Source organism: Sphaeramia orbicularis, chromosome 11, assembly GCF_902148855.1.
Source record: "Sphaeramia orbicularis chromosome 11, fSphaOr1.1, whole genome shotgun sequence".
NCBI lineage: Eukaryota > Metazoa > Chordata > Actinopteri > Kurtiformes > Apogonidae > Sphaeramia > Sphaeramia orbicularis.
In genome coordinates this window covers 33,077,414-33,200,419 of record NC_043967.1, presented here as the reverse complement: position 1 = coordinate 33,200,419, position 123,006 = coordinate 33,077,414, and the positions used below count along the sequence as shown (strand labels likewise).

The 123,006-nt window shown below is 36.2% G+C and overlaps 2 protein-coding genes across 3 annotated transcripts; both read left to right on the top strand.

Moving 5' to 3' along the window:
• The first annotated feature begins 2,472 nt into the window (after nucleotides 1–2,472).
• Nucleotides 2,473–71,188, top strand: LOC115428225 (transcription factor HIVEP2-like). 2 transcript variants are annotated; one of them, XM_030147071.1, is made up of 7 exons: nucleotides 2,473–2,528; nucleotides 53,824–58,064; nucleotides 59,340–59,536; nucleotides 61,989–62,143; nucleotides 62,245–62,319; nucleotides 65,578–66,188; nucleotides 69,886–71,188. In XM_030147071.1, the coding sequence occupies exons 2-7, from the start codon at nucleotides 54,237–54,239 to the stop codon at nucleotides 70,384–70,386; spliced, it is 5,367 nt and encodes a 1,788-aa protein (XP_030002931.1). In that variant the 5' UTR covers nucleotides 2,473–2,528; nucleotides 53,824–54,236; the 3' UTR covers nucleotides 70,387–71,188. The 2 variants fall into 2 exon arrangements, with proteins under 2 accessions (XP_030002931.1, XP_030002932.1); XM_030147072.1 differs by lacking the exon at nucleotides 2,473–2,528 and adding an exon at nucleotides 47,204–47,317.
• A 24,838-nt stretch (nucleotides 71,189–96,026) lies between these two features.
• LOC115428231 (endothelin-2-like) lies at nucleotides 96,027–101,143 on the top strand. Its single transcript, XM_030147084.1, has 5 exons — nucleotides 96,027–96,192; nucleotides 96,684–96,837; nucleotides 98,518–98,634; nucleotides 99,191–99,274; nucleotides 100,841–101,143. The coding sequence occupies exons 1-5, from the start codon at nucleotides 96,129–96,131 to the stop codon at nucleotides 100,923–100,925; spliced, it is 504 nt and encodes a 167-aa protein (XP_030002944.1). The 5' UTR covers nucleotides 96,027–96,128; the 3' UTR covers nucleotides 100,926–101,143.
• The last annotated feature ends 21,863 nt before the right edge of the window (nucleotides 101,144–123,006 follow it).

Sequence of the window (123,006 nt, the reverse complement as noted above, 5' to 3'; positions counted from 1 at the left end):
AATTCATAGATTTAAAGATACAAAGCATAATATACAAATAATAGTATAAAAAAAGTTAAAAAAAATAAAAATAAAAAAATAAATAAAAATAACAAATCTGACAAATATAAATAAATGCAACAGTGAGTTCAGTCAGTATTAAAGAATTGCTTATAAATAGCCAAGGTGTTAGAGCTTTTTTTTTTATTTTTATTTTTTTTTTATTATTATAAATAAATTCTAAAGATTTAATATAATTTTCAAGTTCTAATAGGAAGATTTTAAAATTTGGGTGTGTTTTAGTATATTTGTTTTTATGTATATGAAATTTTCCAAATAATAAATCCTAGATTGTTCGTATTATGTTTAAAATATCTAATTACATTTTGGGATGTTATATTTATTTTAATGTTATTTTTAGATATAATTTTCAATTTTGAACCAGAAATTATAAGAATGTTCATATGAAAAGAATAATGAAAAAACATATTAAAAAAAAAAAAAACAAAAAAACATTTTTAAAAATTAATTAATTAATTTTTTTTTTAAACAACGTTATTAACAACATTTGAGTATACAGTACAAAATTTTAAACAAACATCAAGATGTCAAAAGAGAAAAAGCATTTGAACATATAAGTTTAAGAAAATAATGCATAGATTTAAAAATACAAAGGATAAAATACAAACTATAATAATAATAAAAAAATAAAAGATAATAAAAATAAAAAAGTAAATAAGTAAATAAATAATAAATCTGACAAATATAAATAAATAAATGCAACAGAGAGTTCAGTCAGTATTGAAAAAATGTTTATAAATCGCCAATGTGTTAGTGCTGTTTTTTTTTTTTTTTTTTTTTTTTTTTTTTTTTTTTTAAGTATTATATATGAATTCTAAAGATTTAATATAATTTTCAAATTCTAATAGGAAGATTTTTAAATTTGGGTGTGTTTTAGTGTATTTGTTTTTATGTATATGAAATTTTCCAAATAATAAATCCTAGATTGTTCGTATTATGTTTAAAATATCTAATTACATTTTGGGATGTTATATTTATTTTAATGTTATTTTTAGATATAATTTTCAATTTTGAACCAGAAATTATAAGAATGTTCATATGAAAAGAATAATGAAAAAACATATTAAAAAAAAAAAAACAAAAAAACATTTTTAAAAATTAATTAATTAATTTTTTTTTTAAACAACGTTATTAACAACATTTGAGTATACAGTACAAAATTTTAAACAAACATCAAGATGTCAAAAGAGAAAAAGCATTTGAACATATAAGTTTAAGAAAATAATGCATAGATTTAAAAATACAAAGGATAAAATACAAACTATAATAATAATAAAAAAATAAAAGATAATAAAAATAAAAAAGTAAATAAGTAAATAAATAATAAATCTGACAAATATAAATAAATAAATGCAACAGAGAGTTCAGTCAGTATTGAAAAAATGTTTATAAATCGCCAATGTGTTAGTGCTGTTTTTTTTTTTTTTTTTTTTTTTTTTTTTTTTTTTTAAGTATTATATATGAATTCTAAAGATTTAATATAATTTTCAAATTCTAATAGGAAGATTTTTAAATTTGGGTGTGTTTTAGTGTATTTGTTTTTATGTATATGAAATTTTCCAAAAAAATAAATCCTAGATTGTTCGTATCATGTTTAAAATATCTAATTACATTTTGGGATGTTATATTTATTTTATTGTTACTTTTAGATATAATACGATTTTCAATTTTGGACCAGAAATTAGAAGAATGTTCACATAAAAAGAATTATGAAAAAAACATAAACGTATAACTGAGAGGCAGTATAATTACGTCATTAATGTACCAATAAGAAACACACAAGTTTGCAGTCACAGGTAAGCTAGCATTAACTACGTCTTGAAAGAGTATTTTCAAATACTTAAAAATTATTCACGAGTTGTTTTTGTGTTATTGGTGTTTTCTTTTTTTTTTTTTTTTCTTTTTTTTTTTTTATTCGTGATGCAACGTCAACTTTCTGTCCCCCCCTTCATCAGAGCGTTTAATATTATTAGCAATTAGCCGTTAGCTAGCTATGTCTCAGTTACAACAAATGAGAAAGCTTGAGCGACAAACGGTGTTAGCTTATAGATAAAAAAGAACAGTAGGACGACTGGGTGTTTTAGGATACATTAGCATAATTACTGTTATTTGAGGTGTTGCTTTAAGATAGCTAAGTCAAGTTAGCATACATGTAAATACGAAGCTAACTTCCGGTTTAAGACGTAAGCTAAACCTGACGCAAGGAAAAACGTATTGACCAGAAATATGTTTGTAAGGTTAAAATAACCACAAAACCCTAAGATACAGACTGTAAAGAGTGGGTTCGTCTGTGGGATTAATATGCTTTGTGGGTGTGTTTAGGGGGTTTGGCTAATACTTTGTTTTATCTTTTATTTTGACTTGGAGAGCTAGCGTTTCCGGTGTTGCGTTCGGGGTCCTGCGTGGACTTGTCGGAGCTTGTGAAGCAGTGACCGCACCGCAGAGAAGTGAAGTTCAGCATCCTGCAGGTAACGTAAGCCCATACATGGTGTCACTGAGGCGTTGTTGCAAATGTTATAGTGCATTGTGAAGCTTTGTTTTACTGTAATGTTTAACGTGGTGAAGCAGGTCGGATTTTCTTATCTCGTTTGTTTTTTTGTTTTTTTTCCCTTGTTGCAATTTGATGAGAATGGTCAGATAAATGCAGCTGATATTGAGATGCATCGCGTTGACTGAACACATGCAGAAAAGGTGTCCTTGTGTCTGCACAGCTTTGGGGTTTCATGTTAGGCGGGTGTGCATCTACATGGACTGGTCCTGGGCTTGTCCATTTCTTAAACTGGTTTCATTCATTGTCTGTAAGAGGGAGGAGGAGGAGGTGGAAGCTGCAGCAAGTCAGACAGAATTGGATGAGACGATACAGGAAGTGTGGTAACTTCAGGGTCGGCTCGGACTGACTGTCTGGAGTGTGTGTGTTGAGGCAGAGGAGGGTTTGTGAAGTGATTCGTGGAGGAACAAGAGGATATCTTGAAATGCAGGTTGCAACTGTGACTTCACCATTGACATGATATAGCTTTGTGTGTTAGATGTGAAAGTTTTATTCTGAAAATGCAGTGGGGAAGTGAAATATCTGTGATCCAATGAAATTCACATTGACTTTAGCACCGTAACTGTTTGGTACGGTCTGTATAAAAACTGGAAAACCACACTGTTGGATTTGTCAGTCCGTTTGGTGCATGTGCATCCTTTATTTTGCAGAACACATAGCTGCAGGTATCCTTAGTCTATAAACATAACGGTATTATCCTGTTAACCTGAAATCCAGTTACTCCATTTTACAATCCCCATATGTGGTTGTGTTTTACACAGGTGTGTGTAATCTGTGCCTCGTACATCGCGTTATGTTGCGGGAATACCTCACCGCTGTGCGCCCCATTCGTAGGAAAGCAACATCCATTCAAAAATTCTAGCACATAAATATATTTTATTATTTCCTATGCAGACGCGCATGTCTGTTAACTACACGAGGTACGACGTTTTATACATTAATGCTGTTTTTGTCCTGTGTGTCCTCCTAAATTCTGATTTTAAGTGTATGTTTTGTAGCTTTGTGTCCACATATAAGAATGTGAATAATAATAAATGTTGAGCACACATATACAAATGGACCCTCAGTGTTTAAAAAATGAAATCTGGGTTTTCTACAAAGGATTGCACATTGTTGAGAAGATTCATGTTCAAGTGTGCAACAGAAAACGAAACCTAACTGCTCCAGCATTGCCTGCATAATGCCTTCCTGACGCTCGGACATTTGTGCATATGCTTCCAAGGAATTCAACATGACATCATGCGTGAGAAAAACAGAGCTGTTCGGGGCGTTTTTTTCCCTCTCTTTTGGACCCGCAGGATCAAATCGGCCATAATATTACATAATCACTAGTGATCTTAAATTGGTGGCTTGATTTGGATGGGCAGTGTGGTGTAGTGTAGTGTAGTGGTGGCTAAGTGGATAAGCTTCAGTGTCCCATGTTACTGTGGATTTTAGCATTTGTATACCCCAGTTGAAATCAGAACAGAATGCAGTGCGGGATGTGATCACAAAGAGGGAAAAGGAAAATGACCTACTGTACAGATCCAGTCTGCAGCCTGAACACTCCTCATTGCATGATGCCTGCTGGATTAGAGGGCATCTGAGGACAGCTGTGGCTGCAAATCTAGCTTTTTCTGAGAAAATACTTGGCATTTTGCATTTAGAGGGAGCTGCCTTACACACAGCTTTTCTGTATGCGGCATGTATATGATTAGTAAATTAAAACACTGCATGATAACATGTCAGTGCCATGTGATCTATTTAAGAATGAGGAACCTTTATGAGGATGTGAAATAGAAAAATAACACCTTGTTACATCTGAAAAGTCAGTAAATGTCACATCATTGATTAGTTAATGAACAGCACAATTAGCTGACTATGAAAATTGCTGTTTGCTTTCAGTCCATCAGTTAATCAGCTGATTCACATGTCAGCATGAATCTGAAGGCTTTAGTGATGCCTATTGTCTTTGAGCTGTGTGATATGATCAGAACATCAAGTCAGTTCATGGAAGGGATCATCTAGTCATAATTGCAAAATTAACCGGGTAATGCAGGATGTAAACAGCTTTCTCTCTTTGTTTTTGTTTTTTTTTTCTTCTTTTTTTTGTTATGAATGTGCAGCAAGGCGATATACATTATGTATTGTGTGAAAATAGAAAAATGTGTATTGTTTCAAATTAGAGTGTATTGTTAATATAATTGTGTTGTAAATCACGTCTCTACTGCAGTATTTCTTGTAAATTGTTCATGTCGAGTTCTTAAACCTGGCATGGATTTAGGCAGGAAATTCACTTGAAGGCAACACAAAAGCATGCAGGATTGTGAGCTTGTACTAGAATGAGATAATATGACATGTAATTTATGATGGTCTGATATCAAATATGATGTAGGCTAGTGTTTTGTCCTTTTAAACCGTTTATTAATTGAATTCACAAAGCTTTTACTGTACTATTTGGTGACCACGGTATATGCTTACTGTGATGTAAAACAACATATACCACAATGAAGAAGAATGGAGAATTCATTATAACTAGTGTGTTGACCTGTGGGGATCTATGGGTTGCAGATATAGTAGTTTGTATGCTGTTGTGTATTCGTGCATGCTGTACCACATTTGTCCAGCAGTCACCGCCAAAGCGTTCTGGGCATAGCAACATGATTGTAAGGCTATTGTATTCTAAAATTACTAACATGTCCCAAAATATTGGTCCTATCAACTTGCCATTTTTGCTGCTGTCTTCCTTGATCAAAAATATAGAAGTATGCCAAACTGCAGCAGTCAGCTCTTTCTGGATTTTGTGTGAATCCCGAGACACACACACACACACACACACACACACACACACACACACACACACACACACACACGCACTCAGAGGCCACTTGACTTTTATAATATAGACCAGGGGTCACCAGCCCTGGTCCTCGAGAGCTACTATCCTGCATGTTTTAGATGTATCCCTCTTCCTGCACACCTGATTCAAATGATAAGCCTATCATCAAGCTCTGCAGAAGCCTGATAACGACCGTCAGGTGTGCTGGAAGAGGGAACCATCTAAAACATGCAGGATAGTAGATCTCAAGGACCAGGGTTGGTGACCCCTGACATAGATGATAAATTGTTGGTGAGAACCTCCACTAATAAAACTAATTACAGCAGGATTTATTAAATAAATTAGATTAAAAATATTTTTTGTAAAATGATATGTTGATCTGAAAATGATTTTATCACTTCCCCTAAACAAGTCAGTCTATTAGAGGCTGAGAATTAAACAAATGTGTGTAGTAAATCCAGATAGCACAATGACAGTGCAGTAAGATTTCTTGTAAATAAAATGTTTGTACAAAATGAACAGATGGGAGGCCCGTTTCTTATTAAAGTTTTAGTTCTATACTAGATAAATACAAGGTTTTCACTTATATTTATTTATTTTTCTGCTTTTATTTAGAACAGTTTTGCATGTTATGTGTAAAATCCAATAAATAGGGATCTTCCAGTATAGCTATTAAACATCACTATCAGCCAATATTGACAGATGCTAACTATTGACCTATGAGATGACATTCACTGATGGCAGTGGTTCATCTGTTGTGTTTGTAGGCATTCAGACATGATGATAAGATAAAGATCATGTGATGAACGGCTGTATGAGCGTAGAATTTCTTAACCAGTCTGTGGCATAATTCTGGTCCATGTCCAACTTTGTAGATCCAAACCATGTCCATTTGACAGAAATTATCCCTCTTTTAGGTCCCAGCTTCTTGTGTTTTTTTCTTGGTTACTTGGAGTCCCTCCATGTTTGTTTGTTACCTTGATGCAAGTTTGTTGTTTGGAAAATGTAAACTGTAGTCCAAAAGATAAAACAAATATTGAAGATCGGTAAAGTAACCTCACAGTTGACCTGAGGATAGTGAGCTGGAGCATCATCTGATTGGTCAGATGATGATGTATACATGTATGTTTGTTTGTGTGTGTGTGTGTGTTTTCAGAACATCTGGTAAGACGTCTTCGTCAGGTATGTTTATTTCATAATTGTGTTGAAAAGGAACTTCATCAGTCAGCAGTCCAAGTTACAAAACAATGCTTCACAATATAAAGCAATAGATGTTTCTCAGTTGACTGTATATATTCTTAACTTAAAAATATACCTGATATAATTCAAGACATGCCAACCACACCTACACAGTGTACCCGTGAAGCCATATATTTTGGACATATATTTTTGTTGACTTATTTACAGGAGGAATGAAAGTAACAGCCAGAAGCACATGGTGACTCATATCGGTTCATAGTGTTTTCTCTCTCACAGTAGAATGAGTTGATATTTACAGTACACCAAGTGCTGTCATCCTTTTACTGGAAGCTGAAGCCGACCCACCTGCTCTTCATCCAGTCCAACTAAATCTGTCCGTCTTCGGCTTCAGGAAACCTCATGTGGAGCTGCTTCCCTGTGTGTCATAGTCCTGTGCTCTCCTTCTGTTATAAAGGGCTCAGATTGTTGGCATTCCTTTGTCAGACTCTGTCCTCGACATTGAATTTCTCTTTGTGGATAAGGCACTTGCTCACTGTTTATTACTGTTTCTCTGCTCTGACCTTCACCTCTGGAAGAAGATGTAAGGGACATAAATGTATTTGGTGCATGTTTCACCTACTTTGACACAGAACGGGTACCTGTCGCTTGGAAAAAATGTAATATTCTTTAGTCTGTGTCCAAAGGCTGACTGCATCTGACTTCAGTGGATCTCTGACGCTGGTTTTCTGGCAGCAAATCCAACTTGTTATGTATCCTGAGAAATATCTGAATATTTTTTAACATGGTTTAGTTATGGATTATCTTATAGACCAGTGATTCTCAACTGTTGGGTCGCGACCCAAAGGTGGGTCACAAACCCATTTTCAGTGGGTCACGGGCCTTTTTCTGGGCAAAACATAATGTTAAGTAGGGCTGCAACTAACGATCATTTTAATCATCGATTAATCTGTAGATTATTTTAATAACTAATCGATTCATCCCATAAACACAAAGACTCAATTCTCAGGGATCTGTATTTAACCCAAAGCAATATAAGCTGCAGACGAGTCACTAATGATTACATCCCTGCAATGGCTTTTGGAATAATTAGTGAGCACTAGCCTGCTACCTAGACTTGTTATGGCTAGAGACTAGCAAGCTATAGCTAGTCTTTAACCAACTTCGGTTATAGGCTAATGAACTAGGTTTGTATGTATTAGTTCCAGTCAACGATAGGTAACGTTAGTTGGGTGGCCTGATAAATGGAGATGGATGAAAACATTCAAATTACGACAATAGGGTCTAAGTAGCTATCGGGCTAAAGTAATCATGGCACGTAGGCCATCTTAAGCTAGGTTTACATTATGCTCCCAGTGGCCACGGCAGCCCCGTTTGCCCGAAATGTGCCGTGGGATTTTTGTCGTTTATTTGTCCATATTCGAGTTTTGTTACATAAACGGTGCGCTACGTTTGGGCCATCGGGGATAACATGTCCACTAGGAACATAATGAAAGCCTAGCTTTAAAAATCTGGCCCGGCATCCAAAGCCTCAGCCATGCTGCTCTATGTTTTCCTCTGTTACACTACACAGTGTGCGGGCATGCCTCAATACTAACGTGCTCAAGACCCAACGAATCGACTGCCAAATTCATTGCCAACTCTTTTAAGAATCAATTTGGATCAATTTAATTGATTCGTTGTTTCAGGACTTATGTTTAGAAACACTAGCTGCACTTTATTAATTGGATTATATTTGCATAAAAACACCAAGTGTGTTAAAAATGGCTGTTACTGAAATATTCTGATTGTTATGTCAGCTTTATGATTATGCTTAAATAAGTGACTGAACACACTTTTAAATTTTACCTGAGTACACTTTTTGGTTTTGGTTCTAATGTATCTAATTTCGTGTTAAAGGGAATATTTCCCTCTTTAGCAGCACCACCTGCTGGTCATTTTGGTTTATTATTACACTTGTCTTCTACATTGAAATTCTGTATTATCTCAGATTCAAAATGCACCACCTTTTCACCAAAGAAATTTGAGAAATATAACTTTTATCAATTTGGGTCATGACTTGTCATTGAGGGGTGATAGTGGGCCCTGCAGCCAGACCAGTTGAGAACCACTGTTATAGATAGTCATGGTAACCAGTAGAAACGCATGATTGCAATTTTGTTCACTGATACAGACCTCCTGTTTGATGCGCTCACATACAGTGTGGCTAAATCCAGCTGAATTCAGTATTGCTATCTTCGCTTCCATTTCTGAACATGTCCTCAGTTTTTTGCAGAATGTTAAGATTGCATAATAGCCAAGCCATGATAAAAATCCTCACTTGTCTGACAGAATAGTTAATTTTTCCACATTTAGATTAGATCACGATGGTAAATTGCATACTAAAGTGCGGTAATCCAGAATGAAAAAGCATAGATTACTGCTGTGAGATATTTCATTCACTTTACTAAACATGTTGCGACTTCCAGTTTATTACACATAAACACATCCATCATCATCTCCATTATGGGCACTGTACTCCCTGTTAGTTTGTTATGGTTCCCTGTAGGTTAGAGTTGTGTCTTTCCAGCTTAATGTTTGATGGGTGCTAAAAAGGAAGCATAATAGCCTTATTGTGGAACTGATAGGCTCAGAGCCCAAATGGCTTTCACTGCATTTGCCACCGGAGCTCGATTAGTTTGTGTGGTTTCTTGACACTGGACGTGGGCAGCACAGCTCAAAAGGCAACCAGTGTCACAGTTTGTCCTGCCCCGGTTCATAACACATGCAGTGGTGGTCTGGTAAACATTTACACCGTGTGCAGAGTCTCACAGTGTGTCCTGAAGTCCCACGTTGCGCTGTTGCATTATGAAATGGCATATACTTTGGGTTTTTGCTCCGGACCTGTCAAAGGTGCCTCTGTTCAGCCAAGGGCAGCACAGTCGGAGAGGACAACATTGATATTCATACAGCTCGTTCTTCTGGAGTCACCAGCGGGCGCCTCATCCCTCAAGTGTCAGTCATTACAGTGTCCTTGGTAGCAGGTGAAATGTGAGGGCACTTGTACCTCTAGAGCTTCACTGATGTTGTTCGTATCACTCTTCCAGGCACTTAGTAAAGGGATAAAATGCCAAGCAAACACACAATCTGAACCTTATAGAAACGTAAGGTCAGCTGTCTACAGGGTAGGGCCAGAGGTAATGGATTTACCCCAGAGAAAATCTCCCCTCATCACTCTGCAAATCTGAACCCTGTGAGGACAAAGTCAGATGTACCCACAGAAAAATTAGTTGTTTGTAACATTAGCTCGCGCACCAAATAGAAAGGGTGGAGAAAAATCGATTCACATAAAGGCTTGGTGTGTAAGATTTCAGAGATCTAATTCCAGAAATGCAATATGATATTCATAATTATATTTCATTAGTGTATAATCACCTGAAAATAAGAACTGTCATGTTTTCATTACATTAAGATAAGCCATTTATTTTATTATGTTTTATTAAGCTGGTGAACTCCTTGTAATTCAGTGTTGCTCCATTTTGTTTTTACCATAGTTCAGAGTTTTTTTTTCTAGATTGGAGCAGCAAAAAGCCGATAACTGAACAAATGGCTGATTAAAAAAAAAAAAAAAAAATCTAACCCTGTTGGTACAGAAATATCTTTGACTGGATAGCTTATGAGATGTAACACCTAAGTTAACGAAATGAATATATAAATACAAAATAAATCAGTACAGATCACCAAAAAGTAATGTATCCATAAATCAGGAAGCACTGCATAAAGTCTAGATCTTAGAACTGAATCAAGCAAATTACCTTTCAAATGCTAATACACACATGCCATTATGACCATCATTTTCAATAAAATACAAGTTTTTATCACTGCATTCTGAACACATTGCTGTACTAAAACATTACTGATAATAAATTGTTACCACCACAGATGGGTGCTTCTCATTGATCTGAATATAATGACCATTATAACTGTGTAGCTAACTGTTTATGCACAAAGTAAGTAAAGCCTATAAAACATTAACCCTTTCATGCATCAATTATAAGAACCTTAGTTGAGATTTTTTTCCTGAGTGTTTTTATTCCTGTTTAGGCTTAAAAAAAACAATGCAATTGAATTGATTTTTATTTATTTATTTTGTTTAATGAACTGGTTTTTCATGGAGTTACAAAAACGTCCACTCAGCTGGACACCATGTTTTTGGACAAACATTTTTCATGCAGATAATCTCATGTTTTCTCACATTTTAACATACCCTAATACTAGTTATTACTAACTTCATGGGGATAATATGCAAGAAAAAAAAACCTGTTTTAATTAACAAAACTGTTAATTACAGTCTAATAACAGTTAGCAATTGATTTAAAACATGTTACTGCAGATCAGGTTTATCAAGAACAGCAAAGTTACAGTAATGGTATGAATTACAGTGGATGGGATGATGCATAAGTGTCCACTGTGTTGGCTGATATGATAATAATAATAATAATAATAATCATCATCATCATCATAATCATAATCATAATCATAATAAGTTGCATTTATAAAGCACTTTTCATTCAGCAGAATCTTAAAGTGCTAAAGAGAGAAGATATGGAACTAAAACAACAAAACTTATGAAAATACAAGAGAACAGCTATAGAATAACTGTCCATTGTAGTGACCAATATGCATGAAAGGGTTAAGGTATTTATGAAAAGTTGGTATTCTAAATGATGCACATTTTTGTGTAAGCTCTTGGGGTTTCGTCCTTATTCATCATTAATGTAACTAATTGCATATTTAACACAATCGGCAATTTTTTGTGTTTATCTTTTTTTTCCCCACAATTTTGTGATCACAGTCACAAAGATGTCAGAGATATTTGCCAGTCAGCAGGTTGGAAGTGTAAATAATTATATTACTGCCTGACAAAATTTTAGTATAGAGATTTATTCAGGAAATTAAGGCTTCCACTTTTAAGTGTCATCTTCCTCCATTGTTGCCTCATTGGTTGTTGAAGTTTTGCTGAAGATGATATCACACTAGTTTATGTTACATCACTATGCTGACCAGCCTGGCAGAGGAAGTACTATACCTGCAGTGGAATGCAGCATGCTGGTGCCAGAACCAAACGGAGTAAGATTTAGGTGAGTTGAGCTCATACTGTCAGGGGCAAAGCAGCAGAAGTTGGCAAGTTTTATCCACATGTCATTCTAGTCTCATTTGTTTTATTTGTAGCCTCTAAAGTGCACTGGTAGTCATTTTGCAGTGAAGTTTTCCTCCAAGCATTTAAAAAAGAAAAGTCAATTGGTACACCTAACTCATTATTTGACTGTTGCTTATTTTCATGTTCAACAAATTCCGTAAAGCCCTGTGAGGTGACCTTGTGATACTGGGCTCTACAAATAATGTGGAATTGAATTGAAATGAAATACACTAACTAGTCCGTCAAATGATTTTATTGTAGAATTGTTTTATGACATCTACCACTTACTAACAACATCAACACATGAGCATTTAGCATTAGCTCACCTTTCACCCCTCATGCTTCCCCTGCTTTGCCCTTTTGTCTAATACGGTCGCTCTTGGCTCCAAAAGTCCCAGATGGTGTCAGCCAAAATCCAAACCCCTCGACTTCAAAGTAGCTGTCCAAAAACCAGTGGGTAACGACATGGTTATGGAGTCAGAGCCCCCACCCTACCAGACAGAATTTAACCAACAGTCAGGATGCTAAGAGATTAGCTCTCCATGAATAGGCTGAACTGCCTCCATCAGTCATGTGACCTTTGTCTCATACAGTTTTAGTAGTCCTTCGAGGATCCCCTCAGTAAACCATCTTTTGAAAAACAAGCTTTGAGCATTAAGTACCAGCTTTCAATATTTGACAGCTTTAACACTCTGTGCTGTGTACGATTTAGTAAACAAGGAAATAAACAAGGTCAGTTTGTTTGTGTCCAGTGCATCCTTAAAGTTTAGGAAATTGCACCATTGATTTCGAGCTGCTAATGCTGTTTAAAATAGGAAGCCGGCAGTGACCATTCACCATTTCCCACAAGGCTTACAGTACATGGTGCTGAGCCTGCATTGCTCTTATAGGAACATATCTCTCCCAGCGCAATATATCATAGAACTCATGTCCTTGTCTCCAAACTGGAAAATACCATTATTTTAACTGTAAGTGACTACAGCAGTAATAAATCATAGATTGCTGGTGCAAAAACCTTGTGTTTATGGTTTAAGTCATGTAACTGCATGCTCAGAGGCAACGTAGGATATGTCCTGCACTCACACATACAACCGGACGTTGATAGAGGTGATGACTTTCCAGCTTGTCATGCAGTAGGAGACCCCAGGGTGGCCCAGGTCATCAATCAGGAGGACTTCCCTCAGCCACAGAGACACAAGCTTAAATGTCAAAACCACCGTAAGCGAACAGATTTCCTCCCTGCCGGCAACCAGCCCAAGACAACAGGAGCGGAAATTGACTCTCATACTTGTTAATGAAAGGATACACTTGCTTGTGTGTGTGTGTATATGTGTGTGTTTACATCCTCGCCTACGCATTTGTTTGCCCATGGAAAATGTGTTGGCAGAGAAGCTTGAACGTGTGCTTTGTGAATGTTGTATGCTTGGGTGTTAACTGTTGTGTTTACATGTAGTGCATGTGTGTGTGTGTGTGTGTGTGTGTGTGTGTGTGTGTGTTTGTGTGTGTTCAAGTGCGTGAGATTCAGAGCATGTGTGCACTCGCTGCGAGTTGTTAGGCTCTTGGCCTGAGATGCGGCCCTGTGCTGCAGAGGGCTTGGATGCCGTCAGTGACCCTGGAGGGGAGCGTATGGACCCAGCTTGGGTAGCTGTGCGGGGTGGAAGGGCCTCTGGTTTATGTGACCCCTGTGGAGAGAGCAGCCTGTCAGGCAGAAGGCCTGTCAGCTGTAGTTCTCATTCACAAATCACCTACTGGACACACACACAAAACACAAAGCACTGCTACATTCATGTCCAGCGCCGAGATTTAATAACGAACATTGTCACACTGTTTCCTCTAGGAATTTTAATTGTAGCAATGGGAAATGTAATTTTTAACTTCGCATTTTTTAAATGAAAAAATGCAAGGAATTATTAATTTACTGGGAATTTTTTTTTTTTTTTTAATTTTGGATTAAAAAACCCCAATTGTAGCAGCATAAAACATTACACTAATCCTTACTGCATTTTCTCTGTATCATGTATTTTTAAATAATTGCTAAGTTGAATTTCATTACTTAAGAAAACATTAGGCAAGCAGTGATAATGAGCAAAATTAATGTAATTAATATGTTTTTACTCCATATTGTCAGTTTTTCTTTTGATGAAATACTCTCCAGGATGTCCTGATAGCACTTATGTAAAGTTGGCCTAAACAAAAGCAAACTACCAAATGTTTTGGAAGGACAAAACTGTCCCCACATGTATTTGACAGTTTGTATTATCTTTTAGAGAGTGAAGCCTACTGCAGACATAAACTGGAGTTAAAACCACTATAGAGAGACAAACCATTGAACCATTGAAAAAAACCCAAACTGTATTATAGTCAGTGGTCAGAGACAAGCTATCATTTAATCTCATTCATTCCATCATCTACACATATGATATTTGTCAGTAAGAAGATAATTTTAACAGTCAAGAAAGTCACAGTTTGTTGAACTATCAGACAGACTAAACACGTGAAAGTCATGGAGTTGATGTCATCATAACTGTCTGTCCACCATTCTGCTCAGAGTCTTGGAAGATGTCCCTGCACTTTCAACATGACCAGACCTTTAGTGACTTCCACCTTTTTTAACACTTTTCAGCTCGCTCTTAATGATTGAGATAAAATGTGTCGAGGCAGCGGCCCTTGTGGTGACCCATTCAGCTGCTTAACAAAACATAATGTGCGCTCACTTGAAAACCCTTGACCTTCAGTCCACACCAAAGTTTTTGCACATACAGATGGATGGACAATGTGCCGGATACCCCCCCCCCCCCCCCCCCCCCACACACACACACACACACACACACTCACAGACCTAAATCCGTCTGCAATCCGGACCTCATAATTCTACAAGTAACGCAACAGACCTGTATGTGGAGGAAATGTTGATAAAGCTGTGAGAAAGTGAAAGTGACCTCCCCTCACCTCATTGTTGTTGACTATCTGCTGCCCCCCATGGTTGAGAACCAGTGGTGCATGCCAAAGTTTTTGCACATACATAGACAGACGGACGGATGGATGACCAACTGATGACAAAAAATAGATATTACTTTAATATTTTTGCAACAAACCATAACTTTGTTTCTTTCTGTCCTAAATCCAATCCCCATTGTTGGGCGTTGGTATTTTCTCTGAAGCTGGGTCCCATGGGGCACGGCGGAACAGATGGGACCTCAGCCCTCTGTTTTTCTATGCACACACTGCACACATAATGCATTAGTTTGTTCAAATCAGCATGTTCTATCATGCTCTGTTAAAAAAACAAAAACAAATAGGGTAGACTTAAAGCAACACTTGAAAACCAACAAGTCAACCTAATGTCACCATCCCTTTTACTGTGGATGTTTGGTAACCATGTTAGCTTGTGGTACAATAACCATTTCTTCTCTAATTTGTAGACGTTCCGTCATATTGCCAGCAGAAATAAATGTTTAGGATTAGATTTAACAAACAATGTATAAATCCCATAAAAATGAAATATTTTGTATTTAAGAAACACAGCAGTTTAGAGATTTGGAGTAGCTGATGAGGAAACACACTGAATATCCTAAAGGTTTGAGGATCTAATTATAGAAGAGTATTAGGGCATCTGTATTATGCCTTGTCCAAACTAATGTAGAGATTTTGCAAAACTGATATTTTTCTTGACACATGAGCCTCTCATCCACATGTAAACAGTGTTTTAGGTCACAAAAATGGAGAATTAGCAAACACTTTCCAATATGAAGATTTGTAAAACTCCAGTTTGTGTGTATTTGTTTTGATAGGGCTTTTTGTCACACCAATTTTGTATAAGCTTATTATTGTTTTGTGTCATGAACCTGCACCCAAAACATCAAATCCAGGTGTATAAATGTGTGTAGTCAGTTGAGATCAGCATACCTTTGGGAGACTGACTACGACAAAATCCACATATTGTAAAAATACACTCCAAAAACCTGAACCAGCACCGTTGTCAACTTTGGTTAAAACTTTACTTTGTCGTTGCTGCTCATCTTCACGACAGATGAAAGTTTCTGCATCTTCTACATCCAATCTTATCTACAGTTTTAGGCTAAGTCTGCCAGAAACAATGTTTTTTGAGTGTTTGTACCAGTTTGCAGTTCTTTTTTCATTGTTGCGTGGACAAATCTTTTGTTAAATGGAGGTTGTGTCCATTTCTTTTTAAAAATAGAGGATGAAAATAGCTTTAGGATTTAGTTAGGATTTTATAACCTGTCAATGTCAGTGTTTTGATGCAAATTTAGTGTCATTTAGTGAAGAATTGACCAATCCTACTGGCCTACTGGCTAGGTTACCTAAGTTTAGATGAAATTTAGTATTGAAAAGTCAAAACTGAATTGTTAAAAAGTTGCTGTTTTTGTGATTAAAACAACTGCACTGTACAGTATTGTGGTTTGGAATTGATCAAACCTAATAAACATGAAATTATATAATGAAGTACAGTATAAAAACCAGCAGGATGTTTATGAACCACATTGGACAAAGTGTTTTAATGTGGCAAGAAACTGACTCATTCAGTCCTGTTGACTTTCTCACCGTCGATGAAGGTTGTATTTTTTCAGAGTGGGCAGAGGACTATATGGTACTAGACCGTAGGCTTTTATATTACATAACAGCAGTTGTATTTATTTTTCTGGCCGTGTCACATTGTTGATCTTTTGTCATGTGATAGAAACTGAGGCTGAAGTTGAGCTCAGTGTCACTGTTAAGACTTGGAAGTATCAAAAAGTATTCAACATACGGAGGAATTTAAAAACAAATGTTAAACATGTAAATTCTGGTTCTGGAATGAAATGTGATAAATACACAGATTTCTGTCTGCACCATTTACATTCATCCCGTTACACCACCTCCCACTGCAGAGCATGATGTCAATAATAGAGGTGAGGAAATTGCTCAGTCCATCTTAATGAGATCAAATCATCATTCCAGTAAATATTCACACTTTGCAATGAGTCAAATGCTCTGTTATCCTTTGTTTTTCTAGCGTTTATATATTGAGGTGAGCCACACAGATAAGTGTGACAAATCTCCAGCTGTTTGCATTTTTGCTTGATTTTTTTCCTTAACACATGTATCTCACTTTTTGTATGGATTGATGAAAAATAATGTCCCATGATACAGAAAATTGAGGATTCAGTACCTTCATAATCAAGATTTTTTGTGCATTTGGACCACTGACGAATGATCAGATTGAATCGTGAGGATTCTCACCTCGAATAAATAAGTCTTTATCACAAAACGACCAACTTAATCACCTAAAATATGGGAATTCTGTTAACAAATATAACCACAAGAACTAACATAGACACTTGTTAGTGGCTCATATGACACAAATACTTTACAAGTTGTAGAAAATTTGTTTAAAGATACTTACAGACCTCAAAAACTACAACCAAGTCATAGCCTACATATTTTGCAAATGTCTGCATTTCAAGATTGAAGATTGAAGATTTAAGATCCTTTATTGTCATTCAATATTAGTATGATGAACAAAATAAGGATTCACAGTATCAATAGTAAAATGCACATTTAAAAACACACATATTGAAAATAGAAAACAGAGCAAAGTGCAGATAAAAATTGCATTCTATTCAGTTCACTTTTTACAGTAATTTAGAGCATATTTATCCTAAATGTACATTCCAGAAATGTGAACTTTTTTGATGAATTGCAAAATAAGAATTTCTATGTGAAAATGCTCAGATATCCACACAGACTTTATGGATGCAGTAGGCTATATCTGTTCTGTTGGTAAAAACAAATTTATACCAATAGTACTTAAATTGGGGATCAGATCATGTAGCCCGGAGAAAGTTTTTAAAATCGCAAACTTTTGGGTCCATTCTGCTTTAATGGTTATATACTCGGTGAAAAATACACTGTAATGTCTGACTTGAGATTTTGGATTGTCATTGTCTGAGCGGTCAAGTTTTTCCCATGTTTAACCAATCAGATGGCTAGAAACAATGAGAGGTGCCTGCATCATATACAAAATAAAGCTTTTTTTTTTTCATAATAAGTTACATAAAAACCAGTGATTGTAAAAATGTGAATATTTGATCCAGTTATGGCTCAGCTTTTACTAAAAAAATATGAATAATTCAATACAATAATAATTGTTTGTTTGAACATTAATCTCTTCATTCTGCATGATAGCTGCACAGTATTTTCAGTGGTATGAATTTGTGTCTTCGGTCACTTTCAGTCAGACGTTGGCGACTGAAAGAAAATACCATCTAGGTAATCACAAATATAAACCATTCAACTGGTGGGGAGTCATCTTATCATGTTTCTGTTGGTTCGGTGACTCAACCCGCCACCATGAACACAGTAGATGGATGGCAGCAGAGGAGGATGCTGCTGATGGTCTCACATGTAGAACTGGATGTTTACGGAGGCGTAAGACACGTTCCATGAGCAGTTTCTTAGAACATACCAATAGGGCTACTTTTGGTACAATGCTGTATGATGTTTAAATCCTATTTTTCAGTATTAAAACCATAATTACCCCCGAAGGGGAAGCAAGGGGTATTATTTTTGGTTTGGTTTGTTTGTTAACACTGTAGCAGCAAAACTATTGGTTGAATTCATCATAAATTTGGTTTATAGATTGTAGGGATGTAACGATATGAACATTTCATATCACGGTTATTGTGACCAAAATTATCACGGTTATCATTATTATCGCGGTATTATTGAAATTGTGCTCAAAATATTCAAAAAGTACTAATACACACACTGAAATAATATAACCAAGTTGTATTTTGAAAAACAAACCCAACAAATCCCCCCCCCAAAAAAAAACAACCAAAATAATTGGCACAAAGCACCTTCTCTTGGCAGAAAGATTCAAAAATTAACCCTTAGTGGTCTGAGCCTCTTTTGGCTGTTTTTCAGTCCTTTTAATTTTGCCTTTATATACTGTATAAAGAAATGTTTACTATACATACCCGTGTTTGGTGTCTTTTTTTTTCAGCACAACTTCATCTATATCATCTGCCTTTTATTTTTTTCACTTTAACCTACTATATCAACACAAAAGGCCAGAAAACACACACACAAAAAATATAAAATGTGATTTGAAAAATGTATATAATTTATTGCATAAGTAACACAAAGATGCTTAATGAACCTTTTCAAAGACTTTAAAAGTGAATATTGGTTCCAAATATTACGTATGCAAAATTAAAATCGTAATAAATTAAAACTATATTCAAATATTTGACAAAAAAGTGTATCTTTACATAGGGTTTTTTCCCCTAAAAGTGCGGTAATCAAACACGGTTATCATGATAATTAGAATTTAAACGCTAATACTAACCATTGGCAATTTTACCAAGGTTTATTGTTATACTGGTAATCGTTACATCCCTAATAGATTGCCAGTGTCCCAGAATAGATGTCATTACATTTTTGGAAATGTAGGTCAAAGTAAAAAAAATTATGAATTTTTTAATATAATTTTTTCCCCCACTTACTTATAATGGGTGAAATTTCAAATGTCTGTAGCAGCAAAACAATCAGGTGAATTCTTACCAAATTTAGTTATAGATTGCCAGTGACCCAGAATAGATGTCATTACATTTTTGGAATAGTAGGTCAAAGTAAAAAAAAAAATTTAATGAATTTTTTCAATCTTTTTTCCCCCCCATTTACTAATAATAGGTGAAATTTCACATGTCTGTAGCAGCAAAACTATGGGGTGATATCATACCAAATTTGGTTTATATATTGCCAGTGACCCAGACTGGATCTCATTACATTGTGGGAAAAGTAGGTCAAAGTTCAAATCTTTTATGAATTTTTTAAATCTTCCCATTTGCTTATAATGGGCGAAATTTGTTTACACTTTGATCATGTGATTTCTGAGGGCAGCCCCTGCTTGGACACCGACAGACACATCCCAATTACTACTTTGAATGGTGAGACTATGTCAAAATATTACTGCTGCCTACAGTAACACTAGCTTCTCCCTGTCTCTGCCGCTCTGTGTGGATGATATAGATTCCTGGACAGGCGGGTTCCTTGGCACCCTGCCTCATCCCTGTCTGTTGATTCACTGTTGGTGAAATAAGAGAACATATGGCTGCTCTCTTTCTGCATTACATCACCTTGAGATCCAAGCAGATTGGTTTGCATTTGAAGCCTAGCTCAATAAAAAAAAAAAACAGAAAACACAAAAAAAACCCACAGCTCATTTCAACAAAGATCTCCGAGATGAACTATGCCTTAATGAAGTGAATGTACAAAAGGTCAGCTTCACTTGTGTGAGTGTTTTTGTAGTTGCTTTAAATAAAATACAGGATGGGTTGTACTGTTTGTACCCTGTATCCCGTTTAACCCAGCGCACGGCCCAGCCACATGCATCATGCTCTACTGTGTTAGTATCGATCCATGCGAGTTGTATCACATCATGCAGAGTTACCGGCCACTGCACACGCTCAGGCTCCTGTGATCACTTGGCATGTGGTTGTTATCAGCTATTCACTGGTTTCCATTAGCTTCCTGATTTAGCCTGCCTCCCCTCTTTAAATGCATCGATAGACACTGTGCTTTGTCACTGCTCTGATATTGGTAATGATTTGTTTTTATGATATCTCAACCTCAGCTGTTATTTCTATTGCCAACAACAAACCAGTAAAAGTATAAAAAACTAAAGCTGATCGGCAGATAATTAGATGTAGAATAAAATAATTCAGACCAGTCTTATCATTTTTTGTGAAAGTGAAATACAATTCTATGTAAAGTCATGACTCATATTTTAACCACAACATCTACAAAAACTCCAATATGATATTTTAGATGTGTAATATATCTCAATAAGAAGGTATGTCTCCATCGATCGGTCAGTCACTATCAGTCCATGTCATTTACATTCAACATCAGTTTTTTTGTTTTCAATTTTACATCAAGTGCATGTGCATCTCAAGCAAGTAAGTTGTAATAGTGATGCAGCTCACATTAAATTTGCATATATGTTGATAAGGAATGCAAACAGTATATGTCATGTAAAAATTTAAGTTGATAATACCTGTTTTGGGGGCTTTTCTTCAGGCCAGTGACCCACTACAATCACTGTGTCATGGATGGTTTCATAAATCCAACACAAAAAGGAACATAGCATGATTTTTAACATTACAGAAATAACATAAAGTAACATAACATGGCAAAATGAGTCACAGTTTTCGATAATGTGCATAATTTACTGACACAGAAACTGGGACCTGGTTCACTACAATCATTTTAGAATTCTAATAGCATAATAGAGCTTTAATGTTTTGCATTGTTGGTTCAACAAACAGGGTTCCCGCGGGGTCTTAAAAAGTCTTAAAAGTATTAAATTTCCAAATCTGCATTTAATACCTTAAAAAGTCTCTAAAGGGTATTAAATTAGATATAGTAGGTCTTAAATGTTGCCATAAACTTGTACATTGTATTGTGTTTAAATGTCCAAGCTGCCGAGACAGTAATGCTAGTCGACTCAGTTCCACCCGTTCCAACCTGATAAATTACATTTAAATTAGGAACCGATTATCGCTAATTTTGCAGCCCCTGGTGAGAAATGACTCAGGGAATCAGGGTATAAATCAATACATTTTCCTAAATTCTAGAGGTCGCAAAATTTTGCCAGTATGGCCACGAAATAGGCTGTGAAGTGGGCATTAAATTTTGGTCTTAAAAAGTCTTAAATTTAAGGTGTAGAATCTTGTAGGAACCCTGAACAAAGCAACCACCAGCATCTGACCATCATCTGAACTCATTTTAAGTTTGTCATCAAGACTTTACAGAACGAGAAAAACACAGTCCACAAACTCCGGCAAGTTAAAGTGGACTAAGGGCGTTTTCACACTGGGTACCCGAGTACCCCAAAGTCCACTTAATTTTATCAGTGAATGCAAACGATCTGTGCGTGAGTACCGTACCCGAGTCCTGCTGAGAAGGTAGTCCTGGATACGGACTGAATGGATTCCAGTATGGAACGTTGCCATATGAAAGCGATCCGTACCCAAGATCGGAAGTGACATAATCACCACAAGACCATACACGGCGCTCCTGTTGCTCCTGAAAAAGCCTTGGATCCGCATAGCATGGGCTCACCTTATCGAACCCCTCGGTCGCTCTTCTTCTCTTTGCCTCAAATAGGCTAACAGATAGAACAGCATTGCCTTTGAACAGAACAGTCACTCAGTTGATAACGTAAGGGTTTGTCATTTTCGCGTTTGTTGGATGGCTACAGAATTCCTTCCACAGATGCTACCTACTGTTTCGGCCCTGTAATACCCACTCGTTCTCAAGCACGGGTACACAACATTTGTAGGAAAGTTGTGAGCATATCCAGGTACAGCACGGATCCGGATACCTGATAACTGAACACATCTGGTGACTAACTCTGAAGGATCACTATTCCCAGACTGAAATTCTGTTACTCTACTAGCAACTTCAATGCTATAAACAACCCATTCAAAATATAGAGCACTGTATTTTTCAAGGAGCAGTACTGGAGTGTGCTGTTAATGTATTGATTAGCCATTCACTTTAATTTGTAGGTTAAGGGAAATATCTGCCATAATTAATAGATAATCACATGTTAGCAAATACAAAATATGTTGTACGGTGACTTTTTTTTTCATCACTATCATGTTTAGTAGAAAGAATGAATTGTACAAGCACCAAAATATTTTCATTTCCCTGTAAGTGCACACCTCAGTGGTACACCTTTGTCATCATGATGGCGATGAGTGCGTACAAACAATGTCATAGTTTCAGTCAGTGACCTTACCGAAACCCACACCCACACCCTGAAACCACAAACACTCGTAGGAACAGCTTAACTTAGATGTGGTGACAAATATAGCAAGTGGCTGGTCATTTTTCCTATTTTTAGTATTTCCTCTTAACATTTCAACTTGGCTCTCTTTGCTTGAACAATGCCTCCCATTCTATGGGTCTTTATGTGCCTTTGCTTGTTTGTCACTGTGATGCTATTTTAAATTCCAACCTATTTTTGCAGTTAATACCACTGATTTAGCTTAAGGTACACAATGAGTTCAGTTAATGCCAGTAAAGAAATCTCCAGTACAGTATTTAAATGAACGCTGTAGATCAGAAATATCATACATTAACTGTAACAGTGGACGACTTTTGTATTTAAGTATTTTGAAGTACAGCAAACCTAGTCAATCTCTTTCCTCTGCTGTTTTTACAATTTAAGAGCTTAAGTATTGACTTTTATCAGCCTGTGTTGCTGACCAAGGAACTGCAGCAGCATCAACCAGTCTGGCACAGCATCCAGCTGCCTGTAAGCAGGGTTTTTCCTGGCTCTAAATAGGGCTTTGGTGGTGGACCACCCGTGCAGATCAGTATGCGGAGCATGATTGACTCAAACTGTTAAGGGATCGGTTAACACTTTGGTGGTCCACACTCAATCTGTTCATATGCAGCATCCTGGAAATACGCGAGGGATTAAAAGAGAATGTCAGTTTTAAGTAACATTACAAAAATACAGGCATCAAGCCCTGAAGTAAAGGAATTAGGCCCTATTAAAAGCTTCAGCAAAAACATAGGCTATATTATGATAGGCAATGTTATTGTCAATACAAGAGTATTATTGGTGGATAATTAGTTATCTAATGATCTATTAGTACCAGAATTGTAATATTCAAAGAAAAGTCCTGCATTGATAACATTAAGTTTACTAGTATATTATTCATATATTTAGAGAGGCATCAATTTATTGACTGAACATTGGTATTGGCCAATATCAGCCAAGCTGTTTTCACTACCAGCATATAAGATGACATTTGACTTATCTGTCAAATTATATTTGTGGCTGTTACATAGACATCAACTAGATTATCTTCATCTCTAATATTTAAAACATACATAATTTAGAATTTACATATTTTAAGAACTACATTTCTGCAGAACAGATACATTTCACACTTCAGCAGGGATTTTCCTCACAAAAGGTGGTCACTTGCTGTTATTAACAAAACTCAAAAGTGGGTCTTTATGCAAAAATCTCGGTCAATTGGAACTGTGGTTGTGGCATTATATCAATGTGATGGCCCTGTCATTTTTTATTTTTATTTTTTTACCAAATAGACAAAGGCCTATTACTTGCAAAGTGGAAACTGTTTAACTTTCTTCTTGGGTTCCAAAAAGTTTACCACATTAATACTTGAAGATCTTTACCAAATGTTGTTATAGATACAAGGTACAGAACAAGGTAATATATTACATTATTATCAGTCATTCAAACTGGCATCTTACCATGTTTACAGAAAGTAAAATCACTTATCTTACTGTTTTAGCATGCTAATTGTGATTTATGTCAATCACATAATTATCAAACTTTTCTAAGAAGGACTTTTTGTCAACAGTTGAGCCTGTTGACTGTATGGTATATGATCAGAATGCTACCACCTTATTTTAGCCAGGAAAAGCCCCTTTCAGGTGGTTTGAAATATTAAAATAAAATGTTATTGCCCTGTAGAATTGGGAGTTTCCTGTAAGTGTAATGAACTGATGGTATTTTATGGTTCTGTTGCTGTAGCGCACAGTAAAAATTAAAATACGCACCTTGAATACACAGACAAGCCTCTTTGGTCCATAAAGGTACATTTGTACATACATGAAATTGGTATGTTATTGGAACATTTGGTAGTAGGGTTTGACCAGAACCACCCACCACAGCTGAGCTCTGTACAACATCTGTCAACATGGCCTACAGTTGGGAAGTCAGATGCTTTTTGGAGCTTAGATGGCTATTTTTCACTGTGGACTCTTTAAGTTGCACTGTAGTGTACCATGTGTTGGTCACATTGCTGTTTTCTGTGGCCGGTGGGGTAGGCTGAGGTTGAGAGGGGCATCTGTTCTGTTCTGGCTGGCGGTCATTGGGAGGAGGAGGGGGGGGTCCTCTGGTTTGTCTGTGGCTGGATGTCTGGAGGGAGGTAAGGGGACCTGTGGTTATGGTTTTATGTTGGGATTTATCTGCTGGATTTACACATATGCATGCCCAAATATTCACGTCTAGATCCAGGCTAGCAGCTATTTTTACAAGCAGATATAGCGCACTGTGTGGAAATAAATTCAAGGGCCTCTTCTTCTTTTTCCCCCCACAGTGCTTGCAGCTTACAGAATGCATATGTTTTAACAGACAGTGATGATGTATTTCAGAGGTTATTAAAGACTGCAGGCGTACTTGGGAAAGACCACCGTGCCATGTCCTGCACGAGGCATCAGAGTGACACATTTTCCTGACTCGGTGATGTTTTAAGGGCCTTATGAAAAGCTCTGGACCACTGGGATGCTGAAGAGGACACTCGCTATGTTCTCTCTCTCCACTGACAGGTGGCACAGAGCCCAGAAACTCCCTCTGTGGCACTGCAGGACGGAGGCAGCGCTGTCCTAAACATGACGCTACTGCTGCTGCTCACAGTCCACTCCGCCCCAAAACCAACACACTGATACACTGGACATGTTTACCTGTACAATCACATATCGACCTGTTAATTTTAGATTTCTCGTCCTAGGATGACCCACTCCACTGTAAGATACTGGTTGAAAATGATCCTCCAGCTTTTATAGCTGCTTGAATTACTAATTATTCTAACCTCAGATGATACAAGGTCTTCCATATAAAAGGTGAATCACATAACGGCTAAAATTTACTTAGGGGGTCAAATGAGTGGCCATTTTTGTTAAAAAAAAAAAAAAAGTTGTGAGAAATGCATAGAACTGTGTTGAAATAATGCTGATACATTTGTGCACAGACTACTGGTATTATTTGACAGTGGAAGTTATATTTTCAGAAATATTGGATTTGGAATAGCACGTGTATGTGAAAACTTTTGCTGGTGGACAGACGTGACATTACCCATGATGATCTGGTCAGTACCAGTACTTTTTTAGTAATAAACTTATAGACTTACTATTGCTAATTCTCCTCTTATTCATAAATGTTAGTATTGTGGATCTAAAACAATAACAGCTGACACAAAAACACAAAATGTGGCAGTGGACGGATGTGACATGGTTGTTACAGATCCCATCATACTGATGCTCGGCAGCCATGTCACCGTTTCCACAAATGATCCCTGTGCAAAAACTAGGATCGGAATTATTTATTGTATAGTTTATCATCATACTAAATAGTAAATAACAATATAGAATTGTTATTTCTTTATAAAAATGCTTGTTAGTAGAAAACTGTTGATTTAAAAAGTGACGTGTGACATTCTTAATGTATGTATTGGCATAACATAAGCAGGATGGATCAGCACCATACTCCATATTGCAACCTATAAAAATAAAACATGTGATATGTAGGATAGAATCTTGTATGAAAAACTGGGGAATCTAAAAGAATAGAATATTTGTTTTTCAGGTAAATTCAGTTCAAATATAACTTGGCGATTTGTGACATGAAAATATAGCATTAATTGTGATGAAATTGGACATTTTTGAGCTGAAAACATAGTATATATGACCATCAACATGTTGTAACAGAAATGAAATCCTGTAAATTTGCATAACTTGCATTTACCAACACAAAGTTCCTTTGGTGATTCACTTATTTTGATTTTTTTATGCACACAGACAAATAAGACCTCTAAGCCAATTTTAGCCGATAAGTTTCAGTCAACAGTGCTTTCCCGCCAGCCCTGTGGAACTTTTCGGCATCTTTCAGCTCATTGTTGTTGGTTTTTTTTAGCTTTACTTTGTGTTAAGGGATGGGCAGAAAACTCAAAAAGTAGCCTATGTGATGATGATGATTTAAAAGTTGTATGGTAGATTCATTATGTCAGTTTAACTCAAGACAAAATGTGATTTATTAATTCAAGCCGTAAGACTAAAAGAACATAAGGAAGCCAAACATCCACAGGGCAATGAACGACTATAAAAATCCACTGCAAGAACTATTTTATAGATTTTAAACAGAATTTTGACTTTTAAAACAGATTTTTACATTGTGTTTGAGAGTCATGCAACAAAATGTATCTATCTATCTATCTATCTATCTATCTATCTATCTATCTATCTATCTATCTATCTATCTATCTATCTATCTATCTATCTATCTATCTATCTATCTATCTATCTGTCTGTCTGTCTGTCTGTCTGTCTGTCTGTCTGTCTGTCTGTCTGTCTGTCTGTCTGTCTGTCTAAATTGAAACTAGTGTTGATTCAGACACAAAACTGTCATAGTGGAGTTACTTATTCAGTTTATAATGATCAAAATATTAGATTATTAAATGACTACACATATAAAGAATAATGGCTCGGTTTTAATCATGTTTGCTGTCAGCTGAGGAGACAGTTGTACTGATAAAACAAATTCTGCCAACTTTGCTAACATTTAGAACAGGAGATGAGAAATAAACACACAATACACTGCAATAGTTTTGACACTTCCGCAAGGAGTGAACTGTTGTTTATCATTTTATAATTTAAAATGAACAGTGACATTTTTTTGAAAATGGTTGTACCAATCATTTGTTTTTCTTTATGTTTTACTTCAGAGACACAACAGAAGTAATATTCATGGCACTGCTTCTACCTGAGTTTTGCGTCTTTTGAACATGTGCTGGTTTTCTGCCCAAGAATTAGTTTGACTTTACAACAGTTAATGGACCTGGTACATTACATCACAACTTTGTTCAAGATAGTACATTTTTGTTTTGTTTTTGAACAAAGGTAAAAATTTTTCTTTATTGGATTTTTTTTGGATAAATATGTTTTTTTTTTTCCCTAAAAAACCTATTTTTACAGTCTGTAAAAGTATAACTCAAACATACTCATAGTTATACTTATATCTGAATAATAAAATATCTGGGCCAGGCCTGGTCCTGTAGGATGCTCTTGATGCTGTTATCCTTGACCGTGCACGTGGAAGGTTTGGAGGTCCAGAACAGAATCATCCTGCCCTGACTCTAACCCTAACCCAGAACATACTGCAGATGTTGTTTTATTCCTTATTACATATCACATTCATTCATATTACATCACAAATCTTCTCATTTTTGTGTCATTGGTCAAGAATCAAGACATCTACAAATCCAGTTTATGTCCAAAGTTTAGAAACAATTTGTCTTTTATTATTTTACTGTGTTAGGGACAGATGCATGTTCCTGTTGGTTACATGCGACAAATATGTAAATGTACAAATACTGGTACAAAAAGCTTTTGACACCTATGATCTGTTTTTTTCTGGTAATTTTGGAATCTACAAACATATAAGATGTGTAAATATGTAATATACTCACTTGTATTAAAGGAGTGATATTTTGCTTTTTTAAATGGAATTATGCATTTTAATCGCAGAGTCAGCCCTGCGATGAACTGGCGAAATGTCCAGGGTGTACCCCGCCTTCGCCCGTAAGTAGCTGGGACAGGCTCCAAGTGACCCCCGTGACCCTAGTAAGGATAAAGCAGGTTCAGAAAATGAATGAATTATGCATTTAAAAACATTTCCCTGTGGTCTACATAAACTGTAAATGCTCTGCTTGGGTCTGAATTCTTCATTAATTAAACTCCACAGGTCCATCTTCAACCCTATTTCTGAGTGTTGACACCAGAGAGGTCGTTTTGAGCGCTGGCCCTTTAAATGCAAATGAGCCACTTCAACCCCCACCCCATCCAGGCTGTTGTCTGTGCTGCTCTGTCCCGTTCAACCACTTGTGTTTGTTAATACAACCAACAACTGAACATTTTAGGTAATCGACTCAAAGTTTGGACATATTTTCAGTATGGACTACAACCACTGCTACTGATAAACAATTACTACTCGGAGAAATGTTCGTCAGAAGTCTTGACCTTATATGGGCAAATGTTGTGACATAACTAGTTATAGATGCAACAAATTAAGAAGGAATTAAAATGGGTTGTAGAAATCCACTCGATTTTTGCCAAAATGAATATAAAGATAGCTACGCAGCACCTGGAGGGGTTCAAATTCAAACTTTATGAACTATTAGGGTCCAAATACACAAATAAATGTACTAAAAGTCTAATAAAAGTGGGTTTAGCAAATTATGACCCCTTTAATATTGAACCATCAAACTGTACTCAGTCATTGTCTATAGGGGTTTTAACCTACATGTTAGCATGTTCTCCAAACCTGTCAAAATGAATCTTTATGCTATTATATTGCATTGTTTGTTGCTTACAAGCAGTAAGAACATGCATATATTTATCAAAACTATAAAACACTGAGTGTTTCCAAACTTTTGACAGGCACTACATAAAAATTTCCAACTACCATCCTTAGCTTTTCACTGAACGTTTCGATTCCTGACTTTTTACGGTCATGTTTTCATGTCTACGTACAGGTTTTTATCAGAGCCATAACTAACTAAGCTTGTCATTTTTAGATTTTGGAAAGAAAGTGACCTTCTTAGATATGCACTCAGTTTTCTGAAGTTTTTTTTTTTTTAATTTAATTTTATGTTCATGACAAGACTCTATGTTTTCACCGCAGGAGTGATGACTAGAGGAGACCGTCAGTGTTTGTAGGATATAAGAGCCATGCTGATTACACATTCTGAACATTAGTACAAATTACAAAATGTACTGGTCGTGCCACACAGAGGAATGAATATTAATGGCTTTAGTCACTCCAGTGACTATTTTTTCCTCTTAGATCTTCATGGGTTTTGAAGCTGCAGTTACATAAAGCACTAGGCGATGTAAACAGGAAGCGTACCGTTGTCATGGATGCAGCAAGTTACACAAAGTCCCCTTTATATGTCCCCTGTTTTTGTTGACATTTGTACACCAGTAGAAGTAGCCACTGTATTAGCAGACAGTTTGTATTACACTCATGGATGTACAGAAACTTATGAGTAAATGAGTGTAATAATGAAGAATACGGAAAAATGTGATGATTTTTAGGTATGTTGTCCTAAGAGGCATCTTTGTGCTGTGGTTTCTAAAATGATTAATGGTGAGTTAATAGCCGTGGATGTCAGATATATTGACATGTTTAGAGAATGTCATACAGAATAAAGCAACACGGGCTGCATTTCTGTGGTTTCGGATAGGATCGATTCATAACTCATGAATTTTAATAACTAATTAAATGAATGGTGCTTAATGTTAGAGCCATGTAGTTTAGGATTAACAGAAGCAGATCCTGCACCTGAAGTAGTGTAGGATCATGAGCATCACTGTTTTCAACAATATTACCAGTGAAAATCTGTGTGATGTGACTTACGTTTACAGATCAGGTCATGTATTGGCGTTTTATTCACATCTTATTTAGTGATGTATTCTCCCAAAATGTAATTTCACTATGAAATATCACACTTCATATTAGACATTGACATTAGTAAAAAGGCGGTGATTCAATCCAGTTTTATTTCAATGAAAATGACTTTATTACTTCAACATACATGACAAATGACTTCTATAGGGGTCTGTCTTTTAAAATAATGATTAAGTAAACCACGTTGCCAGCTTTATATTATACCCTATTACAGCTAATAAATCCACTCTGCTGAATCACTTAACTGTGTAAGGGAACATCGGATACGTCAGGGAACTGATACGATTGGCTCGTAATGACACGTGATTAACGCTTAATCTAATTAGCCACAGGTTAGCAGTTACATGTTCATTTGCTTTGAAGCAGACCATATTGGAGTCTTTCATCTGTAGTCAAAATACCCTAGGATTTTCAGTAAGTTACTTTTGTATTAGGGGTATAACAGTGCGCTCATTTGTACTGAACCATTTCAGTTCAGGGCCTTATTAGGGGTGTAATGATTACCGGTATAACAATAAACCGCGGTAAAATTGCAGACCGTTAGTATTACCATTTAAATTCTGATTATCATGATAACCGTGTTTGATTACTGTATTTTTCTGGAGAAAACACCTATGTAAAGATCAGCTTTTATGTCAAATATTTGAGTATAGTTTTAATTTATTACAATTTTAATTTTATATATCTAATATTTGGAACCAATATTCACTTTTAAAGTCTTTGAAAAGGTTCATTAAGTATCTTTGTGTTATTTATGCAATAAATTACATACATTTTTCAAATCGGATTTTATATATTTTTTGTGTTTTCTTTCCTTTTATGTTGATATAGTAGGTTAAAGTGAAAAAATAATAGACAGATGAGATAGATGAAGTTGTGCTGAAAATAAAACATACCAAACATGGGTATAGTAAACATTTATATATATAGTATATAAAGGCAAAATCAGAAGTACTGAAAAACAGACAAAATAGGCTCAGACTCCTAAGGGTTAATATTTGAATGTTTCTGCCAACAGAAGGTACATTGTGAAAATTATTTTATTTGTCTTTTTTGTCTTTTTTTTTTTTTTTTTTTTTTTTCAAAATACAACTTGGTTAAATTATTTCAGTGTGTGTAGTTGTACTTTTGGAACATTTTGAGCACAATTTCAATAATACCGCGATAACAATGATAACCGTGATAATTTTGGGTACAATAACTGTGATATGAAATTTTCATGTCGTTACATCCCTAGGCCTTATATACAATACAGAGGTGTACTGAACAAACATATGTAGCCTATGTGAAGAACACAATCACTTTGGAAGCAGGGTGGACACAAGCAGAAGCCATGTGCAGGGTTTCCTCTATATACGTTCAGCATCGGCAAATTTTCAATGCTGCTGCTGCAAAAAAAAAACCCAGAACATGACAACACAGAGTATAACAGAGGCACAGAAGCCGGATCGGACGTTCAAAGCATGCTAAGTTTCACTTTCGGTTTTCAGTTTGTTGCAGCTTTGTGACACAAAAGAGTCCATGGGTTCTTTTACAGCGAAAAGGTTTTTATTTTTTATCTCAAGTTGGCAAAATCAAGTGAACGTGCTCCTCTTCACCTTTTCTCCTTCACCGTGCCTCTGCTGTGGTGTTATTGTGAGGTCACATTCACAGCACCTCAGGGAATACTGTGAGACGTTTAAAAACACTCAGTAAATTTCAGTGTTTGCCATAAACCAACACTGAACATTCAAAAATACAAAAATACATAACATGGGGTGCCTATTAATGCACAAATGACTGAAGGATATTTTGTAGAAATGACCTGTGTCCCACAGATAATTATGGAGTGCACCCCCCCCCACCCCCCCCCCCCCTTCACTGGTCTTCTTCACTGTACCGAAAATGTATCGAACCAAAGACCCCTGTACTGAAAACATAGCAAACCGAAATTATTCTGTACCTTTACGCCCCTACTTTGTATTGATGAGTTTCCGCTCTAGTTTCCCACTCTTGTCAGAATATAGACATTTAGGTTGAGGTTTCAAAACAGTAGTCCACAAACTAATCAGAGGCTTATTTATTTTTTTATGTACATGGTTTACTCTAAGGTGGATACTTAACTCTTCACTTGAATATACACATATACATATATATACATCGCTGAAAGTCACCCTTTCTGTCCTTTTGTGAGCACAGCGCAAACATACACAAGAAATACTAACATGTATCGAGTGTTTACTCACACTACTTCAGGTATTCACAGTCATATTGTCCCTGAAGCTTTCACTTGAATCCTGCCCTTTTCTTAGGTGAAGGTTGTCTGTCCTGGTTTCATCCCTGTATAGTCTGTTTTGTTGTGGAATAGATCAGTAGTCACTTTTTCATCAGACATCTGCGCAAAACTTTACCCGTATTTACTAAATGTCAAAAAAGTGCAGAATGTTGGTTTTTCCATTAAATCACAAATGCGATGACTTGTTTATTTATTATCGCGAGATGACAGAGAAGTCATTCCATAAACATGGCGACAAACATAAATATTGTGTTGATTTACAGATATATTCATCACAACAAAAACCTGTACGTATACATGAAACCAAAGTATGACTTTGTTTACACATTTTAAAAGGAGTGGGAGGAAGTATAAATTATTTAATCCTACCCCTTCTCCACAAAACAGTCTACCATTTAGCTTCCTTTCATCATAATATGAAAAATCAAGTCCCTTGGATCAGTTAACCGCATTTATCATGTTCACATACATATTTTCAGCATAGTTGAACATATTATCTAAAAGGTTTTGTCCTGTTTGATATCAATTTCTGATGAGAACTGCATGTTTTGAATGTTTGCGCAAAGCTTAAAAAATTGAGCAGTAATTTCCCATTTTTCACCTAAAATTTGTATCTCCCCAAATTTTGTTATCGGCTAAAATTTACTCAGGGGGTCAATGAGTGGCCATTTTTGTATAAAAAAAAAAAAGTTGTAAGAAATGCATAGAACTGTGTTGAAATAATGCTAATACATTTGTGCATAGACTACTGAAATTATTTGACAGTGGAAGCTATATTTTCAGAAATATTGGATTTTGAATAGCATGTGTATGTGAAAACTTTTGCTGGTGGACGGACGTGACATTACCCATGATGATCTGGTCAGTACCAGTACTTTATTAGTAATAAACTTATAGACTTACTATTGCTAATTCTCCTCTTATTCATAAATGTTAGTATTGTGGATCTAAAACAATAACAGCTGACACAAAAACACAAAATGTGGCAGTGGACGGATGTGACATGGTTGTTACAGATCCCATCATACTGATGCTTGGCAGCCATGTCACCGTTTACACTAATGATCCCTGTGCAAAAACTAGGATCAGAATTATTTATTGTATAGTTTATCATCATACTAAAGAGTAAATAGCAATTTGTGTGTTTACATGACAACTTTTACTCCTGGTTTAATCTGAATAAACGTTAGATCCTATTTAAGATGACTATATAGAATTGTTATTTCTTTATAAAAAGGCTTATTATTAGAAAACTGTTGATTTAAAAAGTGACGTGTGACATTCGTAATGTATGTATTGGCGTAACATAAGCAGGATGGATCAGCACCATACTCCATATTGCAACCCGTAAAAATAAAACATGTGATATGTAGTATATAATCTTGTAAGAAAAATTGGGGAATCTAAAAGAATAGAATATTTGTTTTTCAGGTAAATTCAGTTCAAATATAACTTGGCCATTTGTGACATGAAAATATAGCATTAATTGTGATGAAATTGGACATTTTTGAGCTGAAAACATAGTTCATATGACCATCAACATGTTGCAACAGAACTGAAATCCTGTCAATTTGCAGAACTTGCATTTCCCAACACAAAGTTCCTTTGGGGATTCACTTAGATTGATTTCTTATGCACAAAGACAGAAATAAGACCTCTAAGCAAATTTTAGCCGATTATTAGTATATATTACCCCTCTATCCCATACTAAATTTAAAAATGATTGGGTTTCTTGATGTGGTCACACATGTTCTTCGCTTGCTGTAACATCCATTTTTTTTAAAAATTCTCGTTACTCTTTGCGGAAAAAGGTATTTCCATTGCATTTTTGCGTGATATAGCCTACCAATTGTGCTATGCCTGAAAAACCACCTTTGCCAGCGTAAAAACTTTTGGTCGTTTGTCCACTAGGTAGATTTTTATGCGCAAATTATATTCGCACAATTTGAGGGTCAATGGAAAAGTAACTAGTGTTGGAGATTACCAAACGGATGAGATGGAGACAGAAGGCGTTACTGTTCAGTACTGTTGAGATAGGTAAAGTGCTTGACCTGTTTTTACGGTAATTTTGCGTAAATAGTGATTTAACAGTTTTGTGATTTCATTGTGCATTTTTACAGTAGTTCACAGAGCAGAAAAGGAGTGTCAAATAAAAGTGTGTACTCATTACGACCTCCTGAAGGTGAGTGTAATAAGGTAAAAAAAAACAAACAATACAAATAAAAGGTTTTCAATTTTAGTGAGGTATTAGTCTGCCCCTTTTATTCTTTTTTTCTTTTTTTTTTCTTTTTTAACCTCGAAATGCCCTCTCATCTTCTCTACAGATTTTTTGTCGGCTTTACAAGTTCCATAAATCCTATTCAGCAGTAAAATGGTGGCAGTGAAATTAGGGAGATTTACCCTCTACATCTGCATCTTTATAAATAGCCCATCATTTCTATTCAGCCACTGTTAAATGTTAATGTATTGTATTGCTTGAGGTACAAAACAAACCCCTCTGAATTCACAATGTTCCGCTTAGTGAAAAGAGAACAGAACTGCGAGACCTTATCTTTTTGTTTCCATCTCTGTTTTTTTGTCCTACATTCGAACCAAAAAAAAAAAAAAGAACTATTCCTGTTGAGGGAAATGTGTTTGGTTAGCATGATATTCACACTGTGACAAGGCCATCCAGACAAGTCCCAGCTGCTCTGTGCAAGAGCTCAACACTGGCAGCTCTTTCACCTGTACAAAGGCTGACAACTAGAGGACGACCGATTTACTCAACCAATATTAGTCTTCATGTCATATTAAAATAATATGACAGCAAACCAAAATATACTGAAGCAAGAACCACCTTTATTTTAAGCAGATTTAGGCCTCAATAAACAGTAATTTACCATAACTGGCAAGGCATTTAAAAGTGTGAAATAAGGGGGGATATTCTGTCTCGCCAAGTTGAATGTTTGTGTTTCTGTATCAAATATGACTTTGTAAAGCTTAGCCTCATTTTATGACACTTGATGCCCTGTGATAAGTGTTTATTTATGTCCATATAAGCAACCGTATAGACAAAAGTGTAGAAAGTATGTGGCAAAATGAAAAGGTTTAAAAAAAAAAAAAAAGGCTGCCTCTAATTGTTTTTGATGTAAAATGTATTGATTTGGTGGACAGTAGAGATCTGATCTTACTAAAGCCATCGTTTAGCTCAGTATAAGCAGATATCTGTTAAATATCCACCTCTATCAACATAGCAAATACCATTATATTGATGATCATGTTATGGAATGATCACTGATTGCTTTGCCAGTTTGGGGGTTTTGGAGGTATTTAGGCCATATGATTTTGAGCCTGCATTTTAACATAAATCTGCTTATAGAATCGAATTAAATTGAAAATGACAGCAAACCAAAATATATTGAAGCAAGAACTACCTTTTTTTGTGTTTGAATTTGTTTATTGAATTTTCAAAATACAGAACAATGATAATACACAGAAGTATTCACACACAAAAACGAAAAAAAAAAAAAAAAAAAAAAAAGAAGGAAAATCCAACAAAACCTACTTAACCCTCCCAAACCCGTTGCTGTCACCAGATATCTGTATGCATATACAATATGGCACTGTAGAAATAAATAAAATTACATATCATAGAGCAGGGGTCTCAAACATGCGGCCCAGGGGCCAAATGCGGCCCGCCAAAGGTTCCAATCCTGCCCCTGGGATGTTTTTGCCAAGTGCAAAAATTCCACAGTCTTGAATTGAATTAAGAAAAAAAAAAAAAAAAAAAAAAATTAGCTTGAATTAAGTAAAAAATCTTGAATTAAACAAAAAAAAAAAATCTTCAATTAAGTAAAAAAAAAAATCTTCAATTAAGTACAAAAATCTTAAATTAAGCCTAAAAAAATTCTCAAATTTAGCAAAAAATTTTGAATTAAGGCAAAAAAAAAATAAAAATCATTAATTAAGTAAAAAAAAAATCTTGAATCAAGCCAAAAAAATCTTCAATTAAGTAAAAAATCTTCAGTTAGGCCAAAAAAAATCTTGAATTAAGCCAAAAAATATCTCAAATTTAGCAAAAATCTTGAATTAAGCCAAAAAAAAAAAAAAAAAATCTTTGATTAAGTAAAAAAAAAATCTTGAATTATGCCAAAAAAAAATCTTGAATTAGGTAAAAAAAAATCTTGAATTAAGCCAAAAAATCTCAAATTTAGCAAAAAATCTTGATTTTAACAAAAAACCCCTTCAATTAAGTAAAAAAATCTTTAATTAAGCCCAAAAAAAATCTTTAATTAAGTAAAAAAAAATCTTGAACTAAGACAAAAAAAATCACAAATTTAGCAAAAAATCTTGAATTAAGCAAAAAAAAAAAATCTTTGATTAAGTAAAAAAAAAAATCTTGAATTAAGCCAAAGAAATCTTCAATTAAGTAAAAAAAATCTTGAATTAAGCCAAAAAATCTCGAATTTAGCAAAAAAAATCTTGAATTAAACAAAAAAATCTTCAATTAAGTAAAAAAAATCTTGAATTAAGACAAAAAAATCTCAAATTTAGCAAAAAATCTTAAATTACCCCCCCCCAAAAAAATCTTCAATTAAGTAAAAAAATCTTGACTTAAGCCAAAAAAAAATCTAGAATCAACAACTTCAAATTTTTTTCATTGTTTTAATTCCAAAAATATTCATTAAAATATGAAAATATTTACATTTACAAGCTATCCTTAAACAACAAAATGTGAATAACCTTTTTTTTTGCACTAAAACAAAGACAAAAAATTGCAGTTGTCATTATTTATAGGTTATTATGTTATTATTTTACTGGTCCGGCCAAGTGGAGACCAAATCAGGCTGAATGTGGAACCGGAAAGAAAATGAGTTTGAGACCCCTGTCATAGAGTATCACATACAAACATATATCTGAACTTGTTAAGGGTCTTGTACATGTGTTGTAGGATAAGAAAGATATCCACACTTTATGAAACTTCTGCTCAGATCCAAAAAATGTATATGGGATTTTTTCGAGTTTACGATAGGAGATCACTTCTCTGACCCAATGTCCAACAGGAGGTGGGGCAGGTTCCTTCCACCTAGTAAGAATAAGGCGGTGTGCCAAAAGAGTACCAAAGGCAATCACCTTGTGCCACCTGCAGGTAGCTGTGGCCTTCCAGGAGTGATGCTAAACAGTGTGGTGAAAGGGTCAAGGGTGATAAAAAACCTTTATTTTAAGTAGATTTAGGCCTCAATAAACAGTAAATACCATATCATACCATAACTGGCATAGATGTGACTCACGATTACAGATCAGGTAAATGTATTGGGGTTTTATTCACATCATGTTTAATGATTTATTCTCACAAAATGTAATTTCACTATGAAATATCACACTTTATGTTAGACAGTGACATGAGTAAAAATGTTTTGGTTCAATCCAATTGAATTTCAATACACAGTCCCTTTATTACTTTAACATATATGACAAATGTCTTCTACAGGGGATCTGTCTGTCAAAATATTGAGTAGATAATCCGTTGTGATATAACATGGGATCATGGGAGTTTTCTCCATCATCTGAGACACATGACAAAAATCATGTTGACGGATGAGGTCATGTTTTAATGTGGCATTTACATTATGTTTAGTGAGTTTTAGAAAATATTGTCACTTCATGCTAGTGAAAAAACTGTGGCTGTGGAATAGAATAGAATAGAATAGCCTTTATTGTCATTGTGTATTCAATGAAATTAGGAGTGCTATACCCATCCGTGCAAACAATATGAATAAATAAAAAAACAATATGTCAGAAAATAAGAAATACAGCAAATATTAAATTACAAAAAACAAAAGAGTAAAATAAGAATAGTAGAATAAATTAAAAGTAGACATAAAATATGAATATTTACAATACTAATGATATTAACAGTGTGTATATCTATGAAAGTCTATAAAAAAAAATAGTGATGTAATGGGTGTCTGGAAGAAGCTGCTCTAGTTCAACATAGGGAATTTGCAGCCTTCCCCACATTTACCCATAATAAAGTTACCGTCTGTGTCCTTTTATGGCTCTGTTGGCTAACTTATACCTTTAAGTGCTACCACATAATTTCCACTACACTAAAACAGCAGCTCCTCAGCCAAGGCTGTTGAAGATATCAGTGTGTTGTGCCATGTTAGTGTCAGGTCATAGCTTTGAGTTGCTGTGTGGGAAGAACTATGTACATTTTAAGCCCAGTACATACTATGCGATTGTGGGCAGCTGTCCCAGATGAAAGATGAGAAAAGTTAGAGATATTTATGGTGAACAGTGATTCCACGTCTCCAGTCAGGAAGGTTCAGTAGCAGCTATTGTTCCGGTCTTGTAACCAAAGACGATATAGGACAAAATTCTCACAGTGTTCGAAATTTGCTATTATTTTTCTATCATCTACATAGCAACCAATCAGCACGCACCGTTAAATGACAAACTGATCAATGGCTAAAACTACTCATTTGAATCTTTCTTTCTGAAAATTGTCACAAGTTCCTCTCTTTTCTTGAGTGACAACCAGGTCCATGTTCTCCTCCTTCACCTCAACTTTGGATTTTATTTGTTTACTTATTTTTTACATACACATACAGTCATGGAAAAAATTCTTAGACCATCAAAAGTCATCAAAAACAATAGTTATGCAATCAAGTACTAACTCCTGTGTGTATCATGTAACTAAAACAGGCAGAAAAGAAAACATGGAATGTCTAAAAGCACTGTTTTTGTCACTATAATGCCATAGCTGTTGATGTAAGAATGGAAGTGATTTTGGTTATTATCAAGAAAACATGGAAAATGGATAGATATCAGCTCTGAAATTAAATTATTATGAGCTATTTTTGTTGTTATCATTATATTTGTCCAAACAAATGTACCTTTAGTTGTACCAGGCATTAAAATGAACAAGAAATTGAAGAAAACAAGGGTGGTCTAATAATTTTTCCACGACTGTAAATACTGGTATTATAAAAGTGTGATCATTATCTTAACTTTATTATTATTGTTTGGGTTTTTTTTTTCACAACACCTACAACATTGCTGGCTTTGACTTTTGTTGTAGCTTGAGACTCAGTAGATTTTGTCTCTTTGTATGTTGATATGTATTGATGTTTCAACAGTTTCTAACAACATTTTTGATTTTTTTTTTTTTTTTTTTTTTACCAATTACTATTGCTGGTAGTTAAATCTAAGTAAAACCACTGAGAAACTTGATTGACATTACTGCAAAACCTACTTTATGCTCATATGGGGTCTATTGTGGGCTTTAGCTATGAATATCAGATATTAAAAGCTTTTACAAAGGTACTAAATGGCTTTCATTATTATTTGCATAATTCCAGGCCATATTATTGCAACATTTAGACAATCAGCTCACTGATGAATTAATCACTGTGCCCACATTTTCCTCAATGCAAAACCACAATTACTGCACAGTTGGGTGTCTGCAGCCACCAGTGACTCACTTACTGTAGTGAGTTGAGTTTTTGTTTTCTCAATCTGTCTCAAGATCTTTTTATATTAGAGTTTGTAGTTTTCACTCTGTCTTTCTGAGCTCATCAGCTGTGACCACTATAATTTCTGACTATCTGACAGATGTTCTCTGAATTTTTCAGTCATCGTGACTTTATTTCCTAAACAGCAACAAAACACATAAATCCTATTTAGTCTTTAAACTACATTAAACACATTCACTCACCCACAAATATTAATGCTTCAAACTGAGGCTGTTTTGAGGCCTCGAGGTTTGCATTTTTTTTATCTTGGCCTTTTAGAACCATATTTGGAGAAAACTGTGGAAATGATTCACAATGGGGGAGCTAATACTAAACGTTAACTTGCAGACACAGTGAAAGCATATACTACATGAAACATTTTTGTGTAACAAAATCATCTGACCGAAGCTCTGAAAAGTCTGACTTGGCAGGCAAGTGAGCTGTCAATCAAAGTCAGAAACCCTTCTGTTAGGCCTCAGATCTTATTAATGGAGCAGGACTTTACAAAAGGACCACCGGTACACTTATTAATAGCATGAGTGAGACCTGAATGACTCCTTGAAAAAAAGTATTGATCTGATTTTTTTTGTGGCTAGCATCTGGTGAAGAGAATCTGTACAATTCCTTTGAAAAGCAGATGATAAATTAAGAACATTTACAATTTGAAATCATCAGATCATTCAGCGTTAGCTTTAGAGCTGAATATAGGTAATGATCTGAATGCTGTTTTTGGTTCTTAATTGAAGAGGATATCCTAAACATACACTGCAAAAAAGAGGTGTCTAAAAACAAAATAAAAACACTAAATCTGAGGAAAAAGGTACTCAAAACAAGTGAAATATCTGTCCATGCAGCAAGATAACATCAACTGACAAGATTTCTTGAATGAAGATGGTTAAATATAGAAATAAGCATGTCTACAGATGTTTGAACACTTAAAATAAGAAATTAACTCTTAAAACTAGGGCTGTGTATCGGCAAGAATCTGGCGATACGATACAAATCACAGTACTAGGATCACGATACGATATATCACGGTATATCATGATACTGTTAAAAAGGTAATTTTTTTGTTTGTTTCTTTTTTTAAATGATTATTTCCTTGAATAATTGAATTACAGCAGAAATCTGCACAAATACTAAATACATTTTTGTTTGATCTCAGCAGGATCTAATGTTATATCACAAAATGTTCCTGTGTTCAAACTGAAATTCTGTTTTACAGACATTACAGTTTAAGATCCTGTTCAAATGTTCATATTCTATTAGTTCAGAACTAACATCAGAACAGTATTTTAGTTCAGTCCCAACAAAGGAACTACCATCTTCCTCTTAGACAGTAAAAAGTGCTTTTAGGATGCTTCAAATAACCATTATTTAATAAGAGTGTTAAATAATAATGAATAAAATATAAACAAAAAAAGACAAAAAACAAAAATGAACCTCCACAATATCTGTATTAAATAAATACCTAAAAATATCAATACAGTACTTTTTCATATCGATACAGTATTGTGAAATGAAATATCGCAATATATTGCAGAACCGATATTTTCTTACACTTCCACTTAAAACAAGATAAATTATCTAACACTTCTATATCTAAGGTTTTTTTTTTAATCTTGGTAAAAACTGAATAATTTGCAGTGTAATGTAAGCACTTCTTTACTTTTTGGGGAATGTGAGTTCAGCATGTGAGGTGCAGAACAGAAATGTCAGCGCTTGGCTTCATGGTACCTTTCACGTTTGCAGTCCTGGTCACAAGGCCTCTCTGTTGCTGGGTGCAGGACAGACACCCTGGGCTCTCTTCCATTCCACTCTGAGCTTCCCCTTTTCACACCCGGCCAGTTGAGCGGCTGACCACCTGCCTTCATCTCAGCGGCTGGTATTCCCTCAATGCTCCACATGTCTGCAAGCTTTCAGCCTCCTGGGGGGAGGCGGTGGTGGTGGGGGGTAAACCCCATGGCATGAGCGAGCACAGAGTGATGTCAGAGTTGCCTGGACTCATTTCAGCCGGACCCCTGGCAGGAGCATGAACGCCGCTACGCTGTGGTGTGCGGACATTCTCCAGAGCTGCTCTTTAAACTGGATCCCTGAGCCTCACTTTTTTCCACCCCAGCGGGTCCTCACATTTTCCAGGGTTTTCTCTCCGAATGCAGCGGCAATAGCTCTCCACCTAAAGTGAAAAATGAGAACTGAATGGGGAAACTGTGTTTTAAAAATATGAAGTAACTCCCTTCCAGAGGTGGGAAGTGACTAAGTATATGTTACTGTACTTAAGTAGTGGTATCTGTTCAGTTTTTATTTTTCTGACATTTTATTTTTACTCCCTAAATTCTGTGCTTTTTACCTCTGACATTTTCAAAACAAGAGTATTACTTTAATGTACAGGTGTCAAACATGCGGCCCAGGGGCCAAAACCAACCCACCAAAGGTTCCGATTCGGCCCGCGGGATGAATTTGCAAAGTGCAAGTTAGGGCATCAAACTCAAAAATAATATCATAATAACTTATAAATAATGACAACACCAATTTTTTCTCTTTGATTTAGTGCAAAAAACATTAAATTATGAAAATATTTACATTTACAAACTATCCTTTAACAATAAAATGTGAATAACCTGAACAAATATGAACAACCTGAAATATCTAAAGAAAATTAAGTGCAATTTTAACAATATTCTGCCTGTTACTAAATGTTTGGTGCCTTTGTAGATCTGATCTGTAATGCACGTGTATGAATGATAAGTCGAGACGTAATATTGATAAAATTGTGCTTATATTTCTTAACAGTTCTTTTTTTTCAGGTTATTCACATCCTTTTTGTTTGGATAGTTTGTAAACATAAACATTAGCATAATTAAATGTCATTTTTTGCACTAAAACAATTTGATGTTGTCATTATTTATTGGCTATAATACTATTGTTTTACTGTTCTGGCCCACCTCAGATTAAATTGGGCTGAATATGGCCCCTGGAAGAAAATGAGGTTGACAGCCCTGCTTGAATGCATTTGAGACTAATTTTTATACGCATATGTGTTTTTGTCTTTTGTATTAATATAGTAAACCAACTGGATAAAAACTATGTCATTACATAATGAGATGTAAACATCTAGAATAAAGTTATGGTAAATACACAGTAAGAGGAAAACAATATCAAAAAGGTAAAAAGATGAAAGGAATGCAGCCTAAAAATACAAAATGATATTAAAGAATGAAAAATTATATAAAAGGTTTAACAAGACAAAAAGGTAAGTGGTAATATAATAAAATGGAACTGACATAAAGGAGGTGGCAAATACAGTCATGGAAAAAATTTTTAGACCATCAAAAGTCATCCAAAAAAAAAATGGTTAGCTATGTAATCAAGTACTAACTCCTGTGTGTATCATGTGACTAAAACAGACAGAAAAGAAAACATGGAATGCCTAAAAGCACTGTTTTTGTCAGTACAATGCCATAGATATTGATGTTAGAACTGAAGTGATTTTTGGTTATTATCAAGAAAACATGGAAAATGGATAGATATCAGCTCTAAAATTAAACTACTATGAGCTATTTTTGTTGTTTTCATTAAAAACTGTAAATGAGGCAATGATGAGACAAAAAGATTGAAAAAGAGGTCACAAGATGACAAAGGACATAACAAGATGAGAAACAGGGTAAATTACATGAAAAACATAAAAGACATAACATGACAAAAATGGTATTAGTGATGAAAAATAGCCTATATAGTTGTTGATTTTGAAACTTAATCCTTTTTGTAACCAAATAACAACAAATATAGATCAATGTTTTTTTTTCCTTTTTTTTTTTATCTTCAAGGAAAAGTTCATTATTACCTAACAAACCCAAATTGATGACCATTTGGAAAGCACCATGAAATGACCAACGGGTGTGTTTGCTGAAACAACTAACCTGAAACTGTTGTTCAGAAAATTGTCATCCCTTTTTGTTCCCCACCTTCTCCTCAACTTTGGATTTTTTTTTTGTTTGTTGTTGTTGTTGTTCATAATGAAAGGAGTGGTTTTTATCCAATTAGTTGAAATTGCGTAAAAGAGATTAAAGATTCCAATCAAATGCATTAAATCTAAAGTGATATTTCTGTTTTGAAAATGTCATGGGTTGAAAGTACAGATATTAGTGTTAACATTTAGGTGGTAGAATAAAAAATACAGAATGGATATTTATGTAAACTAAAAAAAATTGGGGTAAAAGATAAAACCAAACTGATGTAGAAAAAAATGTAAATAGATGATAAACACAATTCTGAAAGGGAGACTGGAAGACAGAAACAGGTTTTCTTTTGCTGACACTGAAAACTGGACTCAACTCAATAAGTGCATTTTTTCAGTACATTATTTGTTTGATTTTTTTTTTTTTTTTTTTCTTTCTTTTTTCAGAGGGGCAGTGCATATTCACAAACACAATATGTGTCAATATACAGGATTATATTTTTATAGCTAAGGCTAATTTCCATCTTTAGTCCCTACATAAAACAACATAGTTCACATAAAACAGTACAATCCAGTGGACTCGAATAGCATTTGAAGGGTCCGATCAAGCGAAAGTGAACATCAACATGAAAAAGTAAGTTTGCACACATCATTTATCAAGTGGGCTTATTTTTTTAGCTAAAGACCTGTATTTTATGGAACTGTTATCCTTTTTAAAATACCACTTGTAGAAAAAAAGCTACAACCGATTTTATTAATTGTACTTTTTACACCATAGCCATAGCTCAGACATAAAAATATAGCTCAAATTTGATGCTTAAAATAATCTGTGAACTGTTACAGAGAAATGACTTTATATTTGTAATTTACCTATATCAGTATGGACCACCACAAGTTGTAAATAATACTGTGTTAGTATTAAATACATTAAATAAAGCATTAGGATTATATCTGGCTTGCTTTAAAAAAAAAATAAGTCAACATTTAGGGTGATGCATACAATGGTAAAGTGTCGTCCACGTGTTACTATGGCAACCTGTCCACGTTACCACATTCTCATGCCAATAAAACTGAGACTTTTCAATATTTTACTCCACAATGTATTTTCAGCATAGTTGAACATAATATCTAAAAGATTTTGTCCAATTTGATATCAATTTCTGTTGAGAACCACATGTTTTGAATGTTTGTGTAAAGCTTAAAAAATTGATGCCCGTTTCAAGTCCACATGTTACCGAGCAGTAATTTGACATTTTTCACATAAAAATTTTATCTCCGCAAAATTTGTTATACATCATGTTAAAGTGCTTATAAATACCTACTCAAATATGTCTTTTCAATATTTTACTCCAAAATTTAGTTTAGTTTAGTTTAGTTTATTTCGAATATGCAACAAAACAAAGTAATCCTACTTAGTCTTTCCGAATGAAACAGATTATAAGAAAACAAAACAAACATGAAAAACAAAAACCTGTACATATACATGAAAACAAAGTATGACTTCATTCACACATTTCAAAAGGAGTGGGAGGAGGAAGTATAGGTTATTTAATCCCACCCCTTCTCCACAAAACAGTCTACTGTTTAGCTTCCTATCATCATAATATGAAAAATCAAGTCCCTTGGATCAGTTAACCTCATTTATCATCTTCACATACACACATTTTCAGCATAGTTGAATGTAATATCTAAAAGGTTTTGTCCTATTTGATATCAATTTCTGTTGAGAACCGCATGTTTTGAATGTTTGCGTAAAGCTTAAAAAACTGAGCAGTAATTTCCCATTTTTCACCTAAAATTTGTATCTCCCCAAATTTTGTTATCAGATAAAATTTACTTAAAGGGTCAAATGAGTGGCCATTTTTGTCAAAAAAAAAAAAAAAGTTGTAAAAAATGCATAGAACTGTGTTGAAATAATGCTAATACATCTGTGCACAGACTACTGATATTATTTGACAGTGGAAGCTATATTTTCAGAAATATTGGATTTTGAATAGCACGTGTATGTGAAAACTTTTGCTGGTGGACGGATGTGACATTACCCATGATACTCCTGTCAGTACCAGTACTTTATTAGGAATAAACTTATATACTTACTATTGCTAATTCTCCTCTTATTCATAAATGTTAGTATTGTGGATCTAAAACAATAACAGCTGACACAAAAACACAAAATGTGGCAGTGGACGGATGTGACATGGTTGTTACAGATCCCATCATACTGATGCTCGGCAGCCATGTCACCGTTTCCACAAATGATCCCTGTGCAAAAACTAGGATCGAAATTATGTATTGTATAGTTTATCATCATACTAAAGAGTAAATAACAATATAGAATTGTTATTTCTTGATAAAAATGCTTATTATTAGAAAACTGTTGATTTCAAAAGTGACGTGTGACATTCTTAATGTATGTATTGGCATAACATAAGCAGGATGGATCAGCACCATACTCCATATTGCAACCTGTAAAAATAAAACATGTGATATGTAGGATAGAATCTTGTAAAAAAAAATTGGGGAATCTAAAAGAATAGAATATTTGTTTTTCAGGTAAATTCAGTTCAAATATAACTTGGCTATTTGTGACATGAAAATATAGCATTAACTGTGATGAAATTGGACATTTTTGACCTGAAAACAGTTCATATGACCATCAACATGTTGCAACAGAACTGAAATCCTGTACATTGGCATAACTTGCATTTACCAACACAAAGTTCCTTTGGTGATTCACTTATATTGATTTCTTATGCACAAAGACATAAATAAGACCTCTAAGCAAATTTTAGCTGCTAAAAAATTGAGCAGTAATTTGACATTTTTCACCTAAAAATTCTATCTTCCCAAATTTTGTAATCCATAATGTTAAAATGCTTATAAATACCTACTCAAATATGGATAATACATGCATATAAGTTACTCTGCTTACATGACAAAGGCTGTTGAACACCAAATGTGTCCACGTGTTTCCGCTTGATCGGACCCTGAAGTTCAAATGGACCTGAAGTTGTACTGGATTAAATCAAGTGTGTACATGTGCCTCCTCCACCCCTCACTCTAGTCAAATTAAAACACTGACCGCTCACCCAGCCCCCTGCACCTTTCACCGCTTTGCCAGCTGTGCAGCCCCAGACCGCTTCCAAAAGCAACACCGGCTTACGTCAACTTCCAAATAAGGAGCAGCTACTTCACTCCTGACCTGATGGTGAGACACTAAATGGAAAAAAAAAAAAAAAGGCAGAGATATAGACAAGGAGAGCATGTCCCCTCCTCCTCCTCCTCCTCCTCCTCCTCCTCATTCATACACATAATATACTCCGCTACCTGTCTGTCAGCCCAGTGCACGTAGAGCCCAGACTCGATTACCCCTCTCTCCTCGGCGTCACTCTCATTCATCCTTTCTCTCTCTCCTTGCCTTCACCTCTCTCTGCTCTCCCTGTTTCCAGTCATTCACATTCGGAGCGGACAACAGCACCTGCTACCAGGTAAAAAAAAAAAAAGAGAAAAAAAAAACAACAAATGTCATTCATATCTTTTCTCATCTGTCGTGATTTTTCTTTTTTTTTCTTTCTTTCTTTCTTTATTCATTTTTATGTCTGTTAGGTGATGTAAGTGACGTGATGTGAGGGCTGGGGGATTTTCTCCATTCATGTCTTTGTTATTGCAAACGCTGCTACATCAATGAACCAGTGAGCGCTGAAGGAAGAAAAGCATCTGTGAAATCATACTCTGAGCTCAGAGACAATCTGAAATGAGTGAAATATTTTTTTTGCCGTTTTCAACATATGCAGACAGCTCAGCCTCTGCAGTCAGTGTGTTTGTGTGTGAATGAAGGAGAGGGAGAGTGTGTGCATATATTTGAGTGCTTCGTGGGCTGTGTATGTATTCAAGCTCACAGCTCAAACTGCGAGTGAATGAGCTCCCTGTGTTGTACATCCAAGCTCCCTATGCTTGGCATGTCCTCCTGCCCGTGGACTGGGGAGCACTCCTGAACTCTCCACACATATCCACATCCACACAGGAGTGGCTGTGTATGCTCTGACTCCCAGAGGGTTCTCCTCTCCTTTTTCTTTTTTTTTTTTTTTTCTTTTTCCCTGGAGAGCGCCGCTATCAGGCTGCTGATGAAGCTGCGTTTTTTTCTGACTCAACAGCATTGCTAATGCTCAGCTGACATCGTGATGAACATAAAACATTCAGAGTGCTGCTTGAGTCAGATGAGCTTTTGGGAATATTTTGGAGGGTAATTGTGAAATAAGTTACATTTAGCATGTTTTTACCTATATAATTGTAAATCTTCAGAAGAATGCTCTACTTATTTGGACGCTTTTGGACGTGATTATTTTTGTTTGGACCTGGATTTCATAAAGGTTTAAAGGTACTGTTTATAAGATTTCAGGGGATTTGGGAAGATGTAATTGTAGACATGGAATATAATGCTCTGAGTAGTGTATAATCATGCCAAAAATACAAAGCAGCATTTTTCTGTTACCATATAATGAGCCATTTTTATCTCCTCTCCACCATGTTACATTGTACTGTTTCTGGCTCAGAATGGACTTCCTCTTTTTTTCCTGTTTCTTAACAGGTGGCTCCAGTGTAGGTGCATCACTGTAATCTACTATGTTTGAGTGTGGAAAACACCGGCTCTGACTTGGGCCTTGTGTATTTTTGCAGACACTTTAGAAAGGGTGAGGGGTAGTATTCAGTTGGTTGCAATCTGCTCCTACTAGGTGTCAGTAAATAATACAAACTGGATTTTTACCTCCGCCAGGAAGTATTGTGATCACTTTGCTTTGTGTTTGTTTGTTTGCATGTTTGTTTGTTAACAACTTTATGGGAAAACTATTACATCCATCTTTACCAAATTTTACCCACAGATAGGCCTCGGCCCTGGGACAAACCCATTAAATTTTGGGCCAAGTAGGCCAAAGTTCAAGGCCACAGCAAGGTCACAAAATCTCAAATTTTCCTATCTCTCATCATTGAGCAATTTTCGAAAATTCATAAGAAATTCAAAACGACTCCGATTAGCCTCCAATTTGATACACCCGTAGCTTATCACAATATCTTGTATCTGGCACAAAATTGTCCACATCCACAGTGGAATGTGGACTCTGTGGACATTTCAATTTAACATTGAAAATCCCATTTACGACACATTTTTCATTATAACTCAACAAATATTGATTGGAATTTAATATAATTTGACATACACATGACTGGTACAAGCTTCAACTTTTTCTGCTGTATGGAACAACCTTGAAACTGTTCAATTTAAAAAGAAATAGTCGATCCACACATGCACACCGTTCGGGGTGCTTGGTGGAGGTTTGCGTTCTCAGAACACTTGTTAAGGTATAATTTAGTCTGACTCATATAAAGTAGTCTGTTGGATTAAGCCTGCCATTCATTCTATTATCTGTTTATTTCCCCTCACCACAGGAGACAACAACCTCTATGCTAATAACTTGAGATTTTGATTACAATTTCGATTGTACAATGAGGCAGGTATGCTCTGCTTGTTGTGCTGTTTTCTTTTGTGGGGATATAATACCATTTTAATACAGAGGCTCATATCTACATCTGTAAATGTTCCCCTGACACTCTTAGCAAAGGCACAGTTTCTACGTCCTACATACAATTGTGCTCAATTTATAGAATTGCGATTGGGTGGGATAATTTTTGCCCCTTTTCCACAGTGATATGGGTTTGGCGAGGTATTTCTCCAAATAAGTACGGAAATAGGTCTAACGCAACTTACCTCAGTTTATAGAATTTAGATTCAGTAGCTCCTTTAGTCAACAGTGAGGGGCACCATATTAGCAGAAAGTTGTTGCGTTGATGTCTGTGGTTCAAAGCCTGCCATCAGACGACTGAAGTCTCAAAGCTCTCTTCAAAGGTACCAGACTTCTTTGACTAAAACAATAAGGGATTTTGAGATTTTAAGATCATCTGACTTCCTCAAGCAAATAAAATGAAGAAAAAGAATGACATGCAAGAAGAATTTCAGTCATCCTGGAAAAAGAGTTTGAATTAGGTGGCTTCAAAGGAAGTTTGTAAAACTCTGTGTTGCAAAGTTTTTGACCATTTTGAGAACACAGAGGATATGTTACTGGATATTTTTTGTTCTTTGTGTGCAGCTACTTAGAAAAAAACGTAAGCATTTTTTTATTGCTAATCCCTGCAGTGGCAGACAGTAGGGGCACAACAATTCACGTCATACCGTTCGGTACACCCCCAGCGATTCAATACAAGCATGGATCGCGGTACGGCTCATTTGTTATTTTCAAATGACATTTCCAGATGACTCCCATTTATATCAGAGCTTTGCAAGACGACTGACTTACGGAATTCTACTGTCATTGGTTGGAGCTGGACGCAGAGCTGGCTGCACCCAGCCCGTTTGACTTCAACGGAACTTGGATCCAGTTCCGAGTAAGGGCTCATTTATGCTCTACGTTAAAAATACAGATGGATACTGTCCGTCCCCTGCGTATTCCATATGTAATTCTGTCCGTTTTTCAGAAACTTGCGGATCCATACCCGGACAGAGAATACAGAGCAGTATCACCAGGAACTGTGGAGGCAGTGTTGAGATTTGAACAGAATAATTTCCATAAATAGCGGAATTTTTCAATGAGTGACAGTGCGAGTGAAAAACTACCAACATATTTATGACAACTACCCTTGTCAATATCAACATTAATATCCACATTCGGAAAACCTCCTCTGTTGTCGCCATGTTTGCTATTGGCTTTCTTCTTGTCAAAAAACTTTACTCTTCTTCATGGTATTTGGCCAGTATGGTAATTAAGAGCTGCGCCCTCTGGTGAATTAATTGAGATACGCTCATTCTAGTGCACTGGAGCACAGAAGTATGAAGGCAGTGACGCATGACAACATTAGAAAGGGACAAACCTATTTTCGTACGTAAAGCGAACATCAATGAGCTTTAAGGCTCTCCATCAGCACCTAGTTATGTTTCAGCGCACAGCTGGGCTCTGCATCCGAACCATACCGTGAACTGTGACACAAGAACCAAAATACGTACAGAACTGTGGATAACCTGTACCATTGCATCCCTAGTAGACAGGCAACTTTTCTGTTATTTCAGATAAAACGGCTGTTTTTGTTTAGGGAATCTGTGGCTTTAAGGAGAGAAATACAAAGCTTGTTTAGCTCAGTTGTTAGCACAATTAGCAACACCATTTGGATTATTAGTACATATGTGAGTTTGGTTGCAGCTAAAGAACCAATCACAGCAATGTAACGGAACAACTAATCTCCTGTTAATCCACTTAGCACCAACCAAGGATGTAGTTTTTCTGCAAATACATCCATGACATAACCCACACAGTAACAGTGCTTCTTCTTCTTCTCTTGTTGGACTAAGTGAGACAGAGCAGAGTTTGGCTAGCAGATTCGCAGCTAACTGCTGTAGACATCTCTGTAATGCAATACAATGACATATTCACACAATCCCAGAACAGATATTTCTGCACAATCCTGCTTTAAAGTGTTTGTATAGTCTGCTTCTTGTAAGTTTTTCATGTAAAATATCACATTGGACCTTTACAATACTGTGCTGGTTTTATAGAGAAACGAATAAAAGAGGAGGAAATTGTAAATGTTGCAAAATATCTGTTTTTCATGGGCTATCCAGAGTTCTTTATCATCCCCATCCTTTTTTATACTAGTCCTCAAAGAATGGAGGAGTATCCATGTACTACAGTGAATTCAAGACTCCCAAAGTATTGATTTTCCTTTGTGGTGTGTACCGTTGTCTTTCCAAAAAGCTGTAGCTTCTAGGAGAGAGGCACCTTTTGCTGCCTCGCTCTCTCTTCCTCTCTCTGTAGTCTGTGAGGATGCTGGAAGATAAATTTAGCCCTCCAGCTCTCCTTCCATCTGCTACCACATGGTTTAGGGCCGTTACCATAGGAACCACCGCTGGGTGCCCATTAGTGTGAAAAGAGGAAATTGACAAGATTTTTAAAAAGCCATTTATACAATATTCTTTCTGTGCGTGTGAATAGATGCAGCATTTCCTATATTTGCACAAGTTTTTTTTTTTTTTTTTATGTAACCTAAGCTAAGCTGATGGAGGTATCCCAATAACTAAGGGTTTTTACTGGGGATTTGCACCTCTAATAGTTGAGTTGCAGTGCCAGAGCCCCATCTGCACATTAGAAATGCAACTGAATGCCTTCACTGATCTGTCCTATTTTAAATATAAAATGAACATTTGTAAATGACAGTATTATTAATTGTAGGATAGCTTGTTTAAACTCATAGCTTGTTTCAGCACTTTGGTTTTTGATATGCATGATGCACATTGCATAATAACTTTTATGAACTACCTAACAAACAGGCATTATTTGCTGCAAAGTGGAGATTTATGATCCTTAGAAGGATGTTCATGGTAAGGTCTTTAAAAATATGCACTGCATTCATTTTCAGTAGCAATGGCAAACAGCTGCCTGACTTCTCTAACATTGAGAATATTACACCTTGAAGTGTTTTTTTCTCGCACAGCCCTGCAAGGCTTCACCCAGAGAGAATCACAGAGGCTTGGAGCCAATGACAGGAAAACCAGAATGTGTGGAAAGAAGGAGTGAAGGGGGGGGGGGGAAACTGCCTGGTAGGTTCATTTCCAGTGAGAGGTGCAAATGAACAGTCCCGAGTTAACTCTGGAAGAAGTGCAAATGAGTACATGCATGATTTTATAGAGGCCTCCAAATTTATTCAACTGTCACCATCGTGATCTAAGACATTAGTAAAGGTAACTGTCCTCCCAAAGCTCTTAGTTCACATCATCTACCTGTCTGACCTACATTTTACATTTACTACTGTCACCGCAGAAGGCAGTGTTATGCCTGACATATCTAAATACTCCACAGCAAACTGAAATCTACCTACATACCCGGCATGTTTTTTGTGATAAAGAAATGTATTGTTAGTTAATGTTCATCCAATACTGGCATGTATACTGTTTCCACAAGTTATATCAAAGATGGCTATCAACATGTTATCAGTAATTTGGATATTATCCAGCAGATCTGCCGTCTTCCACCAGAATGTGGGTGTAGAAACCAGCTGGTCAGTGCGTGGGAAGCCATGTTTACTGTTTCAGTATGCTGGCACAAAAATTATTGGGAGTTTTCTTCAGTATCTCCACTGACTCACCTTGTGTATGCACCGAAAGCTAACAGAGATGCCTTGCCTCGATTTGGGGCGGCCTTTTAAAAATGTCTGTTATATCTAATCGAAGAGAGAATGTTGTGTGAAATCTCATCTTGAATTCTGTCTGATGAGCATCATGTTGAAAGAATTAAGGTCTGTTATCAGACAAAGCATGTTGGATATGCAGCACTAATTAGAGCATGCTGTGACACTCTGCCTGGTTCATTTGCTGTAATTAATTATGTAAAGAAGATGAAATAATTTCATAAAGAAGAAGATGCTGTAATGACAACATGGGACAAGTGAGAATTTACATCACCAAAGAGATTTGATTTTTCCCTCTGAATGTTTTAACACCTCCTCAACTGATGCTCTAGTATTTCCATTTGAAAACTCTTCATCATGCATAATTTTTTTTGTCTAGCAACAACATGATTTAACCTGTCTTATGTGAGGGGGTGGTGCTATCCTGTGCACATTAGGATCCAGTGTTTAATAGAAGTCACTGAAGATACTGACATTGTTATTGGATATATTGCCTGTTTTTTATTGTTGGCAGAATCAGTCTTACTTGCTGCTAGCCCATATATTTTTATACAAAATATTACATAAACTGCTGCGATTTATGGAAGTGTTCAGCAGCCCAGGAACTGTTAACGCTGATATTGTTATGACACATACTGTACTGTGATTATGTAACACATGAAATATAAATAACCCATATTTGGAAAGTGAGGGTCAGAGGGTTACTTGTGTTTCAGCGTTGAATTGTATGCCCTGCTTGGTGTAATGAGTATGTTTGTCTCCACAGATCTCATATGAAGAAAAAAGAAGAACAATAAATTCAACTGAATCAACTGAACATCTGAGTGTGGCAGCAAGACTGGAGCAGCATAGACAGCATCTGTGGATCTAACATCTGTTTCATGATGGGATACTTTAGGTCAGCATGGCAGAGGACTTCTTCAGCAGCCTGTGACATAATAGAGCTGACGTTTTTTATACCTCCGCTCTACGCCTGATGGCATCTTTGTATTTTCAAGCAGCCCCTTTTTAGTCAAACACGTGAAAATTATGACAGTCAGCTAAACTGGACATAATTTAAATAAGTTCACCTATATCAAAACCCATCATTCAGTTAATGATTTGGCTGAAACACAAACTCTGTAGCCTGGCACAGGCAGACGCTTCCCACGTGTCCACCTGAGGCTGTCCGTACATTTTATGGAGGCCTTGCATAGTCGCCTGACGACCGGGGAGCAGTCCGGAGGTCAAGAACATTGTCAACCAGAGTCTCCTCAGAGAGGCTTGCAGCCTAAGTCTCCCTCCCAGCAACACCAGCTACAGCAAACTGGCTCCCCAAAGCCTCATGACACCCAACAGCAACCCAGACAGTCCAGAAGACAGCATCCAGAACGAAAGCGTCTCAGGCCCCAGCGGCAGAGCATTGACTCAGATACACTGCTGGACCAGAAACATGAAGCAACAAAAGCAACCACAGTTTCTAGTTTGTCTCCAGGAACTCCACCTTCTACTGCATCTGGTCCCAACCAGCCTAAACCAGACACCCAGGAAGGTACCCCAAAACAGAAACGTGAGCGTAAACCTCAGAGACCAGGTAAATATGTCTGCACATACTGTGGCCGCGCATGTGCAAAGCCCAGTGTACTGCAGAAACATATTCGGTCCCACACAGGAGAAAGACCCTATCCTTGCGCCCCATGTGGTTTCTCCTTTAAGACCAAGAGTAACCTGTACAAACACCGCAAGTCACATACCCACAGGGTGAAGGCAGGTCTGGCACTTGGGGAGACAAGACCTTTAGAGGAGCAAATCACAGAGTCAGAAGATGAAACCAGACAGCTATCATCAGTTTCGTCTAACACAGAAAGACAGGGAGGTGTTACCTCTATCAAGAGTCATGAACCTGAGAAGGCCAAAGACTGCACAGGAGGGAATGATGACTCCTATGCAGTAAAAAAGAGACTGGCTATGCGGCTAAGTAGAGGAAAACATGGTCTTCGGGACTCAGCTGATGAAAAGGCATCCTCACTAATATTAGGGAGTAAAGGAAGTACAGAATCTGGATATTTCTCTTGCTCTGAAAGTACTGAACAATCACAGGACAGCCCAAACACAAGTGCCAAAAGCTATGCAGAGATCATCCTTGGAAAATATGGCCGCCTCGGACACCTGCAAAGGATGTCACGTCATTATAACCAGCAGTCCTCTGGTCAAGAGGATAAAAGCATCCCATTTACAGTGCCCAAGAAGCAGGTCATTGACCACATCACCAAACTGATCACAATCAATGAGGCAGTGGTGGACACCAGTAAAATTGACAGTGTAAAGCCAAGAAGATTTTCCTTGTCTAGAAAGAGCAGTTCAGAGTCTCAGAAGGGTTCATCTGTGAAAGAACATGTTCATAGCCCCAAACCAGGAGATCTTGGCTATAAAAACAGTGGCTCCATCACTATGGGAGTTCCATGTGAAAAATTTCATCATCAGTCCCTAAATGTGGAACAGTCCTCTAGCCAAACATCTTCTGCCCCTCTGCTGAGAAGTCACTCAATGCCCTGTGCACCCAGCTCATATGATGTCTCCAGTAGTAACTCTGGTAAATTCCGCCAAAGTCAGTCCTTTGATGAACGACAGCCCTCTGAAATGCAGGCATCCCGTCGTTACGGAATGCTCAGACGACAGCCAGCTATTGAAATCCCACTTGGTGCAGAGCTTACAAAAGAGGAACATGAGAGTGCTCATTCATTTTTCACTGACAGCATAACCACCGTGCCTGACCACAAGCAAAGTCAACCACAGCCATATGAGTGTGAGGCCTGTGGCACTGGTTGCCAAGACTGGGAAGGTTATAAGAAACACAAGCAAAGCCTGTGCTTAGTACATCGTCCCAGAAATGAAGTAGTAATTAGTCAGATGGAGTGCTCACAACTAATTAACCATGCAGCCAGATCAGGAGCTTTAGCAATGCGCAAGAGAAGGAAAGAGGAGAGTTTTGATTTTGATGACCCTGCTTCTCCTTCATTACCCTCTCCTTGCCTCTTGTCAGGGCAGTCCAAGGTTGAAAGCAATATGGGTTATGAGTGTCCTAGAAGACCAATGCAAACCTGTTCAGTGATTCAACATACAAGTTCATTTGAAAAGCAAGATTCTCTGTGTGAGAATCAGTGCAATGAGGCAACAAAACACTCCCCACCTCATGAAGAATATCAACATGTGCCTCAAAAACAACCACAACAGGCAACCAAACTCACTACCCGAAAGTTGGTTCGTCAACACAGTGTGCAGGTCCCAGAAATACTTGTAACAGAGGATTCAAACATGAGCACTGAAATCATGACGGAGCCAAATTCCACAGTGAAACAGTCAGAAAATCAGAAATCTGATGAATTTCAGTGGCCACAGAGAAGCTCTTCACTTGCCCAGCTCCCTATTGAAAAGCTTCCTCCTAAGAAGAAGCGGCTACGTCTGGCTGAGGCTGCCCAGTCCTCAGGAGAATCCAGCTTTGACTCTATATCCTTGCCACGTAGCCCAAGTCAGGACAGCAGTGCCTCCTATGCATCTAGTCGTTCCACATCTTTTGAAGAGTCCAATAGACCAGACATAGAGACAGCAACATCGACACCACTGAGGAGGTCAAGAGCTCCTCAGATGTTAACTGTTCCAGGGGTACATCAGCACAGAGAGATGAGGCGTTCCGCTTCTGAACAAGCACCTCATGACCCACAACCAAATGTCCTAATGGCAGAGACGCGCAGTAAGTCTTTTGACTATAGCTGCTTGTCCCCTGAGCGCACTGCAGTCGGCTGGAGAGAGAGAAGAAAATGTCTTTTATTGAGACATAGTGCTGTCAGAGATCCAGATGAAGAAGAAGAGGAGCAGCCTCCTTCATCAAACCATAGTCCTGAGCAAATGAGCTCCAGCCCCCAAACAAGCTCTAGCTCTGTGTACTGTGGTAAGCCCCCTAGTTCTCCTTTATGTGGTGAAACAGTTTTGCGAAATCCAGTGACATCGAAAGGCAAAGAGGTGTTCTCTCAGTGGAAACTTCAAAATATTCAGTTAATAGGAAGCACAGAACTCCCGCTTACTCATGTTCCTACTGATGATCCTTTAAAAGAAGAGGCCTTGGAGCCCCCACCCCAAGAACCCCAACCCTACTCCACACAGGGATTATCAGGGGCAGCCAGAGCTCATTATCTCCCCATGTCTACAGGACTGAAGCTAGAGATTCCTTCACGATATGATAATCATTCCGAAGTGAGAGTGAGTCAGTCCCACATCCAACACACTGTCCCTCATATTTCTTCCAGTGTGGGGTTACTGAGACCAGTCATGTCCCCAGCAGTAGCTGTACGACTCCAGGCAGACACCTTACCTCCAGCTTGTGCCATTTACACCACCCTATCTCAGTCCACCTCTCCCAGACCACAGGAGGCATTTGATGCTGTTCCACAAAATATCCCAACAGCTGAATACGGAAACTATAGAAGTGTAAGTCCAGACCTTCAGACATGGTCAGAAGAAGATCTGAGATTATCAGGATCAGGCGGCAACAAACGCATGCTTTCTCCTTCAAACAGTATAGAACTGTCACCTGAGTCCCAACAGCAGCAGAAACGGGTGAAAGAAGAAGAGGAGAGGGAGGTGGGGTGTGTTGAAAAGGCATCTGTAGACTCATGCAGACAGGAACTCAAACAGGAGACGGAGTTATGTCTACCCAGTGTATGTTCTTCAGTCACACATGTGGGACCTTCATTCCCCAGTCTGCTGTCGAGCACCTGTAACAGCTGGTGCTATTTGAACTACATTAAACCAAACCCTTCTGCCTTAGATGAACAGAAGCCCTCAGTGTATTCGTCATGGTCTACTAGTGGCTATGACCCCAACCCACCCGGCCTCTCTAGCAAGACGGCCCTCTCTCTGCTGCACTGTAAGCAGAGGCTCAGTCCATCCATCTACACCACGTCTCCCATGTCTGTCAAGGCGAATGAGTCAAAGGAGGAAGAGAACATCAAAAGACCAAGCTCCACTGAGGTAATTACAGCACTGAACGTTTGCCTGAAAAATGTATAGAGCTGTATGTAAAAACTAACACTTTAGGCGATTCATTATGAAGAGGCTCACCAAAGACTGAGAGGAAATGAAAAGCCATAAAGTGTGTCGATATCCCCTTGAGATGCCCACTAGAAATGCTATGTTATCATATTTGATCAAGGCTGAATAGAGAACTCTGATACTTTTTAGGCAGAAATCGAATTGTTAAGTGCTTACAGAGTACATAACTTGTTAGGTTACTAAATTTCAGGGCCTAAGTAAATCTGCTTGTTCCAAAATGCAACACTAATGGCATCATACACTGCATCCTACCAGTTTCAGGATGGCCTGAAAGTATTTTTACGCTTACACTATGCATAATAACGTAAAATATCTCAATATTGTGTTTTGTTGTGTTGCGTTGGTAAATCATCTGTGTAATCTTTGGTATGTCATGCAAGCTTAATCATTGTACTGAGACAATCTGAACTCATTTAATGTCTTAACTTAATTGACCCTGTATCTTCAGTGGCCCCACATCATGCCATACAAACTTCTGTTGGTTCAAGTGGAGTAACTTAACACTTTGACACTATTAATGGACTAAAATACAGTCTCTAGCCATGCAACATCAGAGTTGTAAACTACTACCATTTTTCAGTGCTGATTGTAAAGTCTGTATGCTCTGGCCCATTTATAAAGAATATTGGTAAAGTGGGAAATTTAAGACAGCATTTATATTCACAATTTGAAGTCATGGAGCTGTTTAGATTATCCAGCCAATGTGTGCCCACACACATAGCTTTTGTAAATGTTATGTTACTAGATAACTTCAGTTGTGGTAAACAGTTAGTAGTAAAGTTGAATGTGAAAGTGCTGAGTGGAAAAATGCCAGCGTAGTTAAATATAAAACTACGGAGTGGAAACAAACAATGTGAATTAAACCATATTGTGTTAAATAACTGTGTATTTCCAAACTCCACTGAACTGAAAAATAATTCAAAAATATTTTTACTACACTGAAATGCAATTGCGTTTTTGTCAAAATACATAATTTGAAATTAGTTTTGGGCAAAGTATTGTTAGCTATAAAAAGTAAAATTCAGTAATCCTTTCCTCTGTAAAAGTTGGTGCAAATCTGACCTGATGAAAGGAATGCATGTGCTTTATCAGAATGCCATAAAACAAAACGTTCAATGAGAATTCCCAATTTTTGTCTCCCTGGGCATGCTGGAGCAGAGTTGGTGAATTTGCCCATGTCTCTTTCGAGTGTAGGTCTACAGCAGCCAGTCCTACTGCCGAGACCACGATGGGGCAAGGAAGGGACAGCAGCCAGCTGACAACAACAGATCAAACAAAGCAGAGGAGGAGGAGGAAGGGAAGAAGACAGAGGAGGAGGAGGAGGAGTGGGTGGAAGTGCGCCCATGTTTTAGAGGAAAACAACCTCTTGAGATTTGGATGTCTGAGCAGGGGTGAGTACGACCTAATGAAAGCTGAACATTTTGAAATAAGAAACTCACTAATGTGTTTTCAGTGACCTATTTTCTGTATGTACAGCTTTGAATAAGCGTAACAGGCTCGAATCACATGCTGTGGTATGTTGTGGACACTGCTGTCTGTCCACCGTGTTGGAGAGGCCAAGGGTTGGCTGTCTGCACCAACAGAAACCGTCTGTTGAGGGGCCTTCAGCCAGGAAACTACCTTGCTTCCTCTGCTCCTGCAGAGTTTCATTTACACCAACCATCACAGCCATTCACATGTAGCGGCAGCATGTTTCTTTCTCCTGCAATGACACTGCTAATGAGCTAAAGAAAGTCCATGATTTATAATGTGGGCCATCAAGCATTTGCATGAAAAACTGGTACAGAGCAAAAAACAGACAGCGTAACAGGAGATTTCAGACAAAGATCCAACCGCAATGCATGGGGTATTTTAGACCACAGGTAACCATAGCAACATTAATTCTGCTGGATGCTGTGGTACCAGATAACTCAAACTGAAATTGATTTACTATTGTAATTAGTAATATTCTAAACAGTGTATGGTGTGATTAGTGTTTTACACCCACCCCTCTTGGACCTTAACCCTAAGCAAAAGTTGTATGAATGATTATGTTAGGGTTATATAACAAAACACCTGTCAGACCAAAGACAACATTTCAGAGGACACATTTTCTACTTCCTTTGGTTAGCATGTGGCCAAAACACAAATTTTAATACATCAATTCAAACAAATGTATCCCGAACCCAACACAACCCTGGTGCTAATTCTGAGCTAGTGTTGAATCTGAGGTCAGTCAAGAATGAACACACTTTATAACTGGCTCTGAAGTTTTTTAGAAATGTGTAGGTCTACTCCCATGGTTGCCCCTGATAGAAACTAGCTAGCAGCTAGCACAACAGCCAGCATGCATACTATGAAGATGACCAGGTGATCAGCCCTCACAGTGCTTCAACAAGAACAGCCTTATCTCTGCTCGGATCTTTATGTGACCTTATTGTATCATAGAAGCAAGTGTTATCTCCTTTCATGTCCATACTGAAGCCCTGGATTTGTCCATCTTTGGGATTATATGCAACATTAGCTCTTTTTCCAGTTTATTTGGTCTCACCTGTCCTCATAATTATGTCACCAACCCCTGATGTAAGTGGTGCTTGGTTAGAGACCATTAAAATACCCCTTTGGAACCACTTTCGTTGGCCAAGAGTTGACATTTTTGGCTGTTGAAACACAAAGATGTGGTGTGAGATTAGGCATCAGCTCCGGCCCTGAAACTGCCACAATGGAAAAGGGGCAACAGTGATTACAGTCCTGTAATTTTTGTTCCTTATTGAAGAAACTGGGTCCACTGAGATTAATTTGCAGCAAGGTTAGAGCAGATCTGCTCAGCACTTTTGACACCCCTCAGAAATAAACACGATGTAGAGGAGTGCAGAGAGGTGCCATCTGTGTGTCTCTTTTTGGTTTGGGAGTGTGTCTGTGAACAAATCCCTGTTGTGACTCATTTTGACACTTATCACAGCCTTCCTAAAGCAGTGAGTCATCCCAACGCCTGCTTACTTTCTCCTTCTCCGTCTGTTCAGTCTGTCTGAGACCACAAAAGACAAGACAGAGGTAGTAAGGTAGTCGAACATGGCTGTTGTGTTTGGATTGGCATACAGGGAAGGGAAGGGCACTTGAAATCAAATCGTAGGTGTAATTGGTCTTACATGAAAAGCACATGAATATAGGTGCTTTATGGTATAGGTGTATGTTTCTCTTTCATTAACTTGAAAGTTTCCCAAGACTGTAAAAGCCACCATTTATGATACTTGCTGAGTTTATCCAGCCGTGAAGCCTGTAATGAAAATAGAAGAAAAACAGCAGATTATAATCAGAACGATTGTTTGTCATAGGAATGTGTTTTCATTTTCTGTGTTTTTTCATGCTTATTTGGAGCAGCAGCTGGTCTGGGCCAGGGTTTCCCTCCCTCTCTGCACTGTTTTTATTGGCCGGCCACAGCAAACCCCGGACCTTGGGCCACATCGTAGGCTCCCCCTTGTTTGGACTCAGCGGTGGTGTGAGCTGTGATGGGGTTATGAGGCAGTGGGAGGGTGGGGGTCTGGTTTTGGCTTATGAAAGCTGCTCTGTTGAAGATGAAGTGGGTGCCTCGCTGAGGGACCCTTCAGTATAAATGGAGGGGTGGGGACCCCAGGTCCAGCTGCTACAGTGTGAGCTCACTGTGTAGTAAATGCAAAACAGAAAGGGTACTAACAGTGGATAAATAAAAGCAGTAAAAAGCTGCTTACAGGTGCTGAAGGGCCCACGGCCTGTCTGTCAGCTCCAGTTACACTCATTGATTGCAACAATCATCCTGAGAGGAGCAGCCTCAACAGACAAGTCAGAGGATGAAAATGAAACTTCCTGCTCTCTTCACACTTCCAGATCAAATGAGAAGTATGGCGTGGTGCACAGTGGACGAGGAGGGAAGTGCCAGTGTGAGGATAAGAATACCAGCATGCTGCAAAAAGACACCCACTACTCCGCAGAACCTCCTCCATATAAATGCAGACACTGTAACATTGCTTTCAAAGCCAATGGTAAGGACAGACAATGAAAAACTATTTTTAAGAGACTGTTGTTTAACCAATTAATGTTAATCCACAGTGAAATCATCTTGTGTTGTCCTTTGTTTTTCCAGAAAGCACCACTGAACACATGACATCTAAGACAGTTATAGAAAAGACCTGCTGTTACCCAGATGACATGCATAAAGGTACCATGTGGTTTATTTTCATGTTATTTAAATCATTTTAATGGGAAGTCCATTGAGTAGCTTTTCAAGAGGTTTAAGCCCAGTGCAGGCCACAGTAAAGACTATTTGCAGGTTTACACCAATACAGTTAGACAAGGAGTTTCATTTCCAAAGCAACAACTACATTTATTCATCTTGTTTTGGCTTTTTTAAGGAGTTTTGTAGCTGGATGAGAGAAGTTTTGTTGTATTGTTTAATATGAGTCAAGACTGTAGTAGCAAGTTACATGGTGGAGCTGTTTTTGAGTATTGATGAAATGGACAAAATTTGGCAAAATAAATAAAATGTGGGATACTTATCCTGCATGGACTGAGAGTTGTTTAGTTATAGTTGAACTGACATCACCCTTAATATGCAAAGAAAACACTATCACAACAAGATTTCTACACCAGTAGCTACCTCGCTTTTCCTCTTCAGCTGACTCGGTGTCAAAGAACCAGTGTCAGTTTAATGCTATTTGGTGTAATATTCTTCATGCAATGGATTTCATAAAGGCTAAAAGTGACTGGTGTGGAGTGACCCACTTCTTTAACTCTTGCTCCAAGCGTCTGAAGTGTTTAATAGACTTAAATAAAACACTGATTATCTCAGTGTATATACTTTGTGCTTTTGTCTGAGGCTTCAGGGTTTCGCATTTGTTTGAGAAGGAATGTAAATATTGATTAGAAGCATATCAAAGTCCTGGGCGTAAAAGATGTATGAGATGTAGAGATTTGACATGGACAGCATGGGTTAGGCTTGGTTACATCACACCCTGGAGAATAATTATCATGGTAAACTCTTTTAATAATTCATTACACAGTGTAATTTTATTGCCTGGATAGTAGCACGCATTGAATCCAAAAATACGATGAAAAATACCCACTGTTGCTTAATGTTTTGAGCAAAATTACTGTATATTTAGGGGCTGAAATTTACCTTGGTAGTATTTTTTGTCGTAATTGGTGAAAACTAAAGAAAAAAGCCAACCAAGTCAGGAAGGGATCTTTGTTTTATGAATAGTGGGTGAATATCTGAAGTATCTAAACTAGACACAGAAACTACAAGGCCCAGAAACTAAAATGCTCCTCTAGGCTGTTTGTTGTCTATTTTTCCACTGTGATCTAAAGGCTCACCAAGATAAGGCACATTCATTTGCCAATGTGTAAAAAAGCAATAACCATTTTTACATCTCATTTTTTATGTGTGATTTGCATACAACAAATGTTCAGGCCTGGACTTCAAACTCAGTCCATCTGACACATTTTGTTCTGTAACTTCACGGTAATGTGTCAAAGCATGATGAGAAGCAGCTACAGCTTTTTTAAAAAATGGCAGCTGAAATAAAATGCTGCAAGCAGTGACCAAGAGGAGATGTTCTACACTGTGAGCCCCACCCCCAAAGATCATGAACAACTGAAGGCGTGTTTCCAGCACATGAACTTTCCCCAAGGACTACAAACACTGAAGGGGTTGATATCTAAGTTTAGTACCCAGGACTTTGATATAAACCCAAAATTGTCCCTCATCAGATGTTTAGGAATCTTGGTAGAGGAGGCTGATAGTGTTGAGCTATAAATTTTAGTCACAAAGGAGTCTATTTAGCAGTTGCGCACAAAAATAACTATTATTAAAAACTAATATCCGCAGGTCACTAGACCACAGTGGAAATTTAGTGGTCTAAGGGGGCATTTAAGTTCCTGACACTAGAATTCTGGTACAGAAAGTTGAGGAAGTACTACCCCAGGGGCCTTTTGGCAATCCCATGAACCTATTATAGGCCCTGGTTCTGTGATGGGAATGTGGCTTTAGACCACAGGTGTCAAACATGCAGCCCAGGGGCCAAATCCGGCCCTCCAAAGGGTCCAGTCTGGCCCTTGGGATGAATTTGTGAAATGCAAAAATTACACTGGAGATATTAATGATCCTTTTAGTTCAGGTTCCACATTCCAACCAATACAATCTCAAGTGGGCAGGATTCAGTAAAATACTATCATAAGAACATAGAAATAATGACAACTCCAAATTTTTCTCTTTGTAAATGTAAATATTTTCATGTATTTACACTAAAACAAAGATTAATTTCACAAAAAATGTGAATAACCTGAAAAAATATTAACAACCTGAAATGTCTTAAGAGAAGTAAGTACAATTTTAACAATATTCTGCCTGTTATTAAATGTTCTATGTATTTGTAGACTCACTGTGATCTGTAAATTATAATGTACTTGTGTAAATGATAAACTGAGGCAGAATATTGTTAAAATTACACTTATTTTTTTCAGTTTGTTCATGTTATTCACATCTTTTGAGAGGATAGTTTGTAGATGTAAACCTTTTCGGAATGTAAATTTACTTTTTTCACTCTAAAACAGAGAAAAGTTTGGAGTTGACATTATTTATAGATTATCACACAGGTGTCAAACATGTGGCCTGGGGGCCAAATCTGGCCCGCCAAAGGATCCAATCCGGCCCGCAGGATGAAATTGTGAAATGCAAAAATTACACTGAAGATATTAACAATCAATGGTGTCAAAATCATTTTAATTCAGGTTCCTCATGCAGACAAATACAGTCCAATTAGATTTCAAGTGGGTCAGACCAGTAAAATATTATCATTGTAACCTATAAATAATGACAACCCTAAATGTTCTCTTTGTTTTTTTGGTGTAAAAAAGTAAAATTACATGAAAATGTGTAAATTACCAAACTATACTTTTACAAAAATTGTGAATAACCTGAACAAATATGAACAAACGGAAATGTCTTAAGAAAAGCAGATGCAATTTTACCAATATTCTGCCTGTTACTAAATTTTTCGTGCGATCGTAATGCACATGTGTAAATGATAAACTGATAAACCGAGGCAGAATATTGTTAAAACTGCACTTGTTTTTCTTTAGACAATTCAAATTCTTCGTGTTATTCAGATTTTTAAGGTAACTTTATCGATGTAAACCTGATCATAATAGAATTTTCCTTTTTTCACTGTTATTATTTTACAGGTCCGGTCCACTTGAGATCAAATTGGGCCGAATGTGGCCCCTGAACTAAAAATGAGTTTGACACCCCTGGATTATTATGTTATTATTTTACTGGTCCGGCCCATTTCAGATCAAATTTAGCTGAATGTGGCCCCTGAACTAAAATGAATTTGACACCCCCTGCTTTAGACATTAATCTTTAAAAATGTTGTAGCGCAAGAAAAAATGTCTAATGTACAAAATGTTTGTGTCCTAGGAGTGAGTGAAAACTGTTCTGGCCCGGATAGACTAAAAGATTGTCAATACGGTCATCTGGGGAAAAGTGGGCATGATGAGGGTGATGACAGAAAGCATGGAGTCGTCAGATCTGATGAAGAAAAGGGACCGACGGCGGCCCAAAGCTCTCAGGTCTCCTCTTCTGACAGTGAACTTTGTGGTCCAGGAGGCCCGCTCGTGGAGCCGGAACGTAGTCTACCCACGGCCCTTCCCTCCAAGGATACCATCCAGAAGAGCTCGGCCAGCGCCAGGAGGGCCCTGTTTGCCCGACGACGCCTCGAACTCTCGGTGTCGACACCCTCCGGGAACTCTCCCAACTCTCCAAGTGTTCCACAAAGGGAACCGTCTCCACCTCGTAGCCAGTCGCCCATGCTCGGCCAGTCTCCTGCTCCCCTCTCCTCCCTCTCCCCTTCCAGTTGTCATGTCTCCACCTCCCCAGTGAGACCAGTTTCTCCTGTAAGGTGCCTTTCTCCTATAATAGTACAGTCCCCTGGAGTGGGGTCCTGTGGGCCACCACGCTCCCATGCAAACACTTCTGTTCAGTGTCAAGACTGTCCTCACCCAAAGGACCAACCTTCAACAGCAAGACTCGTAAGTAACCTCAGCTTTTACCTCAAAAACACTGACAGAACACATGTATACGGCTCTTATTTTATTACATCTCTACCCAAATGCATCCCAGGTATTGTTATTTGCACGTATTTTGGTGTGAATCTGTGTTTTTGCAGTGTGTATAATTAACGGTGGTTAAACCGTGGCTTTTGTTCAAACCGCAGTCTTCACTCACCTGTGACTTGATCCATCTCTGTTAGCTTAGCCTACAGCTCTAAATAAATCAGCTTTTGGCTCACAAAGTTAATCTTGTGTGGTTCAGTTAAATCCCAGTAAGTCAACACCTAGAACAAATATAGATAGGGTGGTACATATGAGGTTATTTTAAAGTCACACATTTATTGGAAAAGGAAGGAAAGGCAACTCTTCTTGTTTTATATCACTCAAACCAAGCGTGCTGCTCGAAGCCTTAAAATAATGTAGGAGAGCTCCCAAATAGACACAACATGTTTTCCCTGGGCAGCCACTGATAAAATGAGAACCAGGCAGATCGTTAAATACCAACGATTGGAACCACATGTCGACGACGAAAGCAATGTCGGTGAATATCTCAGTTCACCCTAATAAAATAAAAAAAAACATGTCTATTCCAAATGTGCGGTAATGTTATGGTGTAACCTCACCACTTCCTTCTCAGACTAATATAGGTCCCATGGGATCAGATACTAATTCACCTTCTCCACAGGGTTGTTTTTCACATCAGCACACATTGACAGTTCTGTTCGCATGTTCTCTGTCAACTGAGTGTATTTTGTGAGAAAAGACTTTTTATGTGCCTAAATATTTGTTAAAACCTTCTGTAGACCCGCTACTGGGACACGTGTTTCAACATTACTAGAGTTGTGAAGAAAGAGAAGGGCCTCACGTCGGACGGCTAGGTTAAAATAGTAAAACACACTGGGTTAAATGAAGTTAATTTAGTGGATATAAGTTGCAAAAATGGACCATTAGGTTAAGGCTTGTTTTGTTTAAACAGACTGTCTTGGTCTGGAGATGGACGTTAGACCAGACCAGATACATTAGATCAGGGATCTCAAACTCAGGGGTTCAGGTTCTACATTCACCCCAATTTAATCTCAAGTGGGTCAGACCAGTACAATTATAGAATAACAACCTATTAATAATGACAACTCCAAATTTGTTGTTTTTGTTTTAGTGCAAAAAAAGTAAAAGAACGCTATGAAATATTTTATATTTACAAACTATCCTTTCACAAAAAATGTCAATGACCTGAACAAATATGAACAACCTGAACTTTCTTAAGAAAAAATATGTGCAATTTTAACAATGTTATGTCTCAGTTTAACATTTACACATTTGCATTACAACTTACAGATCACAGTGGATCTAGAAAAGCACAAAATATTTAGTAAAAGGCATCTGGAACGGAAAATATAGCATTAAACTTCATGATCAAATTAGTTTGTCAAGACCCAGTGACACCCTTTATTGTTAATGTGTTCTGTGTAATTTTTGCACCTCGCAAATTCATCTCATGGGTCGGATTAGACCCTTTGGTGGAGCGAGTTTGGGATACAGAGGTCCCTCATTTATCGCGGGGGTTAAGTTGTAAAAATAACGTGCAATAGGCGAAATCCACGAAGTCATCAGCTTTATATTTTACAATTATTATATATGTTTTAAGGCTGTAAAACCCCTCACCACACACTTTATACACTTTTCTCAGACAGGCATTAACAGTTTCTCACATTTCTCTCTTGTTTAAACACTCTCAAAGTTCAAACCCTCGTAGATTTTAAAAAATAAGTAAAGTATTACAGAATGAAACCAAAGATTAAAACCTGTTTTCAGGCCCAAACATTTGTTTGAGAAATAAAAATATAAATGTTTTCCTATAAATATGACAGCTTTTGACTTCTACCTTCCTTCAGCATGTCCAGAAGTCCAACTTTTTGTTCGATGGTTAGCATCTTCCTCTGCCTTTTGAGTGCGACCGCAGGTGCCTTTGTCGGTGCAGAATGTTTTGTCAACGTTGTGGGTTTTGTCGGGGAGAAAACTTGCAAACATACAGCTCTTCAGAGTCACACTGCTAGCAATTGAACATTTATGGCAAGAAGAACGCATTCTGTACTGTACAGGAGACACAGCACAGAGGAGATTGATTGACAATGGTCTACAATCCCTTAGCCAATCAGGACACAGAACACAATACACGTTCATATGCTGTAAAAAAACAAAAAGCATGCAAAATTGCAAAAAAAAAAAAAAAAAAATCCGCGAAACAGTGAGGCTGCGAAAGGTGAACCACGTTATAGTGACGGACAACTGTACGGGCCGACACCCCCCACTTAGAGCATTATGGCCTACCTGTTTCATCCTTTATCCCATTTAAAAATGTTAATTGGACTTAGTCTTATTCTTCTTATTCTTAGTCTATACCGGAAAAGGGAGGTACCTGCCGTGATCAGGATCTGGTTGCTGATTGGACAGAAGCACTGTCCCTCTTCCTGTCAGAAAGACAATCCAATCTACATCCAGATCCTGGTCCCAGCAGGTACCTGCCTTTTCCAGTAGGACCTTTTTCTTGTGTGCGTGATTTTCTTTTTCTTGTGTGATTTGTCATTGTTGTTTGCCCTTCAGGGTACCCCATAGATTTGATGTCATCTATTATAATATTTTTAAATTAGAAGTGTTTTGTTTACAGTATTGTACAGGAAGTTTTTTCTAGAAAGTTTTTTAGATTATATACTAACCTTAATGTTAATCTGGTTACTAACCTGCCTGTTTTGTTCTGTCGGTGTTTTTGTCTTCTTGTGTTGTATGCAAAGCTGCTGAATAGTTGAATTTCCCCCTGGATTAATAAAGTATCTATCTCTCTATCTATCTATCTCTCTATCTATCTCTCTATCTATCTATCTATCTCTCTATCTATCTATCTATCTATCTATCTATCTATCTATCTATCTATCTATCTATCTATCTATCTATCTATCTATCTATCTATCTATCTATCTATCTATCTATCTATCTATCTATCTATCTATCCATCCATCCATCCATCTATCTATCTATCTATCTATCTATCTATCTATCTTCTGTATTTTGCATGTTTTCAGTGAAAATCAGGTATTTTCCCAAACTGAGTTTACTGATCATAAAAAGCTCAGATTCAAGATCATGGTTATTATATCAGAAATGAAGAAAAAGTAATTCTTCTAGCAAAGATATTATTAACTGAACATAAACCCAGTGTCTCCATCCACTGTCACTGATCCAACTCCATGGGTTTTACTGGTGAATCAATGTTGTAGAAGATGACAATATTTCCACGTTCACTACGGTGCTTCTGAACGTCCAAATGGGTCATATCTGATGACCATGAAAAGATGAAAAACTGCATTTTACGCCAATTATTTACATGGATTGATAGGATTAGTGGATCAACAGGTATTAAACAATTCAGATCAGTAGATGGTTTTGGTCAACGGTGGATGTTTGAGTCTTTATGAGTTAAAACAAGATTATAATATGAACTGTTTCAGCACCAAGGCCAAGTAATAGTTGAGTCATCACTGTTTATCAGGAACGCCGACAGTTATGTTCAATGTAAACCAACAGCACTAACATCAGGTTTTCTGTCTTTGATGTTTTCTGTTATGACCTCATTTCCTTGTGAGAAATCATATACGCTTCCTTTCCTTTTGTTTTGTTTCAGTCCATACATGAGGTTGGTCTGACCCACACCGGCCCACATCCACGGCCTCGGGGGGCCCACAACCTTCTGAGTCATCTCCCTCTGCACTCGCAGCAGCCGAGCAGGTCTCCGAGCCTCCTAATCCCCATCGGGGGGATCCACATGATTCAGCCCAGGTCCCCCCTCCGGCTGTACGCCCCCACGGGGACCGGGACGCCATGGAGAGCAGAAGGAAGGATTTCTCCGCCGCAGCGACAAGACATTCATAAAACGAGTTCTGTGAGCATCTCAGCCAGCCCGCCGGACCCCGGTGACACCAGGAAGACGTCCGGGAGCAGCTGTTCGGTCGAGCTCCCGCACAGAAAGGGTCACAAACCCCCGAGCCCCCGACAGCCGCTGAGCGTTGGGACCGAGGTGAGGCCGTCACCTCCGAAGGTGAGCACAGATGTTCCACAGAGGTGTGTTTACCCAGAGAGCAGCCAAGGCCAAAAAAAGGCTCCCCCCTCGCAGACCCAGCTCTGATAGGAGGGAGAGTTTAAAGGGATTGTGCAAAAAGTCCAAAAACCGGAGGTATTCGTATGAAAATACTGCACTCTGGTTTAGAGACTGAGGACAAAAAGGCAAAGAGCACTTCTTCAGCACCGCTTCTGAATGACGCTATTATGTAATTATATGAATAATATATAGACACTTTGTTAGATATGCAGTATGTTTTGTAAATCTTTTTTTACCCTCTTGTTTGATGTCATTGGTGTTAATTTATTTATGTGCTATTATGCAATTCTGTACTATATGCAAAAGCAGCTGGAATGAAAATAGACAAAAGTTTTAATCAGTTCATCTTTTTCCCTATTAACCCTTTGGACAGCTCTGATATACTATTGCTGTGTTAATGTACTGTATTACCAAAATGGATATAGAAAGGTACTACAAATATTTATTCACCTGACCAGTATTTTGAAGTGCAATTTATGTCAAGATTGTGGTTTGAAATGTCATTCTTAAAGGCTGTGAGTTTTATTTTTTTTTCTCTGTCATATGTTTTTTTTTTCTTTCGTTGTTGTCGTTTGTTGTCGTCATTGTTTGTGTTTGCAGAAGCAGGGTTACGATCGCCTCCTTTTCTAACATTAGGAAAAGACGTTTCGGTGTGCACTGACAAATGCTTTGATATCCAGAGGAGTCCTGTTTCACGGTAGCTACGGTACTTTTTTCTGTTGTCGTTTTTTCATAAACAGATACATGTATTTTTGTGTTGTTGCTTTTATAAATGATACAATCACTCTGTCATTTTCATGTTTACCATTAAATTTCTCATTTTTACAGATTTATATGAAAACTGTGCTCTGTGCGTGGTTTGTAAGACATCCTAAAAGGTCGTCCTTGACATTTGATTTTCAATAAAAGACTGAGTATTCGTGCACAGTGAAACACGAGGCTGTATTTTCAATCGGACGTCTGTCTGAAAGGTAAGAAAACACATCTGAAACGACCGAACCTTGTAGATTCATCAGGAATGTCGATTATTGGACTTGCTGTTAAAGGATTGTTTCACTAAATAACGCAAAGCGTACATTCAGACTGCAGCCAGAGGTGGCCTGAATCAGATTTTGGCTCTTTTCAGACCTACTATTAAAATGTGGTTTCAGTAAGTGGATACATGCAAGTACATCTGCTCACATCTGGCTTTACAATACGTCACCTCATGTGTCTGGACTGCTGTTTTAAAACCATGAGCTTTTTGGAGCGGGAAGCATCCATATTTGGACAAAATGGTCGTAGGTCATGTGTGAGTTAATGGTAAACATTAGCCTACTGGCACATTAAAACAGTAAAGTAATCAAGCTTTTGTGTAACAAAGACACTTGGGGGGTCTTGTTAGAGTAACTTGTTAATCACAAAAAGCTGTTTGTCAGGGAAACAATACATCTTATTGAGTAAACAGAAACAGAACGACTGATTCACCATTAAGTCTTATTAATGAAGCAATAATTTAAAGATGGTCCAGCAGAGCACTTATCAGAGGGTCCAAGTGAAATGAACGAGACCAGAATGACCCCCAAAAGGGGAGGCAAGGGGCTGTTGTTTATGGTTCGGTTTGTTTGTTTCTTTGTTTGTTAATACTCTAGCACAGGGGTGTCAAACTCATTTCAGTTCAGGGGCCACATTCAGCTAACTTTGATCTGAAGTGGGCCGAGCCAGTAAAATAATAACATAATAATATATAAATACTGTCAACTCCAAACTTTTCTCTATGTCTTAGAGTGAAAAACTAAAATTACATTATGAAAATGTTTATATTTGCAAACTATTCTTTCAAACATTGTGAATAACATGAACAAACTGAAAAAATAAGTGTAATTTTAACAATATTATGCTTCAGTTTATCATTTACACATGTACATTATATATAACTTACAGATCCCAGTAGGTCTACAGATACACAAAACATTTATTAACAGGTGGAATATTGTTAAAATTGCACTTACTTCTCTTAAAACATTTCAGGTTGTTCATGTTTTTTGTGAAATTATATTTTGTTTTAGTGCAAATACAGGAAAATATTTACATTTACAAAGAGAAAAATATGGAGTTATGAGTATTTATAGGTTATTGGGTAGGATTTTACTGATCTGGCCCATTTCAGATTGAATTGGTCTGAATGTGGAACCTGAACTAAAAGGATTGTTAATATTTTAGTGGAATTTTAGCATTTCACAAATTCATCCCAAGGGCCGGACTGGACCCTTTGGCCCCTGGGTCGCATGTTTTACACCTGTGCTATAGCAGCAAAACTATTGATTGAATTCATACCAAATTTGGTTTACAGATTGCCACACACCCAGAACAGATGTCATTACATTTTGGGAGAGGTCGGTCAAAGTTCACATTTTTTTATGAATTTTTAAAAAAAAATTTTCCCCCATTTACTTATAATGAGTGAAATTTCAAATGTCTGTAGCAGCAAAATTGTTTGATGAATTCATACCAGATTGGGTTTATAGATTGCCAGTAACCCAAAACATATCTGATTACATTTTGGGAAAAGTAGGTCAAATTTAAATTTTTTTATGAATTTTTTAAATCTTTTTTTTTTCTCCCATTTACTTATAATGGCTGAAATTTGAAATGTCTATAAAAACATCAATTTTGTTTACATTTTTTGCGCTGTCTTTCCTAGAAAAGCACTCATAGAGCGCAGACCTCCGCCAAGGAAGATCAGTGGCCCCCCCACCCCACCCTACCCCCGATCACCACCAAAATGTAATCATTTCTTCCTTGTGCCAGTATCAAATTTCCTGAAATTTTCATCCAAATCCATCCACAAATTTTTGAGTTATCTTGCACATAAACAGACAAACCAGCGCTGACAAAAACATAACCTCCTTGGCGGAGGTAATTACCAGAGGCTAAACCAAAAATTTTCTCAGACTGTATGGCTGCTTACCTCTCCCATAGGAATCCGGAACAAAAGGGAAGAGGTAAAGGCACGAAACTGTAGTTATAGCGGGCGGTGTCACACTGTAAATCACTCGTTGGGGAACAGACTCAAATTAAAAGTTCCACATACTGACTCGGAGGCCCATAATGTCAGGTATATATCAAAAGAAATGAAAATAAAATGAACAGATTTTGTGTAATTATAACAATACACAATATCATATACAAACCCACACTGCTGTGAAATAACTGACCCTATTACACATGTAACATATAAAAGACGAGGGAGTCATCTGTAGAAGCTTTGAATGGATCAGATCAGATGTAACACAAGCTTTCTATGACATAATGTTCATAGTGGAGGCCTCACTGTTAACTATGACATCATTTTGGTGCATTTGTAAGGCAGGGGGGCGGGGGTGTCTTCATGATCATGATGAGTGGATTTAGTCTGGGTCACATAATGGAATGAAGGAGTACTCCATTTATTGAGCGTGTTTTGTGATTAGTGAGCCTGTATGTGGTGAATCAGTGTAAATACAGACAGAAGGCTGTTGTCTCTTCATCGGTTCCAGCCGTTCAGACTTTCATGACTCAGTGTTTAGGTGTGCGATCCTTTCTCACTTGGATTAAAATCAGCTTCAGTGGTTGGAAACACTCTTCACTGGGTTGTTAGAATACCTCATCGTGTTGTTAAGCATGTGCAGCCTCAGTGGAAGTTACAAAATTGGCCTTGAGTTGACTTTTCTCTGTACATGTGAGGTGGTAGTAGTCAGAGACAGAGGAAGGAACTAATCACATACTTCGAGAATGAAGTCACAACAATTTAAGGAGCCTAGAGTGAAATGAAAAGGAAAAAAAAATGAATGAAATTATATTTTTTGGAAAAAGTTAACAAGTAGAAAGTATTTTTGTTATGCAGTGCGGCTGAAATTTGCTTAGAGGTCTTATTTCTGTCTTTGTGCATAAGAAATCAATAGAAGTGAATCCCCAAAGGAACTTTGTGTTGGTAAATGCAAGTTATGCAAATGTACAGGATTTCAGTTCTGTTACGACATGTTGATGGTCATATGAACTATGTTTTCAGCTCAAAAATGTCCAATTTCATCACAATTAATGCTATATTTTCATGTCACAAATGGCCAAGTTATATTTGAACTGAATTTACCTGAAAAACAAATATTCTATTCTTTTAGATTCCCCAGTTTTTCTTACAACATCATATACTACATATCACGTTTTATTTTTACAGGTTCAATATGGAGTATGGTGCTGATCCATCCTGCTTATGTTACGCCAATACATACATTAAGAATGTCACAGGGCACTTTTTTTTTTTTTTTACTTTTTATGGGCTCAGCTGGCTGACAGGCAGCTGTCTGTACCGATAAGGCAGCAGCCGACACCAACTGTACTCCCAGTCATCATTGCCCATTTTTCTAACACCTTTGCTTGTGTATCTTCTTTTATTTGGACATTTTACCAGGGAGTATCTCACACTACTTTTTTTTTTTTTTTTTCCTACTTGTCCTGTCCAGCGTTCTAACAGCAGAATGGTAGTCTGGTTCCTTTTGGTGCTGAACAAATTTGCTTTGCCAAGGGTAACTTCATAAAGTATATGACAGGGCACTTTTTAAATCAACAGTTTTCTAATAATAAGCATTTTTATAAAGAAATAACAATTCTATATTGTTATTTCCTCTTTAGTATGATGATAAACTATACAATCAATAATTCTGATCCTAGTTTTTGCACAGGGATCATTAGTGTAAACGGTGACATGGCTGCCGAGCATCAGTATGATGGGATCTGTAACAACCATGTCACATCCGTCCACTGCCACATTTTGTGTTTTTGTGTCAGCTGTTATTGTTTTAGATCCACAATACTAACATTTATGAATAAGAGGAGAATTAGCAATAGTAAGTCTATAAGTTTATTACTAATAAAGTACTGGTACTGACCAGAGCATCATGGGTAATGTCACGTCCGTCCACCAGCAAAAGTTTTCACATACACATGCTATTCAAAATCCAATATTTCTGAAAATAGAGCTTCCACTGTCAAATAATATCAGTAGTCTGTGCACAAATGTATTAGCATTATTTCAACACAGTTCTATGTATTTCTTACAACTTTTTTTTTTTTTTTTGACAAAAATGGCCACTCATTTGACCCCCTAAGTAAATTTTAGCCGAGTGCAATTTGCCCAATTATTATTTAGCAAAAGATGAAGAATAGAAATTCATCTATATTTAACACATTCCCTCTGTTATACATAAATCTTCTGTATTTATTATCTGTTCGATCCTTCCTGTGGTTCTTCCTGAGGTTTCTACCAGTTATAAGGTTGTTTGGTAGGAGTTTAACCCTTGTGTGGTGTTCATATTTTTGTTTTTCAGCCAGTGTTTGTGGGTGTGGTGGACCCGCTGCATTTGTGGGGTTTTTTATTCAACATAATCAAACAATTTTAACAGATGTTTACTTCATCCCAATTACAAGCAACATGAAAAGTATGAAAAAACACAAACAAGAAAAAAACACACACAAAAAAGAAAATTACGCAAACAAGAAAAAAAAAAAACACAAGAAAAGAAAATACACAAACAAGAAAAAAAACACAAGAAAAATAAAATACACAAACAAGAAAAAGGAAATCACACAAACAAGAAAAAGGTGGTACCTGAAAGGCTCTGTACCTGCTGGTACCAGGATCTGGATGCTGACTGGGTTGTCTTTCTGACAGGTGGGAAAACCAGAAGTTTCTATTTAAATATGGCAACCACCGAAGAAATTCTCCTGGATTATTTGGACACAGGGTGTACTTATTAGACAATAGTTGATAGTGTGTCATCAAAATAATAAAAGTGTTGTATACTTGTTGTAATGTTGTAAAGTTGTACTGCACATGTGTAAATCAGAAGCTGAGGCATAATATTGTTAAAATTGCACTTATTTGTATTAAGAAGTTTCAGGTTGTTCATGTTATTTACATTTTTTAAAAGATAGTTTGTAGATGTAAACATTTTCATAATGTAATTTTACTTTCTTCTCTCTAAAATGTAGAGAAAAGTTTGGAGTTGTTATTACCTCCGCCAAGGAGGTTATGTTTTTGCCAGGGTTTGTTTGTTTGTTTGTTTGTTTGTTGGTTGGTTTGTTGGTTCGTTAGCAAGATAACTCAAAAAGTTATGGACAGATTTTCATGAAATTTTCAGGAAATGCTGATACTGGCACAGGGAACAAATAATTACATTTTGGTGGGGATCGCGGGTGGGGGGGCAGATCTGCCTTGGCAGAGATCTGTGTTCTCTGAGTGCTTTTCTAGTTTGTTTGTTTTTTTGTTGGTTGGTTGGTTTGTTAGCAAGATAACTCAAAAAGTTATGGACAGATTTTCATGAAATTTTCAGGAAATGTTGATACTGGCACAAGGAAGAAATGATAAAATTTTGGTGGTGATGGGGGGGGGGGGGGGGATCTGCCTTGGCGGAGGTCTGCGCTCTCTGAGTGCTTTTCTAGTTTGTTTGTTTGTTTGTTAGCAAGATAACTCAAAATGTTAAGGATGGATTTTCAGGAAATTTTCAGGAAATGTTGATACTGGCAGAGGGAACAAATGATTACATTTTGGTGGTGATGGGGGGGGGGGGGGGGGTTTATAGGGTTTATATTTCTAGTTGTTTATAGGTTATCATGTTATTATTTTACTGGCCCAGTTTAGATCCTATTGGGCTTTATGAGGCCTAGTACTAAAATGTGTTCGACACCCCTGGTCTAAGGACACATTCTAGTTTTTTTTTTTTTTTTTTGTACATATTGTAATGCTGTGCTATATAAATACAGTTGAATGTAACTAAACTCATGTAGTGCCAGATATTGTAATGAAGCCGTCTGCCTGTTGGTTCAGCACTAACTCTGTGTTTTGTCAAACACAAACAGCAGCTGCCGGACTCAGATGCCTTTGGGTGAGCTGGGAATTTTGACAACTCTCATGTTTGTCAAGAGTGTTTATTTGTGTGTCTTTTTGTGGGGATGTTGTCGTTGAGCTCACATTTAATAAACATCCACTGTTTGAGTGTAGACTTCCAAACGCTGCAGATAAATGTGGCTCCACCCTGTGGCTACAGTCAAGGTATGAGTCATGTTGAAATACATACCATAATATTCACTGTGTCGTACAAATATGTGACTGTCGGTGTCTTCCAGGAGACCTCTGTTCACCTCCACGCTGAGGGTCTTTATCATGGAAGCAGATGGCCTTTGTTTTCTCTTCCCTGAACATGCGACATGTGACCACTGGGTGGCAGCAGAAAGCAACATAAAGCCTTAAACTGGTGCCTTCAGCCTCTGAAAGGATGACGTCAACATGTCTGGAAGGTCCATAGAACACAACCCTCTGCAGCAAGAAATAAACCATGAGGTGACACAGATGATAAACCTCCACAGACACTAAATAACTGATGTTAATCAGACCGAAGGGACTAAACTGTTTTCTATGAGTCACTTTTTATGAGTCAGTTTCTATCAATTACAACATAAATCTTTTAACAATAGACCTTTGAATTATCTTTCACCATATTAAAAAAAAAAAAAAAAAAAAAAAAGTTATTTAAACGCTATTGCATTTTCATCTCTACTTGCATGACGTCTTATACTTTTGAGGTGGAAACAGGAAACCCCTCCCACACATGATCAGTGGATTGTAAACATCATGAGGTTTTTACACATGGAGAAGATGTGATGTATGTTAGCAGGATCAAGTGTAAAATTATATAAAGCACACACACAGAAACTTATAGAATGATCCTGACCTTAAGACCAAATCACCACTCATCACCTGGATAACTGTAGGTACTGGACATATTTTATTTTTTATTATTTCTTCTTTTTTTTTTTTTTTAAATATCTCCTATTGACTTAATGTTATTTTATTTTGATGGATGGATGGATGGATGGATAAGCTTGGTTCATGCTTGGTTCTTACTCATGGTCCACATTAAAAAGCATGAAAAAATAAAGGAAGGTCCACACAACCTGTGAGCTCCCAAAACATTTATTCAGCTACATGACGTTTCGGGCCGAGGCCCTTCATCAGACTGAGGACAGACAAACTTACACAGGTGTTTTATATGCAGCATCTAATCACAACACGTGACCTGCAATATACGTCATTTTTGAGTAACAGAAAAAAATCTTTGAAAACTTTTCAAACATATGATCAGTTATAAATGATCAACAGTCAAACATTTCAGATGTCCACAAATACAAATTACACAGGTGTTTTATATGCAGTGTCCGACCACAATAGCACGTGATATGCAATATACGTCATCTTAGAAGAGCAGAAAATAACTTATTAAACCTTATCATACATACAATCAATCATAAATTGTCAAATATGTCAAATGTCTACAAATACAAATAATATTTAGTGATCAGACTGCTTTGCACTCATATTTATAAACAGGTATTAATCAAATTTCTACAGGTCCATGTCATTATACTGTCCATCTGAATGTGGTGACAAACACCACAGCATGTGTGCACAGTTCTTATTGAAAAACTTACAAGAACAGATCTACTAAAATGGATTTACAAAAGCAAAAACAAAAGCAAAAAAAAAACTATTTTGGGCAACATTGAGATACATCCAAATAGACATCTAAACTACAGTGTTGGAGTGAGGATATACAGGGTGGGGAAGCAAAATTTACAATGAACATTTAGTTGTTTTTTCTCAGCAGGCACTACGTCAATTGTTTTGAAACCAAACATATACTGATGTCATAATCATACCTAACACTATTATCCATACCTTTTCAGAAACTTTTGCCCATATGAGTAATCAGGAAAGCAAACGTCAAAGAGTGTGTGATTTGCTGAATGCACTCATCACACCAAAGGAGATTTCAAAAATAGTTGGAGTGTCCATAAAGACTGTTTATAATGGAAAGAAGAGAATGACTATGAGCAAAACTATTACAAGAAAGTCTGGAAGTGGAGGAAGCAACAAAAAACGTACCAAAGCTTTTATTAAAGCTCTCAAATCCAAAATCCTAAAGGATCCAACCAAATCCATGAGAAAAATGGCAATTGAACTTGAGGTAGACAACAAGACATTTAGAAATGCAGTAAAATATGATTTGAAGTTCAAATCTTACACAAGAACACCAAAACACTTGTTGACAACAGCAACAAATCCAACTTTAGCAATTTTTGGGAATCATGTTTATGGCCGCCTTCTAGCCCAGATCCAAACCCTCTGGATTCTGTTATTTGGGGCGTTTTAGAACATGGAACCAATAGAACATCACACAGCAATGTCGACTTTCTTAAAGATACTATTAAAGAAGAATGGGAGAAGTTGTCACCTGAATATTTGAGGAACACTTGCGCAAGTTTCAGGAAGCGTGTGAAGGCAGTTATTGAGAAAGAAGGAGGACACATAGAATAAAAACATTTTCTATTATGTACATTTTCTTGTGGCAAATAACTTCTCATGACTCAATAAACTAATTGGTCATACACTGTCTTTCAATCCCTGCCTCAAAATATTGTATATTTTGCTTCCCCACCCTGTATATACTACATACACTGGAGTGAAGCGGTCTATGTGAAGAGTGATTTTAGGACCGTATGAGGAAATGTGAAGAGTCTATAAAAACGGTCTGAGATCAAATTCTTCATTTAGGCCTTTGGGGTTAAGTGTATCTAAAGTATGAATCCAAAAAGCCTCCCGTTGGAGGAACAAACGGTTGATATCACCCCCTCAGCTGGGCACACTGACTTTTTCTACGCCCAAGTACTTTAACATACTGACACTGTGTTGTGCTCGGTGGATCCGCTGTATATGTAGCTGTGACTCTGATTTTGAGACTCAAGCAGAGGATCTGGTAAAGCAGTTCCAAAAATGTAAATTAATCAAGGCTCAATTTATTGTCGTCAAAAATATTATAAAGACATGTTGGAAGTGAGTTGTCATGTCCAGCACCAGACATAATAATTAACAAACAGCTAAAAACAGATCCTATTAATAAACAAACAAACAAACAAACAAATAAATAGATAGATAAAAATAGAATGCTTAGTTAACCCATAAAGACACAGTATTTCCAAATCATTTTTTCTCTCTGTTGAACCTTTCTTAAGTTATTTATTACCATTTATTAGAATATTATCTGCTGTACTTTTGTATTTTTCCAGTTAAAATCATGCATTTTCCTGTATTTAATTCGCTGATAATGGGGATGTTCTTAAAAACTCAGATTACAGTTGAGAGTTATTATATCAGAAACAGAGAAAACTGAAGAAAAAGTTTAATTTTTTTGCAAAATCTCTCATTAACTGAACATAAAATAAGTGTCTCCATCCACTGTCATTGATCCAACTCCATGGGTTTTACTGGTGAATCAATGTTGTAGAAGATGACAGTGTTTCCATGGCAACTACGGAGCCTCTGAACGTCCAAATGGGTCATATCTGATGACCATGAAAAGATGACAAACTGTATTTTACACCAATTATTTACATGTATTGATAGGATTAGTGGATCAACAGGTATTAAACAGTTAGATCACCAGTGGCTGTTTGGGTCTTTATGGGTTAAAACTGAGCAGCATAGACTGAATATCAGCGTCAGTAGTTACAGCAGTAAAGTGGAGAAGATAATTGTAATAAATAATTCATCAGTATCAATTAAAAATGACTAAATTCTCTAATTTCTGCTCCTTATAACTGCATTTTTTTTTTTTTTTTTGCTCCTCTCTGGTATTTTTCACCAAACAAATAATCTATTAATCAAGATGAAAACTCATCAAATTAATGGACAATGAAAATAACCACCACTCGCAGCCCTAATGTAATATAATGTGTCTAATCGTGTAAGTAATGCAGCAAAAAAAGGATGAAAGGTGCAATTAAATCCGAGTAATCAGAGTTTTTGATGTTCATTTTCATTCATAACTCAATTTATCAGGGACAGCGTTCATTAATCAGCAGGAATACAAAGAGCTGTAAACGAGTCAGAATTAGCCAACGTGGATAATTTCCATCTGTTAATGTTTGACGCTTAATGCAACATGTAAAATAAACTAAAGAAATCCTCACATCATTTATGTCAGCACTAATAGCACACCGTTAAGCTATAACCAGAATATTTGTAGTTTTCATTGTTTTCAAGTTGCGACGTGAAACGGACTCAGATAAATGCACTGCAGTAAAAAGTTGAATATTTGCCTCTAACACAGAGGTGGCAAACTCATTTTCTTTCAGAGGCCACATACAGCCCAATTTAACCTCAAGTGGGCTGGACCAGTAAAATAATAGCATGATAACCTATAAATAATGACAACTCTTAATTATTGTTTTTGTTTTAGTGCAAAATATTATGAAAATATTTACATTTACAAACTATCCAAACAAAAAAGATGTGAATAACCTGAAAAAAAAAATTTCTTAAGAAAAATAAGTGCAATTTTTACAATATTATGCCAAAACTTATCAATTATACATGTGCATAATGGACATAAACATTTAGTAACAGGTGTTATATTGTTAAAATTGCACTTAATTTTCTTTAGACATTTCAGGTTCATATTTTATTGTTAAAGCATAATTTGTTAATGTAAATGCTTTCATAATTTAATGGGGTTTTTTTTTTCCACATTTACCCTAGATTTTTTTTTTTAGATTGATTTTAAGTACTCAAAATTGAGCTAAGGTTCAAATACATTTTGAATTTCTTCATATTGTTTTATTAAGAAGATATTTAACCTCCTGAGGCCCAGGAAAGTAGAAGTTTTGGCTTGCTTTTTTTTTTTTTTTTTTTAATATTGTTTTATTAAGAAGATATTTAACCCCGAGGCCCTGGAAAGCAGAGTTTTTGGATTTTTTTGTTTTTGTTTTTTTTGTTTTTTTTTAATTTGTTTCAAGATATTTAACCTCCTGAGGCCCCGAAAAGCAGAATTTTTGGCTTGCCTTTTTTTTTTTTTTTTTTTTATATTGTTGTATTAAGAAGATATTTAACCCCGAGGCCCAGGAAAGCAGAATTTTTGGCTTTTTTGTTTTTTTTTTAAATATTGTTTTAAGATATTTAAACTTCTGAGGCCCAGGAAAGCAGAATTTTTCGCTTTTTTTATTGTTTTATTAAGAAGATTTAAGAAGATATTTAACCTCCTGAGGCCCAGGAAAGCAGAATTTTTTGCTTTTTTTAATTTAATTTAATTTTTTTTTATTAAGTACTTGCCTATATTGGAAACATCATGATGCAACAGTTTTTTCAGATGCATTTTTAAAACATTTTTATGGAATTTTTTTATTTTTATTTATTTATTTATTTAGTATGAAGCTGTGAAACTTATCCACAAACGTGGGCAGAAAACCCATAACTGGGTCGTAGGAGGTTAACTTTATGAGATCACAGAGCAGTCTAAATTCTAAAACTAAGATGACACTTTTTTTCATTGTATTGCTTAGGGTCTACAGAGACTGCCCCCATGTGGTTTGGAGAATATTCCCTTTATAACCCTTTGAAAAGTGAGCTTCAACTGTGTCCCCAAATGTGGACGTCATGCATGAAAGGGTTAAACTAAGAAGAAAATTTGGAGTCATTATTTATAGGTAACTGTGCTATTATTTTAAACTAGATCACATTGGTGTGTATGTGGCCCCTGAAATAAAACAAGTCTGACCCCCTTAACTGTTAATATCTTTAATGTAATTCTTGCACGTTGCCAATTCCTCCTGCAGGCCAGATTAGAACCTTTGGCGGCCTGGCTTTGGCCCGTGGACCGCATGTTTGGCACCCCTGCTCTGACACATAGTTTAGTTCAAATACAAACCTGTTGAAAATGGAAGTAATGATGTTAAGACCGGTCAGGAATGTGAACCCACAACAGAGGAACACGCCAGCTGCCATGTCTTCCTCATGACATGACAGTATGAGTAGACGACAGGAAACTATTTGGCAGCTGCTGCAGGACTCTGACATGAACAGTGACTCAGACCTGACCCTGATATGACGGCGTACAGAATACAGGCCAAACCTGTGCATGAGGGTCCACGGAGGCTGGGACAGATCCAATCTCGCCAAACTAATAGTTTCAGGATGTTGAACATGAGCGATGAAGGTGTCTGTTCAGCCCACTCATCACAGAAGCACGTCTGTTTTGATTTATTTCAGCCCAAAGTTCCACGTTTCGGCCTGATGAATATTTGGAGTAATGAGATCGAAGAATTTCAGTCACATCAGGATAGAAAAGACATGTTGGACTCAAACTGTAATATTACTGACAAAGAAGGCCTGGAAAATAATTATCTATTTGGTATGGGTGACTGTTCTTTTTAAAAATGGCATCAACCCCCAGAATCTTTGTGCTAATTTCCATTTTGTCCATGACCTCACCTTGAAAATGTTCATAATTGTACGACAACATGTGGTTTTACAACATTAATATTGCATTTACATCATATTCAGGAAGAAATGCATCAAAAAGGGAGTTTGGGCTCTAAGGCTATCAGCTAATAGCTAACATGTATCAGCTCATAGCTAACATCTATCAGCTAATAGCTAAAATGTATCAGCTAATAGCTAACATGTATCAGTTAATAGCTAACATGTATCAGCTAATAGCCAACATCTATCAGCAAATAGCTAACATGTATCAGCTAATAGCTAACATGTATCAGCTAATAGCTAACGTGTATCAGCTAATAGCTAACATCTATCAGCTAATAGCTAACATGTATTTGCTAATAGCTAACATCTATCAGCTAATCGCTAACATCTATCAGCTTATAGCTAACATGTATCAGCTAATAACTAACATCTATCAGCTAATCGCTAACATGTATCAGCTAATAGCTAACATCTTGTCAGCTAATAGGTAACATGTATCAGCTAATATCTAACATCTTGTCAGCTAATAGGTAACATGTATCAGCTAATAGCTAACATCTATCAGCTAATAGCTAACACACAGGTGTCAAACATGCAGCCCGGGGGCCAAAACCGGCCCACCAAAGGTTCCAATCCGGCCCATGGGATGAATTTGTGAAGTGCAAGTTAGGACGTCAAACTCAAAATAATATCATAATAACTTATAATTAATGACTACACCAATTTTTTCTCTTTAATTTAGTGCAAAAAACATTAAATTATGAAAATATTTACATTTACAAACTATCCTTTAACAATAAAATGTGAATAACCTGAACACATATGAAAAACCTGAAATGTCTAAAGAAAATTAAGCACAATTTTAACAATTTTCTGCTTGTTATTAAATGTTTTGTAACTTTGTAGATCTGATCTGTAATGCATATGTATAAAGCATAAGTCGAGGTAGAATATTGATAATAAAATTGCACTTATCTTTCTTAACAAATTTCTTTTTTTTTTCAAGTTATTCACAACCTTTTTGTTTGGATAGTTTATAAATGTAAATATTGGCATAATTGAATGTTATTTTTTTGCACTAAAACAATTTGGAATTGTAATTATTTATTGGCTATCATGCTATTATTTTACCGGTCCGGCCCACTGCAGATTAAATTGGGCTGAATGTGGCCCCCCGGAAGAAAATGATTTTGACACCCCTGAGCTAGCATCTTGTCAGCTAATAGCTAACATCTATCGGCTAATAGCTAACACCTTTCACCTAATTGCTAACAGTGCATGTTCTAAACTTATGATGGGCTAAAGTCTAAGTTAACAAGAAATAATGACAAAAAAGCAAGATTTGAGTTTTAAATGTTCAATGTTTAATATTTGTGGGATCTATGTTGCAGAGCTGGTGATTTGATGTTAGCTAACTGCATGTCTAAGCTAAGAGTAGCTAGTTTTACACATTTCCAGTGCAAAAACATAACCTCTAAAAACAACCCAAGTCCTCTACGTAGAAATCTGTGCACTGATGTTGTATAGATGTGGGCAGCGGAGACTGTTTTTAGCTTAGTCTTGGAATGAGCTAATATCAAAATAAAGGATCCTAAGTTTGAGAGAAAGTATGAGCTTGCATACATTCTCTGAGAGACAAAAAGAGCAGCAATAACTTGATCTTGCCAAATAATGACCCTCAATCGATAAAATTCCGACACTTTGGCTCCTAAATGAAGCCAGTGTAGAAGTAACTTGAAGTTGTAATAGATATGACGGCTCCAGAAAGTCCTGGACCCCGTACACTTGGACTGAACTTCTCCAAGTCAATATTTGTTCCAGGACTAATTGTGTTCTCGTCTGTTTTATTTGATCCCTCTATTAAGTGATACTGTGGTTAATGTTTCATTTTTTCCTCTCCATTAGTTAGATTTCATATTTTCAGAGTTTCAGCTCATAAGAAATGCATTTTCCCTCACAGACAGCTCCACTTATGGTTAATAATTTCCACCTACAACACTGTGAAATTCATTCATTATGTGATTCTTGATGCAGTTTCTTATCCACAATTGCACAAAAAATGCACTATAAGCTGATATATGTCTTTATGTATATAGTTCATTTTTTTTATTATTTTACTTTCCTTAATTGTTTTTTTTTTTAATTATTATATCATATATTTTAAATTTACTAGAAAGTTAACAACTATCAGCACATAATTCCTTGTATTTGTTTACATACTTGGTGAATAAAGATGACTCTGATTTACCGTTTCACTAAGTCTGTAAGCTAGCATTTAGCATTAGCTGACCTTTGACTCCTCTAGCCCTTGTAGTTCTGCCCCTTTTGTCCAGATATGATCACTTCACCAAATCGCTAATTACTGGCTTCATAATGTCAGTTCAGAGGTCAATGGGTGAATTATTTCCACCAACAACACTGCAAAATGAGTTTAAAATGAGTTCGTTATGTGATGCTTGATGCAGTTTGTTATTCACAATTGAAAAAAAATTTACATTATAACTCTATATAAGGTCTTTATGTAAATAGTTCATTTTTTATTTTACTTTCCTCCATTTTTTTTAAAACTTATATCTTTTATTTATAATTTACTAGAAAGTCGACAACTATCAGCAAAGAATTCCTTGTATTTATTTACATACTTGGCAAATAAAGATGATTCTGATATACCAAATGGTGAAATCACCAAGTCAGTAAGCTAGCACTTAGCATTAGCTGACCTTTGACCCCACTAGCTATTGTAGTTCTACCCCTTTTGTCCAAATATGATCACTTCATCACGTTACTGGCTTTGTAATGTCACTTGAGAGGCCAATGGGTGATATCACGGGTCCTGCCATAAGCAATACACCCAAAATTATTTTGTACTTATTTTACAGTGTAGTTCAGTATAGTATAGTTCATTGTTTTTCTTATTTTGCTTTCCTTCATTTTTAAAAAAAAAATGTATCTTGTATTTATAGTTTACTAGAAAGACAACAACTATCAGCAAAGAATTCCTTGTATTTGTTTACATACTTGGTGAATAAAGATGATTCTGATTCTGAGTTACCATTTCACCAAGCAAGTAAGCTAGCATTTAGCATTAGCTGAACTTCAACCCCTCTAGCTCTTGTAGTTCTGCCCCTTTTGTCCAGATATGATCACTTCAATAAATGGCTAATTACTGGCTTCGTAATGTCAGTTCAGAGGCCAATGGGTGAATTATTTCCACCAACAACACTGTAAAATGAGTTTAAAATGAGTTCGTTTTGTGATGCTTGATGCAGTTTGTTATTCACAATTGGAAAAAAAATTGCACTATAACTCTATATAAGCTCTTTATGTGTATAGTTCATTTTTTATTTTACTTTCCTTCATTTTTTTTATTATATCTTGTATTTATAATTTACTAGAAAGTCGACAACTATCAGCAAAGAATTCCTTGTATTTGTTTACATACTTGGCGGATAAAGATGATTCGGATTTACCATTTCGCCAAGTCCGTAAGCTAGCACTTAGCATTAGCTGACCTTTGACCCCTCTAGCTCTTGTAGTACTGCCCGTTTTGTCCAAATATGATCACTTCACCAAATTACTGGCTTTGTAATGTCACTTGAGAGGCCAATGGGTGACATCACGGGTCCTGCCATAAGCAATACACCCAAAATTATTTTTTACTTCTTTTACAGTATAGTTCAGTATAGTATAGTTCATTGCTTTTCTTATTTTACTTACCTTCATTTTTTAAAAATATTTATTTTATTTATAATTGACTAGAAAGTCGACAATTATCAACAAAGAATTCCTTGTATTTGTTTACATACTTGGCGAATAATGATGATTCTGATTTACCAGTTCGTCAAGTCCGTAAGCTAACACTTAGCATTAGCTGACCTTTTACCCCTCCAGCTATTGTAGTTCTGCCCCTTTTGACCAAATATGATCACTTCACCAGTTTACTGGCTTTATATGTCATTTGAGAGGCCAGTGGGTCCTGCCATAAGCAATACACCCAAATATCATTTCACTGTTTATTTCCACAAAAGGATGTTGAACTTTAGTACAGATATTGTGTATGTATGGGTATGTGGGATTTGGTTGTTTGTATGTTATTGTGTCATACGTCAGACCTCATCGTAATGGAATTTCATGAGATTCTGTAATCACGGCTCCAGTATTTGTTTGTCATCAGACTGCCTCGCCTTCACATTCCTCCGTCGCCCTCAGCAGCAGCAGCCGCCGCAAGTGGGAAACAGATAAGGAGGCATTTTTGTCACTGCGGCTGCTGAGTAACTGTTCCTCTGCTGCAGGAGAAAAGAGGAAACCAGAGGTGGGGAACGCTCCAGACTGAGTTCATTCCTCCAGTCGCTAACACTGGACAAATATTTGCTCTAGATCAGTGTTATTTTTCTGTCGGTATTTAACAAATAGTTGGACAGATGCCATTTTTTCCGGGTGGTGACATCCCTGTGGCATTTCCTTTAACCTCCTTTGACCGTGACTGTAGATACACGCGTGATCTGCTCTGTTTTTTCCTTTTGTTGTTTTTTTAAGAGGTCTTCCTCTATCACTCAGGTTTCCGCTGATGTAAAGTTCCCCAGCGTTTCCATGATTTTTTAACAAGCTTTTCAGTGACGTAAAAAAAAAAGTAACTCCTTCCTGTTTTTATTTTCATTTTTATTCTGGATGGAATTTAAACCATTTAAGGTAAAGAAAGAGTGCCTTAAAAGTCATTCTAATTCAGTGACATTCTGGCAAAATTAACCAAATTTCTGAATTTATAATAATAATAATAATAATAATAATAATAATAATATACTTTTCTTTTTTTCTTTTTTTTACTACTCGTGGTTGAAAAATGAAGAAATGCATTAGGGTCAAGGATGAAAGTGAGTCAGTTACCCCATTAAAAAAAAACAAACTAAACTTTACAGCATAAATAAACATATCTACATCCTCGTACAGAAACAGTTTGCCTGTCATACATAGTTTTCCATGACAAATGTACGTGGAGTATATTTTAAATGACTCATCTGTTGAAATTACGTTGAAGTTTAACCCATAAAGACCCAAACAGCCACAGACGACCAAAACCATCTACTGATCTGAACAGTTTAATACCTGTTGACCCACTGATCCTATCCATACATGTAAATAATTGGTGTAAAATGCAGTTTGTCATCTTTTCATGGTCATCAGATATGACCCATTTAGATGTTCAGAGGCTCCATAGTGAACGTGGAAACACCGTCATCTTCTACAACATTGATTCACCAGTAAAACCCATGGAGTTGAATCAGTGACAGTGGATGGACACACTGGGTTTATGTTCAATTAATTCTTTATTTGGCATTCTATTTAGTGAAAATCAGGTATTTTCCTATATTTCTTTTACTAGTCATGTAGATTTTTATAAAAGCTCAGATGAAAGTAAAAGGTTATTATATCAAAAACAGAAAAAAATGAAGAAAAAGTGACTTTTCTTGCAAAATCTATCATTAACTGAACATAAACCAAGTGTCTCCATCCACTTCCATTGATCCAACTCCATTTTTTTTTTACTGGTGAATCAATGTTGTAGAAGATGACGGTGTTTCCATGGTAACTACGGAGCCTCTGAACATCCAAATGGGTCATATCTGATGACCATGAAAAGATGACGAACTGTATTTTACACCAATTATTTACATGTATTGATAGGATTAGTGGATCAACAGGTATTAAACCGTTTAGATCAGTAGATGGTTTTGGTTGCCAGTGGATGTTTGGGTCTTTAAGAGTTAGTAATTTATGAACTAACTTTGAGTAGTAAACATTAATTAATGGCTTATTAATACATTAAGTAATGTGTTACCTAATGCTAAGTAATACGTAATAATTATTGATAATATGTTATTAAACAGTTAATTAATGATTGATAATGCACTAACGTTAATTAAGGGACCCTTATTATAAATCAGGGGTGTCAAACTCATTTTAGTTCAGGGGCCACATTCACCTCAGTATGATCTCAAGTGGGCCAGACCAGCAAAATAATAACAGTGAACAAAGTTAAATTACATTATGATAATGTTTACATCTACAACGTTTCCTTAAAAGTCTGAGTAACATGAACAACTTGAAATGTCGTAAGAAAAACAAGCACAATTTTAACAATATTCTGCCTCAGTCTATCAGTTTATCTTTTACATAAAGCAGTTACACGTTCAAAAAAAGAATAAAATAAGCAACAAAATGAATGAAAACAGCCAAAGTGATCAATGAAATGAACAAAAATGTATTATAAATCGACAAAATAATAAGTAACAGGAACAAAATAAGCCACAAACTGAACTGAACTGAAGAAAAATTAAAAGACTAAATGTAAGAAAATAAACAAAATCAGCCACTAAATGAACAAAAATGAAAAAAACAAAACAAAAAAACAAAATAATAAATAACGTGATAGCATGATGCAAAAAAAAAAAAAAAAAAAACTTAAATGATGAAAAAAAGTATTTGAATTTGGGCCCAGTAATTTATGTTTTGTGCTTTTTTTTTCTTTTTTCTTTTTTTTTGTATAAATCAGTCCAGCTACTTTTTGACACCTGGTTGAACTCCAAAAAACAGTTATATGATCAAAAAAAGAACAAAATGAACAAAAACGGCCAAAGTGATCAATGAAATGAACAAAAATTTATTATAAATCAACAAAATAATAAGTAACAGGAACAAAATAACAAACTGAACAAAACTGAAGAGAAAATAAAAAACTAAATATAGGGAAATAAACAAAATAAGCAACTAAATGAACAAAAACGAATAAAATCTTAACAAAATACTAAATAACATGAAAGAACAACTTGAACAACATGAACAACTTGAAATGTCTTAAGAAAAACAAGTGCAATTTTAACAATATTCTGCATCAGTTTATCTTTTACACATGTGCGTTACAACTTACATTACAATTACAAATACACAAAACATTAAGTAGCAGGTATAATATTGGTAAAATTGCACTTACTTCTCTTAAGACATTTCAGGTTATTCACATTTTTTGTTAAAGGATAGTTTATTAATGTAAACATTTTCATGTCATTTTACTTTTTTTCCACTAAAACAAAGATAAAATCTGCAGTTTTCAGTATTTATAGGTTATTCTGATAAAATTTTACTGGTCTGACCTAGTTGAGATTTAATTGTTCTGTATGTGGAACCTGAATTAAAATGATTTTTACACCATTGATTGTTAATATCTTCAGTGTAATTCATCCTACGGGCCGGATTGGACCCTTTGGCGGGCCGGTTTTGTCCCCCGGGCCACATGTTTGACACGTGTTGTAAAGTGTTACCGAGCATTTGATATGTTTGACTATTTCGTACTTTGCCTTTGCATTTCCACATTATATCTAATGCAACATTTTGATTCATTTATGGCAGGGCTGTCAAATTCATTTACTTCTGTGGGCCACATTCAGCCTAATTTAATCTGCAGTGGGCCGGAAATGTAAAATAATAGCATGATAGCCAATAAATAATTACAATTCCAAATTGTTTGCAAAAAAATAACATTCATGTATGCCAATATTTCCATTTACAAACTATCCAAACAAAAAGGATGTGAATAACCTGAAAAAAAAAAGAAATTTGTTAAGAAATATAAGTGCAATTTTATTATCAATATTCTGCCTCGACTTATCATTTACGCATATGCATTACAGATCAGAGCTACAGAGTTATAAAACATTTAATAACAGGCAGAAAATTGTTAAAATTGCTCTTAATTTTCTTTAGACATTTCAGGTTGCTTATATTTGTTCAGGTTATTCACGTTTTATTGTTAAAGGATAGTTTGTAAATGTAAATATTTTCATAATTTAATGTTTTTTTGCTATAAATTAAAGAGAAAAAAATTGGTGTTATTATTTATAGGTTATTATGATATTATTTTTGAGTTTGACACCCTAGCTTGCACTTTACAAATTCATCCCGCGGGCCGGATTGGAACTTTTGGCGGGCCAGTTTTGGCCCCCGGGCCGCATGTTTGACACCTGTGATTTATGGACTTAAAGAAGCAACATAAAAGAATTTGTTGCTTTGATGCTTACTGTTACTACTATTAATTGTCTCCACTTGTGTGTGTGACATCTGTGAGTGTGGACGGCGGTGCTGAGGCTTTCTCTTCCAGGGTTCTATCTGTGTTTGTCAGTAAACTGCGTACACGTTGGTTTGTGTGGGTTGCAGAAAACCGACATGACAGGCGGCTGCGTATCTCTTTGCGAAGGTCAGGCGGTGTTACACGCTCGGATATTGTGTGTGTGACAGCGTAGGTTTAGTGTGGGCTGATGTTGCCATGAGCTCAGCTTCCTGCGGAGGGTGCTGACAGCTCTGCTTCACTTCATCGTCGTGGTATCAGCCGTGTGGCACATGCACACCCCTCTGTGTGTTTCTCCTGCCGCCTCCACGTTCATCCACAGCCCAACGCCTCTGGAAAAAACAAACAAACACCAACACCAATAACAGATGTCACGGCCTCACATAACCTCCTGTCAGTTGGACTGCGGTGTTCTGTCAGTTCACTAGAAATGGTCAGGAGAAGTCTTCTGAAATCAGTGTACATCCCACTACATCCAGTTTCTGACTAAAATGAACTGGCAACCTTTTACTTAGATTTCATACTAAACTAGAAAAAAGCAGACCTCCACCAAGGCAGATCAGTCCCCCCCCCATCACCACCAAAATGTAATCATTTGTTCGACATTGTATCAACATTTCCTGAAAATTTCATCAAAATCCTTCCATAACTTTTTCAGTTATCTTGCTAACAGACAGACAAACAAAAAATCCGCCCCTCCATCCCCTGTCCCCCCGATCACCACCAAAATGTAATCATTTGTTCCTTGTTCCAGTATCAACATTTCCTGAAAATTTCATCGAAATTCGTTGATAACTTTTGGAGTTATCTTGCCAACCAACCAACCAACCAACCAAACAGCCAAACAACCAAACAACCAACCAACCACCCCACCAAGCAACCAACCACCCAACTACCCAACCCACCAACCAACCAAACAACCAACCCACCAAACAACCACCCAACCCACCAACCAACCAACCACCCAACCAACCAACCAAACAAACAAACAAACAAACAAACAAACAAACAAACCTGATGAAAACATAACCTCCTTGGCGAAGGTAAATATACATAACATAGAGTTATAGCGAACAGGTCTGAACCTCCTGAGACCCTGAGAAAGTGATAGTTTAGCTTTTTTACATTAAACAAATGTCTTGATTGGAAACTGCATAATGCAACAGTTTTTTTCAGATACATTTTTAAAATATTTTTTATTTATTTATAATGGAATGTCCTTTGCAACGGACAGCATGTTCTAAGTCAAACAGTGAAGCTTTTGTCCCCTACAGAGGACAAAGATGCGTTGCTGGGTCTCAGGAGGATAAATCTGATCATTTTACCTCAGATTTGTCATATTCAATATAAATATACAGCTTTGAACATAAATCTACCAGTGTCAGGTGATGATGAAAAGTGTTTTCTGTCTCGTCTTTTGTAGATGTCGGTGATTTCAGACTGCAGTTTCTTCTGAAGGTTATTATTTACAGCTATTTTACTGAATATAGTGACTGTCTCACTTTTCATCTTTTCATAAAGCAGCAGCCGAACTGGGTTGACCTTAGATATGTAGCTGATGCATGTATTTATGCTTTAGAAAGATGTCTTAAATAGTGTAATTTTTGTCAGTTTTACCTTTTTATTATTGTGTTTTGACATATAATTTACTGAATGTGCTTTGTTATTCATCAGACAAATTACAAACTATTGTAATATTTTAATTATTTCTCTGCTTTTATGATTTCACGGGTTGTTTTTTATTGAATTTCTACAGAGAAATCCCACCTACTCATGTCCTCAGACTTATTTACCCATAGATCTACTCACAGACACAACTCTTTACATAATCTGTGTTTTTTCTGTTTTGTATTTTATCCACATTGCAGCCAAAGTTAGAGATTGAGAGGTGGTTCCAGTTGAGAACCCCCTGTCAATTAAAATCATATTCATCTGACCTTGTCACTTTATTTTATTTATGCTACCATATTTAGAAATCAGTTACATATTTCAAGTGATGATAGTAAACCCTCGCGGCAACAGTTTTTCCCCATTTTATTACTAAATTCTATAAAGTCAACAATGGCTTTGTACAGAATACTGAGATACATATCAGATCATTACTCTACACTGTAAAAAAAAAAAAAATCCTGTTGTTTTTACAGAAAAAAAAAAAGGCAGCTGTGATTACCAGAACAACACTGTAAAAAACACATCACACCGTAAACATATACACAGAGTAACATGTAGATGTAACTTTTTTTAAACATGTATATTTAAATGGACTTCATTTATATAGTGCATTTTATATACCTTCATGGTGCCCAAAGCGCTTTACCAGGTCCTACTGGGAGCAATTTATGGTTTCAGTGTCTTGCAAGGATGCTTTGACATTTTTATTTTATTTTATTACCTCCACCAAGGAACGGTGGAGGTTATGTTTTCATCAGGGTTTGTCTGTCTGTCTGTTTGTCTGTTAGCAAGATAACTCAAAAAGTTATGGACAGATTTAGATGAAATTTTCAGGAAATGTTGATACTGGCACAAGGAACAAATGATTATATTTTGGTAGTGATTGGGGGTGGGGGGGTGGGGGGTGATCTGCCTTGGTGGAGGTCTGTGCTCTCCGAGTGCTTTTCTAGTTTAACCTTTATTAACCCAGGCAAGCAATTAAGAACAGATTCTTATTTACACATGTGGCTTGATCAAACATGACGACCCGCTCTACCAACTGATCCATAGCCAGCCGTTAATGTACGTGTTTAAAATGTTAACCCTCTGGTATCTGGGTGCTCCTTTTATGCACACTTTGCACTTTGTTTTAAAAAACTTCATATTATTTTTCACAATTTAAATAAGGTTAGAATTCAAAAGTTGTTCATTTTTGCATGATCTTTAAAATTCTGGCCACCAACTAAAATCTGCACATTGTAAACAAAGAAAATTACCAGACTAGCATCTGTCTCCCAAGTGTGCCTAAAACGCACTATTTCTTCCATTTGATATGTATGATTAGGGCTGACCTTGATTTACAAAAATAAAATCAAATTAGAGCAGAAAAATAAATCAATATATAATATTTAATAGTTTGATTTATAGGTGTGCATTTTTCGTACACTTGGTGACAGATGCTAGTATTTTTTAACATTTGACCTAACGCCAAAAATAATAATGCAAATGAACCAGTGTTGGAGTTAATCATAGACATATGCCAGGCTGCAAAAATCAAATAATATGTGATCCACTTTTTATGTAGTATACTGAAAAAAAATTCTTTTTTGTGTTTTTTGCATCCAAAAAAAATGGTTTGTTTACATTACAAACACAGCATTTAAAGGGTTAAAAATGTGACAGTTATTCAGTATTTGATATTTTTATTTACGGCTCAAGTTGATGAAATAGAAAAAAGTGTAAAAGAACTAAAAACAAACTGTGAAAAATTTTTTGACATTATTCCACAAGTGTGCGAAAAAGCCACACTTGGTGTTTAGTAAGGGCCTTGCTGGACGGGATACCGGAGGGTTAAATTGTTAAATTTTTACTTTTTTTTTTTTCTTTTTTTTTTTTAAAGCAAATAGGCTGTTATTTCAATGTTATTATCTTGCAGTTTAAATGGCACGGCATTGTTTTTCAATTTACAGTTCGATTTTCTCAAAGAAATAGAAATACTTAATTTCGACATACAAATCTGGTTTTGTTAACATTTGTTAACAAAAAACATGAAAAGATAAATAACTGCATTTTACACCAATTATTAACATGTATTGATAGGATTAGCGGTTCAGAAGTTATTAAATATTTTAGATCAGTAGACGGTTTTGGTCGTCGGTGGCTGTTTGGGTCTTTATGGGTTGATATATTTATTTTTTTGACTTTGAAAACATGAATAAAATGAATGAAATTATTTGTTCATTACTAGTTATAGTTTTAGTAGCTTTTTTGAATTAACTGTACACACCCTGAATTACACTATTTTAATACATTGCATCCAATGGAAAGATACTGGACACCACTAGAAACTTGTCCTTCACTTCTTCTCCTGTAGGGGGCGCTGACTGTCACTTGTGCCCAGCATGGAGTGCAGGTGAAGTATGTAATGTGTTGTGTAACAGTCTACTCTGCATACACACACACAGACACACACACAGTCTGGAGCAGTGGGAGGGGCCCCGGCCACATCATGATGTCAGCCGTGGGGGGGGGTATAAGTAGACGTCCTGTCCGAGACATGAACACAAAGCACCTGTTGCTCCGCAGCTTGAACACACAGGACTTTAAAGACTGTTGAGGAGTTTGTGAACACACTGCTGCTGCTGTTTGGACTTCAAAAACCAGAGGATGAACATGGCTTCTGTCAAGACACTCCTTCTACTCTTCATCATCAGTGTGGCTCTGCATGAAAGTGAGTATTATTTCATTTATTTTTCAAAAATTTTATGTGATTTTCTGCTGATTTTCTTTTTTTTTTTTTTTGTGGTCTCTTCATTCATTAGAGATGGATTTTAAGCACAGTCAAATAATGCAAAAGCAGTAAAAACAGTTTTATAGCTGTATTTTATTATTTGATGCTGCTGAACTGGGCCTCCTGCCAGTTAACAAATACACTTCAGACTCCTGGAATGTTTTTCTTTGATAAATTACCCACCTTCTCTTGTGAACTAATCACATTTGTATGACCGCAGAATTATCAATACAACCACATGCACACAATTGTTTAACTTGGATCAAGTTTCCCTGACAGATACACTTATCAAGATCACATTTGTCGTAGTGCACCAGTGGGTGTGAGCCCGCCAAGTGGATTTGTTTGTATTTAATCACTTAATGTGCACAGTCACCCTGCAGAGCATTAGTTGGCACTTTTTAATCGTGGATTCTTTTGTGTTTTTCTAGGTTGCGGATTCCCCTTATCGGAGCAGGGGGAGCTGCCCGTCCAGGCTCGGCATCCACCTAGAGTCAGGACCAAACGCTGCTCCTGTAACAGCTGGGATGATAAGGAATGCATTTACTTCTGCCACCTAGATATTATCTGGGTCAACACACCAAGGTGAGGCTTCGGAGATACTACCAGAGGTTTACATTAGGGGTTGGAGTGGGAGATTGGACCCCAAACCTAAGTCTAGTGACGCTAAGTAAAACCCTGTAACACAAACTCTAATTCAGGGGTCAAATTTAGCCCAATTTGATCTTGCGTGGGTCAGACCAGTAAAATAATAGCATCATAACCTATAAATAATAACTCAAATTTCTGCCTTTGTTTTCTTGAAAAAAAGTTAAACTGCAATTTTAATAAAATTATGCCCCGGCTTCTCATTGGTGGATCTATAAAGGCACAAAACATTTAGTAACAAGCAGAATATTGTTAAAATTGCACTTATTTTTCTGAATGAATTTCAGGTTGTACATGGTTGTTTTGATTATACAAATTTATTTCTGACAGGATTAGGAGTGTGTATTGGTAAGAATCTGGCAAAATGATGCAAATCACAATACGAGGATTACAATACGATATATCATGATACTGTTAAAAAGGTAATTTTTAGTTTGTTTCTTTTTTTAAATGATTATTTCCTTAAATAACTGAATTACACCAAAAATCTGCACTAATACTAAACACATTTTTATTTGATCAGAACAGGATCTAATACTATATCACAAAATCTTCCACTGTTAAAACTTAAATTAAGTGTTACAGACATTACAGTTTCAGATCCTGTTCAAATGTTCATACTCTATTAGTTCAGAACTAACATCATAACATTATTTTTGTGCAATCCCAACAAAGGAACTAACATTATTTACTAAAACAGTGTTAAATAATAATAAATAAAATGAAAACAAAAAAGAAAAATTAGCTTCCACAATATGTGCATTTGAATAAATATCTAAAAATATCAATACAGTACTTTTTAATATCGATACAGTATTGTGAAATGAAATATCACAATATATTGCAGAACCGATATTTTCTTCCACCCCCAGACAGGATAGTTTGTAAATGAAAATATTATGTAATTTTACTTTTCCCACACTAACACAAAAAGAAAAAATTGGAGTTGTCATTATTTATCCTTCAATTTCTTTATGAAACTTTTCATGCATAATTAAAAAAAAACCACAAAATCACAGACAAGAGCTTACGACAGGAATGTTCAAGGATCAATAACACCGTAAAGCTATTAAAATAAAATAACACACAGAAAAAACATACACACACAAAAAAAACATATAAAACAGCACAAAACATAATATATGTATTTCAAGCTGCTAGTGAAGCGGTATTGGGTTGTTAACACAGGATTGGAAAAAAAAAAGAAAATCAGTCAGAGTTTACAGGGAAGTCCAGCTTCTGAACATATTCAAAAAAGGGTGTCATATTTTAGAAAATTATTGTTGTGAGCCCCTCAACAAGTGTCTGATTTTTTCCAAATTGGCAAATAAAGTACATCCCTGACCCAATGAGAGTTGTCATATTTATAGGTTATTTTGACAGTATTTTACAGGTCTGACCCACCTCAGATCAAATTGTGCTTTTAATTATGTGGCCCCTGAACTAAAATGACTTTGACACCCCTGACATTCACAAATTCATCCTGTAGGGACTTTGGTGACCCAGTTTTGGTGACCCCCCTGCTCTAACCTTAACCCTGCCTCCAGTAAACCTACCTCTACCATCATGCCACACATTTACCAGAACCATCCTAACACCTTTCGTTTTCCTTTACAGTAAACTTCTTCCGTACGGCCTTGGAAGTCCCCTTTCTCGCCGGCGCCGCCGTTCAGCAGACCGCTGCGAATGCACCAACCCAGCCGATAAAACCTGCTCCGGCTTTTGCCATAAAAGGTGAGCGCTCTTCTTCCTCGATCGTCCCTGTTTTCCGCTTACGTAGACCCACAGCGAACCAAGGCCTACCATCACATACCCTCCTGCGATGGTATGAAGGTCTGTCATTCCATTGTCAGTCATGTGTGCAGTTCAAGTACATGAGGATGAATCAGAGAAAACGTAATGATTAAACCTGCGATAACATCACAACCACATGAGGGTAACAGTCATAGCACAGATAATGGCCTGCATTTCTAAGAAGGTGTTCAAAAGATGGTTTATTAAACAGCCTGGCTTCTATTTTTAGGAAGTTCACCTTTTTCTTATACTAGTTTTGTGGCGTCTTTGTGGCCATAAAACCACCAGCATAGACTAAAAGCTGTCTAGATGTTATCTAGGCGGTGCCTTCACCCTGGATCCCTGCCCATAAGGCATCCAAAAATATATTAGTTTTGAGTTCTAAGGAAATTGCTTTGATGACCCTGATCTGTTCTTGCTTCAAGTAATACACTACAACAAGACAAAATCTTTAATCGGGTGAGTCAGTGTTTTAATGCTGTTTATCTGCCCACAGCTCAGACCATCCAAGAGGTGATGTCATGGATTCATCTACAAACGCCTCAGACAAAAACAACAACAAACTGCTGGAATCCCTCAGGTAAATGAGGAGAGTCTTTGAATAATATCCAAGATTTCATTTGCACACAAATTGCATTTTATCTGCTCATACTGTGTTTTACATTTCTTTTCTATATATAATGTACATAGTCTTGATATACATACTCTTTAGTGTTTTTATTTTTTATTTTTTTATCTAGCCAAGAACTACCTCTAAAGCCCTATTCAGACTGGATTAGTTTTACATAGGTACGTGGGGTAAAGTAATAATTGCCAGAGATTTTAGTCCCGTCCAAACACCCTACGTCAGTAACAGTGGCGGCTGCTCGTCTTTCAGAGAGGGGAAGCTCATTGTCGGCTTGCATAAAAAAAAAATTGTCAAGTTATTTAAACATAAATTCGGCCCTCCGTTCCTTTTTAAGAAAACGGTCAGTGACCTTATTGTACCAAGTAAACAACAAAACACTGAAATTATGTTAATTGAAACAAGGAAGTACAATGAGTGTGTTTTATTTACAGTGCAAGAAATGAACAAGTAATTTCATTGTGGTTTCTCTCTTGATTTCACAAGAAAAATGTGTCACGGTATTAAACTGAACTCTGTCAGTGAAGGAGTAGATCTCAAAATAGCTGTCAATCAAACAGGATTCAGCCTTTCGACTGATCCTCCAATCAGCACGTGGAAGCCTGGCGTCCAGCCCAGCCGAGCTTCGCCCACAGCTCCATTCACCTGGGGGTGGGACAACATTGTGGCATTTATCCAATTACCGTCCAGTTTTGAGGCAATGACAAAAACTGTTCCACTCAGTCCCATTGAAGTGCATGGACGCTGAGCGTCTACGGACAAATGCACTGAGCAGAGATCGAATGAGAAAACAGCGCAACAGGAATGTATGAGAAGTGAACAACATCGAGTCTGTTGGTTTGTGATAAAGCTGATTCTGAACGAACTCGTCTGTGAGATGAACGTGTTCTAACACATTTGTAGTCAATGAAATGTCAACACAACCGTACATATTTAACCATTTAATTTTTGTAATTTTAGGGGAAGTCGACCTTCCCTTGCAGTCTATGAGAAATTGCCTCTAGGCAGTAATCATTAGCTCACAACGTCAGTGAAGATTACCACGACTTTTATCCTCTGTAAAAGGGTCAGAAAAATTGATCCCAGGTAATACTAACCCCGTGCGAATAGACCTGTAGTTCATACGTGTGTAGATATTCCGTCATATCCTTACAAGGGGTTTTCAAGCATGGAGGCTCTTGACGAAGCACTCAGTTTTCCAGTAGGCAAGTGCGTGTGAAACCTCATGTACTGTCGGAATTGGCGTACGACAAACCGTACGTCATACGCACATGACGACTTGATTTACCCCTCCCACTTGTGATAGTTTTGCTGATATTTCTCATCCCGTGCAAATTGGCCATTAATATTACCGACATCCTGTGGTAAAGTGGCATTACCCCACGTGCCCATGTAACTAATCCACTCCAAATAGTGCTTAAGGAAAATTTCATTACGTGCACATGACATTCTTGAATCTTGAGACATGGTTGTTTTTGTGACATATGATACTAATTCTTACCTGTTTTATGTTCCTTACAGATCTGTGATCAAATCCAACACGGCGCTCGCAGAACAGACGCAGTCATCAAAGATCACAGTGGGACGACTGAAGACAAGAAGGTAGACGACGAGAGGAAAACTCAAAGCAGCTCAACCTTCACGGGCTCAGCATCCATGGACAAGAGGTTTCCTAAAAACAGACTCTTCCAGTTGGACCTGTGAGCCAACGCTGAGGTTTAGAAACAAGTGACTGGAAAAGGTGGTGAAGCTCCAGACGTCTGGTACTTCATCGACGCAAGAAGCCCAACAATGACGAGGGGGGCAACGACGAGAGGGGGAGATAGGAATATTTCTTGAACAGTCGGTGAATGTTTGTTGAACTTCTGAACACACCAAGGAAGGACCCCTCAAAGACAAAGAAACGAACAGTGAAGACCGAAATAGTCGGCGACCTCATCAAGACGTTATCTGTGACGTCTTCGGATCAGATGTATAGATGGTTCTAGATCCACAGCTTTAGCCCACTGAGGATAATGGGATCGATCCCTTCTGTAGAGACTCTATTCAGATGGGAAATGTTCGTCTGTGCTTCGTTCAATAACTCTTCTGTCTTAGTCGACCTTTCTTTGGTTGAATATTCCTCTGTATCAGAGCTGGAATCTGCTGCTCTGCTTAATATTTAGGCCGGGGGTGTCAATTTATTTTAGTTAAAGGGGGGCCACATACAGACTAATCTAATCCCAAACATAATAATAGTAAAATAACCTATAAATAATGACAACTCCAAATATTTGTCTTGCAAAATTACACGATGAACATGCTTGTAATCGCAAACTATCCCCTGAACAACCACGAAAAACCTAAAATTTCTTAAGAACAGTTTACGTTACATCTCACAGATCACAGTGGATCTACAAAGGCACAAAACATTTAGAAACAGGCACGATATAGTTAAAATTAACCTAATTTTTCTTGAGTAATTTCAAGTTTTTTGTGAAAGTATGTAAAGTATGTAAATGTAAGTATTACCATAATGTAAATTTGCTTTTGCAGTTTTTCACAGTTAAACAAAGAGAAAAATGTAGCGTTGTCAATATTTATAGTTTTTTTATTTTTTATTTTATTTTAACAAATTGGGTTGTATGTGGCCCCAGAACACCCTAGACCAGGGGTGTCAAACATGCGGCCCGGGGGCCAAAACTGGCCCGCCAAAGGTTCCAGTCCGGCCATAGGATGAATTTGCAAAGTGCAAAAATTACACTTAAGATATTCACAATCAAGGAACTCGTTTAGTTCAGGTTCCACATACAGAACAATGTGATCTCAACTAAAATAATAGCATATAACCTATAAGTAATGACTCCAAATTTTCTTAGTTTAGTGTGAAAAATACAATATGACATTACACCTCTAAATAATGACAACTCCAAATTTTTCTCTTTGTTTTAGTGTAAAAAGTTACATTAAATTATGAAAATATTAACATTTACAAACAATCCTGAATGTGAAAAACCTGAAACCTGAAAAAGTGAAAATTTAACATTATTCTTCCTGTTATTAAATATTTTGCGCCTTTGTAGATCCAATCCATAATATGCACGTATAAGTGGTAAGTTGAGGTGTAATATTGTTAAAATTGCACTTATTTTTCTCAAGAAATTTCCGTTTTTTCAGGTTACTCACATCATTTTTGTTTGGATAGTTTGTAAATGTACATATTTTCATAATTTTATTTTGATTGCACTAAAACAAAGAGAAAAATATGGAGTCGTCATTATTTACAGGTTATTATGCTTTTGTTTAACTGGTCCGGCCCACTGAAGATCAATTAGGCTTAATGTGGGGCCCCTGAACTAAAATGAGTTTGACAGCCCTGCCCTTGACAGTCATATATTTTACTGTTATAATATCTTCAGGGTCATTTTTGCACAAATTCAACCCTTGGCCGGATTGAACCCTTATTTTGGCGTGTTTAAACCTCTTATTTTTCGGGCAGTACTTGAAAACGGCAGCTTGTTCAGTCTTGGCTCAGATCACCTCAGTGGGATGAAGGCCAGCTCTTTAGGAATTAAACAAACAAATCGCTCATGTCCATTCGTACAAGGTCCTTTTGTGGGGTTTTCGGCGCAGACACATGCATGTGCAGCGTCCACCACCGCCGCCGTCACAGCTCCAGTCCACCTATTGTGTTTGCTCAATTGTTATTGCCCAGCTCTTGTTTAATGTTTGATTGACGATAAGCCAGAAGGTTTCAGTGACTTACAGCCTGCCAAAATACACAACAATTGTTTCAGTCCTCTGGACAAATGTTCCATTAATTCCTCAGTAATTAGCCACTGGGAAATTATGACTGTTGACTTATGTTACACACTTGTAAAAGCTATTTATCAGGACCTTGAATTCATTCATTCCATCTGCCCTGAGTGACTGTAGTAAACAGGAATGGAACTACAGACCTCCATTCATCTCATTTTTCCCAGAGGTTTCCATGATGGATAGTTTACCAGCTTCCATGTTTACCACTGAATGCTGAATGATCGCAACAATTGTAAATACAACCACTTATTTATTCTCTAACTTATTAAAGATGGTATTTATATTTGTATGAATGGGGCACTGAATTGTGAACAAGGAAATAAAAGCTTCAAAAAAACATTCACTTTCTGATTTACAGTCTTATTTCTTCACCACTCACTGTCACTGACTCACATTTTAACAAAAACTTTAAAAACTTATTACCCAGCCCCCTGAAGGGGAGGAGAGGGGTGTTGTTTTTGGTTTGGTTTGTTTGTTGGTTAACACTTTCGCAGCAAAACTATAGGTTGAATTTATGCCAAATTGGGTTTATAGATTGCCAGTGACCCAGAATAGATTTGGTTACATTTTGGTAAAAGTAGGTCAAAGTTAAATTTTTTTAAGAATTTTTAAAATCTTTTTTTTTTCTTCATTTACTTATAATGTGCAAAATTTCAAATTGTTTTAAAAACCTCATTTTTTACTCAATTTACTTCAAATGTTGCAGAGATATAGAGAATAATTTTAGACATCACTCTGCAAAAATATCTAAGTGATAACTTGTTTTTGAATTTTTTTGTTAAATTTTTAAATCTTTTTCTTTTCCCTTTTACTTATAATGGGTGAAATATCACATGTCTATAAAAACAACTTACTTCAAACTCGGTGTGGAAACCAATAATGTAATAACAGCCGATAACGTAATAAATTTGCCATATTTAAAATGTAGTAAGCCAATAACATAACATCTGGCCAACAATGTAATAAAAGTCATGAACCGATAATGTGATAACTTTTGGTCAATAAAGTTATAACTTATTGGCTGGTTATTACGTTATTGGCCTAGTAAAAAAAAATCTTTGCAAATGTAATAACTGAGCCAATAATGTAATAAGTTATAACGTTACTGGCCAAAAGCTATTACGTTATTGGTTCAGGACTTTTATTACATTATTGGCCAGATATTACGTTATACATTTTAAAAACGGCAAATTTATTACGTTATCGGCCATTATTACATTATCGGTTGTTATACATTATTGGCTTCTACACTTGGCACATATACAGTTTTTATATTTAACAAATATTGAATATGGTATGAAACAGTGGATTAATGCTAAAATAAGCTACAATACCTGCAAGAGTGGGGTTTGTTGTGCGTACCTCCACTTATTTAACACGAGAATTCTTCATCTTTTTGCTGTTAATGCAAAATGAAACATATGTAATAGTAATAGTGGTTACGTCGTCCACATGATGGTACACTTAATTTTTTGGGTAGTTTTAACAAATCGTCGCTGTTGAGTGGAAACCTCGTAAGTCCATTTTGGTCTTTTTTTTTTTTTTGTCATGAAAAAATTAGTTGAAAATGTCTTGTAACTACATCTCTTCACTCCATTCATTTATTTAGATCACAGGTGTCAAACAGGCGGCCCGGGGGCCAAAACCGGCCCGCCAAAGGGTCCAGTCTGGCCTCTGGGATGAATTGTGAAATGCAGAAATTACACTGAAGATATTAACAATCAAGGATGTTAAATCACTGTAGGTCAATTCAGTCTAAAGTGGGTCAGAACCAGTAAAATACTATCAGACTAACATATAAATAATGAAAACTACAAATTTTTCTCTTTGTTGTGGTGTAAAAAAAAAAAAAAAAGTAAAACTACACAAATATGTTTACATTTACAGACTGGCCTTTTACAAAAAATGTGGGTCACCTGAAAATTCTTAAGAAAAATCAGTGCAATTTGAACAATATTACACCTTAGTTTATCATTTATACATACAGTATGCATCATAACTTACAGATCACAGTGGATCTACAAATACACAAAACATATAGTAAGAGGCAGAATATTGGTACAATTCCACATACTTCATATTTGTTTATGTTATGTTCAAGTACGGTTCGTAGATGTAAACATTTTCATTACGGAATTTGACTTTTTTTCACTAAAAACATAGAAAAAAACTTTGGATTTGACATTATGTCTAAGTTCTTATCCTATTATTTGTATTATTTTACTGGTCCGGCCCCACTTTAGATCAGATTAGGCTGAATTGTGGCCCCTGAACTAAAATGAGTTTGACACCCCTGATTTAGATTATACATTGTTTTACCAGTTTCCTTCAAAAATAACCCTTTTGGACATAAGAGGTTCCACCCAACAGCGACAAGTTAATGTAGAAAAACAATAATACACTATAAAACAGATCCAGTGTAAACACAGTATCTAAATCTACACCTTAAATGATAATTTTTTAGCTTTAATTAATATTGAAATGAATGACTTTATTGTAGATCTACACAGAAAACACACTTTCCTGTGTCTGTCCATCCAATAACATGAATAAATCCATCTTGTATCACCCGATTTCAGAAAATATCTATCTTTAGACTATCTCCACTTTGTTCCGTACTTTCAGAAAAAACATTATTAGTCCTCGTAATCACTATTCACCATTTCAGGCTTATATTCTCATTAGTTTTTGAGCTTTTGAGTGCAGTTTTGAAAATGAGGAACACGAGGCTTTGTCATTATTTTTCAGCAGAACATTTTCTAAGGAACAAGATGTCTTTGATTCTGTAGAAACACCTGCTGTTCCATATTTACCAAGTTACAATGTGCTGAAAACTGGAGAAAAGGTAGAAAAAAACCGCTGATGATTTCACACAGACGGACCTGAGTGATGAAATGATAAATTATATGAGTGATTCTGTCTTCATTCACTGGTCGGGTCAGAACCCCCAGAACTGAATCTGGTTCTGTCCAGGTTTCATCCAACATGGAATGAATTTTATTTATTTGTTAAGACATGATGCAATTGTCACAATTAACCCTTTCATGCATAGTGGTCACTACAGTGGACAGTTATTCTACAGCTGTTCTCTTGTATATCCCTTTCATGCACGAATTATAAAACCCTTAGTCGTGATTTCTTTCCTGAGTGTTTTTATTCCTCTTTAGGCATAAAAAAAAATGCAATTGATTTTTTTTTTTTTTTTTTTTTTTTTTGAACCTGTTTTCATGGCCTTATAAACACGTCCACTCAACTGGACACCATGCATTTAATTTTTGAAGCAAAGAAACAAGTATTTAAAACCCATCATCAGAACGTCATATACTGCTTGAAAACTGTTCATTCATTCATTATTTTTGTTTATTTCGAGCATTTACAGAATACATGCAAATTCAACATTCCAAAATCATTCATCTACACTTGAAAAGGAGTTGGAAGAAGAAAAACTATGAAACAAAAGCATTTTTCATGCAAATAATCTGGTGTTTTCTCACATTTTAACATACTCTAATACTAGTTATTACTAACTTCATGGAGATAATATGCCAAAAAAAAACAAAAAACAAAACAAAACTTTTTGATTACGAAAACTTAATCATAGTCTAATAACAATTAGCAACTGATTTAAAACATGTTAGTGCAGATCAGGTTTATCAAGAACAGCAAAATTACAGTAACAGTATGAATGTCAGTGTATGGGATGAAGCGTAAGTGTCCACTGTGTTTTCTGATATGGAACTAAAACAACAACCTATGAATATACAAGAGAACAGCTGTAGAATAGCTGTCCACTGTAGTGACCACTATGCATGAAAGGGATATTCATGGGTTTTGTTGTTTTATTTACGTATCAGCCAACACATTCATTCATTCATTTTCTGAACCCGCTTTATCCTCACTAGGGTCACGGGGGGTCGCTTGGAGCCTATCCCAGCTACATAGGGGTGAAGGCGGGGTACACCCTGGACAAGTCGCCAGTTCATCGCAGGGCTGTCAGCCAACACAGTGGGTGCTTAAATCAAGGTTATAATAGTTTGGGATTTTCATTATAGTTTAGTTTTGTTTAGTTTTGACATTTTTTTCTCTAAATCATTTTGTTTTAATTAGTTTTTAGAGCAGGTTTACTAGTTTTTATTAGTTTTCGTTATTTTCTAAATGCTTAGTTTTAGTTTAGTTTAGTTTTTTTTTTTTAATATCTTTTTCTTCTTTGCTGTCATATTCAAATAAATCCCAGACAGGACTCTGCTGCTTTCTTCCACCTTTAGTCTCCATGTTTCCAGGTAGAGTGGGGACCAGAAGACGACTGGAAACCACAAGTGACGGACTGTTTAATATCATATGGTGCCAGCAGCTAAAATTGCTTGAGTAAAATAAATCGATTTCATATCAAACCGACATTGACAAAGACAAAAACGAAGGGAATTTTATCCATGATTTTTATTTGTTTTGCTTAGTTTTTATAAACACACAATACAGTTTCAGTTAGTTATCATTTTTTTTCTTTTAATTATAGTTTTTATTTATTTGAGTTAACAAAAATGTTTTTACAATTCTAGTTTTCGTCATTTCGGCAGTTTTCATTAACGATAATAACCTTGGCTTAAATGCATCAACTCATACACTGTAATTCATACCATTACTGTAACTTTGCTGTTCTTGATGAGCCTGATCTGCACTAACATGTTTGAGTAAATCAGATCGCAGAGTCCAAAAAATGTTTGTTTTGTTTTGTTTTTTATATTATGTCCATGAGTGAGTAATACTCAGAAGAACATCAGATTTAGCTGCATTAAAAATGTTTTCATTTCATAGGTTTTCACACAGTTCATCACTTTCTGTTATTGTGTTTTAATACATGTTTCTTTGCTTCAAAAATGAAACACATGGTATCCTGCTGAGTGGACCATTTTGTAACTCCATAAAAAAATAGGTTTATTAAAAAAAAAAAAAAAATAAAAATAAAAAAAAAAAATATATATATAATATATATATATATATATATATATATATATATATATATATATGAATAAATAAAATAATTAATAATAATAATAATAATAATAATAATAATAATAATAATAATAATAATAATAATAATCACATTGGTTTTTTCATGTCTAAAGAGGAATAAAAACACTCAGGACAAAAAAAATCTTGACTAAGGTTCTTTATAATTCATGCAGCAAAGGATTAATGTTTAATTTCTGAAGCAAAGAAACATGTCTTAAATTGCAATAACAGAAAGTGTTCAAACTATGAAATAAAAACATTTTTAACCCCTTTCATGCATGAATTATGAGAACATTAATCAAGATTTTTTTTCTTTATTCCTCTTTTGGTATTTAAAAAACAATGAGATTATTTATTTTTTTTTTTATGAAGCTATTTTTCATGGAGTTGCAAAAATGTTGTGTTTAATTCTTATAGCAACAAAACGTGCATTTACAGATATACTGTGTGAAAACTATGAATGAAAACATTTAATGCTACTAATTTGATGTTTTCTCACATTTTAACATACACTACAAACAAGAAGTGATGATATTTAAAATTTTTGGGCTGTTTTTTCAGTTGGGATTTTTGCAGAACGCTTTTACTTTTTTTGTGTCAATTGAATTGAAACACATTGTTTTAATGACCAGGGTGTTTTAAAAAGAAAACTGTCCACATGGCCTTTGTTTTCCAAAATTCCGTATCGCCACACACACATAAAAAAAACAAAAACGACTGCAGACGCTGGGATTGAACCCTTGTGTCTAGTAAACTTCAATCTGCAGACGCTGGATCAGAATAAAATGCAGGCAGATGCAGAGGCTTTAGTCGCTCCTGAATATGAGCAAGCAAATATGCAGCTGTATACAACTGTGCATCATATTTCAGAGATTTCCATAACGTAGACATGCATCTGCCTTCCAAATACGTGTGCACTGATAGTGATCTACTACAGAGAAAACACTGATGTCAACAAATCTAATCTATGCCTGTGGAATTATAAGAACAAAACAGATATGAAGAAAACTGTGGTGGTTGAAAGTTTTGACAGTGGAACAAGTTTTACTGTCTCATTTAAGGTTTTTAATTTTTACCCCACCCCCGAAAGAGAGGAAAAGGGGATTGTTAGTGGTTTGGTTTGTTTATTTGATTGTTAACACTAGCAGCAAAACTACTGGTTGAAATCATACCAAACTGGGTTTATAGATTGCCAGTGATCCACCATAGAACTGATTACATTTTGGGAAAAGTAGACCAAATTTAAAATTTTATATGAATTTTTAAAATCTTTTTTTTTTTTTTTTTTTTTTTTTTTCCCATTTCATTTCTAATTGCTATAAAAATGTCAAATTTAACTCTATTTACATAAAATGTTGCAGAAATTAATTTTAGACATCACTCTGCAAAATATCTAAGTGATAGATGTTTTTGAGTTTTTATATATATGTATATATCTATCTATCTATCTATCTAGCTATCTATCTATCTATCTATCTATCTATATATATAATATATATATATATATATATATATATATATATATATTTAAATCTTTTTTCTTTTCCCATTTACTTACAATTGGTGAAATTTCACATATCTATAATAACATCAATTTACTTCAAACTTGGTACATATAGAATTTTTATATTAACAAATATTGAACATGGATGAAATAGTCGATCGAGGCCAAAAATAAGCTGTAAATACGTGCAAGGGGCGGGCTTGTTGTGCCTGGCACCATTAGTTAACACTAGAATTGTTCATCTTTTTTGCTGTCATTGTTAATGCAAAAAAACTGTGTAATAGTAACAGTGCTTACATCTGGTCCCATGATGGTACACTTGATTTTTTGAGTATTTAACAAATTATCACTGTCGGCGATTGTTTGTTTGTTTGTTAACACTCTAACAGCAAAATCTATTGGTTGATTTGTACCAAATTGGGTTTATAGATTGTCAGTGACCCAAATAGATCTGATTACATTTGGAAAAGTAGGTCAAAAGTTCCAATTTTTCATGAATTTTTAAAATATTTTTTCTCCATTTACTTATAATGGGCCACATTTCAAATTGCTATAAAAATGTCAATTTTAACTCAACTTACATAAAATGTTGTAGAGATATAGAGATTAATTTTAAACATCACTCTGCAAAAATATCTAAATGATAGCTTGTTTTTGAATTTTTTTGTTATAATTTTTAAAATCTTTTTCTTTTCCCATTTACTTATAATGGGTTAAATATCACGTCTATACAAACATCAATTTACTCAAACTTGGCACATATACAATTTATTATTAACAAATATGTGAGTATGGATGACAGAGTGGATTAATGCCAAAATAAGACACAATACCTGCAAGGAGGTGGGGTTTGTTTTGCCTGGCACCAATTATTTAACACTAGAATTGTTCATCTTTTTTGCTGTAATTACCATCCGCCAAGGAAGTTATTTTTTGCCAGCATTGTTTTGTTTGTTTGTTGGTTAGTTAGCAACATAACTGAAAAAGTTATGAACGGATTTTCATGAAATTTTCAGGAAATGTTGAAAATGGCACAAGGAACAACTGACCTGCCTTGGTGGAGGTCTGCGCTCTCCAAGTGCTTTTCTACACTGAACAAAAATATAAACGCACCACTTTTGTTTTTGCTCCCACTTTTCATGAGCTGAACTCAAAGATCTAAACTTTTTCTGTGTACACACAAGGGTTATTTCTCTCACTATTGTTCCCAAATCCTGTCTAAATTTGTGTATAGGAGCACTTCTCCTTTGCTGAGATAATCCATCCACCTCACAGGTGTGGCATATCCAGATGCTGATTAGACAGCAGGATTATTGCAGAGGTGTGCCTTAGGCTGGCCACAATAAAAGGCCACTCCAAAATGTGCAGTTTTATCACACAGCACAATACACAGATGTCACAAGTTTGAGGGAATATACATCGGCATGCTGACTTCAGGAATCTCCACCAGAAGGCTTCTGCCTGTGAATTGAATGTTCATGTCTCTACCATAAGCCCTCTCCAAAAGTGTTTCAGAGAATTCATGAAGAGACTGTGCGAGGAAAATGGTGGTCACCACCAAATACTGACGGGTTTTCTGACCCCCCTGGACCACCCAAATACAGTACAAGTGCACATTTTAGAGTGGCCTTGTATTGTGGCCAGCCTAAGTCACACCTGTGCAATAATCCTGCTGTCTAATCAGCATCTGATATGCCACACCTGTGAGGTGGATGGATTATCTCAGCAAAGGACAAAGGAGAAGTGCTCACTAACACAGATTTAGACAAATTTATGAACAATATTTGAGAGAAATAGGCCTTTGTGTACATAGAAAAAGTTTAGATCTTTGAGTTTAGCTCATGAAAAATGGGAGCAAAAACAAAAGTGGTGCGTTTATATTTTTGTTCAGTGTAGTCTTTAATGCCATTATAACAGGTCACCTAAGTGTCTTCATGTTTCTTTGCAATAAAAGTGTCAGAAAATGTATGTTTTGCCAATTCTTTTGCACCTTTGTTTTTAGGAAGAACTTAACTTTCAATATCTGGTCATTAATTTTCATTATTATAAATAACAAATGCTTAAAACAGTGTAAGAATAAAACAGACTTGAAGTTTTTTTGCTTATTTATCATGAGAAGCAACTGTAAATGTCCATAATGAAACTTTTTGAGAATACAGATGTAAACTTTCAGCTATTTTACATCTGCTCAAACATGCTTTTTGGTCTTGAACATTCAGTATCCATGTTATGGATTCATATTTTTTTTTTATTTCCAGGTGATTTTTTAGCATGTCTGGAGTCTCTGAACAGTTCCTTCTACTTGTAATAGAGTCCCATATTGCTGCTGTAAAGTGTTTTATATTGTCAGAAAGCTCGGGATCTCAGCTTTTCAATGACATTTGAATTTTGTGGATAGCGCAAACGGTTCAGGAGTTACAGTAATTTGAAAGCTGTAAAGTGTAAATGTACACTGTAAAAAATCCGGTTGTTTTTTTCGGGAAAAAAAAAAACTGGCAGCTGTGGTTTCCAGAACAATACTGTAAAAAACACATCCACCTGTAAACATATTTATGGAGTAACATGTAGATTTAACATTTAAACACATAGATTTAACATTTTAAACACGTAGACTTAACATTTTAAACACATAGATTTAACCATTTTAAACAACGTAGACTTAACATTTTAAACATGTAGCTTTAACATTTTAAACACGTAGATTTAACATTGGATTTAAATGGTAAATGGACTGCACTTATTTACTGCATTTTCTCCACCTTCATGGTGTCCAAAGCACTTTCCAAAGCCACCAGGTCTGACTGGGAGCAGTTTAGGGTTCAGTGTCTTCCATGGACCTTTGACATATGGACAGTTGGAGCCAGGATTAGAACCACCAACTCTTTGTTTATTGGATGAGCTGCTCTACCAATCCATTCATTTACAATTTAAAATGTTACATTGTTAAATGTTTACTTTTTTTTTTTTTTTAACTTTTTTATAAAAAAAAAAAAAAAAAAAAAAAAAGGCAAATATGCCGTTATTTCAACATTATGGTCTTTGCAATTTAAACAGCACTGCATTGTTTTTCAATTTACAGTTTTATTTTCTAAAAACCATAGAAATACATCATTTCTACATCCAAATCTGGTTTTGTTCACATACTCTTCCTGTAAAAACTATAGCTATTTTTGATTTAATCATTAACACAAAAATCTTTTCAAATAAACAACTTTGCATTGTATGTCACTTACAGTTTTTTTATGTTGCAATTTTACAACTTTTTGGTCTTAATTCTACAGTCATTTTTTACAGTATAATGCTGGAAACATTGCCATTGTTAAAGCGTTAAATTCCTTTTCCAAAAAACAATAAAATTATGTTAAACCTCCTCAATGTCTTCAAATGTTTTGCACAAAATCAAACGTGTCCATCCTTCATGCTGCTTCTAGACAGTCAGGGACTTTACAACGTTCATAAAACACAGGTGTGGCTGCTTTGAAGTCGTTTACCCAGTAAACCCAAACCAAGGAAAATAAAAAAGCAGTACGTGGTTGGTGCACACAACATTTCTTTGTCTGCAGTGTAACATGCGGTGGTTATCTCTGTGGGGAGTCTGTCCCTTGTCGCTGCATATGCTGATGTTTACTTAAGATAGGCCGCTCCACAAGACGAACGCCAGCTTAGGAAGTATTTATTAAAGAGGATGTTGGTGACTTTTGGCTTCTATGTATCTGCAGTGTAATCTAGGCCAGGGTTTAAGTGAAGCAATAACATCAGATATCAGATTAGATTTAGTTATTGTTGCATGTTAGTGAGGTGGCATTGGGTTTGTGAGGATTAGTGTTACGAGTAATGTGTTACAAAAGGAATGCAGTTACTGATTACTTTTTGCTGTAACACAGTGTGTAAGGCATTACTAATCAATTTTCAGTAATATTTTACTTTTTTTACATCTTCAATAGAGCTTGCGTTATAACACACTTTTTGCCCATAATTTATCTGCTTAAAAAAAAAAAGACAGCAAGACTCTAAAGCAGCGTAGGATTTTCATCACAATTTTTTTTCAGATTGTAAAACCCCAGTGATAGCCTAATTATCACTAATCCATTAATCGCACCTGAATCACTTCCGTCATGGTGAACAACTTTGAAGATAACATCATAAACACAGTCAGCTTGTTGTCATAACAAACCCAAACGTCACTCGAGCCTTTTCGGGAATTTTGTCTCGTGACCCCATTTTAACATCACAAATTTCTGGCAACCCCAGACTTTCAAAAGAGAGACTTTTTTTTGCTAAAATTAATTTGTTTTTGATAATGTAATCGTCTGCTATACTATGTTGCAAATAAACATTAATTTTAGATGACATTTAATCTATATAATGTATATTATTATGGACAGAGGCAGTAAAGCCAGGTGTAGATTACTGCACAAAGGGAGAATTTGATTTTCCTTGGTCAGGATATGTACAGTCAGTCCAGCTTGGATTTCCAAGGCTGACAATTAATACTGAACAAACAAGAACTCAAACTATGAATTATGAAAGAGCTGCAGCATCTGAAACTGACCACAGTGAACATTTGACAGATAACAGAACCACAGTGCTTCAGTTTCAGCTTCAGTTTGTCATGTCTTTTATGGATTGTGATTGTCTCTATCAACTAACCATATAATTTTTATTACCTCCGCCAAGGAGGTTATGTTTTCATCAGGGTTTGTCTCTTTGTTTGTTTGTTTGCTTATTTGTCTGCTAGCAAGATAACTCGAAAAGTTATGGAAGAATCTTGGATTTTGATGAAATTTTCCAAAAATGTTGATACCAGCACAAGGAACAAATGATTACATTTTGGTGGTGATTGGGGGTGGGGGGGCCACAGGGGCCCACTGATCTGCCTTGGCGGAGGTCTGCGCTCTACGAGTGCTCTTCTAGAAAAGACAGTGCAGATTTACTGATATATCGTGCAAAAACTATGAAATAAAAAAAAAAATGTAATGCTGCTAATCTGCTGTTTTCTCACATTTTAACAAACTCAAATACTAGTCATTACTCACTTCATGGAAATAATATGCAAAAACCCCCAACTTTTTTGTAAAAGAAAAGCTGTGAATTGCAGTTCAGTAACAATATCAAGCAATTGTTTTTTTTTTTTTTTTTTTTTTTATTTATTTATTTATTGTTTAGTTTATTTCAAATGTGCAACAAGACAAAGTCATCTTACTTAGTCTTTAGAAATAACACAGGTAGTAAGAGGTCATGGAAGAAAACAAAAAACCAAAAACCAAACTTATACAGGGTGACACAAAAAACGGGAACTTTTTAACAATCCAATAAAACCAAGAGTGATGGAAGAAAATATTTTATTCATAGTAACTGAAACCTTAAAACATGCCATTTAAGAAACAATGATGGAATTTTCATTTTTTAAAATTACAGGGTGACCCAAAAAACGGGAATTTTTGAAGTGCGTATTGGCAGACATGAGCAAGTGGCAGCACTGCGAGACAGTGACATTGACCAAGTAACACACCCCCATTTTAGTAACCATTGGTGGCTGTGCGAGAATTGTTCGGTAACCATGTGATCTCAAGATTCAGTAACGTTCCCTGGCCCCCTAGATCGCCAGATTTGTCCGTTTGCGATTTTTTCTTGTGGGGCTATCTCAAGAGTAAAGTGTACACGACTGGACCAAGAACGGTGGATGAGTTAAAACAGAGAATTCAGGATGAAATTCACAGTATCCCAGCTGAGATGTTGCAGTGGTCAATGAGGAATCTCAACAGCAGATTTCAAGAATGCATTCGTACAGGAGGACGCCATCTACAGGAAGTAATTTTAAAAAATGAAAATTCCATCATTGTTTCTTAAATGGCATGTTTTAAGGTTTCAATTACTATGAATAAAATATTTTTCTTCCAACACTCTTGGTTTTATTGGATTGTTAAAAAGTTCCCGTTTTTTTGTCACCCTGTACATATACATGACTTCATGTGCACATTCGAAAAGGAGTGGGAGGAAGTCTAATTTATTTAATCCCCCCCCTTCAACACTCAAACATGTTACTGCAGATCTGGTTTATCTAGAACAGCAAAGATACACTAATGGTATAAATTACAGTGGATGCCAGCCCGGATTAACCATATGGGCAACTGGGCAATTGCCCAGGGGCCCGCACCTCTGAAGGGCCCTGGGTAACTCGGGCATAACGAAAATATGTGGTTATCTTTTGCTTATAAATGAAACTGTCCGCTGCCCGGAGCCATTGCACTGCACAGAAACCCTGCTCCTGCTGTCTGTGACCGTGAGCTGAGACCCTCTCCTCATTGGTCAGTCCAAAAGCAAATCAGCGGTGACGCAAATCAACGTGCGTCCACTGAGCGGGATGTGAGACGTCAAGAACTACGTGACATACGCGACATACGCAAATCAAAACATTGCAAACATGGAGAAGCAGCTAAGTGGGAGCGCCAAACGAAAATTAAAAAAGGAGAGGGACATTAAAAAAGCTGAAGATTTAAAGAACATACCTAAAATAGGTCATTTCTTTACTGGATACTTTGGAAATGGTTTCTTATTTATTTTTTGTGAAAATGGAGGACACTTCCCTCTCTTTCTAATGTAGTGGATCAATTTTAGATTATACTGATACTAATGTGTTTTGTTTTCATATCCTCATTTGCAAGTGAGTGGCCTTGACAAGAGGCTATAGTGGTGCACTTGTAGTTCTACGAGCATTTACACATTTGTACATCAAAATGCATTTGATGATAGTTAGATATTGAAGTATGGGGTATATTTACATATATTCCTGGAACTTATTCTGTAATTTGCCAGATTATAGGGATCCTGGGGTTGTGATGATGGGGCCCTTGAATATTGTTGCCCAGGGTACAATGAAGTGTTAATCTGGCCCTGGGTGGATGGGATGGTGCATAAGTGTCCACTGTATCAGCTGATATAGAACTAAAACAACAAAATCCATAAATATACAAGAGAACAGCTGTAAAATAACTGTCCACTGGAGTGACCACTATGCATGAAAGGATTGAGTATTCATGTCAGAAATATGCTTTATAAATGATGAATTCAGTATTTGTTAATGCTTAACTAATGCTTCATTGTGTGTACTTATTTTAAAGTGTTACTCAAATTACTTTATAAAACAGTAACAAGCAATCTGTAATGCATTACAGTTTGGAGGTAACTTGGACAACACTGGTGAGAATGAGCTCAAACGTGTGTAGACTGAACAGAAATGAGGACATCCAGTTCTAACATCCACCTGTGTGTCCACTGGAGTGACTTCCTCACTATTTACCCTGACGTCAGCCAGAACACGCAGAGCCCCCGGTGAGCCCTATTAGTGTGAATAGCTGACTAAGAGCACGGAATGAAAACAGGATGCTTTTTGTGCATTCCTTCTGAATTCCTTCAGCGCAGGAGAGAACGGGTAGAGGAAAAGAAACAAAGGGAAAACAGCAGCGTGTCTGATGTTTGCACAGGGAACTGATATGAGCTGCAGGAGCGCTGAGATTGGAACTGTAATCAGCCCCGTTGTCATAACACTAGATGTATTGTTTCTACTTGTTTTAGTCCTTATTTGATGTATTCGCTCTGATTTTTTTTTTTTTTTTTTTCTGCTACGACATGCAGGCTGATGGTAAATCATGATTGAGTTATCGTAATTGTTTGTGAAAGTGTGCAAAACTGTTCATTGTTTTGGAGGATGTATAAAAGGTCAGGACAATGATTGTGCAACGTATTAAACTAACAGTCAACAAGCACGTAATAAACAGATGGAGTTAGATTCAAAGTGCTCTGACTGCTGAGGCATGGAGCAGCCATCACCCATGTTTATGTCAGAGCGGGTGAGGTTGGAGAAGATCTGAAAATGGGTCCCACTGATGAGGAGGACACATTAAATACAAACATGACTGGAATAGAATAGAATAGAATAGAATAGAAGAATAGAATAGAATAGAAGAATAGAATAGAATAGGTATAGTAGAGTGTAGAGTAGAATAGAATAGAACAGAACAAATTACAACAGAATAGAATAGATACAAAATAGAACAGAATAGACTAAAATAGAATAGAATAATAGAATAGAGTAGAATAGAACAAATTACAATAGAATAGAATAGATAGAACAAATTAGAATAGAATAAAGTAGAATAGAATAGAACAAATTAGAATAGAATAGATCAGAATAGAATAGAAAAGAACTGAATAAATAGAATTGAATAGAATAGAATAGAATAGAATAGAATAGAATAGAATAGAATGAATAGAATAGAATAGAATAGAATAGAATAGATAATAGAATTTATTGCAGATGAAATTATGGGTGCTCCCTGCGTAGTACAATTGAAAATTAAGAAGAAAAAAAACAAATGTAATGTAAAAAAAAAAGTATAAACAGTAAGTAAAAAAACAGCAAATTTACATTAAAAGTTACAATTTAAACAGAATAACACACTGAAAAATATAACATTTGTGCAATGTAGATAAAATCTGATGTATTTCCAGTTATTCTTCTATTTCTGAATATTTTCCTAATTTGGACTATGTTTCTTATTACATCTTCTAAATATATATGTGTATATATTTGTGTCTGTGTGCTATAATTTCTACTGTTCTCAGAGTGTACGACATCACTACTTCCCTCTGGGATCAAATAAACTGATCTGGATTCAGACTTTGATCCTGAAACATCCACCTGAATCTCTGCAGCCTAGTGTAACATGGATTATTCACTTTAAATCAGCCTTATTTGCATTTTTCTTTTTCATTTCAACAAATTGCTTCGACCTCACTTGTGAATTTTACAGACACATGGCTGATGATTGAACCTCATTTGCATTAGTTCACTCTGGTTTGTATAAATGCAGTTTAACATGTAACTCAAAACACTTTGATTTGATTTATTTATTTATTTCGAACATGCAAAGAAACAAAATAAACAAAACAAAATAAAACATTTAAATGAACAGAATCTATCTTCAATTACATACAAGTCTGAATTTTGCATGGTCGAAAAGGAGTAGGAAGACGTACAAACTTATTTAATCCTACCCCTCTGCTTTTACACCTTTATCACTAACTTGATACAAGAATCAAACAATACAATTTTCCTAATTTTGGCATCGAACCACAATTAATACGTAATGCAGTAACTGAATTACGCACAACAATGATCATGGCAGTACAGTCATACAAACAGACTCAACAATTCAACAGTTTCTTCAATAATTACAGCAGATTTATCAATACAACACCATGCAACACTTTAACCCTTTGATGCATAGTGGTCACTACAGTGGACTCCTATTCAAAGTTGTTCTCTTGTATACTCATGGATTTTGTTGTTTTACTTGTATATCAACAAACACAGTGGACGCTTATGCATCATCCCATACAGTGCAATTCCTACCATTACGGTTCTTGATCAACCTGATCTGCAGTAACATATTTAGTGTAAATCAATTGCTAATGACTGTAATTAGACTGTAATTAACAAGTTTTTTTATACAGGGTGGGGAAGCAAAATTTACAATATTTTGAGGCAGGGATTGAAAGGCAGTGTATGACCAATTAGTTTATTGAAAGTCATGAGAATTTAAATCTTCAAATCATATTTTACTGCATTTCTAACGGTCTTGTTGTCTACCTCAAGTTCAATTACCATTTTTCTCATGGATTTGGTTGGATCCTTTAGGATTTTGGATTTGAGAGCTTTAATAAAAGCTTTGGTACGTTTTTTGTTGCTTCCTCCACTTCCAGACTTTCTCGTAATAGTTTTGCTCATAGTCATTCTCTTCTTTCCATTATAAACAGTCTTTATGGACACTCCAACTATTTTTGAAATCTCCTTTGGTGTGACGAGTGCATTCGGCAAATCACACACTCTTTGACGTTTGCTTTCCTGATTACTCATATGGGCAAAAGTTTCTGAAAAGGTATGGATAATAGTGTTAGGTATGATTATGACATCAGTATATGTTTGGTTTCAAAACAATTGACGTAGTGCCTGCTGAGAAAAACAACTAAATGTTCATTGTAAATTTTGCTTCCCCACCCTGTGTATATATATATATATATATATATATATATATATAATATATATATATATATATATATATATATATGTATATATATATACTTTTTTTTTTTTTAATTTTATTTTATTTATTTTTTTTGGCATATCTGAGTCATAACTAGAGACCCAGGAAAGGAAAAGTTTTGGCTTTTTTACATTTAATGTAAAAATGCAACAGTTTTTTTCAGATAGATTTTTTTTTAAATTATGAAATGTCCTTTGCAGTGGACAGCATTTTTTTTCTTTTTTTTTTTTTTTTTTTTTTTTATAAAGCTGTAAAAGTCTTGTTCCCTACAGAGGACAGAAATGCATTGCTGGGTCTCAGGAGGTTATAGAATGTTAAAATGTGAGAACAAATTAACAGCATCAAAAAAATGTATTTCATAGTTTTCACACAGTATGTCAGTAAATGCATGGTGTCCAGCTGACTGGACATTTTTGTAACCCCATGAAAAATAGCTCATTAAAAAAAGGAAAAAAAAAAAAAAAAAAAAAAAAAAAAATCACATTGCTTTTTCATGCCTAAGGAGGAATAAAAACAGTCAGGAAAAAAATCTTGATTAAGGTTCTCATAATTCATGCATGAAAGGGTTTAAAAAATACTGAAAAAGAGAAAAGTTAAAGGTTTCATTCACTCTCTGCATTTTTACTCATGCTAATGCACACTGCACTTAGCATTAGCAGTATTACACTGGTCAACAACAACTTTATTGTTTAAGTTTTTTGAGCTGATTTAGGATAATTTTGGTGTGCTGAATCCAAAAACCACATTAATTTTGCTCAGTCAGGTCAGCTTTCTGAACTATGCTACATATTGGCTTTTTAACATTTTTGCTTACATTTATGGGCATTTTCACATCATATGATACAAAATTCTTTCATATTTCTTGCAATAAATGAGTTCAGAAGATTTTACTTTTTTTCCAATTTATGATTAATGTTTTTTTTAATATTACAGGTGAATGAAATGGCTTCGACTAGAAGATCTTGCAAAAATAAGCCTGACGTATTCTGCTACATCTGCAGTGAATACATAATAATATAATACATCCTGTTAGAAAATGATTTTTTTTCTCTTAAAACCTATTTTGGGTGAGAAGTATATAAAACTAGAAGCACTCGGAGAGCGCAGACCTCTGCCAAGGCTGATCAGTGGCCCCCCCTGTGGCCCCCCCACCCCCGATCACCACCAAAATTTAATCATTTCTTCCTTATCCCATTTCCAACAAACCCTGAAAATTTCATCCAAATCTGTCCATAACTTTTTGAGTTATGTTGCACACTAACGGACAGACAAACAAACAAACAACAAACAGACAGACAGACAAACAAACAACAAACCCTGGCAAAACATAACCTCCTTGGCGGAGGTAAAAATCAACTGATAAAGTCACAAAAATGTAATCAATTTTGTGAGAAGATCCAATTTTTCAAAATCAAATCTGACCTGATTGAGACAAACAGATGTCATTTTTGGATTTAGCGGTGCAAAATGCTCCTAATTCAGTTGAAAAAACCTAGACAACTTGCAAAAAAGATTTTTTTGTAACCCAGTGATATGATTATGAAATGTGTTTTGTGCAAAACGTGATGCAGCTCTTCTTGTTTTCGCCTTCGCCGTCGTACACTCCAGTCCGAACTGGCTGCGATTACAGTAAAGCTCTGATGTCGGTACATTCCTCTTCTTCCTGGTTTTGTTTGCAGGGACTGGAGCTGCTCGGGGACAGACTGGGGACAGACTGGCCTATCAGCACGGTCGACCGGTCCAAACACGCCCGCTGATACCGAAACACACACACACACAGTCTAGTCATAACCAAACAGCCTGGACCTGCAGGAAGGAAACGGGGCCGGCCTGGAGAAAAAAGACCAAGGTAACACTCCACTGATTCTAGAGCGAGTGTCATGACTTCACAGGACTCACTCTCCCGTGAATAAACAGTTCCTCTGCTGTTTTGAATAGCAGACATTCCTGGAGGCGTCCTCATGCAGTTCAGAGGTGATTCTCATTAAAGTAGCGGCAGCAGCAGATACATCATTCAGCTCCTAGACACTCTACTGCAGGGGTGTCAAACTCATTTAGTTCAGGGGCCACATTCAGGCAAGTTCGACCCCAAGTGGGCCGGACCAGTAAAATAATAAGATAATGATATATAAATGCCAACTCCAAACTTTCTTTTATGTTTAGAGTGAAAAAGGTCAAAAATTACATCATGAAAATGTTTACATCTACAAACTATCCTTTGAAACAATGTGAATAACATGAAAAAAATTAAAATTTCTAAAGAAAAAAAGGTGCAATTTTAACAATATTATGCTTCAGTTTATCATTTGAAAATACACAAAACATTTTAGTAACAGACAGAATATTTTAAAATTGCATTTCTTAACACATTTGGTTCATATTTCTTCAGGTTATTCATGGTTTTTGAGAAATTATAGTTTTAGTGTAAATACAGGGTGGGGAAGCAAAATTTACAATGAACATTTAGTTGTTTTTTCTCAGCAGGCACTACGTCAATTGTTTTGAAACCAAACATATATTGATGTCATAATCATACCTAACACTATTATCCATACCTTTTCAGAAACTTTTGCCCATATGAGTAATCAGGAAAGCAAACGTCAAAGAGTGTGTGATTTGCTGAATGCACTCGTCACACCAAAGGAGATTTCAAAAATAGTTGGAGTGTCCATAAAGACTGTTTATAATGGAAAGAAGAGAATGACTATGAGCAAAACTATTACCAGAAAGTCTGGAAGTGGAGGAAGCAACAAAAACGTACCAAAGCTTTTATTAAAGCTCTCAAATCCAAAATCCTAAAGGATCCAACCAAATCCATCCAGATACCAGGTATTGCCATGGCTTAAAGCAAACTACCCAGATGAAAATTATGTATGGACACAGGATGGTGCTCCAGCCCACACAGCTAGAAAAACACAAGATTTCTGCAAATCCAACTTTAGCAATTTTTGGGAATCATGTTTATGGCCGCCTTCTAGCCCAGATCTAAACCCTCTGGATTCTGCTATTTGGGGCGTTTTAGAACATGCTACCAATAGAACATCACACAGCAATGTCGACTTTCTTAAAGATACTATTAAAGAAGAATGGGAGAAGTTGTCACCCCAATATTTGAGGAACACTTGCACAAGTTTCAGGAAGCGTGTGAAGGCAGTTATTGAGAAAGAAGGAGGACACATAGAATAAAAACATTTTCTATTATGTACATTTTCTTGTGGCAAATAAATGCTCATGACTTTCAATAAACTAATTGGTCATACACTGTCTTT

Bases quoted from the DNA above. Each gene is read 5' to 3' on its own strand.
- LOC115428231 (XM_030147084.1), top strand. From the start codon at position 96,129: ATGAACATGGCTTCTGTCAAGACACTCCTTCTACTCTTCATCATCAGT. The intron at 96,838-98,517 runs GTGAGGCTTCGG...TTTCCTTTACAG, and splicing joins ATCTGGGTCAACACACCAAG to TAAACTTCTTCCGTACGGCC. The intron at 99,275-100,840 runs GTAAATGAGGAG...TGTTCCTTACAG, and splicing joins AAACTGCTGGAATCCCTCAG to ATCTGTGATCAAATCCAACA.
- LOC115428225 (XM_030147071.1), top strand. From the start codon at position 54,237: ATGGAGGCCTTGCATAGTCGCCTGACGACCGGGGAGCAGTCCGGAGGT. The intron at 62,144-62,244 runs GTAAGGACAGAC...TTGTTTTTCCAG, and splicing joins CATTGCTTTCAAAGCCAATG to AAAGCACCACTGAACACATG. The intron at 62,320-65,577 runs GTACCATGTGGT...TTTGTGTCCTAG, and splicing joins CCCAGATGACATGCATAAAG to GAGTGAGTGAAAACTGTTCT.